Here is a 144,179-nt window from a genome sequence, read left to right on the forward strand (position 1 = left end):
TTTCCATGGCAGCAGAGCCCCCAGTGCAGCACCCTTCCTCCCAGAGCTGCCGCTGGCTGTCCTTCTGGCCAGGATCGCTCCTACCTCAGCGTGGAAGGCCTGGCCTCGTGGAGAAGTATAGGTTCTGAGGAGAGATCTGGCACCTGGCTTCTGCTGCTCCACTTGCCTTCTCTCGTGGCCCTTGTGGCTCTAGCTTTCCCAGAAACCTCAAGGGCTAAGTGCCTGTGCTCGCTCAGAGGCCGCACGCCATTCCCCATTTCCAGCCTCAGGCCCTCCCCCTAGCTGCCTCCTCTAGGGACCCCTTCCCCCCACCACCTCCCCACACAGTGGGGATGTGCCTTCTCACAGAAGCTCAACCACTGAGATGCTTTAGGGACTGTGCCCAAACTCCTTCATCCCCAGCCTCTCAAGTTTTTGCTCTGATCGTTGGCACCCCCTGGAGCTGCTCCACCTTTGGAACCTTTCCCGGGTGGCAGGAGTGCCCAGCACAGGGGTAGTGACCTAAGTCTGAGCTGTGGCGACCTTTAGAAATCTGTTACAGAAAAACACTTTGCCGAGCATTAGGGGACCCCACTGGGGACAGAAGGGGCTGGGAATAAAGGAGCATGTGAACCTCGGGGCAGGGTGCGTGCTGCTTGACTCTCCATCCTGTTCTTGCTTCGGGGGCAGGAAATGGTGCGTTGGCGGGGGGCGGGTGGTAACCTTGTGAGCTTTGCCATGGCCCTCTCTTGAGAATGGCTCAGCCAGCAAGATTCTGTGGAGTCCGCCTCCTGGCACCATGCTACAATCGCCGGATTTTGGGTCGGGAGCAAAGATCTTCGTCCGAGTCTTGCGGAGCGCGCTTTCTCTTGGGCGCACGTCTGGCGACTGGCTCCTGCTCCACTTCCACCTTTGCTGGCGTGGCCGAAGGAACATCCCCGTAGGCCCAGTAGCCACCAGCGCGGCAGTATGTCTCCCCATGGCAGCCCAACTGCGTTTCCCCACACCCTCGGTTGAGGACGTGGCAGTGACCAGCTGTACGAGGAGAAACGGGAGCCGCTGCTGCTGCAAAGAAAATCAAAAGTGATCAGTCCCTTCTGCTGTGCACAGTCTCCTGGCCGAATCTCCCTCTCTCATGTCTCTCCCAGTTTCTGGCCAGAGACCTTTCATCTACTGGACATCCAAAACACAGCCTTGGCCCATCACCTCTCTGAGTCCCTGGAGAAGGGACCCTGGCTGCAAAAGCGATTCCTAGGGCCTACAGCTGCAGCAGATGAGGGAGTCCCTTCACCTTTTCCAGGGAAAACAGTAGAACCCGAAAGTCATTGCAAGCATGATCCTCTCCATCTCTCCCTTCCACAACAGAGAAAACATTTCTTGCAGTCTGTCACTTGTGAGGCTTTAATGGAAATATCGTTCAAGTTTTGGAAAAAGATAATCTAATGTAAATTGGATCAGAACCCCTCCCACCTTGGCAACCCCTCTTGGGTCCCATTTTTACAGTGCCTGTTTCAACCACACGGAACTCTAGTCCTCTGATCCTTTTATCTCGATAAGAACAAGGCCACATACTGAGGCAGAGTGATCGGGAGACTCAGAACCGGGTTCTGGGTACCATGTCTAGGCTCACATCAACCCAGCCTCCTGGGACACCATCTCCTCAGCCCTCCAGTCTCACTAGCACTTCATCACGCCCCCTTGGTTCTTCCGTTCCTGCCATCAATAGGGCACCACCGTCGGCCCTAGTACTCAGCCGCTCAGTATGGGATGTGTCTGACGGGACCGAGCTAGATGTCTACACGACAGCACAGAGGTGCCTGGGTTTGAAGGTGCGGTTCAAGGGTGGCCCTCTTCCTCAAACTGCTCCATTGACCATTCGCCAGCAACAACGCACTTGTCTTTTGCTAAGAGGCCCATCAGGAAAGGGTCTGAATGGAAGCATCCTGTAGCCCAAAGGGGAAGGCTCCTTTGATAAAGATCAGAACCTTCCCGCACACTTGTCCAGGGATGACCTTTAAATTGTCCTCAGCAGTGAGCACTGTGGGTCCTTGAAGGTGTCCCACATAACTGGTATTCGTTACAGCTGGGAAAGTGCTCAGGTGTATGTGCTGGGCAAGCCCCAGGGAACATGTGGCAGCCGGGGGAAGTTGTGCGTACACCATGCCTCTTGGACAGATGCCTGGTCTCAGTGTACCTCGTGCACTGCCCTCTCAGGGAACGTAGGACAGGTTAGAGTAAATGCAGAAGGTCTGGTGAGGGATTCTCTCTCAGACAACCAAAGATATTGGTCTCTGGTGGAGAACCGGTAGGGAAGTATCTCTGAGGGCAGCAGCACGTTTGCATCGTAACCCTGCCATGGAAACTGTGAGAAGGCCTGTGAGGTCCTCACTAGCTAGTGAGGTCATCGTATGGAACTTGTGAGTTGAGGGGCAGGCTTCAGGAGGAGGGGCAGTTTTGTGGAGGAGAGCAGGGTGGAGGCAGACGTACTCTGCCTGGGCCCTCACACCGGGGCCTCCCCACCCATGCCCTAGTCTAGTAGACACCCCACGTGGGTCGTGCCGGTGGGTTGGCACAGCCCCAGGGGCCACAGGAGGGCAAGAGAGACCCACATCCTGAGATCGGCTTGAGAGGCAAGATGAACGTTAGGAGGCAACTAGGTTGTACGTCCCTGACCCTAAGAGGCAGAGATTTGTGTGGACTGGGGAATCAAGGAAGGCTCCTTGGCAGTGGGCCTGAAGGGCAAGTGACATGTGAACCCATGGGGAAGAGAGGGCAGACATTCCATTTTGGAAGAAGAATAGCAGAGACACACTCTTCTCGACCTTGTCCTGCCCCAAATATAAATTCATAGAACCCTCCCATTTTAACACCCGAGGGCTTCAAAAACCCTAGAGGTGAAGGGGCCTCCCGAGTGTTAACACAGGTCGTGGAGAGGTGTTGCACTCAATGGTTAGGTTCATGCTGGGCCCCCGGATTCACAGCTGATAGGAACGTGAGGAAGAGCTCATGCCATTTCAAACATTTCCAAGGTGATACTGAGAGAGATGTTAAAGGTGCAAAATGAGGGTGCTGAATGACCCCACAAAGTGGGAATGGTGGGCCCACTTTAACGTGAAAGTCCAAACAAATTCCTGTCGAAAGGACATCATACCGAATGATCACATAATCATGACACTCGCCCTCTCCCCTAGAGGTAAATATCATTAGAATCCTCTCTCTCCCTCTCTCCACCATGAAAGGATGAGAGAAAGGCTCAGCAGCAGCCCCGGTGAAAGACATGGTCAACACCGTGAAGAGGTGTTACTAAGACGATTTGGTCCGACTCAGAGAAGGAAAGAGATGACTCTGCCCTTAGCCTGAGCAGGCCCACAGGAAGGAAGCACATTTGGGGCAGCCTTGGATAGTGTGGCAATGAGAGAGAACCTTCTTTAGGAAGGGACTCCCTGTTGCCGACCTTGCAAAAGCCAAAATGGGACATTCGTGTACTTGGGCTGTTGCAGAGGGGATGTGCCCAGAGGTGGGGCCACTCTGCTTGAGAATCACAGCACCTTGTAATCCTAGTAAGCTGCTTGACTCCTGCAATCGCCGGATTTTTGGTCTGGAGCAGCGGAGATCTTTGTCCAACTCCTCCGGAGCACACTTTCTCTTCAGAGCTCGTCTGGCGACTGGCTTCTCGGCTTGCACCTTTGCTGGTGTGGCCAAAGGAACGTCCCCGTAGGCCCGGTAGCCACCAGCCAGGCAGTAGGTCTCCCCATGCCAGCCCAACTGCGTTTCTTCACATCCCCGGTAGAGGACGTGGTAGTGACCAGGTGTCGGAGGAGAAACGGGAGCCGCTGCTGCTGCAAAGAAAATCAGAAGTGATCAGTCACTTCGGCTGTACACAGTCTCCTGGCAGGATTTCCCTGTCTCAAGTCTCTCCCAGTTTCTGGCCGAAGACCTTTCATCTCCTGGACATCCAAAACACAGCCTTGGCCCATCACCTCTCTGAGTCCCTGGAGAAGGGAAACTGGCTGCAAAGGCAATTCCTGGAGCCTACGGCTGCAGCACATGAGGAAGTCTCTTCACCGTTTCCAGGGAAAACAGTAGAACCCGAAAGTCATTGCACTCATGATCCTCTCCATCTGTCCCTTCCACAACAGAGAAACCAACCATTTCTTGCTGTCTGTCATTTCTGAGGCTTTCATGGAAATGCCTTTCAAGATTTCGAAAACAATCATCTAATATAACTTGGTTCAGGACCACTCCCACCTTGGCCACCCCTCTTGGGCCCCATGTATACTGCCTGTTTCAAACACACTGAAACCTCGCCCTGGGATCCTTGTATCTAGAGTAGCACGAGGTCCACTACTGAGGCAGAGTGAACAGGAGACTCAGAACCCGGCTTCTGGGTACCATATCTAGGCTCACATCAACCCAGCCTCCTGGGGCACCATCTCCTCAGCCCTCCGGTCTCACTAGCACTTCATCACCCCCTGCCCCTTGGTTCTTCCGTCCTTCCCATGACTATGGCACCACCGTCTCCCCTAGTACTCAGCAGCTCAGTATGGGATGTGTCTGAGGGGACCGATCTCGATGTCTCCGTGCCAGCACAGAGGTGCCTGGGTTTGAAGGTGTGGTTCAAGAGTGGCCCTCTTCCTCAAACTGCTCCATTTACCACTTGCCCACAACAACACACTTGTCTTTTGCTAAAAGGCCCATCAAGAAAGGGTCTGAATGGAAGCATCCTGTAGCCCAAAGCGGAAGGCTATATTTATAAAGATCAGAAGCTTCCTGCACACTAGTCCGGGGCTGACCTTTCACTTGTCCTCAACAGTGAGCACTGTGGGACCCTGAAGGTGTCCCAGGTCACTGGTATTACTTACATCTGGGAAAGCACTCAGGTGTACGTAGTGGGCAAGAGCCACAGAAACATATGGCAGCCAGGTGAGGTTGTGTGTACCCCACGCCTGTTCCGCAGATGCCCGGTCTCGCTGTTCCTCCTGCACCGCCCAGCCAGGGAACAGAGCACAGGTTGGAATATGTGTAGAGGATCCGGTCACACATTCTGTCTCAGACAACCAAAGAGATTGGTCTCTGGTGGAGAACCAGTAGGGAAGTTTCTCTGAGGGCAGCAAACTTTGTTTGCACAGTTACACTGCCATGGAAACAGTGAGAAGGACTGTGAGGTCCTCACTAGCCAGTGAGGTCATCGTATGAAACCTGTGACTTGGGGGTCAGGCTTGAGGAGGAGGGGCAGTTCTGTGGAGGAGAGCAGGGTGGAGGCAGAGGTACTCTGCCTGGGCCCTCACGCCGGGGCCTCCCCATCCATGCCCTAGTCTAGTAGACACCCCACGTGGGGCATGCCGGTGGGCTGGCACAGCCCCAGGGGCCACAGGAGGGCAAGAGAGACCCACATCCTGAGATCGGCTTGAGAGGCAAGATGAACATTAGGAGGCAGCTAGGTTGTACGGCCCTGACCCTGAGAGGCAGAGATTTGTGTGGACTGGGGAATCAGGGAAGGCTCCTTGGCAGTGGGCCTGAAGGACAAGTGACATGTGGACCCATGGGGAAGAGAGGGCAGACATTCCATTTTGGAAGAATAAAAGCAGAGACACACTCTTCTCGACCTTGTCCTGCCCCAAATATAGATTCATAGAACCCTCCCATTTTTACACCCGAGGGCTTCAAAAACCCGAGAGGTGAAGGGGCCTACCCAGTGTTACACAGGTCGTGGAGAGGTGTTGCGCTCAATGGTTAGGTTCATGTTGGGGCCCCGGATTCCCAGCTGATAGGAACGTGAGGACAAACTCATGCCGTTTCAAACATTTCCAAGGTGATACTGAGAGAGATGTTAAAGGTGCAAAATGAGGGTGCTGAATGACCTCACAAAGTGGGAATGGTGGGCCCACTTTAACGTGAAAGTCCAAACAAATTCCTGTCGAAAGGACATCATACCGAATGATCACATAATCATGACACTCGCCCTCTCCCCTAGAGGTAAGAATCATTAGAATCCCCTCTCTCTCTCCACCATGAAAGGATGAGAGAAAGGCTCAGCAGCAGCCCCCGTGAAAGACATGGTCAACACCGTGAAGAGTTGTTACTAAGACGATTTGGTCCGACTCAGAGACGACTCTGCCCTTAGCCTGAGCAGGCCCACAGGGAGGAAGCACATTTGGGGCAGCCTTGGATAGTGTGGCAATGAGAGAGGACCTTCTTTAGGAGGGGACTCCCTGTTGCCGACCTTGAGAAAGCAAAGATGGGACATTCGTGTACTTGGGCTGTTGCAGAGGGGATGTGCCCAGGAGGTAGAGACTGCTTGGACTACCATTTTAGAGGTTGGGCCACCCTGGTTGAGAAGCACAGCACCTTGTTCTCCTAAAGTGCTTGAATCAGCGGGTGCCCCTTAGGACAGACAAAGTCAGGCCTCATTGGAGCAGACTGCCTTTGGGAGTGGTAGAAGGTGAAGTGTGAAGGGGAATGCTCTGGAGGAGGTTTGTCGTGGCAGGTGGGCCAGCATGAGACCATTCAGATTCTCCAAGGCTCCAGAGATCACTTGGCTGGGAGCATCCCTGTGATGTGGTGCGGGGACTCCAACCTTAACAGGACCTGGCTGGGCACCTGGGGGAGGCCGAATAAATGGTTTCTTAACTTAGGAGAGTGAGAGACTCACCTGGGGAGTTCCACAAAAGCACTTAAAAAGACTTGTACCTGGATTCTTGAGACAACCCTCAGAAAACTTATCTAGATGTGGAGTAGGGCTCAGGAAGCTTCAACTTGTGTGTGTGTGTCTGTGTGTGTGTGTGTGTGTGTGTGTGTGTGTGTATGTGGTGCGTGGGCCTCTCAGTGTTGTGGTCTTTCCCGTTGCGGAGTGCAGGCTCAGCGGCCATGGCCCACGGAGCCAGCTGCTCCGCGGCATGTGGGATCTTCCCGGACCGGGGCATGAACCCGTGTGCCCTGCATCGGCAGGCGGACTCTGAACCACTGCGCCACCAGGGAAGCCCTAAGCTGCACTTTTTAAATAAGCTTCCTGGGCAGCCCCACCACAGTGGTCCATGTATACAGTGACCAAATGATTGTGTCTTCTCAGTTGCTTTGGGGAGTCCAAGTGGGCCGTATTTAAAACAGCAGCAGGCATACGTATAAACAGGGAAGTTACGAGGCAAACAGAGGTATATGGTTACAGTATGCATGAATCAGATCTGAGAAAAGCTAGCCTGGTGGTTAAAGAACACAACGCTTAGGACAGACAGACCAGATTCTGTCCTACTTACTTGTGTGAGTTTGACCAAGTTCTTTATCCTCCTGACTGTTTGCTCATGTGGAAAAGAGCTATGGCTGTACATTGAGCACACTATTCTCTTTTGGCAAAGGTTGCTCTGGGTCCATTTGTGTTCTCTGCAATTCTTTCCAGTGTGCAAGCATTTTTAAGTCATCTGATAAAGTATTACATTTGACTTTGAACTGTTCATTACTTTGGGCAAAGCTTCTGTAGTGCTGCAGAGACTAGAACCTATGCAGAGATAGTGAGAGGATGCTATAACCTTCTGCCGGTTTATAAAGAAGTTTCACCTTTTCTCCACTTCCTCCACCTGCCACCAAGAGATGAGAAAGAAGGCAGAGGCTGGAAATGCACACCAGGCAATACTTGTGTGTCAGTTTGGCTTTTTCTTCCACTGCCAGTTCTTCCCAGAGAGATTTCACCCAAAGCGCCTAAGCTTGCCATGGCCATTGTTGTGCAGAAAATTTCTCTCTATTGCTAGTCACATCCCCTTTTCCTTCTCCTGGGTCTAAATGGATGTTTGGGGGCAGGGAATAAAATGCAATACAGTGAAATGTCTATGCTGATTTAATTGGCTTGGGGTGAGGCCTGGCCATTGGTAGCGTTTAAAATCTCTCCAGATGATTCTCATGTACAGCGAGGTTTGGGAATCACAGTTATCGATGAAGCACTTTGGGAATTGCAAAGGCATTGCAGAAATAAAAAGTGGCTATTGGTATTCCTTCACTCTTCCTGCATTTTCTTTCCTGCCTGCATCAGGACTGTTGTGCAAGTGCTGATCATTTTCTTTTCAGCCCTTTTCGCTGTTTGCCTAGACCGTTCATCCCTCTTTCAAACCTGACACCCTCCCTACCTCCTTCTTGTCTTTCAGCCTCCAGTCCATCATCAGTTTGGGATTGATCCTACACTTGGTGGGAAGCCATTGCAGGGTATAAAGAGAGAAGTGGTGTTGGCAGAGATGCCTTTTTCAGACACCGCACTGGCTACTGTAAGAGAATGGCTAGGAGAGGGCAGGAGTAGATTTGGGGAGACTCATTAGGAGACTGACTTTGTGCACAGTGGTGGCCTTGGAGGTGGAGTAAAGCAGGCAGGTTAGAGTCCTATTTGGAAGGTTAGTGATGGCTTGGAGGTGAATAGGAGTTAGTGATGAATTGGATGTGGGGAATGTGGGTTAAGGATGTGTAATTGGGTAAATGGAGGTGCTACTTACTGAAATGGGAAACGTTTTCTGCCCACATACTGGCCCGATAAACACCTTCTCACCCTTTAGACCTTGAATCAGAGATGCTTTCTTGTTTTATTTAGTTATATTTTATTTTATTGCATTTTTATTTGGGCTGCGATGCCAGCTTGCAGGATCTCAGTTCCCCAACCAGGGATTGAACCCGGGCCCCCTGAAGTGGAGGCACGGGGTCCTAACCACTGGACCACCGGGGAATTCCCAGCAGAGATTTTTACTTTTCGTTTCTTTCTTTTTTAATATAAGTTTTGATTAATTGGTTAATGAATGAATGAATGAATGAATTTTGGGTCGCATTGGTTCTTCATTGCCGCGCGTGGGCTTTCGGTAGTTGCGGCGAGCAGGGGCTACTCTTCGTTGTGGTGCCCGGGCTTCTCAGTGCAGTGGCTTCTCATGTTGCGGAGCATGGGCTCTATGATGCACGCGGTCCTCAGTAGTTCTGGCGCGTGGGCTCGGTAGAGGTGGCGCGCAGGCTTACTGGCTCCGCGGCATGTGGGGCCTTCCCGGACCAGGGTGCAAACCCGTGTCCCCTGCCTTGGCAGGCGGATTGTTTGTTTTTGTTTTTGTTTTTAAACATCTTTGTTGGAGTGTAATTGCTTTACCCTGGTGTGTCAGTTTCTGCTGTGTAACAAAGTGAATCAGCTCTATGCATGCCTATATCCCCATATCCCCTCCCTCCTGCGTCTCTCTCTCTCACCCTCCTGTGCCCAACCCTCTAGGTGGTCGAAAGGCACTGAGCTGAACTCCCTGTGCTGTGCAGCTGCTTCCCGCTAGCTAGGTATTTTACATTTGGTATTGTATATATGTCAATGCTACTCTTCTTTCATCCCAGCTTACCCTTCCCCCTCCCCGTGTCCTCAAGTTCCTTTTCTATCTGCGTCTTTATTCCTGCCCTGCCCTTAGGTTCATGAGAACCTGTATATACATAAATACATATATATATATATATATATATATATATAAATATATATATATATATATGTTCCATATATATGTGGTAGCATACGATATTTGTTTTTCTCTTCCTGACTTACTTCACTCTGTATGACAGACTCGAGGTCTATCCACCTCACTACAAATAGCTCAGTTTCATTTCTTTTATGACTGAGTCATATTCTATGGTATGTATGTGTCACATCGTCTTTATCTATTTGTCTGTCGATGGACACTTAGGTTGCTTCCCGGTCCTGGCTACTGTAAATTGTGCTGGCAGGTGGATTCTGAACCACTGCACCACCAGGGAAGTCCCCAGAGATTATTTCTTAAGGGAGGCCCTCCTCAAGCCCCACCAGTCTCTTCCCTGCTGACACAGACTCCCACAGCCTTACGTAACTGCTCCTTTCGAGTACCATACACAGTTTTAATTTCACAGACATTTGTAAGTTCCCTTTTTATAACCCTCTGTTCTACTGATCCTTTCCCTCCTGCCTCATCATTTTTTCTCCAGTGCCTGCCAGTGCTTGGCATATCTTAGGGCTCAGTAAGTGTCTGTTGAATCCCTAATTGGAGACAGAGGACAAGGCTTAGGAGGGAAGATCAAGGCTTTATTTTTGTTTTCTACATGTTGAGAATTGGTCCTCGTGGGCGCGGCGATTCTTCCAGCCGCGCGAAGCTGGTGGCGCGGGCTGACAAGGGCCCACCGTGAGGCGTACCGGCTGGTTCAACTGGGGCCGCCACGCGGAGATCAGCAGCGGCCCGGGTCGCACCAGCACCGGTCGCGGGGGGCTCCGCTGCCCGCTCTGCTGCTCTTCCTGCTGCCACTGTAGAGCCCGCGGGATGCGCACCACGGGCCGGGGCTCGTTTGGACCGCGGACCGTGAGGTCCCGGCGAAGCGCCAGAAGCAACCGAGCCACAAGCGACAAGAGCCGCAGCCGGGGTGCCAGAGCCCTATTCCCCTTGCTGCGGGAGAGGCGCACGACAGTGACTTCACGGGCACGCCAAGTTCTGGCGGTCGGTGGCTGGCGCGGCTCAGTCAGGGCCGCGGAATTGGCGAAGCGTGTGGAAGGAGCGGGATGTGTAGAGCTCAGCAGCGGCGAAGTGGGTAGGTCCGAACAGGGGCTGGTGACTCCAGGTCCCGGCCAACCTTGGGGAAGGGTGCGCGTTGGAGGCAGGACGGGGGTCCGAGGATACACGGTGATGGGGCCCTGGCATTAGGAGCCAGGAGGGCGGAGGGCTTGTGGTGATCCGATGTCGTATCCCTGCAATGCTCTTTTGTCACCCTCACAGCTCCTGTCATGGCTTGGCCAGTTCGGGTCTCCCCCTGTAACTTATGAGGGTGTGGCGATGTTTTCCCAGATGGGGTCCCCGTGCAAGGTCTTTGAATACAAGTTATTTATTGAGAGTCTGAGTGAATGGTCAGGCCTGGGGGCCGACACCAGGAGTCCGGAGTCCTAGATCCAGGCTCACCCTTCCCTTAGAGCTCCCCAGAGAGCTGAGGGCGGCCCCGAGGGCAAGCTGATGGCCTTCAGCGTATCTTCTCTTCAGTCAAGAGAACTCATCGCTTGGTACTTTTCCCCTTTCTTTTCAGCTGAGGCTCATTCTCCCCTCCCTTGTCACCCTTTCCAGCTTCTCATGCTGAGCCCACTGCTTTCTTGGCTTGTTCACCTCCACCGGCTTTCCAGTCAGCTACCTCGATTCCGTAAATAGCAGCGAGGAGGGTCCTGCTACAGGTTTGCGGCTTGTCTCACAAAGCCAGGGTCAGGCAGGATATTCTACGTGAGTTCGGTTGTTCAGGTTGCCAGAAAGCCTTACACTACTGGTACTTCTTGAACGGATCCCGAAAATGGGTGTCAGATCATTTCTGTCATTTCCAGTGCCTGGGGTAGGAGATAAGGTCAATGCGGATTAAGCACCTGGGAGGTTCTTAACCTCTGGAGAAAGAGTATTCCTTTGGTGTCAGGAGATACCGTTATAGAGATAAATACTATTCAATTTCCTATAGCATTTTGATACACGATAGACTTTCTGGAGGGTTAGCTGTTAAGCCAGCAGAGGAGAGCGTTTTGAGTACTCATGGGTGAACAGCGCCATGGGATAGAGCAGTGGCTCTTGAGTGAGGGTGATTTTGCCCTCACCCTTCCCCCAGCACGTTTGACAATGGCTGGAGACATTTTCCTTGGTTCACATCTGGTCGGGGCGGTGCTGCAGGCATCTAGTGGGTAGAGGCCAGGATGGTACCCCATATCGTACAAGGCACAGGACAGCCTTTCCCCACCACCCCAAAAGAATGAGCTGGCCCAAAATGTCAATAGTGTGCTATGGAGAAACCTTGGATAGAGGCTGAGGACTGAAGAGAGGCTGAGGTTGTCCGATGTACTCTCACGTCAGGTAGTCAGTCACATTTGCCAGACTGTTGTGTGGCCCTGCCCCTTTCCCAGAATCTGTAGCAGGCACGTTGATGCCAATGCTTGTCATGTCCTTGGGGTGCGAAACCCTTGGGGGCTCCTGAAAGTCCTAAACACAGGAAGGAGTGATTTAGGAGGGTGACGTGGGAGCAGAGATCTTTAGGAAGAACAGCATTGTCCTCATGTGTTTGGGAAATGTGCCAGATGGAAAAGAGATGAGGTGTGCCCTGGGGTGTCCCATTCCAGAAGGCAGCCTGGGAGTGATGGGTGCCAGGGAGTCAGATTGTGAATTTGATATAGACTGCTGTAGCAACGAGCAATGCCTTGATCTGTCTAGAGAGTGCTGGGTTGTCTGTCACTGCAGAGTTCAAGAGTTCCTGTATAGGCTGATGCCCACTGATTGGTGATATGATAGAGGGGGGGAGGCTGATATAAAGGATGCTCTAAGATCTTGTGATTCTACACTACTTTCACGATTCTTTCCCAGGACTCGGAGCTCCTCGTTCGTGAGCTGCAGAGCTCCTTGGAGGTCTGCTCTGACATGTTTCATCCGTTGACACGTGCCACTCATTTTTCAGGTACCAAGGAAAGAATCGCTTTGCACAAAGCCCGAAAGGATACACTGAAAGAATGATCAGAAAGGAATAATGCATAGGTATGTATTTGCATTGACTTTCTCCAAATATCTGAGACAGGGTAGCTGGTTAGTGGCTGCTTTCTCGTGCTCGAGCCCTTCCAATGGGATCACCTCGGAATGTCACAGGGATTGGAGCCTGTCGGAGCCTGTCTGTCTCTGCCCGTGGCCCCTAGTTTCTTCCTGTCCTGGCTTTCGATAGTGTGTAAGGCCCTTGTCTTTTCCTCCTGCTCCCAGCAGACATTGAGTAACCTCAAGCTGTTACTGAGATGCGTATTTCCCAGTATAGTCCTTTAGAAACGAGAAAGGATTACTTACTGTGGAAACCAGTGTGGGCTCCTGGGAGTGTTAGTGTCACTTGGTATTGTGTTTCCCACGGCTGCCATGGTAACTGTCATTGCCAGGTGACTCCCTAAGGTTTGAAAAGAATTCTTCCTTGGATCTCAGGTGATAGTGGTGCCTTCCTTTCTTCCTTCCTTCCTTCATTCATTCAGGAACTATTTTCTGAGCAGCATGTATGTGCCACTTAGTTTTCATATGTCCAGTGAACGACACAGACAAAATTCCTGCCCCAGTGAACTGTATATTGTGATGTAATTGGCTTAGGGTGAGGCCTGGCCATTGGTAGATTTTCAAATGTCCCCAGATGATTCTAATGTACAGCTAGGTTTGAGAATCACAGTTATCAATGAAGCACGTGGGGAACTGCAAAGGGCATTGCAGAAATCAAAAGTGGCTCTTGGTATGCCTTCACTATTGCTGCATTTTTCCTGCCTGCATCAGGACTGTTGTGCAAGTGCTGATCATTTTCTTTTCAGCCCTTTTCGCTGTTTGTCCAGACCCTTCATCCCTCTTTCTAACCTGACACCCTCCCTACCTCCTTGTTGTCTTTCAGCCTGCAGTCCATCATCTGTTTGGGATTGATCGTAAACTTGGTGGGAAGCCATTGCAGGGTATACAGAGAGAAGTGGGGTTGGCAGAGATGCCTTTTTCAGACACCATACTGGCTAGTGTAAGAGAATGGCAAGGAGGGGGCAGGACTGGAATTGGGGAGACTCATTAGGAGACTGGCTTTGTGCACAGTGGTGGCCTTGGAGGTGGAGTAAAGCAGGCAAGTTAGAGTCCTATTTGGAAGGTTAGTGATGGCTTGGAGGTGAATAGGAGTTAGTGATGAATTGGATGTGGGGAATGTGGGTTAAGGATGTGGAATTGGGTAAATGGAGGTGCTACTTACTGAAATGGGAAACGTTTTCTGCCCACATACTGGCCCGATAAACACCTTCTCACCCTTTAGACCTTGAATCAGAGATGCTTTCTTGTTTTATTTAGTTATATTTTATTTTATTGCATTTTTAATTGGGCTGCGATGCCAGCTTGCATGATCTCAGTTCCCCAACCAGGGATTGAATCCGGGCCCCCTGAAGTGGAGGCACAGGGTCCTAACCACTAGACCAACGGAGCACCGGGGAATTCCCAGCAGAGATTTTTGCTTTTCGTTTGTTTCTTTTTTTAATATAACTTTTGATTATTTGGTTAATGAATGAATTTATTTATTTATTTATTTTTCGTTGCATTGGGTTTTCGTTGCCGGGCGCGGGCTTTCTGTAGTTGCGGTGAGCCGGGGCTACTCTTCGTTGTGGTGCATGGGCTTCTCAGTGCAGTGGCTTCTCATGTTGCCGAGCACGGGCTCTGAGCACGCGGTCCTCACTAATTGTGGCACGTGGGCTCGGTTGTGGTGGCTCGCGGGCTTACTGGCTCCGCGGCACGTGGGAGCTTCCTGGACCAGGGAGCCAACCCATGTCCCATGCCTTGGCAGGTGGATTGTTTCTTTGTTTTCGTTTTTAAAGTCTTTGTTGGAGTATAATTGCTCTACGCTCGTGTGTCAGTTTCTGCTGTATAACAAAGGGAATCAGCTGCATGCATACGTATATCCCCACATCCCCTCCCTCCTGCATCTCCCTCCCACCCTCCTGATCCCACCCCTCTAGGTGGTTGCAAGGCACTGAGCTGATCTTCCTGTGCTGTGCAGCTGCTTCCCACTAGCCAGGTATTTTACATTTGGTATTGTATATTTGTCAATGCTACTCTCTTACTGCCTCCCAGCTTACCCTTCCCCTTCCCCGAGTCCTCAAGTCCATTCTCTATGTCTGCATCTTTATTCTTGCCCTGCCCTTAGGTTCATTAGAACCTTTTTTTTTTAAGATTCCATATATATGTATTAGCATACGGTATTTGATTTCCTCTTTGTGACTTACTTCACTCTGTATGACAGACTCTAGGTCCATCCACCTCACTACAAATAACTCAGTTTCATTTCCTTTTATGGCAGAGTAAGAGTCCATTGTATATATGTGCCACATCTTCTTTATCTGTTCGTCTCTCGATGGACACTTCGGTTGCTTCCCTGTCCTGGCCACCGTAAATAGTGTTGGCAGGCGGATTCTGTACCACTGCACCACCAGGGTAGTCCCCAGAGTTTATTTCTTAAGTGAGGCCCTCCTCAAGCCGCATCCGTCTCTTTCCTGCTGACGTAGACTCCCACAGCCTTACATAACTGCTCCTTCATAGCACCATACACAGTTTGAATTTCTCACATTTTTAAGTGCCTTTTCTATAACCCTGTGTTCTACTGAACCTTTCCCTCCTGTCTCATCAGGTTATGTCCAGTGCCTACCAGTGCTTGACATATCTTAGGGGCTCAGTAAGTGTCTGTTGACTCCATAATTGGAGAGAGAGGACAAGGCTTAGGAGGGCAGATCAAGGCTTTGTTTTCTACATGTTGAGTAGAAGATGGTTCAAAGCAGGAGCCCTTGAACCTGAGCCTCTTCCCCGGTGAGCGGGGATCCAACCCGAGCCCCCTGCAGTGGAAGCGTGGAGTCCTAACCTCTGGACTACCAGGGAAGTCCCCCGTGTTCCTTTAACTGAGGTCACAAGCTCCAGCGCAGAATAGGAGGCACACGTGAGGCGGATGAGGTCGATTTGCTCCGGGGTGAGGCGCACGGCATCCCGTTGGTGGGTCTGGCGTGGGACGTAGGCTGACCAGAAGTGAGGGAAGGCCAGGGCTTGGTTTGGGGCTTGGAACTCCTTGGGCTTCTCATCGCCTCCTCAGCTGGCACAGCGCTCACTGTGCCCAGAAGTCACCTGTGACGCGTTGTTTTTTTCTGTGGTACTTGGATGCCCGTCAGGGTGGCTCACGGTGACCCCTGTAGCCCCCAGCATCCATGGCATGGCACTTTCTAGGTCACTATGGTAACATAGTTCCAATGTGACTAACCTGTGGTCTCGGAGGCCCCCAAACTACCCCACTATTCCCCAGCAGCCACGGGGACACCTTGTGTGTCCCCTTGGTGCCTGCGCACCCACGAGACCGTCTTTCATCCCGTCCAAGGTGGTGTGGCCGTGGCTGAACTTGCTTAGATTAACAGCCTGGAGCCCATTGTGGTGCAACAGCCTCAGGACCAGGGGCATGTCGTTGTGGCTGGAGGGAGGTCAAGGCAAATGGGTGGGCCCCTTAGGTCTTGGGATCAGGCAGGATACATTGCCTGGCCTGGGGCAGCCTGAGGGAGCCTCACACCACGCTTGTGTGGACACCTCCGGACCTCCTCTGCTGCCCAGGGCCAGGTTAGGCCCACAACGGCCCGACGCAGCCCTCACACACTGCAGCCACCCGTCCACAAGCGGGAAGTCCCGCATCAGGGCCCGCGTGCGCTCCCGCGGACTTGGGGTGCTGGAGATGGCCGGCGTGGTGTGCACACGGGTTACCGGCCGCAGCAGCAGACCCAGCAGGAGCAGCAGACCCAGCAGAGGCCGCTGGCGGAGTGCGCGGGGACCCTCGAGGCCCCCCGGGTCGCAAGCTGCACAGGGCCAGGCAGGCGGGCAGAGGCGGCGGGTCTGAGAGGGGCGGGCGATGGGGTTGTGCCCGTCGACACAGGCCACCCAGCGGCGCAGCCTCGCGAGGGGCCCTGGGTGAGGGAGGCGATACAGGGTCAGAGGACCCTACGACCCGTGTGCGGAGAGCCGTGATCCACGAAGCCCGGAAGCCACAGGGCAGCACTGCCCTCCCGGCCCCTGCTCAGAGGCAGGTCCCGCGGTCTCAGCTGGCCTCTGCTGAGAGCCCACTGGCCTCCCATCGCGGATGGCCTCTGCCCCCGGCCCTCTTCCCACTCCCACTGCTCCGAGGGGGCGCCCTAGGTTGCTGTCCCCTGCCTCTAAACTTCCTGTCCAAGCTGGGGTGCTTCTCTCAGGGGGCCACTTTCAGTCCAAGGCCTCCCGGGAGCACACCTCATCCCCATCCGCCTGCAGCAGGCCCCGCCCACGCCGAGGGCTGCGTGCGAGTGTCTGTGTGGCCACAAGTGCTCTGGGCTCCCGGTTTCCCGGTACCGGGCCATTGGGGCTGGTATGGGGGAAGAGATAGTTTCTGGAAATGGTGGGGGGTAATAACCTTGTGAGCTCTGGATTCAGGTAGGGGCCCTCTGCCCCCGGCCTTCTCTCTCCACCTACTTGACTCTCCAGCCTTCATGACCATTCTCTGGGGACTTCAACCAGCACCTGGGACCTATCAGGAACCTCCCCCACTTCGGTCAGCCAGCCTCAGGAAAGAGCGCCCTCAGGAGTTGCTACACCCCCCCAGGGCCCGAATAGAGGGACTTTGGGGATGTGAAGTGAACAACCTTCTGGGGAGAGTCAGTGACCCTTGTACTCACCAGAGCAGGAACCCAGTCCGTACGGTATTTGAGTGGAAGGAAATGAAGTCATTTCCATGGCAGCAGAGCCCCCAGTGCAGCACCCTTCCTCCCAGAGCTGCCGCTGGCTGTCCTTCTGGCCAGGATCGCTCCTACCTCAGCGTGGAAGGCCCGGCCTCGTGGAGAAGTATAGGTTCTGAGGAGAGATCTGGCACCTGGCTTCTGCTGCTCCACTTGCCTTCTCTCGTGGCCCTTGTGGCTCTAGCTTTCCCAGAAACCTCAAGGGCTAAGTGCCTGTGCTCGCTCAGAGGCCGCACGCCATTCCCCATTTCCAGCCTCAGGCCCTCCCCCTAGCTGCCTCCTCTAGGGACCCCTTCCCCCCACCACCTCCCCACACAGTGGGGATGTGCCTTCTCACAGAAGCTCAACCACTGAGATGCTTTAGGGACTGTGCCCAAACTCCTTCATCCCCAGCCTCTCAAGTTTTTGCTCTGATCGTTGGCACCCCCTGGAGCTGCTCCACCTTTGGAACCTTTCCCGGGTGGCAGGAGTGCCCAGCACAGGGGTAGTGACCTAAGTCTGAGCTGTGGCGACCTTTAGAAATCTGTTACAGAAAAACACTTTGCCGAGCATTAGGGGACCCCACTGGGGACAGAAGGGGCTGGGAATAAAGGAGCATGTGAACCTCGGGGCAGGGTGCGTGCTGCTTGACTCTCCATCCTGTTCTTGCTTCGGGGGCAGGAAATGGTGCGTTGGCGGGGGGCGGGTGGTAACCTTGTGAGCTTTGCCATGGCCCTCTCTTGAGAATGGCTCAGCCAGCAAGATTCTGTGGAGTCCGCCTCCTGGCACCATGCTACAATTACCGGATTTTGGGTCGGGAGCAAAGATTTTCGTCCGAGTCTTGCGGAGCGCGCTTTCTCTTGGGCGCATGTCTGGCGACTGGCTCCTGCTCCGCTTCCACCTTTGCTGGCGTGGCCTAAGGAACATTCCCATAGGCCCGGTAGCCACCAGCCTGGCAATATATCTCCCCATGGCAGCCCAACTGCGTTTCCCCACACCCTCGGTTGAGGACGTGGCAGTGAACAGCTGTACGAGGAGAAACGGGAGCCGCTGCTGCTGCAAAGAAAATCAAAAGTGATCAGTCCCTTCTGCTGTGCACAGTCTCCTGGCCGAATCTCCCACTCTCATGTCTTTCCCAGTTTCTGGCCGAAGACCTTTCATCTACTGGACATCCAAAACACAGCCTTGACCCATCACCTCTCTGAGTCCCTGGAGAAGGGACCCTGGCTGCAAAAGCGATTCCTAGGGCCTACAGCTGCAGCAGATGAGGGAGTCCCTTCACCATTTCCAGGGCAAACAGTAGAACACGAAAGTCATTGCAAGCATGATCCTCTCCATCTCTCCCTTCCACAACAGAGAAAACATATCTTGCAGTCTGTCACTTGTGAGGCTTTAATGGAAATATTGTTCAAGTTTTGCAAAAAGGTAATCTAATATAAATTGGTTCAGAAAACCTCCCACCTTGGCAACCCCTCTTGGGTCCCATTTTTACAGTGCTTGTTTCAACCACACAGAACTCTAGTCCTCTGATGCTTTTATCTCGATAAGAACAAGGCCACATACTGAGGCAGAGTGATCGGGAGACTCAGAACCGGGTTCTGAGTACCATGTCTAGGCTCACATCAACCCAGTCTCCTGGGACACCATCTCCTCAGCCCTCCGGTCTCACTAGCACTTCATCACGCCCCCTTGGTTCTTCCGCTCCTGCCATCAATAGGGCACCACCATCGGCCCTAGTACTCAGCCGCTCAGTATGGGATGTGTCTGACGGGACCGATCCAGATGTCTACACGACAGCACAGAGGTGCCTGGGTTTGAAGGTGCGGTTCAAGGGTGGCCCTCTTCCTCAAACTGCTCCATTTACCGTTCGCCAACAACAACACACTTGTCTTTTGCTAAGAGGCCCATCAGGAAAGGGTCTGAATGGAAGCATCCTGTAGCCCAAAGGGGAAGGCTCCTTTGATAAAGATCAGAACCTTCCCGCACACTTGTCCAGGGATGACCTTTCACTTGTCCTCAGCAGTGAGCACTGTGGGTCCTTGAAGGTGCCGCGGGTCACTGGTATTCGTTACAGCTGGGAAAGTGCTCAGGTGTATGTGCTGGGCAAGCCCCAGGGAACATGTGGCAGCCGGGGGAAGTTGTGTGTACACCATGCCTCTTGGACAGATGCCCGGTGTCGGTGTACATCATGCACTGCCCTCTCCGGGAACGTAGGACAGCTTAGAGTAAATGCAGAAGGTCTGGTGAGGGATTCTCTCTCAGACAACCAAAGAGATTGGTCTCTGGTGGAGAACCGGTAGGGAAGTATCTCTGAGGGCAGCAGCACGTTTGCATCGTTACCCTGCCATGGAAACTGTGAGAAGGCCTGTGAGGTCATCACTAGCCAGTGAGGTCCTATAAGGAACGTGTGAGTTGAGGGGCAGGCTTCAGGAGGAGGGGCAGTTCTGTGGAGGAGAGCAGGGTGGAGGCAGTGGTACTCTGCCTGGGCCCTCACACCGGGGCCTCCCCACCCATGCCCTAGTCTAGTAGACACCCCACGTGGGGCGTCCCGGTGGGCTGGCACAGCCCCAGGGGCCACAGGAGGGCAAGAGAGACCCACATCGTGAGATCGGCTTGAGAGGCAAGATGAACGTGAGGAGGCAGCTAGGTTGTAGGGCCCTGACCCTAAGAGGCAGAGATTTGTGTGGACTGGGGAATCAGGGAAGGCTCCTTGGCAGTGGGCCTGAAGGACAAGTGACATGTGAACCCATGGGGAAGAGAGGGCAGACATTCCATTTTGTAAGAAGAATAGCAGAGACACACTCTTCTCGACCTTGTCCTGCCCCAAATATAAACTCATAGAACCCTCCCATTTTAACACCCGAGGGCTTCAAAAACCCTAGAGGTGAAGGGGCCTCCCCAGTGTTAACACAGGTCGTGGAGAGGTGTTGCACTCAATGGTTAGGTTCATGTTGGGCCCCCGGATTCACAGCTGATAGGAACGTGAGGAAGAGCTCATGCCATTTCAAACATTTCCAAGGTGATACTGAGAGAGATGATAAAGGTGCAAAATGAGGGTGCTGAATGACCCCACAAAGTGGGAATGGTGGGCCCACTTTAACGTGAAAGTCCAAACAAATTCCTGTCGAAAGGACATCATACCGAATGATCACATAATCATGACACTCGCCCTCTCCCCTAGAGGTCAATATCATTAGAATCCTCTCTCTCCCTCTCTCCACCATGAAAGGATGATAGAAAGGCTCAGCAGCAGCCCCCGTGAAAGACATGGTCAACACCGTGAAGAGGTGGTACTAAGACGATTTGGTCCGACTCAGAGAACGAAAGAGATGACTCTGCCCTTAGCCTGAGCAGGCCCACAGGAAGGAAGCACATTTGGGGCAGCCTTGGATAGTGTGGCAATGAGAGAGAACCTTCTTTAGGAAGGGACTCCCTGTTGCCGACCTTGCAAAAGCCAAAATGGGACATTCGTGTACTTGGGCTGTTGCAGAGGGGATGAGCCCAGAGGTGGGCCCCTCTGCTTGAGAATCACAGCACCTTGTAATCCTAGTAAGCTGCTTGACTCCTGCAATCGCCGGATTTTCGGTCTGGAGCAGCGGAGATCTCCGTCCAACTCCTCCGGAGCACGCTTTCTCTTCGGAGCTCGTCTGGGGACAGGCTTCTCGGCTTCCACCTTTGCTGGTGTGGCCAAAGGAACGTCCCCGTAGGCCCGGTAGCCACCAGCCAGGCAGTAGGTCTCCCCGTGCCAGCCCAACTGCGTTTCTTCACATCCCCGGTAGAGGACGTGGTAGTGACCAGGTGTCGGAGGAGAAACGGGAGCCGCTGCTGCTGCAAAGAAAATCAGAAGTGATCAGTCCCTTCGGCTGTACACAGTCTCCTGGCAGGATTTCCCTCTCTCAAGTCTCTCCCAGTTTCTGGCCGAAGACCTTTCATCTACTGGACATCCAAAGCACAGCCTTGGCCCATCACCTCTCTGAGTCCCTTGAGAAGGGAAACTGGCTGCAAAGGCAATTCCTGGAGCCTAGGGCTGCAGCACATGAGGAAGTCTCTTCAGCGTTTCCAGGGAAAACAGTAGAACCCGAAAGTCATTGTACTCATGATCCTCTCCATCTGTCCCTTCCACAACAGAGAAACCAACCATTTCTTGCTGTCTGTCATTTCTGAGGCTTTCATGGAAATGCCTTTCCAGATTTCGAAAACAATCATCTAATATAACTTGGTTCAGGACCACTCCCACCTTGGCCACCCCTCTTGGGCCCCATGTATACTGCCTGTTTCAAACACACTGAACTCTCGCCCTGGGATCCTTGTATCTAGAGTAGCATGAGGTCCACTACTGAGGCAGAGTGAACAGGAGACTTAGAACCCGGCTTCTGGGTACCATATCTAGGCTCACATCAACCCAGCCTCCTGGGGCACCATCTCCTCAGCCCTCCGGTCTCACTAGCACTTCATCACCCCCCACCCCTTTGTTCTTCCGTCCTTCCCATGACTATGGCACCACCCTCTCCCCTAGTACTCAGCAGCTCAGTGTGGGATGTGTCTGAGGGGACCGATCTCGATGTCTCCGTGCCAGCACAGAGGTGCCTGGGTTTGAAGGTGTGGTTCAAGTGTGGCCCTCTTCCTCAAACTGCTCCATTTACCACTTCTCCACAACAATGCACTTGTGTTTTGCTAAGAGGCCCATCAGGAAAGGGTCTGAATGGAAGCATCCTGTAGCCCAAAGATGAAGGCTATATTTATAAAGATCTGAAGCTTCCTGCACACTAGTCTGGGGCTGACCTTTCACTTGTCCTCAGCAGTGAGCACTGTGGGACCCTGAAGGTGTCCCAGGTCACACTGGTATTACTTACATCTGGGAAAGCACTCAGGTGTACGTAGTGGGCAAGAGCCACAGAAGCACGTGGCAGCCAGTTGAGGTTGTGTGTACCCCACACCTGTTCCGCAGATGCCCGGTCTCGCTGTTCCTCCTGCACCGCCCAGCCAGGGAACAGAGCACAGGTTGGAATATGTATAGAGGATCCGGTCACACATTCTCTCTCAGACAACCAAAGAGATTGGTCTCTGGTGGAGAACCAGTAGGGAAGTTTCTCTGAGGACAGCAAACTTTGTTTGCACAGTTACACTGCCATGGAAACTGTGAGAAGGACTGTGAGGTTATCACTAGCCAGTGAGGTCGGCGTATGGAACCTGTGACTTCGGGGTCAGGCTTGAGGAGGAGGGGCAGTTCTGTGGAGGAGAGCAGGGTGGAGGCAGTGGTACTCTGCCTGGGCCCTCACACCGGGGCCTCCCCACCCATGCCCTAGTCTAGTAGACACCCCACGTGGGGCGTGCCGGTGGGCTGGCAAAATCCCAGGGGCCACAGGAGGGCAAGAGAGACCCACATCGTGAGATCGGCTTGAGAGGCAAGATGAACGTTAGGAGGCAGCTAGGTTGTACGGCCCTGACCCTAAGAGGCAGAGATTTGTGTGGACTGGGGAATCAGGGAAGGCTCCTTGGCAGTGGGCCTGAAGGACAAGTGACATGTGAACCCATGGGGAAGAGAGGGCAGACATTCCACTTTGGAAGAATAAAAGCAGAGACACACTCTTCTCGACCTTGTCCTGCCCCAAATATAGATTCATAGAACCCTCCCATTTTTACACCCGAGGGCTTCAAAAACCCGAGAGGTGGAGGGGCCTACCCAGTGTTACACTGGTCGTGGAGAGGTGTTGCGCTCAATGGTTAGGTTCATGTTGGGGCCCCGGATTCCCAGCTGATAGGAACGTGAGGACAAACTCATGCCGTTTCAAACATTTCCAAGGTGATACTGAGAGAGATGTTAAAGGTGCAAAATGAGGGTGCTGAATGACCTCACAAAGTGGGAATAGTGGGCCCACTTTAACGTGGAAGTCCAGGCAAATTCCTCTCGAAAAGACATAATCCAGAATGATCCCATAATCATAACAATCGCCCTCTCCCCTAGAGGTAAGAATCATTAGAATCCTCTCTCTCTCCACCAAGAAAGGATGAAAGAAAGGCTCAGCAGCAGCCCCCGTGAAAGACATGGTCCACACCGTGAAGAGGTGTTACGAAGACGATGTGGTCCGACTCAGAGAAGGAAAGAGACGACTCTGCCCTTAGCCTGAGCAGGCCCACAGGAAGGAAGCACATTTGGGGCAGCATTGGATAGTGTGGCAATGAGAGAGAACCTTCTTTAGGAGGGGACTCCCTGTTGCCGACCTTGAGAAAGCAAAGATGGGACATTCGTGTACTTGGGCTGTTGCAGACGGGATGTGCCCAGGAGGTAGAGACTGCTTGGACTACCATTTTAGAGGTTGGGCCACCCTGGTTGAGAAGCACAGCACCTTGTTCTCCTAAAGTGCTTGAATCAGCGGGTGCCCCTTAGGACAGACAAAGTCAGGCCTCATTGGTGCAGACTGCCTTTGGGAGTGGTAGAAGGTGAAGTGTGAAGGGGAATGCTCTGGAGGAGGTTTGTCGTGGCAGGTGGGCCAGCATGAGACCATTCAGATTCTCCAAGGCTCCAGAGATTACTTGGCTGGGAGCATCCCTGTGATGTGGTGCGGGGACTCCAACCTTAACAGGACCTGGCTGGGCATTTGGGGGAGGCCGAATAAACGGTTTCTTAACTTCGGAGAGTGAGAGACTCACCTGGGGAGTTCCACAAAAGCACTTAAAAAGACTTGTACCTGGATTCTTGAGACAACCCTCAGAAAACTTATCTAGATGTGGAGTAGGGCTCAGGAAGCTGCAACTTGTGTGTGTGTGTGTGTGTGTGTGTGTGTGTGTGTGTGTGTGTATGTGGTGCGTGGGCCTCTCACTGTTGTGGTCTTTCCCGTTGCGGAGTGCAGGCTCAGCGGCCATGGCCCACGGAGCCAGCTGCTCCGCGGCATGTGGGACCTTCCCGGACCGGGGCATGAACCCGTGTGCCCTGCATGGTCAGGCGGACTCTGAACCACTGCGCCACCAGGGAAGCCCTAAGCTGCTCTTTTTATTTTATTTTTTTATTTTTTTTGTTTGTTTGTTTTGTTTTTTTTTGTGGTACGCGGGCCTCTCACTGTTGTGGCCTCTGCCATTGCGGAGCACAGGCTCCAGACGCACAGGCTCAGAGGCAATGGCTCACGGGCCCAGCTGCTCCGCAGCATGTGGGATCTTCCCGGACCGGGGCACGAACCCGTGTCCCCTGCATTGGCAGGTGGATTCTCAACCACTGCGCCACCAGGGAAGCCCAACTGCTCTTTTTAAATAAGCTTCCTGGGCAGCCCCACCACAGTGGTCCATGTATAGAGTGACCAAATGATTGTGTCTTCTCGGTTGCTTTGGGGAGTCCAAGTGGGCCGTATTTAAAACGGCAGCAGGCATACGTATAAACAGGGAAGTTTCGAGGCAAACAGAGGTATATGGTTACAGTATGCATGAATCAGATCTGAGAAAAGCTAGCCTGGTGGTTAAAGAACACAACGCTTAGGACAGACAGACCAGATTCTGTCCTACTTACTTGTGTGAGTTTGACCAAGTTCTTTTATCCTCCTGACTGTTTGCTCATGTGGAAAAGAGCTATGGCTGTACATTGAGCACAGTATTCTCTTTTGGCAAAGGTTGCTCTGGCTCTATTTGTGTTCTGTACAATCCTTGCCAGCGTGCAAGCATTTTTACGTCATCTGATGAAGTATTATATTTGACTTTCAACTGTTCATTACTTTGGCCATGACTGCAGGGCCCCATCGGGGGTCCTGGAGGTGTGGCCCGGCCTGGGGCCCCAGCCACTGTGGCCACAGCCCAGGCCCTTTTCCTGGAATCCTACACAAAAATGTTAGAAAGATACACAGTCTATTGTAAATATTTACAAATGATTGTTGTTGCTATGCTTACTATCCTATTAAACGTGTAAAATCCATAAAACACTTTTTGTTCAAAGTTAAATATGAATTTTTACCTTTCTAATTATGTCTCTGCTCTTCACAATTGTCCTTAATGAATCAGAGACTGTGACATCACTAGTTTAAATTGAGCTTGTTAAAAAAATAAAACTCAGGCCCACTGAACCTACTGAAACACAATCTGCACTTTTACAATCTCTCCAGTGCACTTGTATACCCGTGAAGAGTTGAAAGGTACATTTCTACCTCGACATGTGTTCTCTGTCTGAGAAATACACACATTTTATCCATTTTGATATAAATAAAAGACTCAAAAATGCATATGCCTCTTTTGAAACCATCATTTTATCATTTCTTTTCCAGATAAGTATAGTCTCTATACTGGTTTTGTGGATCACATGCCATATTCTTTTCTTGTACTTACAAATTAGGTAGAGAAAGTTACTTTGTAAAAAATATATATATATATTATATATATGTATACATATCTATCTATATATATATATATATTATTGAATAATGGAAGACACTATTCTAAATCAAAACCAGTTCTCTTAACTTGCTGTTTTCTTCTTGGGTCACATTATGAACTCTTTCCGTGGCCACAGGGCATGTGTACTTTTAATTTCAAGGACTGCTGATATTCCAGGATGGGGCCATTGATTTCTTTCAAGAGAGGTGAGAAAGCCTGGACCAAGATCACTGGGAATTATACAGGGATGTGATGTGAGAGAAGTATAAGAAACTTCTCTCCTTGGGTGAGGATACCTTCGTTCCAGAATTCCTTCTCCAACCAGAGGGTTTAGAGTCCTTCATTGGCAGAATGTCTCCTGGAATCTTCTGCTTCCTACAATAGGGTTTCAGATTGCAACGTTTTAGGACAGTTTGGGAGTTTATGGGTATAATTCATCTTCCTTTTATATTGCAGCCTCCATTTTAATATACTTTGGAACTGCTTGGGATGTGTCTCTATGAGCTGAGTACTATTGCTTCTCATTTTCTGTAACAGTTTTCCATGGATTCTTTCAGTTTAAGGTATATTAGAAGGGAAACTTCGATTCTGGGAACTTCCTGGTGATGCAGTGGTTAAGAATCTGCCTGCCAAGGCAGGGGACATGGGTTCGAGCCCTGGTCTGGGAAGATCCCACATGCCGCAGAGCAGCTAAGCCCATTCGCCACAAGTACTGAGCCTGCAGGCCACAACTACTGAAGCCCACACGTCTAAAGCCGGTGCTCTAAAACAAGTGCACCAAGAGAATCCACCGCAGTGAGAAACCCTCACACCACAACAAGGAGTAGCCCCCACTCGCTGCAACTAGAGAAACCCCGTACGTAGCAACGAAGACCCAACGCAGACAAAAATTAATTTATTAATTAATTATTTTTTTAAAGTATTATATCCTTCTATACAACTTCTCTGGGAAGAACAGAGAGATGTTGTGGGAGAGTGAGAAAGACCGATATTTAGTGCACATCTCTCATGCAGGTGCTCTGCTGGCTCAGGTAGATTTATCCCCACCTTACAAATTGAGGAAATAAGCTCAGAGAGGTTTAGTAATTTTCCCAAAGCCAAACAGCTCTTCAGTGACACAACCGAGTTATGAACCAAGTCTGTTACCTTCATAGCCTAAGTCCTCATCACAACAAAACTCAACTAATATCTACATTTATCCAATTACATTGCAACCTGGGGAGTTCTTGGCCCAATCCTGAATAAGAGTGAGAAAGAAAAAAACAGCATTGTTCCTACAGTCAACGGAAATTTTTGGAGCAGCCGCTAGATGCCTGGCCCATTTGGAGGTTCAGCAGTGATCAAGACAGGAAGAGTCCTGCTTTCATGAACCAGGTAGTGGGGAGGAGAGACGAGTGCAACTTGGGTGAGGGATTTCACCTTGCTGGACCTCTGTTTGCCCATCTGGAAAATGGAATGGGTGTTCCTCATTTCCTGGGATTGTCCAGCCCTCACATTCTCTGATTCCATAAGAAGCATTTCTTTTCCTGTTTCTGTAAAATTCATTCAGGCCATGAGCTGTGATGAATGTGGTTAGCTGCTCCCCAAATCACTCTGTTCCCACCCTTTTCCTGTGATCAGGTCTTTCCCGAAACATGACTCACAATCAATCGAGTCACAGAACCTAAGGGGCACCCAGCAGAAAACTTCCAACCCTGACTTCTCAGGAGCTCTGCGGTCTACCTGCCAGGTAAACTTAACTCACCTGGCACAAGGTGGCCATCCCTGGTTTCACATCAACATGATCACAGGCACAAACCTCCTTGTTTTTCCATTTTGTCTTTCAGTTACTTGTTGAAACAACTGCACAAATATGCCTAGGATATAAATTCAGGCATCTTCTGGCCCCAGTGCCTACTAATAAATGATTTTCTGCCACTTGAATGATAAAGATAGAACATTTTATCATTCTGCTACCCTTACTATTTGTCATTTTTGTTGATATTTCTATTGAATACATCTTTCACTATTTTAACAATGGAACATTTATTTACGTTGTTCCAGACCCAGCCTTTAGTGGTAAAGCTTTTGTTGTTATATTTCTATTGGGTTTCCTTTAAAAATTATTATCTTATCTAACTGGATTAAGTCAATTCTATAAGCGTTTATCTTAGGATATTGCTGAAATTAATACCTAGAGGGCAGGCGTACAAGGTGATTGGACTTGAGAACCTCTGTTAGCACAATTAAGTATAAATATTACCTATATGTAAACCAAAGTACATGCCGAGTGAGACTCTCTGACTCTTTTTTACTGTCTGCCCCTCAAGCCTGTGAGAAAGGGAATATTCCCTGCCATCTCAGTAAACAAAGGACCTCACAGTCATCAGCACTTGCAGCCCTCCAATGGGAGCTGGCGGGCCCTGAGGAACTCAGCATATGCAAATACAGAATACTGGCCCCAGAGAGCTGAGGTGCATATCAAAGGAAGGATTTCAGTGAGCCCAGACTCTGGCATCTTCCCATACAAAGAAAAGCGCTGCATTCCTCACCTTGGGAGAGCTGGTTTTCCTTAGTTAACAATCACCTTTGGATGTTCCCCATTACTTGTGCCAGTCCCCCGCCCTGCCTGCTCTCCAGGGTACTTTAGCTCAGGGAGGAAGGAGTGCAGAGGGGCTCCGCTGAATAAGGGGCCTGCGAGCCTCGGGAGGAGTTTTCAGCCGCAGCCGGAACCTGCACCTCCCTTGCCCCGTTTCCCCTCAGGACGCTCAGGCCGAGCCTCTCCCAACGTGCCCAAGACCCTGTGAGCCAGGCCGAGGGTGGGGGCGAGAGGAGGGACCAAAGTTTCCTGGGACCAGACGCTGGGGTCAGCTCTTTCTGCACAACAGCGCCGGGTGGCAGCGAAACCCTGCCCCTCAGAAACTGGTCTTGTGCAGCATCCCGGGCACTGGACCAGGCGGAGGGTCCGCGCCCACTTACCCGGCCCGCCGTCCCCACGACTGTCGTGACTTCATCCACCAGGGCCCCTTCAGAGCCAGCAGCCTCAGTGAGGCCGCACTCCCCTCAGACGCCAGGGCAGTTCCCTGATGGCTGAGGGAAGAGACCCCTAGCAGGGAGTTCCAGCTCTGCAGAAACGCGGGCTCCGTTCTGGGCGCAGGGGGTGGGCCCCTCTGACCTGATGCCTTCCGGGAGGGAGGGGGGCGCCCAGGGCAGGAGCCGCCAGGACTGCGGGGCCCTGTCCGGGGTCCTGGAGGTGCAGCCCGGCCTGGGGCCCCGCCCACTGTGGCCACAGCCCAGGCATTTTTCCTGGAATCCTACACAAAAATGTTAGAAAGATACAGTCTATAGTAAATATTCACAAATGATTGTTGTTGCTGTGCTTACTATCCTATTAAATGTGTAAAATCCATAAAACTCTTTCAGTTCAAAGTTAAATATGAATTTTTACCTTTCTAATTATGTCTCTGCTCTTCACAATTGTCCTTAATGAATCAGAGACTGTGACATCACTAGTTTAAATTGAGCTTGTTAAAAAAATAAAACTCAGGCCCACTGTACCTACTGAAACACAATCTGCACTTTTACAATCTCTCCAGTGAACTTGTATACCCGTGAAGAGTTGAAAGGTACATTTCTACCTCGACATGTGTTCTCTGTCTGAGAAATACACACATTTTATCCACTTTGATATAAATAAAAGACTAAAAAATGCATATGCCTCTTTTGAAACCATCATTTTATCATTTCTTTTCCAGATAAGTATAGTCTCTATACTGGTTTTGTGGATCACATGCCATACTCTTTTCTTGTACTTAGAAATAAGGTAGAGAAAGTTACTTTGTAAAAAATATATATATATATATATTATATATGTATACATATATATATATATATATATATATATATATTATTGAATAATGGAAGACACTCTTCTAAATCAAAACCAGTTCTCTTAACTTGCTGTTTTCTTCTTGGGTCACATTATGAACTCTTTCCGGGGCCACAGGGCATGTGTACTTTTAATTTCAAGGACTGCTGATATTCCAGGATGTGGCCATCGATTTCTCTCAAGAGGAGTGAGAAAGCCTGGACCAAGATCAGGAAGAATTTTACAGGGATATGATGTGAGAGAAGTATAGCAACCTTCTCTCCTTGGGTGAGGATACCTTCCTTCCAGAATTCCTTCTCCAACCAGAGGGTTTAGAGTCCTTCATTGGCAGAATGTCTCCTGGAATCTTCTGCTTCCTACAATAGGGTTTCAGATTGCAACGTTTCAGGACAGTTTGGGAGTTTATGGGTATAATTCATCTTCCTTTTAAATTGCAGCCTCCATTTTAATATACTTCAGAACTGCTTGGGATGTGTCTATATGAACTGAGTACTATTGCTTCTGTTAGAGTTCTTACAATATTTTATTGTCTTATTTTCTGTAACAGTTTTCCATGGGTTCTTTGGGCTTAAGGTATATTAGCAGGGTGACTGCGATTCTGGTACTTCCCTGGTCTTGCAGTTGTTAAGAATTCATCTGCCAGTGCAGGGCACTCGAGTTCGATCGCCAGTCCGGGAAGATCCCACGTGCCACCGAGCTACTAAGCCTGTGGGCCGCAACTACTTAGCCAGAGTGCCACAACTACTGAACCCGGTGCGTCTTGAGCCCGTGCGCCATTTATTTTTTGGAGAATAAACCCACCTCTGAGTGATTAAAATTTAGACCAACTAGTCAAAATGGTTTATCACCTGTTCTTCTAAAACACTGATCAATGGAACAAGTTGTACTAGGGATAACAGTGGAATTGTATTCTGGAGTTCTTATCGGCAATATGGTTTATGTCCTTGATGCTGGATCATGACATTTCAATTGTATAACTGCTATTAATTTTCTCTTTGTTCAACGATTAAATTCTCACGTGATCTGAGTTCACACTGGAGTCATCCTTGTTGGTTTCTGTCTATTGCAGATTTCTTCCAGTATGAAAGGACAAGAGCAATTCGGCTTACTTTACAAAATGTCTTCAAACTAAATGATGATATAATCTACATTCAATTAATTTATACATACCTTACTGTAGATCAGGGTTTGTTATGGTGGCAGAGCCCGACACTTATGTAATACGGAAACCTTTATGTGCACTGGTTCAAGTCCTCTTCTTAAGAATATGTGTATAATCAACATTCTTTCACAAATTACCCAATTTAATTCACCATAGCATTACTCATATTAACTAAATGGAAAATCCTTGGCTATATACAGATCCAGAAAGGGCCAAAAATCATCAGCCCCCATGGATTATTACAACCCATTGCTGAGGTATTCAAATTACTTTTTAAAGAACCACTATGTCCATCAACATCATCTATTTATGTATTATTGCTCCAATGCTAGCCTTAACCCTGGCTCTCACAAAATGAATTCCTCTTCCCATATTTTATCCACTAATTAATATGAATGTAGTCATATTATTTATATTAGTCATATCACACCTAGCCATTTATTCCATCCTCAGATCTGGATGAGCTTCACATTCAAAATACTCACTCACTGGAGCTCTAGGGACAATAGCACAGACAATCTCATACGAAGTAATGTAGCAGTTATCCTATTCTCAGTCTTTCTAATAAATGGATCATTTACACTTTCAACAGTAATTATTACACAAGAACACCTATAGCTAATTTTATCCTGACCCCTACCCCGAATTTGATTATCTCCGCAGTAGCAGAAATCCAATGAAGCCCCACTTGATTTAACAGAAGTAGAATCAAAACCTGTATATGTCTTCAATGTAGAAAATGTAGCAGGCCCGTTCACGCCATCCTTCCTAGAGAATATGTCAATTTCCTTATAATAAACATTTCCACAACAATCCATTTTTAGGAGCATTTGACAATCCCTAGGTGCCAGAACTATAGATTCTTTCATCTTGTGAATATAGTTTTTTTTCAAAAATAATTTTTATAGTTTTACTACCTTTAAACAAAATGTACTCCATTGCTGTGGAGTATCCCTTCATAGGGGCGTGCATGGTTCATTTCTGCATCCGCTTGTGGTGGCCTTCAGGTTCTTTCAGGTTTGGCTCCTGTGGCTGCGGAGTCCATGTCCATGTGTTCTGGTGCAGGGCTGGTGGGTTTGTGTTCAGCTGGGAGGAGCACTGCGGGTCTGTGTTGTGCAGGGACTTCGCTATCTGAGGCCCGATTGTCTCAGAAGTGGTTGCGTTCCCCCGCTGCGTACCAGGCTTTCCATTGCTCCACATCCTGCTGATATTTGATACTATGTCTTTCATGTCTGCCATTCTGGTAGGTGTATGCACAGTATTTTTCTTATGGTTTTAATCCCTCAGGTGTTAGAGAAGTTGTGCATCTTGTAGTATTCATGGACTATTTCATGTTGTTTTATAAAAGTTTTAAAAATTGTGGTCCAATACACATAACGTAAACTTTACTATCTTAACCATTTTTAAGTGCACATTTCAGGGTCAAGAAGTAATTCGCACTGTTGTGCAAACCTGACCGCCTCGTCCTCCAGCTTTTTCATTTGGCAAAATTGAAACAGTCCCCCTTAAACACACACTCCCCATCATCCCTCCCTCAGCCCCTAGAACTCAACATCCTACTTTCTGTCTCTATGTTTCCAACTGCTCTAGGGGCCTTGTATGAGTGGATCAAGCACTGTTTCTTTTTGTGTGTGTCTATCTTCCATCACTGAGCATTATGCCTGCAAGGCTCATCCCTGCTGCAGCCTGTGTCAGAATTGCCTTCCTTTTTAGGATGAATAACATTCCCTTGTATTGATAGACCATGTTTTTCTTCTCCATTCATCCATTAGTGGACACATGTAATATCTATATTCATTTCTCCTGTCATAATATTTGTGGAATAACGTCAGAAAGTCCTATGAATCAAAAGTCATTTGTGGGCTTCCTTGGTGACGCAGTGGTTGGGAGTCTGCCTGTGGATGCAGAGGACACGGGTTTGTGCCCCGGTCTGGGAAGATCCCACATGCCACGGGGTGGCTGGACCTGTGAACAATGGCCACTGAGCCTGCGCATCCGGAGCCTGTGCTCTGAAACGGAGAGGCCACGGCAGTGAGAGTCCCGTGTACCGCAAAAAAAAGTCATTTGCCATTAACTTTTTTCTTAAACATTTTTTTTTTTGTGGTACGTGGGCCTCTCACTGTTGTGGCCTCTCCTGTTGCAGAGCACAGGCTCCGGACGCACAGGCTCAGTGGCCATGGCTCACAGGCCCAGCTGCTCCGTGGCATATGGCTCCTCCCGGACTGGGGCATGAACCCATGTCCCCTGCATCAGCAGGCGGATTCTCAACCACTGCACCACCAGGGAAGCCCCTTTCATAAACTTTTTATTGTGGAAAACATCAAAGCTAAGAAAAGGCAAAAATACATGTCAGCTTCACTTGTGTCCAGGAATGAATGCTTTACCGATTCACTTTATTCCCTGTGTGTGTGTGCTATGCGTGTGCATGTGACTGTTTGCATATATATGCTGTGCATGTCCATAGTTATGTGCACTTGCACACATTAGTGTGTGCATGGGCATATGCATGCATGTGTGTTCATATGCTAGTGTGTGAATATATTTGTGCTGTGCACGTGCATATGTTTGTGTAAGTGTTGTGCTTGCCTGGGTGCACACCTTTGTGTTTGCTGGAACCACTTGCAAGTTGGTTGCAGACTGAATTGTGCTCCAGATATGTCCACACGTACCTGCTCTAACAATCCTGCATAGCCACGTAAAGGTCACAGATCTCAGGGATTTAAATGGATGGAGCAGGATGGCCTGACACAGAGTTAGTCTTCCAATGACTGTCACTACCTCGGTAACATCCTTCATACCTTCTTTAAGCCCCATTCAGGGTCCAGTTTAGACCCCCATTACATTCACTCACTTGCTCCAGGTCCCCTAAAGCTACAATGTCACAGTTGGAGAGCCCAGCCAAGGCTGGAGGTGCCCCTCCAGTTAGCCTGGCCTCCAGGCCCTGCAGTTGGCTCCTGTGTTCCCATCTCTCAGCCAGGCCCCGACTTGGATGGGGCCGCCACCTCTTTCCTCACAGGGTCCCATCACCCAGTCAAGGGGGTTCATTCTCCCCAAACATAGTATCAGGAGTGGGGCAGTGACAGTGACAGTCCCCACTGGGTCTCCTTCATGTGAGACCCTGTGCTGTGGGAAGAGCAGGTGCCCTGCCCTCAGGAGTGGGGGGCTGGGGTGTGACCTGCTGCCCACGATGGGCAGGCGGGTCCCCGGGTGGGGCGAGCCAGTGTGCAAGGAGTTCCACGGTGGGTTCTCCTCTCCAATGGCTTCTGTGTCCCTGCTTCTCCCCGTGACTCCCCTCGAAGACAGCTCAGTGTCCATGCTGGCTGTCAGCCCCAGGGCATGAGGTCACCTGACCGGAAGCCATGGGAGCCATCAGCCACCGCCCCCTCTACACACACACACAGACGCACACGCTGCAGGGAAGCAGGACCTGAGTGCAGGGCTCTCAGCGGCCCTGAGCGCCCTGCCTGGAATCGGCCAGCGGAATGGACAGACCGGATCTCCCGGCCCGGAACATGCAGGACTGTCCTGCCTGGGCTTCCAGTGTGGCCACCTCCTTCTGGAAGCCTGGGAGTCTGGAATCAGGCCACTTGTTTTCTGTCCTTGCAGCAGACTGGGCTGCACTATAAGAAGAAGTTCGCGGCTCACCCGTGGATCCTGACCATCAGGTGGCCAGAGAAATTGGTAACATTTCTGTTTTGCCTGTTGTAATGACAAAGATTTTGTTCAGTTTCCTGATGTGGGTGTCCAAAGATGAGAGACCCATGTGTGTGATCTGTACCTCCTATGAGATCAGCCCTAAGCTAGTTTAAACATGATCAAGTTTTGTCTATGTGGTACATTTAGACCTCTGCATGTCCCGTCTACTGATTATGTTTAGAGCTAACCATGTGTTGTCTATGATAAGAACATTTCGACCTGACCATGTCTGTGCTAGGACTATAGGGACCTGGGTAGAGACCCGGCCTGGCCTCAGCACTGGGAAGCTCCATGCCTGCATCTGAAGGTCAGTGCTTAGATGTCCGGGGTCTGGAGCTGAGGTGGGCTTGTCTACATAACAGCTTCTCTTCTGAGTGTGGTGACCTGGTCCTCCCAAGGGTCAGTGCTATGGTCGGGGCCTTCGTCTTAATCCCTGCAAGGCTCACCTTCCCTGGGGCTCGTGGAGAATCCTCAGGAGGGCTACCTGGCAATAATTCCAATTCACCAGCATGTACATGGTGCATAGAGAGGCAGGTTTAGCTGGTGAATTGATTGCCGGATACCTCAGAGTGGGCAAAAGGCCGATGGGTAACAGCTGAGGCTGCTGCTGACCTCTCCTTCCAGTCTACTGTCCCTACTCAGCAGTGTCCAGAGCTGCCCCTTAGCTTTCAGCCCTGCTGCCCTGTGAGTTTTCTCAATATGTAGGTGAGACGAGAAAGGACTGAGCCTGCCAGCACCAAGGTCGTGTGTTCAACTCTAGCATGAAAGCTTTAAAAACAGTTAAAATCACACAGAACCAAAGGGAAAAGAGGAGTTCTCTGGGACAAGTGTGGTGAGAGGAGACCCACCTGACACTTTTTCCCATCCCAGGAGGTCCCAGGAATCCAGCTTGTTTCCACATTAGGGGAGCCACCAGCAGAGCCATGATGTCCTGACCAAGGGGACGTGTGACCCCAGGTGCAGGGTCTGCGGAGGTGAGGTCACCCTGGGACTATGGACATGTGACCCAGGTGGAGGTGTCTGGGGAGGAGGGGTCACCTGTTGAGAGAGAAGGTGTGACTTTAGGTGCAGGGTCTGGGGAGGTGTGTCACCCTGGTGAGTGTGGATGTGTGACCCCAGGTATAGGGTGCGGGGACTGTGTGCGTCTTACCACATCTTCATGGGTCAGGATCACATGTACGGGGAGACTGCATATGTGCTCTTTGCCTGCACTGCGTCCTGTCCCCTTTGAGATTTCCAAACTGCATTAATGGTGTTGCCCTAGTTAACCTGTGGTTCCTTTACTTCTCTTAATCTGGTCACAATCATATGAGGTCAGTCATGTTTGAGTGTGTTGCTACTCTGTGTTCTGGTGAGTGACAACACTTGGTGGTATCCTATTAATATCATAGCATATCATATGCCTAATCTATGGGGGTCACCACGGCCTGGGTCCCCCTGGACAGAGGTCAGCTGAGCACAGACTAGCGCCCCCCCCTAAGAATGGTCTCCCACATGCTCTGTGAGGGTACCGTGATGGCCCCTAAGGTAGGAGACTGTGTCTGGGCCTCCAACATCTGTGATGAAGAGGAGGCAAAATGGAATCTCAATTAACAAGACATAATTTTAAGAATTTATTTTAAGTGAAATAAAACACGTCATGTACCCTTTACCATCATCACCATTTTAAGTGCACGTTTCTGAGGCATCAGATCTATTCACTTTCTCATGGAGCCATCACCACCACCCCTAGAACTTTTCATCTTGCAAAACCCAAATTCCACAACCATGAGAGTCTCCCTCTCCATTCCCTCCCGCTGCCCTGGCCCCCATATCCACTTCAGTCCCTGAGTTGTCGACTCCAGGGCACCCACTGGAGTGGAATCCTGCAGTGTTTGCTCACGGGTCATTTTGGAAGAGCTGACTTTCAGTCTGAAGCTCTGCCTGTTTGCATCTGAAGAATTTGCATTTAAGGAGAGGGTGTATGAGGAAGGGGGTGTATGAGGGACAAAGGTGTCCGGGGTGCAGATGAGCCAGGACCTGACCAGCTGCCTTTTGGGTCCTCTGGTCCCATCTCTTGGTCTGTGCCTCATCTGCATCATCACTGCCCCCACTGGCACCGCTGGGCTGTTGTTGTCTGAGTGAGATTCCCCTGGTGCCCTTGCTCTCCTCCCCTCCTCCTGCTGGTTGGGGCGGGAACTGCTTGCTCTGTGGTCTCTACTCCTGAGGCACGAAGGACCCTGTAGCATGGACCTGAAGAGTGTGGGGTGTGGTCCCAGGAGCATGGGGCCCACATAGGACACAACATCAGGGCGTGACAAGTGCTAGGGCTGCCTCATCACTGACAGAGAATGTTGCCAAGATCCTGCTTGGGAGGGCATGGTGGGTGGCGTGGCACCCTAGAGGCCCCATTCCTATCCTGGAGCTTGCAAAGTGCATCCCCATGGGCTCCAGATTCACTCCATATCTCAGCCATATCACTCTGTCCAGTCTTGAACTCACAAAAACGAGCTCCCTTGTCCACAACATAGGCCTGATCCTGTTGGTATTAGGATTCTTTAATTTAGGCGTCCTGGGATAGCAGCTCTTTTTAGGCCTGAGAAGGAACAGCTCAGGAGCGTACAACAATTTCAGATGAAACTAATATTCAACGACTATCTCTAACTACTCGGTTGTTGACTTCTATCAGTATTTATTCTCCTGGTTTTAGCTCTGATGTGGGGATTACAGAGAAGTCAACATTTAAATCTTCATTATCTGTGTATTTGTAGCTTCAGTATCATTACTGACCCATAGTTTTTTATGGTTTGAAAGAGTTATTCATTTCATGTATCATGTAGAGGATTTACAATGATGATAGGGCAATTAAGATTACAATAATGGCTAGTAAATTGTTCACATTTTCTCTACCTGTGCATCTGTTGTATGTATATGAGTTAGTTTAGATGTCAATATTAGTGAAATAATATAGAGGACTAGAGAACTTATTTTAAAAATCACTATTAATGTGTGATGATGAAAATGTAAAAGTTCTTCCATAATCGGTGATGTTGTATTGCCGGAAGCCGTCCAGCATTGCCAACTATTGCCTGAGCAAAGCTCGGCAAGAAGTTATGGCATGAGGAAGCAAAGCTCCTCTCCTGGTGGGCGGCGGAAAGCATCTCTTCTGATTCTAGGAAAATTCTTGCTAAAAACTGAGGGGGTTTCTGGAGGGTTTAGGCCAAGAAGATGGAAGTATTACAAAGCAAATCCCCCTCGGTACGAGACCACAGCAACCCCTGTAACCACAACAGTAGCTATACCTACTGTAAATAATTTACTTTGGAAAAAAGTCCCTTGGTCAGGCAACCAAGGAGTGTTTCAATTAAGGAGTAGAAGTTTAAAGGAAGAATTAGATGAGTTATGGCCCATAGAAGGAATAAGGGATATAGAAGGGAAGCAAATAGTGGGGTATTATGTACAGGATGCCCCCAAATGGTGGATTATGTGGCATGCCCCCTCTCCGGTATATTGGAGGAAAAAGAGAGAAGCGGAAGGACTTTACTGTAAATATTTTACGAATGAATTATATGTAACTATGAAAGTTAAAATTGATTGCCTTACGTAGAAAATAGAATTGTATTTTCGCACAATGTGTTTTGAACAAGGTACTGAGAATACTGGCCAATATATGATGTTAGCTGAAGTAGAAAAGAATAATTAGCTTTCTAGACCTAAACATCCTGTTTGCGCGAAAAGATCTTAAGACGGAACAATGCTTGCTAATGTTTCTGTGTGTAGGTGTAGAAATGAGGTAATGAGTCAAAAACAGGAGTTACATAGAAAGTGCTGATGCTATTGTTTAGAAAATCCTATATAAGAAATGATATGTCAAAAATAAAGCTGTCAGAAGCTTAACAGAAGCTCCCCAGGAGAGTTGTAAATATCTTGGGAAATACCTGGCTATGGTGACGAGGAAGTTTTGTGCAACAGTGGGTATATTCAATAAGTTTACGGTACAATGTCCGCCCCCATGGCCTCCTAGAAGTATAAATAATGATGTACATTGTTTTGATTATAATGATAGGGTTAGAAAATCTGTGGATGAAATGTTGTATTATTGTTTTTAACATGTTTAAGTTTATGGCTTGATTGAGCAGAATGTGCAGGTACAAAAATACCTTAATCTTCTGAGAAGAATGAGGAAACCGCAGACAGAGTTCCTGACCTAGATGTGAATGTACACAAGAGACGAAAGAGAATGGAGACAACAAGAAAATTACTTAACTTGTTTAACCTGCTGATGTAAACTACTTTTGTTTTTTGGTTTATGTAAGGGACCTTTTGGCATGGGAATGAAGTTGTTAAGATTGAAAATGAGATTATTTTACAGTATAAATGCTTTGGAATCATGATATTAAATTTGTCAGATCCTTGCATCCTCTGAGGTGTCTTGTGATCTGTCCACGCCGACTCCGTCTCCCCTTTGGGTGAAACCTGTTCAGCTGGGGCTGGTCCTCGGCATTGTATCTTGAGAACCTAGATGAAATTTATATGCCATAGTGATATACAGGATTTTAGCCTATGATTTAACTTTGACCAATCTACATTACTTTTTACTTTTATCTCATTTATTGAGAAAGGCATAATTGTTATGGTGTTGGCTTGAAACTGGTTGAAAAGGACTTGAGTCCTTCCTTATTTTACACTTACATAGATAGGATTCTTGAAACATAGGATATGGTGGAGAGCATTTGTGTAACCATTCTAGGTTATGAGTAGGAGTTTCCACTGCTAAGACTTCTTGTTTAGATGCAAATGCTTTTCAAAATATGAAGAGTATTAGCATTACTGCTGCTACTGAGATGAATGAGCCTAAAGACAAAATATTTCATGTTGTGTGTGCCTCAGGGCACACAGACTAACGTAGTGACATCCCTGAGAGGCCAAGAAAGTGCTGCAGGAAGTCATATTTACTACTACAAATATACTTGTGAAGTGAATTTTTGCTCATGCTGAGTTAACTGTAAAACCTGAGAATAGTGGGAATCCGTGTAGGAGCCTCCCATAATAGTGAAGACTGCTCCCATGGACATTAGGTCATGGAAGTGTGCTACTACATAGCATGTATCCTGGAGCACAATGTCTGGGGTTGAGTTGGCTAAGATGATTCCTGTCACGTACCCGGACATGTTCCGGGGCCACGTCCCTGTGAGAGACGTGCGGGATCTGGGGTGGGGCGCCAAGCGCCAAAGAGTTTGCTGGGTCCCTCCCGCCCTGGGCTGGGAGGTCGCCAACCCCTCCACCACCCCGCGGTACCCGAGACCTCCATTCCCCTGGCTGGGCGGGCAGCGGGGCCCTGCCGGGGCGGGCTGGCCACGGGGCTGGCGGTAAGGCGCACGCGCCAGAGAAGCTGGGCCTCAAGAGGCAGCCCACGGTCCCCAACCCTGTGTACGGCCATACCACCCTGAACGCGCCTGATCTCGGAAGCTAAGCAGGGTCGGGCTTGGTTAGTACTTGGATGGGAGACCACCTGAGAATACTGGGTGCTGTACGCTTTTTGCCTCCCGCCCGCCTTCTCCTTTAGTCGCCCAGGGCTGAGGCCGCCTCCGCCCCGGCCGGGCACCGCTGCAGGCCCCCACCTCCTCAGGCCCCTCCCACCACAGCGCGCGCCAGAGGGGGCGCTCCCCGCCGGCCTGGCCAGGGCTAGGGCGGCCAGAAGGCGGCTCTGGAAGGCAGCGGCACACCAGAGGCTCTGGCGGTGGCTGGCCCGGATCCAGACTCCGCCACAGGGTCGGGGCTAAGATACACGCCCATGAGTGGAAGTGCCTTATGCGCTGTAGCTCTGTTTTTTAGATGTCTTAGGAAACACCATACACTTCTGCAGAGTGGCCGTTTGCAATTTACATCCCTTCCACCAGCATAACAAGGCTCCCTTTTCTCCATGGCTTATCCTGCATTTCTGGGTTTTACACTTTTTCACGATGGCCGTTTGACCGATGCGAAGTGAGACTTCTTTGTAGTACTGATGTGCATTGCCCGCTTGTTTCGTTGGCCAAAAAGGGCGTATGCGTTTTTTCCCTGAATATATTCAGGAAAAAACCGCATACGCCCTTTTGGGCCAACTGCATCATTGTTGAAATTCTGCCGCTTTTCAGGTGCTTTAAAGGCGACTCCAATCTACCTCTTGAAAACTGTTTCCTCCAATACTGCCTTGATCTCAAATCCTCTTCATTTCCTTACCTCAGTATATGTTTGGACAATTGTTATCACTTATAACACTGCAGGTTTGTGAATTGCAGTGCCCCTGAGCTCCATTTTTCAACTCACCTTTTTGGAGTTGGCCGCAAAACCACAGGATTGCTTCAGGCCCTTTTCTGGTTCCAGGGGGCAGGCTGAGCCTTTGGTTAATTCTTCTTCCTGATTGGAAATTAGAGTGACATGTGCCTGTCCAAACACCTAGAGCTGGTCTCTCATTGGTTCCCCCTCTTCCCGTTCATCCTCTGGACAAATTGCAAACTGTACGAAACAGGAGGTTAAATAAAGGTGCTGATTCTCCAAGTGCGGAGATTGTTAATAAAGCGGCTGGAATGGCAAACCCGAGCACCAGGGATGAAAAATGAGATGTGTTTTAGAAACATTTCCCGATCACACAATGTACCATCCTATGAGTTTCCCATGCATGTTTTAGCTGTAGGAAGATTCCCTTGAACCTGGAGAGTTGGGACCCATGGAATGGGTACCACGCAGTATTACTTTAAAGGGTCTGCATGTGCTCACCCAACCTCACCAATCCTCTTGGCCCCAAGAGTGTCCAGCCTTATGTCTCATCCAGTTGTGTGTCTAGATGTGGTCAATCAAGGTTTCATCACAGCCCCTGAAAGAATTTTGTAAGAATGTTTCTCTCTTTCACTGTTTGTTTTTTTAATTTTTATTTTTTTTATAATTTATTTTTAATGGGGTTCAGCTGACTTTCAATGCTGTGTTTATGCTGTTTTACACCCAGCTGATTCACTTACAGAGAGATATCAATAAATACTTTTTTTTTTCGTTACGCAGGCCTCTCACTGTTGTGGCCTCTCCCGTAGTGGAGCACAGGCTCCGGACGCGCAGGCTCAGCGGCCATGGCTCACAGGCCCAGCCGCTCCATGTCATGTGGGATATTCCCGGACCAGGGCACGAACCCATGTCCCCTGCATCGGCAGGCAGACTCTCAACCACTGCGCCACCAGGGAAGCCCAATAAATACTTTTTAAGATTCTTACTAGGCAGATGTATTCTTCTGCAGTGAATAGGATGTGTTGAGTCCAGTTCATTGAGCAATGAGTAGGTCATGTCTATTACATATTTGGTTTATGGAACGGTATCTGTACTCACTTGAAACTCATTTTATGCATCACCCCACCTCACCTTTCCCCTTAAGCAGCCATAAGTGTGTTTTCTAAATGTGTGACTCTGTGTTCTGTTTTGTAATTCAGTTCATGTGTAGCAATTTTTCGAAAGCCCCGGTAAGTGATATGTTACCATAAGTTTCTTTTTCTGTCTGACTTATTTTACTTAACATCATCGTTCCTAAATATACTCATTATGCTGTTAGTAGCCTTATGATATTGATTTCATGGCTGAGTTATATTCCATTGTACATAAGTACCACAACTTGTTTACCCATTTTTCTCTTTCCTAGGATATTTTCAGTGTACCCAAGCCGAGGTCCTTGCAAACCAAGCAGCCCTAAACTTTGAGGTGCCCGTGTTCTGTCGATTTTTGGTTCTCTGAATATATACGCCAATGAGTGGAAGTGCCCTATGCATTGTAGTTCTGTTTTTTAGATGTTTTAGGAAACACCATACACTACTCCAGAGTGGCCGTTGGCAATTTACATCCCGCTCATCAGTGTCACAAGACTCCCTTTTCTCCATGGCCTGTCCTGCATTTCTGGTTTTTACACTTTTCCAGGATGGCCCTTTTGACAGATGGGAAGTGAGACTTCTTTGTAGTGCTGATTTGCATGCCCTGCTTGTTTGCTTGGCCAAAAAGAGTGTATGTATTTTTGCTAAATATATTTAGGAAAAATATATGTTTTGGCCAACTGCATCATTTGCGAAGTTCTGCCACTTTTCATGTGCTTTAAAGGCGACTCCAACGTACCTCTTGAAAACTTTTTCCTGAAATTTTGCCTTGCTTTCGAATCTTTTTCGTTGCCTTACCTCAGTGTATTTTTGGAAGATCGTTATCATTTATAACCCTGCAGGTTTGTGAATTGCAGTGCCCCTGAGCTCCATTTTTAAGTCCTCTTTTGGGAACTAGCCACAAAACCACAGGATTGCTACAGGCTCTATTGTGGTTCCAGGGGGCAGGCTGAGCCTTTGGTTAATTCTTCTTCCTGATTGGAAATTAGAGTGGCATGTGCCTGTCCAAACATCTAGAGCTGGTCTCTCATTAGTTCCCCCTCTTCCCGTTCATCCTCCTTACAAATTCCTAACTGTACAAAACAGGAGGTTAAATGTGCTGATTCTGCAAGTGGGGAGCTTGTTAGAAAAAAGGCTGCAGGGGTGAAGCCGACTACCAGGAGCTGAGGAGATGACGTGTCATTTCCAAACTCTTCCCGATCAAACGGTGTACCATCTTCTGGGTGTCAGGCATGTTTTAGCTGTAGGTAGAGCCCCTTTCATGTAAGGAGAACACCAGGGATTTTTCCAAATCAGTGTCTCCCCGAACCCCAAATTGGGAAATTTTTAAGCTACGGGTACATGTATGATCATTAAGGGCCTTGGGCAGTAGGCAGAGTCCGAGCTTTAGATGATTGAAATCTTCAGGGCAGAAGAGCTCACCATCGACCTCCTTTAGGTTACATTTTATCTATCGTTGATAGATGATGTAGATATAGTTATGTATTCTTTTGCAGATGTTTTCCCCTTATAGGTTATTACACAATATTGAATGTTGTTCCCCGTGTTATACAGAAGTTCCTTGTTGACGATCTATTTTATACATCACAGTTTGTATGTGTTAATCCTAAACTCTTAATTTATCCCTCCTCCCGCGTTTCCCCTTTGGTAATAATACGTTCTAAGATTTTATACTTCTCAGACATGGGGGAGTTGAAGGAGAGGTATCATTTTCAATGGAAAAGCAATCAAAACAAGATTGAAGCTTCAGCCAAGATTATTAGATGTATTGTACATCGTTGGAAAGAAATCACGTCATTTCTCTAATGTTGACCTGACAAATAAGACAAAGCCCTCCACTGAACTTGCTTATAATAAAGTGATGGAAATATCAAATGGAAGTGTTAGAAACATCTTATTTTACACGAGCCTTACACACTGCTCTATGTTAATTACAGTTTGGCTCACACATCTGTTCATTGAAGGTACAATGTTCTCAATTTCTGTTACTGATCCTACAGAGTGGTCCCAACAAGGGTCCCCCTGCCCAGGGTCACTGGAGCCAAAAGAACGAGACTGAGTTTGCTTCAGAAGCAAAGGAAACTTTATATTTTGATCAGAGAATGGAGAGGTGAGAGCGTGCGCTCCCCCGTGGGCTGTGGGACAGGCTGCTGGGTAGGGATCCCGGCAGCGTCAGCGGGAGGGAGGCGCAGAGCTCTCCATGGCCCGGGTTGGCTGGAGCTCAGGCTCTATGTCGCCGAGTCTGCACGGGGCCCCGAGAGCTGAGGTGTCGGCCCAGCCATTTTGCAGTAGGAAATCGGGTCTGAAGTGCCGGGTGTGGGACCTCTGCATGTGGAAACCTAGGAGCATGTGAAATTAGACAAAGCACAAAGGAAAAAAAAGGTTAGATTTTATTTTATTGCCCAGATTCTATTTTTATCTCCCAGGAATTTTTAATGGGCTTTGCTGGCGACAAACCCCTCCTCTGCCTTTTGTCCCGTTCCTCATTCTTGGGGGGCTGAGGGTGCAGACGCCTCTTCTGTAACTGCTTCGTGCTGAGTTGGGAGTCCTCATACCTGTGGGGGAGGGGCAGAACTGCTCCCTGGCAGCCTCCAGGTGAGGTTGATTGTCCCCAGGCCTCCTCTCTCACTGCTTGTCTGCCTGAGCACCAGCATTTGAAGTGCTTAGATTCTAATGACTTTTGAGGGTCCAGGAAAGATGTGCAGAGTTGCTGGGGGGCGGCAGCTTTACCCCACCCCACATTTGTTTGGCCACATTAGGCTGAGGGTTTCTGCCAGCCTAGATGCTCTGACCAGTAGTCTGCGCTTTCTTCAATTAGGCCCCTGAATTAACGTACAAACAGCACCAGGTGTCAGAGCCCTGCCTGCTCAACTCCCAGACAGTCCAGGGCCGGTGATGATCCAGGACCATGACGGCCACTGAGTCAACGGCCTTTTGAAGTAGCCAGGAGTCCAGCCGGTCTCATTGGCTGCCGTCACCGCGGTGTCTGTAGGCTTTTCTATGGTGACAGCGTTATTTACGGTTTCCCCGCCAAGCTTATTAGCTCCGCTCTGGGTGCAGTAAGTCCTGCAAGCAGTAGTCTGCTCTTTGGGGGCACACTCTTGTTGTTTTCTGAGAGAAGCTCCAGGTCAAGTGATGGTCACACGAGTTGTCATGGGGGTCTGTTGCCCCCGGTTGTCTCTCTGGAGGCTGGAGTTGGAGGGCCTCCTCACTCGAGGTCAGTGTGCCCACGGAGCAATCCCTGCAACTTCAGGGCCTGGTGGGTGGTTAGGATCACCACGTGGGGTCCTTTACTCTTGGGAGGGACCTGGCCTTGCAGGCTGCTGATTTCCAGGTTTTTCGATACCCCCAGTATCCTGGCCGGATGAGGTGGCGGGCCAAGCCCTTGGTGACCGTAGTTTCTCCTACCTGGAGGGCATTCTTGCGTTGTTCCATTTCAAGTGGTCCCAGTTTTTGCACTGATACTCCAAGGGCGATTCACCTTCGACTGGGAATGTAAAGGTCAAAGGGTTTAGTTAAATTAGGGAGTTTCAGGGCAAGGGTCTGAATTGACTGCTCTTTCCATTCTTCAATGGCCACTTCTGGATTCTATTCAAAAGGATCATCATCTTTTCCTTTCAGTGTTTCATATCGAGGCCCAGCTATTAGACTGTAGTTAGGATCCAGATGCAGTAAACCCCGGCCTCCCCAGGAACCCCTAAGCTGTCTTCTAGTTTTAGAAGGGGTACGGCTGCAAATGGCTTCTTCCCTTTCCTGGGATGGCCTTCTCTGACCTTCTGTGAGAGTGAAGCCCAGGCAGGTCACCTTAGTCTGTGATATTTTAGCCTTTTTCTTGGACACCTTCTATCCTTTATTGGCTAAGTAGTTCAGAGACCTCCTTAGTAGGGCTGGCGATCAGAATGTCATCTGCCTATTGAAGGAGGGTTCCCTTTTCCAGAGGTAGAAGTTTTAGGTCTTTAGCTAACGTTTCCCCAAAGATGGTGTGGGAATTTTTGAACCCTTGGGGCAGGACGCCTCAGCGGTATTGTTTCTGTTGTATGTTGAGTCCTGCCACTCACAAGCCAAAACTTCTTGTGACTCTGGGATAATGGAATACAGAAGAAGGCATCATTGAAGTCTAATACAGAATAGCATGTTCTGGTGGATGGTAGAATGACCAGCAGTGTGTAGGAATTAGGAACTACTGGATATATATCCTCGGTGGCTTCACTGACTGTCCTGACATCCTTTACCAGGTCGCCAGCAGCCCATGGGGCTCTCGTGGTCAGGCCAATCTCAGGATATGGAGCTCACCTGGGCAGGTACCCTGCAGCCCACGGGGCTCTTGTGGTCAGGCCCCTCCCAGGATACGGAGCTCACCTGGGCATGTCCCCAGCAGCCCATGGGGCTCTCGTGGTCAGGGCCCTCCCAGGATATGGAGCTCCCCTGGGCAGGTACACCGGCAGGGCTGGGCACACAGGAACTGTGCCCATAGCCCTCATTGCAGAGCACCCCCAGCTCACCTGTTGGTCAGAGCTGCCCCAGAGCACCTCAGAGCAGAACTTGAACTAACAAACAGCGGCTCCGACAGGTCTGTGACCCTGACCTTCACTCTGTGCGGCCTCCCTCTGCCAAGTCTTCCAGAAGCTTCCACTGCAACCGGGGCACCAGGCCTTTGTCTCCACCCACCACCCCTCCTCTCCCTGACTCCTGGGTTCCTCTCATTAAGAGAGGGTCTTCTTGAAGTTGTCTCCCACTCATGGACCAGATAAAATGATTAGAAAACAAGCTAGAGCTGCAGCCCCTTGTCTATCCTGACCCTCAGGATGCCACACCTGTTCCTTGGACCTGGCCGGTGCAGCAAGGCCCATTTTCTGCAACTGTGAGCCCCTGAGAGGCGAGGATTGGCTGATCTGGGCAGCCTGACCTGGCCGGCCAGCCCTTCTCAGCTGTGCCTGGGCTGAGGTCAATATAAACACCCCTCCAGGCAGCAAGAGTCCCTGCAGCTGTACCTGACGTCATATTCTCTGCCCTGTCAGCAGTCTCGGGGCTGGGCTTGTGGGAGGGAGTAGGGCCTGCGGCTCTGTGGGTGCCCCAGTGTGAGTGGGGCTCTGCTGGACTTTCTGAAGGAGTTGCCAGGCTGCCACCTGCTAAAGAAGAGGATGTATTACCCATACCTGCCGCTGGAATTTCTCCCCGGGCAAAGGTGAGGAAGGGAAAAAAAACAATGAGGGCTGGGACAGGAGGGGTACGTCAGGCAGGGAAATAGAAAGCTTCCATAAGAGTGCCTGGGGCCAGGACCAGCCTGGCTGACCTCCAGGCACCAAGTCGGCCTGTGTACTGTGGCTGTTGTGGCTCCACGGCCCTTCCTCTAGGCTTTCAAGTACTTGCACACATTTTTACCTGGGAAAAGTGGGAACAGTTCAGTAGCAGCCAGCCTGGGGCTCAGCTCACGTTTACTCAGAGATGCCTCGGCACCGTCCCCCAGCTTTGCAATGAGGACGCTCCTTGCAGGGGCGCTGCTGGCTGCATGGGAGACGATTCCCCACCTCTGACCAACTTCAGAATTGTTCGCCACTGGAGCAAGTGCCCTGATAGGGTTTTCCTCTGTATGACCAGTGGGTTATGTTTTTCTTCTTTTTTGGTTCAAGGTAGGTTTTATTCCTCTTCTTGCATTTATAGATATAAACATGGAAATAATTCATTCATATAAATATGTCTATGGGAAGGAAAATGCTTTTTTCTCTTTTTTAAATATTATTGTTTTAATTTTTGAATTTAATTTAATTTATTTTTTATACATCAGGTTCTTATTGGTTATCTATTTTATACATATGTGTGTATATGTCAATCCCAGTCTCACAATTCATCCCACCACCACCACCCCTCCACTTTCCCCCCTTGGTGTCCATACATTTGTTCTCTACATTTGTGTCTCTATTTCTGCCTTGCAAACTGGTTCATCTGTATCGTTTTTCTAGGTTCCACATGTATGCATTAATATTTGTTAATATTTGTTTTTTCTGTTTCTGACTTCATTCACTCTGTATGAGAGTATGTAGATCTATCCACGTCTCTACAAATAACCCAATTTCATTCCTTTATATGGCTGAGTAATATTCCATTTTATATATGTACCACATCTTTTCCATTCGTCTGTCTATGGGCGTTTAGGTTGTTTCCATGACCTGGCTATTGTAAATAGTGCTGCAATGAACATTGTGGTGAATGTGTCTTTTTGAATTATGGTTTTCTCTGGGTATATGCCCAGTAGTGGGATTGCTGGGTCATATGGGAATTCTATTTTTAGATATTTAAGGAACCTCCGTACTGTTCTCCATAGTGACTGTATCAATTTACATTCCCACAAATAGTGCAAGAGGGTTCCCTTTTCTCCACACCACCTCCAGCATTTGTTGTTTGTAGATTTTCTGATGATGTCCGTTCTAACTGGTGTGAGGTGATACCTCATTGTAGTTCTGGCTTATATTTCTCTAATAATTAGTGATGTAGAACAGCTTTTAATGTGCTTCTTGGCCATCTGTATGTCTTCTTGGGACAAATGTCTGTTTAAGTCATCTGCCCATTTTGGGATTGGGTTGTTTGCTTTTTTTTACTGTTGAGTTCCATGAGCTGTTTATATGTATTGGAGATTAATCCTTTGTCTGTTGATTCGTTTGCAAATATTTTCTCCCATTCTGAGGATTGTCTTTTCATCTTGTTTGTAGTTTGCTTTGCAAAAGCTTTTAAGTTTCATTTGGTCCCATTTGTTTGTTTTTTATTCCATTACTCTAGGAGGTGGATCAAAAAAGATCTTGCTGTGATTTATGTCAAAGAGTATTCTTCCTATGTTTTCCTCTAAGAGTTTTATAGTGTCTGGTCTTACATTTCAGTCTCTAATCCATTTTGAGCTTATTTTTGTGTATGGTGTTAGGGAGTGTTCTAATTGCATTCTTTTACATGTAGCTGTCCATTTTTCCTAGCACCACTTATAAAGAGACTGTCTTTTCTCCATTGTATATCCTTGCCTCCTTTGTCATAGTTTAGTGGACCATAGGTGTGTCGGTTTATCTCTGGGCTTTTTTTTTTCTTTTACATCTTTATTGGAGTATAATTGCTTTACAATTGTGTTAGTTTCTGCTGTATAAAAAAATCAGCTATACGTATACATATAACACCATATCCCCTCCCTCTTGCACCTCCCTCTCACCCCCTTATCCCACCCCTTTAGGTGGACACAAATTGCCGAGCTGATCTTCCTGTGCTATGTGGCTGCTTCCCAGTAGCTATCGATTTTACATTTGGTAGTGTATATATGTCCATGCCACTGTCTCACTTTGTCCCAGCTTACCCTTCCCCCTCCCCGTATCCTCAAGTCCTTTCTCTACGTTTGTGTCCTTAATCCTTTCCTGCCCCTAGGTTCTTCATGAACTTTGTTTTAGATTCCATATATATGTGTTAGCATATGGTATTTGTTTTCCTCTTTCTGACTTACTTCACTCTGTAGGACAGACTCTAGATCCATCCACCTCGCTACAAATAACTCAATTTCGTTTCTCTTTATGGCTGAGTAATATTCCATTATATATATGTGCCACAACTTCTTTACCCACTTATCTGTCGATGAACACTTGGGTTGCCTCTATGTCCTGGCTATTGTAAGTAGAGCTACAATGAACATTGTGGTACATGACTCTTTTTGAATTATGGTTTTCTCAGGGTAAATGTCCAGTAGTGGGATTGCTGGGTCGTGTGGTAGTTCTATTTTTAGTTTTTAAGGAACGTCCATACCGTTTTCCCTAGTGGCTATATCAATTTACATTCCCACCAACAGTGCAAGAGGGTTCCCTTTTATCCAATAAATGTCTCTCCAGTATTTATTGTTTGTAGATTTCTGGATGATGGCCATTCTGACTTGTTGTGAGGTGATACCTCACTGTAGTTTTCATTTGCATTTCTCTAATGATTAGTGATGTTCAGCATCCTTTCATGTGTTTGTTGGCAACCTGTATGTCTTTTTTGGAGAAATGTCTATTTAGGTCTTCCACCCATTTTTGGATTCGGTTGTTTGTTTTTGTGATATTGAGCTACATGAGCTGCTTTTTGGAGATTAATCCTTTGCCATTTGCTTCATTTGAAAATATTTTCTCCCATTCTGATGGTTGTCTTTTCGTCTTGTTTATGTTTTCCTTTGCTGTGCAAAAGATTTTGTTTCATTAGGTCCCATTTTTTTTTGTTAGTTTTTGCAGTACACGGGCCTCTCACTCTTGTGGCCTCTCCCGTGGTGGAGCACAGGCTCCGGACGCGCAGGCTCAGTGGCCATGGCTCACGTGCCCTGCCGGTCCAGGCATGTGAGATGTTCCCGGACTGGGGCACGAACCTGTGTCTGCTGCATTGGCAGGTAGGCTCACAACCACTGCGCCACCAGGGAAGCCCCATAGGTCCCATTTTTTAATTTTTGTTTTCATTTCCATTTCTCTAGGAGGTGGGTTTAAGAGGATCTTGCTGTGATTTATGTCATAGAGTGTTCTGCTTAAGTTTTCCTCTAAGGGCTTTATAGTGTCTGGTTTTACATTTCAGTCTCTAATCCATTTTGAGTTTATTTTTGTGTATGGTGTTAGGGAGTGTTCTAATTTCCTTCTTTTACATGTAGCTGTCCAGTTTTCCCAGCATCACTTACTGAAGACACTGTCTTTTCTCCATTGTATACCCTTGCCTCTTTTGTCATAGATTAGTTAACCATAGGTACATGTGTTTGTCTGTGCTTTCCATCCTGTTCTATTGATCTATATTTCTGTTTTTGTGTCAGTACCATATTGTCTTGATTACTGTAGCTTTGTAGTATAGTCTGAAGTCTGGAAGTCTCAATCCTCCAGCTCTTTTTTTTTTTTTTCCTCTAAAGACTGCTTTGGCTACCCAGGGTCTTTTGTGTCTCCCTACAAATTTTAAGATTTTTTGTTCTAGTTCTGTAGAAGATGCTGCCGGTAATTTGATAGGGATTGCATTGAATCTGTAGATTGCTTTGGGTAGTATAGTCATTCTCACAATATTGATTCTTCTAATCCAAGAACATGGTATATGTCTCCATTTGTTTATATCATCTTTGATTTCATTCATCAGTGTCTTATAGTTTTCTGAGTACAGGTCTTTTACTTCCTTTGGTAGGTTTATTCCTAGGTATTTTATTCTTCTTTTTGCAGTGGTAATGGGATATTTCCTTAATTTCTTTTTCTGATCTTTCATTGTTAGTGTATAGGAATGCAAGAGATTTCTGTGCATTCATTTTGTATCCTGCAACTTTATCATATTCATTGATTAGCTCTAGTAGTTTTCTGGTGGCATCTTTAGGATTCTCTATCTATGGTATCATGTCATCTGCAAACAGTGACAATTTTACTTCTTCTTTTCCAATTTGTATTTCTTTTTCTTCTCTGATTGCTGTGGTTAGGACTTCCAAAACTATGTTGAATAATAGTGATGAGAGTGGACATCCTCGTCTGGTTCCTGATCTTAGAGGAAATGCTTTCAGTTTTCCACCATTGAGAATGATATTTGCTGTGGGTTTGTCATATATGGCCTTTATTATGTTGAGGTAGTTTCCCTCTATGCCCACACTCTGCAGAGTTTGTTTTTTTTTTTTTTATCATAAATGGGTGTTGAATTTTCTCAAAATCTTTCCCTGCATCTATTGAGATGATCATATGGTTTTTATTCTACAATTTGTTAATATGGTGTATCACATTGATGGATTTGTGTATATTGAAGAATCCTTGCATCTCTGGGATAAACCCCACTTGATCATGGTGTATGATCCTTTTAGTGTTGTTCGATTCTGTTTGCTAGTATTTTATTGAGGATTTTTATATCTATATTCATCAGTGATATTGGCTTCTAATTTTCTTTCCTTGTAGTATCTTTGTCTGGTTTTGGTGTCAGGGTGATGATGGCCTCATAGAATGAGTTTGGCAGTGTTCCTTCCCCTGCAATTTTTTGGAAGAGTTTGAGAAGGTTGAGTGTTAGCTCTTCTCTAAATGTTTGGTAGAATTCACATGTGATGCCCTCTGGTTCTGGGCCTTTGTTTGTTGGAAGATTTTAAATCACAGTTTCAATTTCATTGCTTGGGATAAGTTTGTTCTTATTTTCTATTTCTTCCTGGTTCAGTCTTGGAAGGTTATCCCTTTTGAAGAATGTGTCCATGTCTTCCAGGTTGTCCATTTTAGTGGCATAAAGTTGCATGTAGTAGTCTCTCATGATGCTTTGTATTTCTGTGGTGTCTGTTGTAAGTTCTCCTTTTTCATTTCTAATTTTATTGATTTGAGTCCTTTCCCTCTTTTTCTTGAGTCTGGCTAAAGGTTTATCATTTTTGTTTATCTTCTCAAAGAACCAGCTTTTAGTTTTACTGATCTTTCCTGTGGTTTTTCTTTGTTTCTATTTCATTTATTTCTGCTCTGATCTTTATGAGTTCTCTCCTTCTACTAACTTAGGGTTTTGTTCTTCTTTCTCTACTTCCTCTAGGTGTAAGTTTAGATTGTTTATTTGAGATTTTTCTTGTTTCTTGAGGTAGGTTTGTATCGCTATAAACTTTCCTCTTAGAACTGCTTTTGCTGAATCCCAAAGGTTTTGGATCATCGTGTTTTTGTTGCCATTTGTCTCTAGGTAGTTTTTGATTTCCTCTTTTATTTCTTCAGTGATCTCTTGGTTATTTAGTGACATATTATTTAGCCTCCACTTGTTTGTGTGTTTTTACGGTTTTTTTCCCCTGGAATTGATTTCTAATCTCATACCATTGTGGTCGGAACAGCTGATTGATATGATTTCAGTTTCCTTAAACTTACTGAGGCTTTATTTGTGACCCAAGATGTGATCTATCCTGGAGAATGTTCCATGTGCAGTTGAGAAGAACGTATAATCTGCTGTTTGGGGATGGAATGTCCTATAAATATCAATTAAATCTATCTGGTCTATTGTGTCATTTAAAGTTTGTGTTTCCTTATCAATTTTCTGTCTGGATGATCTCCATTGATGTAAGTGAAGTGTTCAAGTCCCCTGCTATTATTGTGTTACTGTTGATTTCCTCTTTTATAGCTGTTAGCAGTTGCCTTATATATTGAGGTGCTCCTATGTTGGGTACATATATATTTATAATTGTTACGTCTTCTTCTTGGATTGATCCCTTGATCATTTCGTAGTGTCCTTCCTTGTCCCTGGTAACATTCCTTATTTTAAAGTCTATTTTATCTGATATGAGTATTGCTACTCCAGCTTTCTTTTGATTTTCATTTGCATGGAATATATTTTTTCATTCCCTCACTTTCAGTCTGTTTGTGTCCCTAGGTCTGAAATGGGTCTCCTGTAGACAGAATATATATGGGTCTTGTTTTTGTATCCATTCAGCGAGCCTGTGTCTTTTGGTTGGAGCATTTAATCCATTCACGTTTAGAGTAATTATCGATATGTATGTTCCTATTACTATTTTCTTAATTATTATGGGTTTGTCTTGGTGGGTCATCTTCTTCTCTTGTGTTTCCCACTTAGAGAAGTTCCTTTAGCATTTGTTGTAGAGCTGGTTTCATGGTGCTGAATTCTCTTAGATTTTGCTTGTCTGTAAAACTTTTGATTTCTCTGTCAAATCTGAATGAGATCCTTGCTGGGTGGAGTACTCTTGGTTGTAGGTTCTTTCCTTTCATCACTTTAAATTTATCATGCCACTCCCTTCTGGCTTCCAGAGTTTCCGCTGAGAAATCAGCTGTTAACCTTATGGGAGTTCCCTTGTATGTTATTTGCCATTTTCCCCTTTCAATCATTTTCAATCATTTTTCTTTGTCTTTAATTTTTGTCAATTTGATTACTATGTGTCTCGGCATTTTTCTCCTTTGGTTTATCCTGCCTGGGACTCTCTGTGCTTCCTGGACTTGGGTGGCTATTTCTTTCCCCATGCTAGGGAAGGTTTTGACTATAATCTCTTCAAATATTTTCTCGGGTCCTTTCTCTCTCTCTTCTCCTTCTGGGACCCCTATAATGCGAATGTTGTTGCGTTTAACATTGTCCCAGAGGTCTCTTAGGGTGTCTTCTTTTATTTTCATTCTTTTTCTTTATTCTGTTCCATGGCAGTGATTTCCACCTTTCTGTCTTCCAGGTCACTTATCCATTCTTTTCCCACAGTTATTCTGCTACTCATTCCTTCTAGTGTATTTTTCATTTCAGTTATTGTATTGTCTGGTCATTCGCCTACAGGGTCACTGCTCCTTCCCCTGGGTCCTGACGTGCACACTACTTTGAGTGTGCACTCCAAGAGTGGAGTCTCTGAGTGCAGTTGAGACTCTGAGTGGAGTCGAACAGACTCTGGGTCCTGTAAAGCTTTGATGCTTTGTGGTTCTAGAAATCCTATAGGAGAAGGTCCACAGCAGGTGAAGCTAATGCTGTCAGTAGAGGTGGTGAAGCCAAAGACCTGAATTTCCGACTAGAGGTGCCGATGTACATACAGGACAAAATCATTTCGTGTCAATGTAGTTCAGGCACGTTTAAGATGAATGCAGTCACGTTAATGCCTAATGTATTCTATCCTGTGTGTCTCCTCAGGGACCCCCTCCTCAGTTCCCGAGGCTCCTGTAAGTCATGTACAGGGGAATGGAGAGTGGGCTCTGTCCAGCCTGAGCCCTGAGTTACCCTGTGTGTATCTTAGGATACTTTGTATTTCCGTGGTGTCTGTTGTAACATCATCTGTTTCATTTCTGACTTATTTGGGCTCTCTTTTTTAAAAAAAGAAAAAAAATTTTGGTTGTGTTGGGTCTTCGTTTCTGTGCAAGGGTTTTCTCTAGTTGCGGCAAGCAGGGACCACTCATCGCGGTGTGCGGGCCTCTCACATCGTGGCCTCTCTTGCTGTAGAGCACAGGCTCCAGATGCATAGGCTCAGTAGTTGTGGCTCACGGGTCTAGTTGCTCTGCTGCATGTGGGATCCTCCCAGACCAGGGCTCAAACCCATGTCCCCTGCATTAGTAGGCAGATTCTCAACCACTGTGCCACCAGGGAAGCCCTAATTTTTATTTTTTATCAGAGCAAATTTGATTAAAATGTTTTGTTTGTTCTAGGTGTGCAAGATGTGGTTCTTTTACACATATACATATATCTATACTACTTCGGATCGTTTTCTCATGTAGGTTATGACACAATGTTGAGTAGGCTTCTCTTGGTATGCTGTAGGTCTTTGGTGATTATACATTTCACATGTGTTTGTATATCTATGTTAACCCCAATATCCTAACATATCCAATCCTCACACCTTTCCATTGGGTAAACCATAAGTTTGTTTAATGAATCTGTGATTGACTTTCTCTGTGGAAATATCTTCATTGGTATCAATTTTTAGCTAACACCTATAAGTGATATTATAGGATATGTGTCTTTTGCTGTCTAACTTGGTACAATTTGCCTGATTACCTCTAGAATCATCTACGGTGCTGAAAATGGCATTTTTTTCACTTTTTTCCCTAGCGAATATTCCATCTGTGCATGTATCAGTTCTTCTTTGTCCACTCAACACTTGATGTACTTTATGGTTGCCTCCATGTCTTAGCTATTGTAACACCGCTGCGATGCACATTTGCCTGCCTGTGTCTTTCCAATATTGTCTTCTTATGTTATAGGCCCAGGAGTGGGCCTCCTGTACCATATGGTAGCTCAGTGTTTACCTTTTAAAGGCACCACCATTCTGTTCTCATTAGTGGCTCTTTCCAGGTTACATCCCACTTAAAGTTGAGGGTATGCATTTCTCCAAAACACCTTCAGCATTTATTGTTTGTAGATTTCTTGCTGATGGTTATTCTTCCTGGTGTGAGTTGATACCTCTTTGTGGTTGAATTTGCATGTGTCTCATAATCCGTTGAAATTGAGCTTTAAGGCATGTCCTTTTTCTTTTTCAAAGTGTGATTACAGCTTAGTTCTTCAAAGTGTTTTTTTAAAGTATGTGTCACATTTTAAATTCTTTGGCCATTACCTCCCTCAAGATATTTTGAGGGCAGGTTTCATTAACAGCCCTGCAGTGCTTATTCATATGAAGTGACCATTAGCACAGGCTTTAAATTGCGTTTGCAGGTAACGGCCAGAGGGTGGCAGCCTTTCTCCATTCCCCACGCTGTTACTAGGGAAACAGACCTTGTGGCCAGTGGTGTTCCTTGGTTATAAATTAGAGTGGAATGTGCACGGATAAAACCACAAAAGCTGATGTCTCTTTACTTCTGTTTGTTTTTTAAATTTAATTTATATTTTTATTGGAGTAATATTCCATTGTGTACATGGACCATTTCTTCTTGGTGCATTCCTCTGTTGATGGACTTATTCATTGCTTCCAAGTGTTGGCTATGTTAAATATTGCTGGAGTGCAGTATTGCCAGCCTGTGACTTTTTGTTTCTCATTTTCTGAGGTGATAGGTCCAGCAGTGGGTGTGACTGATTGACTAATCGCTCCATGTGTACCTTTTCAAAGCACCTCCATTGTGTTTTCATTAGTGGCTCTTGCCACGTCCCCCTCAGAACCTAGGTTACGCATTTCTCCACAATCCCTTTAACATTTATTGTTTGCAGCATTTTTGCTTATGGCCATTCTGACTGCTGTGAGCTGATATGTTTTGTAGTTTGGGTTTGCATGCCTTTAAAAATTCCTAAAATTCATCATTTTCCACGCCTTTTTCTTTTCTGTTAAGAAAAAAAAAAGAAAAAAGTGTGAGTATAATATACCTCTTGAAATTGTCTTCTTGGAAGGTTGCTCTGTTTTGAATTTTTGGTCGATTTTCGACCTCAGGAGTTTTTTGGAGGGAAGGTGTCATTTACAGGCCTACAGTGATTGTGAATATTTAGTGACCATTAGCACTGGGTTTAAAGCTGCTGTTGTGGGAAACGGCCAAAAAGAGGCAGCATTTCTCCATTCCCAAATCTGGGTACTAGGACAGCAGAGTTTTTCTGAAAGTCGTGTTCCTAATTTGTAAATTAGAATGGAATGTGCTAGGAGAAACGTCCATAAGTTTATGACTCATTACTTGTTGGTTGTATTATGTTTTGTAATCGGGGTAATGATTAGAATATTGTTGGTCCTAGGTGTACACAATCATTTGTACATTATATATGTCTATTCACGTACAGATCATCTTCCCATGTAAAATATTAGAGTGTTCCGTAGACCTCCCTTGCTAGATGGTTGGTCTTTTGACATATGTATATAGTAGTTATTGTTATATGTATAGTAACACTAATCTTAATTTATCCATTCCCCCCACCCTTTCCTTTTAGACAAGCATAGAATTTTCTAAGTCTGTGAGTGTCTTTCTCTGTGGAAATATATTCATTTGTTTCATTTATTAGATAATGCCTATAACTGATACCATGGGATATAGGTCTTTGCTTTCTGACTTACTCACGTTCTGTGATTATCTCCAAGCTCACTTATGGTGCCTCAAAGAGCACTGTTTCATTGTTTTCCATGGCTAATATTCCATTGTGTACATGGACCACTTCTTTATCCATTCATCTGTTGATGGACTTTTTCGCTGCTTCACACTCTTGGCTATTGTGAATAACGCTGCAGGACAGCTTTTGCAACCCGGGTTTTCTCGATTCTGCTCTTCTCAATTGAGAGGCCCAGTGGTGTGACTGCTGGATCGAATGGTACCTCCATTTTTACTTTTAAGCGCAGCTCCTTTGTGTTCTCATTATTGGCTGTTACCACTTTACATCTCACCAGCAGCTAGAAGTTACACAATTCTCTAAAAACGCTTCAGCATTTATTGTTTGTAGCCTTTTTGCTGATGGTCAGTCGACTGGTATGAGTTGAAATCTTTTTGTAGATTAGATTTGCATGTGTCTAATAATTCCTGAGGTCGAGCTTTTATCCATTTTCCATTTTTTAAAGAGAGTGAGTAAAACTTACCTCTTCAAACTATCTTCTTGAAAAATTGGCCTGTTATGAATTTTTTGGTCCATTCCCTACCTCAGCAAAATTTTTTAGGGCTAGTGTCCTTTACAGCCCTGAGTCCTTCTGAATGTTAGGTGACCATTAGCTGTGGGCTTAAAGCTGCTCTTGTTGGAAACAGCCACAAGGCAGAAGCATGTCTACATTTCCAATCTGGGTTTTTAGGCAACAGAGCCTTCCTGGAAATTCTGTTAGTAGGCTGCAAATTAGAGTGGAATGTGCCAGGGCACACACCCATGAGCTTATGTCTCCTTATCTCTTGTTTGTTTTTTAAATTTAATTTTATATATTTTCAGAGCAAATTGGATAAAAATATTGTGTTTGTTCTAGGTATACAGAATCTGGTTCATTATATCTATGTATCTAGCTATTCATCTTTGGTTCCTTTCCTGTGTAGGCTATTACAGAGTGTTTAGTAGACCTCTCTTGATATTCCATAGGCATTTTGTGATTATATATTTCATGTGTTAGTACATGTCTGTTAACCCCTATATCCTAATTCATTCATTCCTTATGCTTTTCCATTTGGTTAAACATAATTTTGTTTTCTTAATCCATGTGTGTCCTTGTCTTGGAAATATGTCCGTGGGTATCAATTTTTAGGTAACACCTAGAAGTGATGTCATAGGATATCTGTCTTTCAGTTTCTTTCTTACTTCAAGTTGGATGATTATGTCTAGGTCCTTCTATGGTGGTACAAATGGCACTGTTTCCTTCTTTCCATGGCTAATATTCCATTGTGTACATGGACCACTTCTTCTTTGTGCATTCATTTGTTGATGGACATTTTGGTTGCTTCCAAGTCTCGGCTATGGTAAATATTGCTGTAGTGCAGGATTCCCAGCCTGTGTCTTTTTGACTCAGGTGCTCTCAGGTGATAAGACCAGCAGTTGGGCTACCAGATCGTATGGTAGCTCAATTTTTAACTGTAAACGCAGTGCCATTCTCTTCTCACTACTGGCTCTTATCAGTTTACGTCACACCAGCAGCTAGAGGGTTCACAGTTCTCTAAAAGCCCTTCAGCATTCATTCTTTGTAGACTATTTTGCTGATGATATCTCTGATGGCTGTGAGGTGAACGTTTTTAGAGATTGGGTTTGCATGGTTTTATTAGTTCCTGATATTGACCATTTTTCCATGCACTTCTTTTAAACAAAAAGAAAAATAAAAAGAGAGAAAAGACAAAATGTGCATAAAATATGTCTCTTGATATTGTCTTTTTGAAATTTTGACGTCTTTTGAATTTTCTGTTCGATTTATGACCTCAGGATTTTTTTTTTGTTTTGAGTCCTGGTTTCCTTTAGAGTCCTGCAAATATTTTGAATGTTCAGTGACCATTAACGCTGGGTTTAAAGCTGCATTTGTGTGTAACGGCCACAGGGAGGCAGCATTTCTCCATTACCAAATCTGGGCACTAGGGCAGGAGAGCCATAATGGAAGTTGTGTTGTAGGTTGTAAATTAGAATGGAATGTATCTGGAAAAAGCCCCTTAAGTCTATGTCTCATTACTTGCTCTTTGTTTTTTTAATTTAATTTTTATTTTGTATTGGAGCAAATTTGATTACAATGTTTTCTTTGTTCTAGGTGTGTAAGATGTGATTCTTTTACACATATACATATATCTATTCTTCTTCGGATCCTTTTCCCATGTAGGTTATGACACAATGTTGAGTAGGCTTCTCTTGGTATGCTATAGGTCTTTGTTGATTATATATTTCACATGTGTTTGTATGTCTCTGTTAACCCCAATATCGTAATGTATCCAATGCTCACACCTTTAAATTTGTTAAACCGTAAGTTTGCTTAATGAATCTGTGATTCCATTTCTCTGTGGAAATATCTTCATTGTATCAATTTTTAGGTAACACCTATAAGTCAGATCATAAGATATGTGTCTTTTGCTTTCTCACTCACTATGAGTTGCATGATTACCTCTAGACTAATCTATGGTGCTGCAAATGTCACTGTTTCATTTTTTCCCTTGGCTAATATTCCATCTGCACATGTACCAGTTATTATTCGTCCACTCATCTCTTGATGGACTTTTTGGTTGCTTCCATGTCTTGGTTATTGTAATACTGCTGCAGTACCGATTTGGCTGTCTGTTTCTTTCTAATTCTCTCTTCTTAGGTTTTAGGCCGAGGAGTGGACCTGCTGGATCATCTAATAGCTCAATGTTTACCTTTTAAAGGCACCTCCATTCAGTTCCCATTAGTGGCTCTTACTAGGTTACGTCCCACTTCAAATTAGGGTATGCATTTCTCCACAACCTCTTCAGCATTGATCGTTTGTAGTTTTTGTGCTGATGGTTATTCTGAGTGGTGTGAGCTGATACCTCTTTGTGGTTGGATTTGCATGTGTCTCATAATCATTTGAAATTGAGCTTTCAGGCATGTCCTTTTATTTTTCAAACTGTTATTACAGCTTACTTCTTCGAATTGTTTTCTTGAATTCTGTGCCACATTTTGAAATTTTTTGGCCTTTACATGCATCAAGGCATTTTGAGGGCAGTTTTCATTTGCAGCCCTGCAGTACTTGTGAATATGAAGTGACCATTAGCACAGATTGCATAGCTGCTGTTGTAAGTATCGGCCAGAGGGCAGCAGCATTTCTACGTTCCCCACGGTGGTACCTAGGTAAACAGACCTTCCTGCCAGTGGCGTTCCTCAGTTATAAATTAGAGGGCAATGTGCCCTGATTGACCCCCAAAATGTTATGTCTCCTTACTTATGTTTGTTTTTTAAATTTAACTTATCATTTTTATTGGAATAATATTTCATTGTGACATGGACCACTTCTTTGTTCATTCCTCTGTTGATGGACATTTTCGTTGCTTCCAAGTGTTGGCTATGGTAAATATTGCTGGAGTACAGTGTTGCCAGCCTGTGACTTTTGCTTCTCATTTTCTCAGGTGAAAGGCCCAGCAGTGGGTGTGCTTCATTGACTGGTAGCTGAATGTTTACCTTTTCAAAGCACCTCCATTGGGTTTTCATTAGTGGCTCTTACCACGTCCCACTTAGCACCGAGGGTACGCATTTCTCCACAACCCCTTCAGCATTTATTGTTTGCAGAATGTTTGCTCATGACCATTCTGACTGGTGTGAGCTGATAGGTTTTTGTAGTTTGGATTTGTATGTTTTTAATATTTTCTAATGTTCAGAATTTTTCCATACCTTTTTATTTTTTATTAAAAATAAAAGGAAAAAAATGGGAGTACAATATACCTCTTGAAATTGTCTTCTTGGAAGGTTGTCCTCCTTTGAATTTCTTGGTCGATTTTTGACCACAGGACTTTTTTTGAGAGCAGGTGTTATTTACATGCCTGCAATGATTGTGAATATTTAGGGACCATTAGCACTGGGTTTAAAGCTGCTGTTGTGGGAAACGGCCACAGGCGGCAGCATTTCTCCATTCCCAACTATGGTTACTAGGGCAGCAGTGCCTTTGTGGAAGTCATGTTCCTAGGTTGTAAATTAGAATGGAATGTGCCAGGAAAAACCCCATGAAGTTTGTGTCTCCTTACTTCTTGTTTGTTGTTTTAATTGTTTTAATCGGGGTAATGATTAGAATACAGTTTGTCCTAGGTGTACACATTCTGGTTTATTTCTACATCATATGTATCTATTCATGTACAGATCCTTTTCCCATGTAAAAGATTACAGAGCGTTCCATAGACCTCCCTTGCTATGTGCTCGGTCTTTTTGATATATGTACTTAATCTGTATTTGTATAGGTATGGTAAACCTAATCTTCATTTATCCATTGCCACCAACTTTCCTTTTAGATACACAGTGTGTTCTTTAAGTCTGTGTGTGTCTTTCTCTGTGGAAATATGTCCATGTTTGTTAGTTGTTAGGTAACACCTATAAGTGATATCATAGGATATATGTCTTTTGCTTTCCAACTTGCCTCATGTTCTGTGATTATCTCTAGGCTCATCTATGGTGCCTCAAAGAGCAGTGTTTCATTGTTTTCCATGGCTAATATTCCATTGTGCACATGGACCACCTCTTCTTTATCCATTTATCTGTTGGTGGACATTTAGGTTGCTTCCATGTCTTGGCTATTGTGAATAAGGCTTCAGTGCAGGTTTTGCAGCCTGTGTCTTCTCGATTCTGGTCTTCTCAGGTGAGAGACCCAGCGGTGGGCCTGCTGCATCGAATGATACCTCAATTTTTACTTTTAAACACAGCTCCTTTCTGTTCTCATTATTGCCTGTTACCACTTTACATCTTACCTGCAGCTAGATGGTAAACAGTTCTCTAAAACCCCTTCAGCATTTATTGTTTGTAGACATTTTGCTGATGGTCAGTCGACTGGTGTGAGTTGAAACCTTTTTGTAGATTAGATTTGCATGTGTCTAATAATTCCTGAGGTCGAGCTTTTATCCATTTTCCTTTTTTTAAAAAAGAGAGTGAGTAAAACTTACCTCTTCATATGTTCTTCTTGAAAATTTGCCTGGTTTGAATTTTTTTGGCCATTCCATACCTCAGGACATTTTTTGAGGCCAGGTGTCCTTTACAGCCCTGAGTCCTTCTGAATGTTAGGTGACCATTAGCTGTGGGCTTAAAGCTGCTCTTGTGGGAAACAGCCACAAGGCAGAAGCATGTCTACATTTCCAATCTGGGTTTTTAGGCAACAGAGCCTTCCTGGAAATTCTGTTAGTAGGCTGCAAATTAGAGTGGAATGTGCCAGGGCACACACCCATGAGCTTATGTCTCCTTATCTCTTGTTTGTTTTTTAAATTTAATTTTATATATTTTCAGAGCAAATTGGATAAAAATATTGTGTTTGTTCTAGGTATACAGAATCTGGTTCATTATATCTATGTATCTAGCTATTCATCTTTGGTTCCTTTCCTGTGTAGGCTATTACAGAGTGTTTAGTAGACCTCTCTTGATATTCCATAGGCATTTTGTGATTATATATTTCATGTGTTAGTACATGTCTGTTAACCCCTATATCCTAATTCATTCATTCCTTATGCTTTTCCATTTGGTTAAACATAATTTTGTTTTCTTAATCCATGTGTGTCCTTGTCTTGGAAATATGTCCGTGGGTATCAATTTTTAGGTAACACCTAGAAGTGATGTCATAGGATATCTGTCTTTCAGTTTCTTTCTTACTTCAAGTTGGATGATTATGTCTAGGTCCTTCTATGGTGGTACAAATGGCACTGTTTCCTTCTTTCCATGGCTAATATTCCATTGTGTACATGGACCACTTCTTCTTTGTGCATTCATTTGTTGATGGACATTTTGGTTGCTTCCAAGTCTCGGCTATGGGAAATATTGCTGTAGTGCAGGATTCCCAGCCTGTGTCTTTTTGACTCAGGTGCTCTCAGGTGATAAGACCAGCAGTTGGGCTACCAGATCGTATGGTAGCTCAATTTTTAACTGTAAACGCAGTGCCATTCTCTTCTCACTACTGGCTCTTATCAGTTTACGTCACACCAGCAGCTAGAGGGTTCACAGTTCTCTAAAAGGCTTTCAGCATTCATCCTTTGTAGACTATTTTGCTGAAGATCATTCTGACGGCTGTGAGGTGAACGTTTTTATAGATTGGATTTGCATGGCTTTATTAGGTCCTGATATTGACCATTTTTCCATGCATTTTTTTTAAACAAAAAGAAAAAGAGAAAATGTGCGTAAAATATGCCACTTCATATTGTCTTTTTGAAATGTTGACGTCATTTGAATTTTCTGGTCGATATCTGACCTCAGAATTTTTTCTGGGGCCCAGTGTCCTTTACAGTCCTGCAAATATTTTGAATATTCAGTGACCTTTAATGCTGGGTTCCAAGCTGCATTTGTATGAAACGGCCACAAGAAGGCAGCATTTCTCCATTACCAAATCTGTTTACTAGGGCAATAGAGCCTTAATAAGGTCCTGTTCTAGGTTGCAAATTAGAATGGAAAGTGCCAGGAAAATCCCTTTAGGTTTATGTCTCATTACTTCTTGTTCGTATTCTTAATTTAATTTTTATTTTTTATTGACGGCAAATTTGATTACAGTGTTTTGTGTGTTCTTGGTGTGCAAGATGTGGTTCTTTCACACATACACATATATCTATTCTTCTTCAGATCCTTTTCCCATGTAGGTTATGACACAATGTTGAGTAGTTTTCTCTTGGTCTTTGGTGATTATATATTTCACATTTGTCTGTATATCTCTGTTAATCCCAATATCTTAATGTATCCAATCCTCACACCTTTCCATTTGGTGAACCATAAGTTTGTTTAATGAATCTGTGATTGCTTTTCTCTGTGGAAATGTCTTCATCGGTACCAATTTTTAGCTAACACCTATACGTGAAATGATAGGGTATGTGTCTTTCCCTTTGTCACTTACTACAAGTTGTGTGATTACTTCTAGACTCATCTATGGTGCTGCAAATGGCATTGTTTCATTTTTTCCCTAGCTAATATTCCATCTCTACAAGTAGCAGTTCTTCTCTGTCCACCCATCTGTTGGTGGACTTTTTGGTTACTTCCATATCTGGACTATTGTAATACTGTGCAATGCAGATTTACATGCCTGTGTCTTTCCAATTCTGTCATAGATTATAGGTCCAGGAATGGACCTGCTGGATCATATGGTACGTCAGTGTTTACCTTTTAAATGCACCTCCATTCTGTTCTCATTATTAGCTCTTTCCAGGTTACACCCCCCTTAAATTTGAGGGTATGCATTTCTCCACAACACCACCAGCATTTATTGTTTATAGTTCTCTTGATGATGGTTATTCTGAATGGTGTGAGCTGATACCTCTTTGTGGTTGAATTTGCATGTGTCTCATACTCTGTTTAAATTGAGCTTTAAGGCATGTCCTTTTTCTTTTTCAAACTGTGATTACAGCTTAGTTCTTCCAAGTGTTTCCTTAAAGTATGTGTCACATTTTGCAATTTTTTGGCCATTACCTCCCTCAAGACATATTGAGGGTAGGTTTCATTTACAACCCTGCAGTTCTTGTTCATATGAAGTGACCATTAACACAGGCTTTAAAGCTGCTTTTGCAGCTAACGGCCAGAGGGCGGCAGCCTTTCTATGTTCCCCACACTGGTACTAGGGAAACAGACCTTCTGGCCAGTGGTGTTCCACAGTTATAAATTAGAGTGGAATGTGCCTGGATAAACCCACAAATGCTGATGTTTCCTTACTTTTGTTTGTTTCTTAAATTTAATTATATTTTTTATTGGAGTAATATTCCATTGTGTACACGGACCACTTCTTCTTTGTGCATTCCTCTGTTGATGGACTTTTTCGTTGCTTCCAAGTGTTGGCTATGGTAAATATTGCTGGAGTGCAGGATTGCCAGCCTGTGACTTTTTTTTTTTTTTTTTGTGGTATGCGGGCCTCTCACTGTTGTGGCCTCTCCCGTTGCGGAGCACAGGCTCTGGACGCGCAGGCCCAGCGTCCATGGCTCACGGGCTTAGTTGCTCCGCGGCATGTGGGATCTTCCTGGACCAGGGCACGAACCCGTGTCTCCTGCATCGGCAGGCGGACTCTCAACCACTGTGCCACCAAGGAAGCCCGTAGCCTGTGACTTTTTGATTCTCATTTTCTCAGGTGATAGGCCCAGAAGTGGGTATGCTTCATTAAATGGTAGCTCAATGTGTACCTTTTCAAAGCACCTCCGTTGTGTTTTCATTAGTGGCTCTTACCACGTCCCCCTTAGAACAGAGTTTACGCATTTCTCCACAATCCCTTCAGCATTTAGTGTTTGAAGCATTTCTGCTGAAGGCCATTCTGACTGGTGTGAGCTGATAGGATTTTGTAATTTGGGTTTGCATGTCTTTCAAAATTCCTAAAATTCATCAGTTTGAGACGCTTTTTTCTTTTCTGCTAAAAAAAGAGAAAAAAGTGTGAGTACAACATACCTCTTGAAATTGTCTTCTTGGAAGGTTGCCCTCTTTTGAATTTTTGTCCAATTTTCGACCCCAGGATTTTTTTGGAGGGCAGGTGTGATTTACAGGCCTGCAAGTTTGGTGAATATTTAGTGACCTTTAGCACTAGGTTTAAACCTGCTGTTGTGGGAAACGGCCCCAAGGAGGCAGCATTTCTCCATTCCCAAATCTGGGTCCTAGGGCAACAGAGCCTTTCTGGACGTCGTGTTCCTAGCTTGAAAATTGGAATGGAATGTGCCAGGAAAACCCCCCATAAGTTTATGTCTCATTACTTCTTCTTGGTTTTTAATTTTTTTTAATTGGGTTAATTATTAGAATAGTGTTTGTCTTAGGTGAAAACAGCCTGTTTCATTTGTACATTATATATGTCTATGCATGTACAGATCCTCTTCCCATGTAAAATATTACAGAGTGTTCTGTATACCTCCCTTGCTGTATGGTCAGTCTTTTTGATATATGTATAAAATATGTATTGGTATACGTATAGTAACACTAATCTTAATTTATCCATTTTTTAAACATCTTTATTTGAGTATAACTGTTTTACAATAGTCTGTTAGTTTCTCCTTTACAACAAAGTGAATCAGTTATACATAAACATATGTTCCCATAACTCTTCCCTCTTGTGTCACCCTCCCTCCCACCCTCCCTATCCCACCCCTCTAGGAGGTCACAAAGCACAGAGGTGAACTCCCTGTGCTATGCTGCAGCTTCCCACTAGCTATCTATTTTACATTTGGTAGTGTGTATATGTCCCTGCCACTCTGTCACATCGTCACAGCTTACCCTTCCCCCTCCCCATATCCTCAAGTCCATGCTCTAGTAGGTCTGCGTTTTATTCCCATCCTGCCACTAATCTCTTCATGACATTTTTTTTTAGATTCCATATATATGTGTTAGCATACGGTATTTGTTTTTATCCTTCTGACTTACTTCACTCTGTATGACAGACTCCAGGTCTATCCACCTCATTACAAATAACTCAGTTTCATTTCTTTTTTATGGCTGAGTAATATTCCATTGTATATATGTGCCACATCTTCCTTATCAATTCATCTGTTGATGGACACTTAGGTTGCTTCCATGTCCTGGCTATCGTAAATAGAGCTGCAATAAACATTCCCCACACCTTTCTGTCTAGATAAGCATAGTTGTTTTCTAAGTCTGTGAGTGTCTTTCTTTGTGGAAATATGTACATTTGTGTCAGTTATTAGATAACGCCTATAAGTGATATCATAGGATAGGTGTCTTTTGCTTTCTCACTTTCTACTATTTGTGTGATTACTTCTGGACTCATCTGTGGTGCTGCAAATGGCATTGTTTCATTTTTTTCTTTGGCTAATACTCCATCTGTACATGTACCAATTCTTCTTTGTCCACTCATCTGTTGATGGACGTTTTGGTTGCTTCCATGTCCTGGCTATTGTAATACTGCTGCAATGCAGATTTGCCTGCCTGGGTCTTTCCAATTCTGTCTTCTTAGGTTATAGGCCCAGAGATGGGGCTGCTGGATCATATAGTAGCTCAATGTTTACCTTTAACAGTCACCTCCATTGTGTTCCCATTAGTGGCTCTTACCAGGTTATGTCCCACTTCAAATTGAGGGTATGGGGGCTTCCCTTGTGGCACAGTGGTTGAGAACCTGCCTGCCAATGCAGGGGACATGGGTTCGAGCCCCGGTCCGGGAGGATCCCACATGCCGCGGAGCAGCTGGGCCCATAGGCCATGGCCACTGAGCCTGCGCGTCTGGAGCCTGTGCTCTGCAACGGGAGAGGCCACAGCGGTGAGAGGCCCGCGTACCACACACACACAAAAAAAAAACAAACAAATTGAGGGTATGGATTTCTCCACAACCCCATCAGCATTGATTGTTTGTAGTTTTTTGGCTGATGGTTATTCTGAGTGGTGTGAACTGATACCATTTTGTGGTTGGATTTGCATGTGTCTCATAAGCCCTTGAAACTGAGCTTTCAGGCATGTCCTTTTATTTTTTAAACTCTGAATACAGCTTACTTCTTCAAATTGTTTTCTTGAATTATGTGCCACATTTTGAAAATGTTTGGCCTTTACCTGCGTCAAGACATTTTGAGGGCAGGTTTCATTTACAGCCCTGTAGTACTTGTGCATATGAAGTGACCATTAGCACAGATTTTAAAGCTGCTGTTGCAGGTAACAGCCAGAGGGCGACAGCATTTCTACCTTCCCCACCCTGGTACATAGGGAAACAGACCTTCCTGCCAGTGGTGTGCCGCGGTTATAAATTAGACTGGAATGTGCCCTGATAAACCCCCCCAAAATTATATCTCCTTACATTTGTTTGTTTTTTAAATTTAATTTATGTTTTTTATTGGAGTAATATTCCATTGGGTACATGGACCACTTCTTCTTTGTACATTCCTCTGTTGATGGACATTTTCATTGCTTCCAAGTGTTGGCTATGGTAAATATTGCTGGAGTGCCAGATTGCTAGCCTGTGACTTTCTGATTCTCATTTTCTCAGGTGATAGGTGCAGGAGTGGGTATGCTTTATTAACTGGTAGCTCAATGTTTACCTTTTCAAAGCACCTCCATTGTGTTTTCATTAGTGGCTCTTACCACCTCGCTTCTCCACAACCCCTTCAACCTTTATTGTTTGCGGAATTTTTGCTTATGGCCTTTCTGACTGGTGTGAGCTGAGAGGTTTTTGTAATTTGGATTTGCGTGTCTTTTAAAATTCCTAATGTTCAGCATTTTTCCATGCCTTTCTCTTTTCTTTAAAAAAGGAAAAAAGTGTGAATACAAGATATCTCTTTTTTTAACATCTTTATTTGAGTATAACTGTTTTAGAATAGTGTGTTAGTTTCTCCTTTACAACAAAGTGAATCAGTTATACATATACATATGTTCCCATAACTCTTCCCTCTTGTGTCACCCTCCCTCCCACCCTCCCTATCCCACCCCTCTAGGTGGTCACAAAGCACAGAGGTGAACTCCCTGTGCTATGCTGCAGCTTCCCCCTAGCTATCTATTTTACATTTGGTAGTGTGTATATGTCCCTGCCACTCTGTCACATCGTCACAGCTTACCCTTCCCCCTCCCCATATCCTCAAGTCCATGCTCTAGTAGGTCTGTGTTTTATTCCCATCCTACCACTAATCTCTTCATGACATTTTTTTTTTAGATTCCATATATATGTGTTAGCATACGGTATTTGTTTTTATCCTTCTGGCTTACTTCACTCTGTATGACAGACTCCAGGTCTATCCACCTCATTACAAATAACTCAGTTTCATTTCTTTTTATGGCTGAGTAATATTCCATTGTATATATATGTGCCACATCTTCCTTATCCATTCATCTGTTGATGGACAGTTAGGTTGCTTCCATGTCCTGGCTATCATAAATATAGCTGCAATAAACATTTTGGTACATGACTCTTTTTGAATTATGGTTTTCTCAGGGTATATGCCCAGTAGTGGGATTGCTGGGTCATATGGTAGTTCTATTTGTAGTTTTTTAAGGAACCTCCATACTGTTCTCCATAGTGGCTGTATCATTTTACATTCCCACCAACAGTGCAAGAGTGTTCCCTTTTCTCCACACCCTCTCCAGCATTTATTGTTTCTAGAGTTTTTGACGATGGCCAATCTGACCAGTGTGAGATGATATCTCATTGTAGTTTTGATTTGCATTTCTCTAGTGATTAATGATGTTGAGCATTCTTTCATGTGTTTGTTGGCGACCTGTATATCTTCTTTGGAGAAATGTCTATTTAGTTCTTCCGCCCATTTTTGGATTGGGTTGTTTGTTTTTTTGTTATTGAGCTGCCTGAGTTGCTTATAAATTTTGGATATTAATCCTTTGTCAGTTGCTTCATTTGCAAATATTTTCTCCCATTCTGAGGGTTGTCTTTTGGTCTTGTTTATGGTATCCTTTGCTGTGCAAAAGCTTTTAAGTTTCATTAGATCCCATTTGTTTATTTTTGTTTTGATTTCCATTTCTCTAGGAGATGGGTCAAAAAGGATCTTGCTGTGATTTTCGTCATAGAGTGTTCTGCCTATGTTTTCCTCTAAGAGTTTGATAGTGTCTGGCCTTACATTTAGGTCTTTAACCCATTTTGAGTTTATTTTTGTGTATGGTGTTAGGGAGTGTTCTAATTTCATACTTCTACAGGTAGCTGTCCAGTTTTCCCAGCACCACTTATTGAAGAGGCTGTCTTTTCTCCACTGTGTTTCCTTCCCTCCTTTATCAAAGATAAGGTGACCATATGTGTGTGGGTTTATCTCTGGCCTTTCTATCCTGTTCCATTGATCTATATTTCTGTTTTTGTGCCAGTACCATACTGTCTTGATTACTGTGGCCTTGTAGTATAGTCTGAAGTCAGGGAGCCTGATTCCTCCAGCTCCATTTTTCATTCTCAAGATTGCTTTGGCTATTCGGGGTCTTTTGTGTTTCCATACAAATTGTGGAATTCTTTGTTGTAGTTCTGTAAAAAATGCCAGTGGTAATTTGATAGGGATTGCATTGAATCTGTAGATTGCTTTGGGTAATAGAGTCATTTTCACAATGTTGATTCTTCCAATCCAGGAACATGGTATATCTCTCCACCTATTTGTATCACCTTTAATTTCTTTCATCAGTGTCTTATAGTTTTCTGCATACAAGTCTTTTGTCTCCTTAGGTTGGTTTATTCCTAGATATTTTATTCTTTTTGTTGCAATGGTAAATGGGAGTGTTTTCTTAATTTCACTCTCAGATTTTTCATCATTAGTGTATAAGAATGCCAGAGATTTCTGTGCATTAATTTTGTATCCTGCAACTTTACCAAATTCATTGATTAGTTCTAGTAGTTTTCTGGTAGCATCCTTAGTATTCTCTATGTATAATATCATGTCATCTGCAAACAGTGACAGCTTTACTTCTTCTTTTCCTATTTGGATTCCTTGTATTTCTTTAATTTCTCTGATTGCTGTGGCTAGAACTTCCAAAACTAGCTTGAATAATAGTGGTGAGAGTGGGCAACCTTGTCTTGTTCCTGATCTTAGTGGAAATGGTTTCAGTTTTTCACCATTGAGAACAATGCTGGCTGTGGGTTTGTCATATATGGCCTTTATTATGTTGAGGAAAGTTCCCTGTATGCCTATTTTCTGCAGGGTTTTTATCATAAATGAGTGTTGAATTTTGTCAATAGCTTTCTCTGCATCTATTGAGATGATCATATGGTTTTTCTCCTTCAGTTTGTTGATATGGTGTATCATGTTGATTGATTTGCATATATTGAAGACTCCTTGCATTCCTGGAACAAACCCCACTTGATCATGGTGTATGATTCTTTTAATGTGCTGTTGGATTCTGTTTGCTAATATTTTTTGGAGGATTTTTGCATCTATGTTCATCAGTGATATTGGCCTATAGTTTTCTTTCTTTGTGACGTCTTTGTCTGGTTTTGGTATCAGGGTGATGGTGGCCTCATAGAATGAGTTTGGGAGTGTTCCTCCCTCTGCTATCTTTTGGAAGAGTTTGAGAAGGATAGGTGTTAGCTCTTCTCTAAATGTTTGATAGAATTCGCCTGTGAAGCCATCTGGTCCTGGGCTTTTGTTTGTTGGAAGATTTTGAATCACAGTTTCAATTTCAGTGCTTGTGATTGGTCTGTTCATATTTTCTCTTTCTTCCTGGTTCAGTCTCGGCAGGTTGTGCATTTCTAAGAATTTGTCCATTTCTTCCAGGTTGTCCATTTTATTGCCATACAGTTGCTTGTAGTAATCTCTAATAATCTTTTGTATTTCTGCAGAGTCAGTTGTTACATCTCCATTTTCATTTCTAATTCTATTGATTTGAGTCTCCTCCCTTTTTTTCTTGATGAGTCTGGCTAATGGTTTATCAATATTATTTATCTTCTCAAAGAACCAGCTTTTAGTTTTATTGATCTTTGCTATTGTTTCCTTCATTTCTTTATCATTTATTTCTGATCTGATCTTTATGATTTCTTTCCTTCTGCTAAATTTGGGGTTTATTTTGTTCTTCCTTCTCTAATTGCTTTAGGTGCAAAGTTAAGTTGTTTATTCGAGATGCTTCCTGTTCCTTAAGGTATGATTGTATTGCTATAAACTTCCCTCTTAGAACTGCTTTTGCTGTATCCCATAGGTTTTGGGTCATCGTTTCTCCATTGTCATTTGTTTCTAAGTACTTTTGGATTTCCTCTTTGATTTCTTCAGTGATCATTTCGTTATTAAGTAGTGTATTGTTTAGCCTCCATGTGTTTGTATTTTTTACAGATCTTTTCCTGTAATTGATATCTAGTCTCATAGCGTTGTGGTCAGAAAAGATACTTGATACGATTTCAATTTTCTTAACTTTGCCAAGGCTAGATTTGTGACCCAATATATGATCTATACTGGAGAATGTTCCATGGGCACTTGAGAAGAATGTGTATTCTGTTGTTTTTGGATGGAATGTCCTATAAATATCAAGTAAATCCATCTTGTATAATGTATCATTTAAAGCTTGTGTTTCCTTATTTATTTTCATTTTGGATTATCTGTCCATTGGTGACAGTGGGGTGTTAAAGTCCCCTACTATGATTGTGTTACTGTTGATTTCCCCTTTTATGGCTGTTAGTATTTGCCTTGTGTATTGAGGTGCGCCTATGTTGGGTGCATAAATATTTACAATTGTTATATCTTCTTCATGGATCGATCCCTTGATCATTATGTAGTGTCCTTCTTTGTCTCTTGTAATAGTTTTTATTTTAAAGTCTATTTTGTCTGATATGAGAATTGCTACTCCAGCTTTCTTCTGATTTCCATTTGCATGGAATATCTTTTTCCATCCCCTCACTTTCAGCCTGTAAGTGTCCCTAGGTCTGAAGTGGGTCTCTTGTAGACAGCATATATATGGGTCCTGTTTTTGTATCCATTCAGCCAGTCTGTGTCTTTGGTGGGAGCATTTAATCCATTTACATTTAAGGTAATTATTGATATGTGTGTTCCTATTACCATTTACTTAATTGTTTCGGGTTGTTCTTGTAGGTCTTTTCCTTCTCTTATGTTTCTTGCTTAGAGAAGTTCCTTTAGCATTTGTTGTAAAGCTGGTTTGGTGGTGCTGAACTCTCTCAGCTTTTGCTTGTCTGTAAAGGTTTTAATTTTCCATCAAATCTGAATGAGAACCTTGCTAGGTAGAGTAATCTTGGTTGTAGGTTTTTTTCCTTCATCACTTTAAATATGTCCTGCCACTCCCTTCTGGCTTGTAGAGTTTCTGCTGAAAGATCAGATGTTAGCCTTATGGGAATTCCCTTGTGTGTTATTTGTTGTTTTTCCCTTACTGCTTTTAATATGTTTTCTGTATATTTAATTTTTGACAGTTTGATTATTATGTGTCTTGGCGTGTTTATCCTTGGGTTTATCCTGTATGGGACTCTCTGTGCTTCCTGGAATTGATTAACTATTTCCTTTCCTATATTAGGGAAGTTTCCAACTATAATCTCTTCAACTATTTTCTTAGTCCCTTTCTTTTTCTCTTCTTCTTCTGGGACCCCTATGATTCGAATGTTGGTGCATTTAATGTTGTCCCAGAGATCTCTGAGACTGTCCACAGTTCTTTTCATTCTTTTTTCTTTCTTCTGCTCTGCAGTAGTTATTTCCACTATTTTATCTTCCAGGTCACTTATCCGTCCTTCTGCCTCAGTTATTCTGCTACTGATCCCATCTAGAGTATTTTTCATTTCATTTATTGTGTTGCTCATTGTTACTTGCTTCCTCTTTATTTCTTCTAGGTCCTTGTTAACTGTTTCTTGCAAGTTGTCCATTCTATTTCCAAGATTTTGAATCCTCTTCACCATCATTATTCTGAATTCTCTTTCAGGTAGACTGGCTATTACCTCTTCATTTGTTAGGTCTGGTGTGTTTTTATCTTGCTCCTTCATCTGCTGTGTGTTTGTCTTCTCATTTTGCTTATCTTACTATGCTTGGGGTCTCCCTTTTGCAGGCTGCAGGTTCGTAGTTCTATCTATTTTTGGTGGGTCCTGTTTTTGTATCCATTCAGCCAGTCTGTGTCTTTTGGTGGGAGCATTTAATCCATTTACATTTAAGGTAATTATTGATATGTGGCTGAGTTTGGTTCAGTGGGTTGAGCAGGTTTCCTGGTTGGGGGGACCAGTGCCCCTGTTCTGGTGGATGAGGCTGGATCCCATCTCCCTGGCGGGCAGGTCCACATCTGGTGTCGTGTATGGGGATGTCGGTAGCCTTACTATGATTCTAGGCAGCCTCTCTGCTAATGGATGGGGCTGTAGACATGTCTCGCTCTTTGTTGGGTATAGCGTGTCCAGCACTGTTCGTTGCTGGTCCTTGAGTGAAGCTGGGTCTTGGTGTTGAGATGGAGATCTCTGGGAGATTTTCGCCATTTGATATTACATGGAGCTGAGAGGTCTCTTGTGGACCAGTGTCCTGAGGTTAGTTCTCCCACCTCAGAGACACAGCCTTGACACCTGGCTGGAGTGCCAAGAGCCTTTAATCCACACGGCTCAAAACAAAAGGGAGAAAAAAATAGAAAGGCAAGAAAGGAAGGAAGGAAGGAGGAAGGGAGGGAAGGAAGGAAGAAAGGAAGGGAGGGAGGAAGAAAGGAAGGGAGGAAGGAAGGAGGGAATAAAGGAAGGAAGGGAGGAAGGAAGGAAGGAGGGAAATAGGAAAGAAAGGAGGGAAGAAAGGAAGAAAGAAAGGGGAGAAGACAAAATAAAGTAGGGTAAAATACAGTTATTAAAATAAAAAATAATTATTAAGAAGAAAAATTTCTATTAAAGACAAAGAAGAACCCCCCCCAAAAAAAAGGGTCAGTCTAACCCCAGGACAAATGGTGAAAACAAAGCTACACAGACAAAATCTCACACAGCAGCACCCACATACACACTCACAAAAAGAAAAAAGGGGGAAATAATAGTATATCTTGCTCCCAAAGTCCACCTCCTCAACCTGGGATATTTCGCTGTCTATTCAGGTTTTCCACAGATGCAGGGCACTTCAAGCTGACTGTGGAGCTTTAAACCTGCTGTTTCTGAGGCTGCTGGGAGGGACCTCCCCCTCTCTTTGTTTGCAGAGCTCCTGGGGCTCAGCCCTGGACCTGGCCCCGCCTCTGTGTGCAGGTCATCCGAGGGCGTCTGCCCTTCGCTCAGACAGGGCGGGGTCAAAGGAGCAGCATTAATGGTGCAGCTGATTCGTGGTCTCTGGCTCACTCAGGCGGGGGGCAGGGCACGGATGTGGGGCGAGTCCGCGGCGGCAGAGGCCGGCGTGATGCTGCACCGGCCCGAGGCGCACCGCGCGTTTTCCCGGGGAAGCAGTCCCTGGATCCCGGGACCCTGGCGGTGGCGGGCTGCACAGCCTCCCGGGAGGGGTGGTGTGGAGAGTGACCTGTGCTCGCATACAGGCCTCTTGGTGGCGGCAGTAGCAACCCTAGCGTCCCACACCCGTCTCTGTTGTCCGTGCCGACAGCCGCAGCTCGAGCCCGTTTCTGGAGCTCCTTTATGTGGTGCCCTTAATTCCCTTTCCTTGCGCCCCAGGAAGTGAAGAGGCAAGAAAAAGTCTCTTGTCTCTTCGGCAGCTCCGCACCCATTTCTGGAGCTCCTTTAAGTGGCGCGCTTAAACCCCTCTCCTCGTGCAGCAGGAGGTAAAGAGGGAAGAAAAGGTCTCTTGCCTCTTTGGCAGCTCCAGACTTCTCCCAAACTCCCTCCCTGCCAGCTGTGGTGCACTAACCCCTTCAGGCTGTTTTCGCTCTGCCAACTCCAGACCTTTCCCTGGGATCCACCCGAGGCTCAGTTCCCAGCCCCGCCCGCCGCGGCGGGTGAGCAGACAAGGCTCTCGGGCTGGCGAGTGCTGGTCGGCACCGATCCTCTGCGGAATCTCTCTGCTTTGCCCTCCGCACCCTGTTGCTGCGCTCTCCTCTGGGGCTCTGAAGCTTCCCCCTCCGCCACCCGCAGTCTCCGCCTGTAAAGGGGCTTCTAGTGTGTGGGAACCTTTCCTCCTTCACGGCTCCCTCCCACTGGTGCAGGTCCCGTCCCTATTCTTTTGTCTCTGTTTTTTCTTTTTTCTTTTGCCCTACCCAGGTACGTGGGGAGTTTCTTGCCTTTTGGGAGGTCTGAGGTCTTCTGCCAGCATTCGGTGGGTGTTCTATAGGAGAAGTTCCACGTGTAGATGTATTTCTGATGTATCTGTGAGGAGGAAGGTGATCCCCTCGTCTTACTCTTCCGCCATCTTCTCAATATACCTCTTGAAATTGTCTCCTTGGAAGGTTGCCCTGTTTTGAATTTTGTGTTCTATTTTCAACCCCAGGATTTTTTTTTGAGAGCAGGTGTCAGTTACTTGCCTGCAATGACTGTGAATCTTTAGTGACCATTAGCACTGGGTTCAAAGCTGCTGTTGTGGGAAACGGCCACAAGGCAGCAGCATTTCTCCATTCACAAAACTTGTTACTAGGGCAGCAGAGCCTTTCTGGAAGTCTTGTTCCTGGGTTGTAAATTACAATGGGATGTGCCAGGAAAAAGCCCCTGAAGTTTATGTCTCATTCCTTCTTCGGTTTTTTCGTTTAATTTTTTAAATTGGGGTAATGATTAGAATATTTTGTCTAGGTGTACACATTCCGTTTCATTTGTACATTATATATATCTCTTGATGTAGAGATCAACTTCCCATGTAAATTATTACAGAGTGTTCGATACACCTCCATTTCTATATGGTCGGTCTTTTTGATATATGTATTTAATATGTATTTGTATACGTATGCTCACTGTAGTCTTAATTTATCCATTGCTTCCACGTTTTCCTTTACATAAGCATAGCTTGTCTTCTAACTCTGTGAGTGTTTTTCTCTGTGGAAATATGTTCATCTGTGTCAGTTGTTAGATAACAGCTATAAGTGATATCACAGTATATTTTTCTTTAGCTTTCTGACTTACCTCATGTTCTGTGATTACATCTAGGCTCATCTACGGTGCTGCCAAGAGCAGTGTTTCATTGTTTTCCATGGCAAAAATCCCATTGTGTACCCTGACCCCTTCTTCTTTGTCTATTCATGTTGATGGACATTTTGGTTGCTTCCTTATCTTGCCTATTGTGAATATTGCTGCAGTGCAGCTTTGCCAGCCTGTGCCTTCTCGATTCTGGTCTTCTCAGATGATAGGCCCAGCTGTTGCCCTTCTGGATCAAATGGTAGCTCAATTTTTACTTTTAAACACAGCTTCTGTCTGTTTTCATTATTGTCTCTTACCACTTTACATCTCACCAGCTGCTACAGGGCACACAGTTCTCTAAAACCCCTTCAGCATTTATTATTTGTAGACGTTTTGCTGATGGTCATTCAAGTGGTGTGAGTTGAAACCTTTTGTAGATTAGATTTGCATTAGTCTAATAATTCCTGATTTCTAATAATTTCCTTTTTAAAAAAAAAGAGTGAGTAAAATTTACCCCCTTTTAAAAAATGAGTAAATCTTACCCCTGATTTTCTTGAAAAATTTGATGTGTGTTGAGTTTTTTGACCATTCCCTACCTCAGGACTTTTTTTGAGGGCAGGTGACCTTTACAGCCCTGAGTCCTTGTGAATATTAAGTGACCATTAGCTGTGGGGTTAAAGCTGCTCTTGCGTTCAATGGCCACAAGGCGGCAGCATTTCTACATTTCCAACTCTGGGTACTTGGGCAGCAGAGCCTTCCTGGAAATCATGTTAGTAGGCTGAAAATTAGAGTGGAATGTGCCAAGGCAACCCCCCAACAGCTTATATCTCCTTACCTCTTGTTTGTTTCTTAAATTTATTTTTTATTAGAGCAGATTCGATACAAATGCTGTGTTTGTTCTAGGTGTACAAAATCTGGTTCATTATATATATGTATCTATTGATCTTTGGATCCTTTCCCACATAGGTTATTACAGAGTGTTGAGTAGACCTCTGTTGGTATTCCCTAGGTTTTGGTGATTTATATTTTTCATATGTATTACTATAGGTCTGTCAACCCGCATATCCTGATTTATACATTCCTCACACCTTTTCATTTGGTTAAACATAATTTTGTTTTTTTCATCCTTGAGGGTCCTTCTCTTGGAAATAAGTTCATGTGTATCAATTTTTAGGTAAAACCTAAAAGTGATATCATAGGATATGTCTTTCAGTTTCCTTGTTACTTCAAGTTGTGTGATTATCTCTAGCTCCTTCTATGGTGTTGCAAACGGCACTGTTTCATTCTTTTCCATGGCTAATATTCCATTGTGTACAAGGAACACTTCTCCTTTGTGCATTCATCTGCTGATGGACATTTTGGTTGTTTCCAGCTCTTGGCTATGGTAAATATGGCTGCAGTGCAGGATTGCCAGCCATTGTCTTTTTGATTCTGGTCTTCTCAGGTGACAGTCCCAGCAGTGGGCCTTCCAGATCGTCTGGTAGCTCAATTTTTACCTTATGTTCTCACTACTGGCTGTTACCAGTTTACTTCCCACCAGAAGCTAGAGGGTACACAGTTCTCTAATACCCGTTCAGCATTTATCGTTTGTAGATTTTTTGGTGATGATCATTCTGACTGTTGTGAGGTGAACGTTTTTGTAGATTGGATTTGCATGTCTTTATTAATTCATGATGTTGAGCATTTTCCCATGCCCACTACTGGGGCTATCACCTGAGGAGATGAGGATCAAAAAGACACAGGTTGGCCATGCTGCACTCCAGTAATATTCACCATAGCCAACATTTGGAAGCAACGAAAATGTGCATCACCAGAGGAATGAACAAGAAGATGTGGTCCATGTACACAATGGAATATTACTCCAATAAAAAATAAAAATTAAATTTCAAAAACAAACATACGTAAGGAGACATAAGCTTTTGAGTATTTATTTAGATTCCACTCTAAGTTATGACCGAGTAACACCACTGGGAGGAAGGTATGTTTCCCTAGTTACCAGAGTGGGGAACATAGAAATGCTGTCACCCTCTGGCCGTTAACGGCAAGAGCAGCTTTAAAACCTGTGCTAAAGGTGACTTTATATGCACAACTACTGCAATGCTGTAAATGAAACCTGCCCTCAAAATGTCTTGAGGGAGGTAATGGCCAAAAACTTTCAAAATATGGCACATGCTTCAAGAAAACAATTTGAAGAGGTAAGCTGTATTCAGAGTTTGAAAAATAAAGAGACATTCCTGAAAGCTCAATTTCAAGGGATTATGAGACACATGCAAATCCAACCACAAAGAGGTATCAGCTCACATCAGTCAGAATAACCATCAGCAAAAAAAAACTACAAATGATCAATGCTGAAGGAGTTGTGGAGAAATGCATACCCTCAATTTGAAGTGGGACATAACCTGGTAAGAGCCAGTAATGGGAACAGAATGGAGATGCCTTTAAATGGTAAACATTGAGCTACGATATGACCCAGAGGCCCAGTCCTGGACCTATAACCTAAGAAGAGAGAATTGGAAAGATCCAGGCAGGGAAATGTGCATTGCACAATATTACAATAGCCAAGATATGGAAGCAACAAAAAAGTCCATCAACAGATGGGTGGACAAAGAAGAACTGGTACATTTACAGATGGAATATTAGTTATGAGAAAAGTGAAACAATGCCATTTGCAGCACCATAGATGAGTCTAGAGATAATCACGCAACTTGTAGTAAGTGAGAAAGCGAAAGACACATATCCTATCATATCACTTATAGGTGTTAGCTAAAATTGATACAAATGAAGATATTTCCACAGAGAAAGGCAATCACAGATTCATTAAACAAGCTTATGGTTCACCAAATGGAAAGCTGTGAGGATTAGATACATTACAATATTGGGGTTAACAGAGATATACAAACAAATGTGAAATATATAATCACCAAAGTCCTACGGCATACCAAGAGAAGACTACTCAACATTGTGTCATAACCTACATGGGAAAAGGATCCGAAGAAAAATAGACACATGTATATGTGTAAAACAACCACATCTTGCACACCTAGAACAAACGAAACATTGTAATAAAATTTGCTGTGATGAAAAATAGAAATTAAATTAAAAAAACGAACAAGAAGTAATGAGACATAAACTTAAGGGACTTTTTCCTGGCACATTCCATTCTAATTTACAACCTGGGAACAAGACTTCCAGAAATGCTCTGCTGCCCTAGCAACCAGATTTGAGAATGGAGAAATGCTGCCGCCTTGTGGCAGTTTCCCACAACAGCAGCTTTAAACCCAGTGCTAAATAGTCAAGTAATATTCAAAATAATTGCAAGCCTGTAAATAACACCTGATGTCAAAAAACAATCCTGGCATCGTATATAGACCAGAAAATTCAAAAGACATCAACATTTCAGGAAGACAATTTCAACAGGCATATTTTATGTACACTTTGTCTTTTTGTTGTTGTGTAAAAAAAGAAGCATGAAAAAAGCTCAACATCAGGAATTAATAAAGCCATGAAAATCCAATCTACAGAAATGTTCACCTCACAGCTGTCAGAATGATCATCAGAAAAAAATTAGAAACAATAAATGCTGGAGAGGTTTCAGAGAACTGTGTACCCTTTAGCTGCTGGCGGGACGTAAACTAGTAACAGCCAGTAGTGAGAACAGAATGGATGTTTGTTTAAATGTAAAACATGAAGTTCTATGTGATCTTGTATGCCCTTTGATGGGCCTATCACCTGAGCAGAGTAGAATGAAAAAGACATAGGCTGGCAATCCTGCACTGCAGGAACATTTACCATTGCGAAGATGTGGAAGAAACCGAAATGTAAATCAACAGAACAACGCACAAAGAAGAAGAGGTCCACGTATGCAATGGCATCTTAGCCATGAAAAAGAAAAAGTGCTGTTTGCACCACCATAGAAGGACCTAAAGATCATCACCCAACGTGAAGTAAGAAAGATACCAAAAGACAGATATCCTATGACATCACTTCTAGGTGTTACCTAAAAATTGATACCCAAGAGCTTATTTCCAAGAGAGGGACACGCATGGATTAAGAAAACAAAATTATGTTTAACCATATGGAAAGGTGTAAGGAATGGATGAATTAGGATATGGTGCTTTACAGACATGTACTAATATATATGAAATATATAATCACAAAATACCTATGGAATACCAAGAGACATCTACTCAACACTCTATAATAACCTACATAGGAAATGATCCAAAGATGAATAGACAGATACATTGATATGATGCACCAGATTCTGTACACGTAGGAGAAACAACATCTTTTATCACATTTACTCTGATAAATAATAGAAATTAAATTTAAAAAACAAACAAGAAGTAGGAAATATAAGCACTTTGGGGTTTGCTCTGGCACATTCCACTCTAATTTGCAGCCGACTAAGATGATTTCCAGGAAAGCTGTGTTGCCCAAGAACCCAGAGTTGGAAATGTAGAAATGCTGCAGCCTTGTGGCCGTTTCCCGCAAGAGCGGCGTTAAGCCCACAGCTAATGGTCACTTAACATTCACAACGACTCAGGGCTGTAAAGGACACCTGCACGAAAAAAATTGTGCTGAGGTAAGGAATGGACAAAAAAAAAATCAAAACAGGCAAATTTTTCAAGAAGATAGTATGAAGAGGTAAGTTTGACTTACTCTCTGTTAAAATCAAGGAAAATGGATAAAATCTCAACCTCAGGAATTATTAGACTCATGCAATCTAATATACAAAAAGGTTTCAACTCATATCAGTAGACTGACCATCAGCAAAAAGGCTACAAATAATAAATGCTGAAGGGGTTTTAGAGAACTCTGTACCCTCTAGCTGCTGGTGAGATGTAAAGTGGTAATAGCCAATAATGAGAAGAGAAAGGAGTTGCGTTTAAAAGTAAAAATGGAGATACCATTCAATCCAGCAGGTGCACCACTGAGAATCTCACATGAGAAGACAAGCATCGAGAAGACACAGGCTGCAAAACTGCACTGCAGATGTATTCACAATAGCCAAGACAGTGAAGCAACCAAAATGGCCATCAACAGGTGAATGGATAAAGAAGTGGTCCATGAGCACAATGGAATATTAGCCATGGAAAACAATGAAACACTGCTCTTTGAGGCACCACAGGTGAGCCTGAAGATAATCACAAAACATGAGGTAAGTCGGAAAGCAAAAGATCTATATACTATGATATCACTTATAGGTGTTATCTACTAACTGACACAAATGAACATATTTCCACAGAGAAAGACACTCACAGACTTAGAAAGCAAACTATGCTCATCTAAAAGGAAAGGTGAGGGTAATGGATAAATTAAGATTCGTGAGTGTTACTATATGTATACAACTACATATTATATACATATATCAGAAAGACCGACCATATAGCAAGGGAGGTCTATGGAACACTCTGTAATATTTTACATGGGAAGAGGCTCTGTACATGAATAGACATATATAATGTACAAATGAACCAGATTGTGTACACCTAGGACTAACAATATTCTAATCATTACCCTGATTAAAAAAATAAAACAACTAACAAGTAGTAATGAGATATAAACTTATGGACGTTTCTCCTAGCACATTCCATTCTAATTTACAAATTAGGAACACGATGTCCAGAAAGTCTCTGCGGCCCTAGAACCCAGATGGGGGAATGGAAAAATGCTGCCTCCTTGTGGCCATTTCACACAACAGCAGCTTTAAAGCCATTGCTAAAGGTCACTAAGTATTCACCAAACTTGCAGCTCTGTAAATGACACCTGCCCTCCAAAAAAATCCTGGGGTCGAAAATCGACCAAAAACTTCAAAATAGGTTAACATTCCAAGAAGACGATTTCAAGAGGTATATTGTACTCACACTTTTTTCTTTTTTTTAGAGAAAGAAAGAGGCGTGGAAAAATGTTGAATGTTAGGAATTTTTAAAGACATGCAAACCCAAATTACAAAACCCTATCAGCTCACACCCGTCAGAATGGCCATCCGCAAAAATGCTGAAAACAATAAATGCTGAAGGGATTGGGGAGAAATGCGTAAACTCTGTTCTAACGGGGACAGGACTTGGTAAGAGCCACTAATGAAAACACAACGGAGGTGCTTTGAAAAGGTAAACATTTAACTACCAGTTAATGAAGCATACCCACTGCTGGGCCTATCACCTGAGAAAATGAGAATCAAAAAGTCACAGGCTGGCAATCCTGCACTCCAGCAATATTTACCATAGCCAACACTTGGAAGCAACAAAAACGTCCATCAACAGAGGAGTGCACAAAGAAGAAGTGGTCCATGTACACAATGGAATATTATTCACTAAAAAATAAAAATTAAATTTAACAAACAAACAAAAGTAAGGAGACATCAGCTTTTGTGGGTTTATCCAGGCATACTGCACTCTAATTTATAGCCGAGAAACACCACTGGACGGAAGGTCTGTTTCCCTAATACCAGCATGGGGAACATAGAAAGGCTGCTGCCCTCTGGCCCTTACCTGCAACAGCAGCTGTGAAGCCTGTGCTAATAGGGCTGTAAATGAAACCTTCCCTCAAAATGTCTTGAGGGAGGTAATGGCCAAAAAATTTCAAAATGTGACACATACTTCAAGAAAAAAAATTGAAGAAGTAAGCTGTAATAACAGTTTGAAAAACAGAAGGACATGCCTTAAAGCTCCATTTCAATGGATTATGATTCACATGCAAATCCAACCACAAACAGGTATCAGCTCACACCACTCAGAATAACCATCAGCAAGAAAACTACAAACAATACATGCTGAAGCTGTTGTGGAGAAAGGCACATCCTCAACTTTAAGTGGGACGTAACCTGGAAAGAGCCACTAATGAGAACAGAATGGATGTGCCTTTAAAAGGTAAACATTGAGCTATGATATGATTCAGAAGCCCCATTCCTGGGCCTATAACCTAAGAAGACACAATTGGAAAGACACAGGCAGGCAAATCTGCATTGCACAGTATTACAATAACCAAGATATAGAAGTAACCAAAAAGTCCACCAACAGATGGGTGGACAAAGAGGAAGTGCTACATGTAGAGATGGAATATTAGCTGGGGAAAAAAATAAACAATGCCATTTGCAGCAACATAGATGATTCTAGAGTTAATCAGGCAAATTGTACTAAGTCAGAAAGCAAAAAACACATATCCTATAATATCACTTATAGGTGTTAGCTAAAAGTTGATACCAATGAAGATATTTCCACAGAGAAATGCAATCACAGATTCATTAAACAAACTTATGGTTCACCAAATTGAAAGGTGTGAGGATTGGATACATTAGGATATTGGGGTTAAAATATAGAGAGAAATACATGTGAAATATATATTCACTAAAGACCTACAGAATACTGAGAAGCCTACTCAACATTGTGTCATAACCTCATAGAAAAAGGATCTGAAGAAGAATAGACATATGTATATGTGTGAAAAAACCACATCTTGCACACCTAGAATAAACAAAACATTGCAATCAAATTTGCTGTGATAAAAAATAAAAATTAAATTAAAAAACGAACAAGAAGTAATGAGACATAAATTTAAGGAGCTTTTTTTCTGGCAGAATCCATTCTAATTTACAACCGATAACAGGACTTCCATTAAGGTTCTGTTGCCCTAGTAACCACATTTGGTAGGGAGAAGTGCTGCAGCCTTGCGGCCATATCACACGACAGCACTAAATGTCACTTAATATTCAAAATAATTGCAGGCCTGTAAATGACTCCTGCCTAAAAAAAAAAAAAAAAATCCCGGGGTCGTAAATCGACCAGAAAATTCAAGACATCAACATATCACGAAGACTGTTTCAACAGGCATACTTTATGCACGTTTTGTCATTTCATTCTTTTTTCTTTAAAAGAAAAGGAAATTGAAAAACGCTCAACATCAGCAATTAATAAAGCCATGCAAATCCAATCTACAGAAATGCTCACCTCACAGCCATCAGAACGATGTTCAGCAAAAAGTCTACAAGAAATAAATGCTGAAGGGGTTTCAGAGAAATGTGTACCCTATAGCTGCTGGAAGATATAAACTGGTAACAGCCAGTAGTGAGAACATAATGGAGGTGCATTAAACGTAAAAATTGAGCTACCACGTGATCTGGGAGGTCCTTTGATGTGCCTATCACCTGAGCACAGCAGAATAGAAAAGGCACAGGCTGGCAATCCTGCACTGCAGGAACATTTAACATAGCCAAGACTTGGAAGAAACAGAAAAATGCACAAAGGGGAAGTGGTCCATTTAAACAATGGAATATTAGCCATGGAAGACAATGAAATAGTGCCGTTTGCATGAGCATATAAGGACCTAGAAATAATCACCCAACATGAAGAAAGAAACTGAAAGACAGATATCCTGTGACATCACTTCTAGGTGTTAATTAAAAATTGATACCCATGAACTTATTTGCAAGAGAAGGACACGCATGCATTAAGAAAACAAAATTATGATTAATGAAATGGAAAGGTGTAAGAAATTTATGAATTAGGATATGGGGGTTAAGAGACATGTACTAATACATATGAAATATATAATCAGAAAATACCTATGGAATACCAAGTGAGGTCTATTCACCACTCTGTAATAACCTACATGGGAAAGGATCCAAAGAAGAATAGATGGATCCATAGACGTATTATACCCGGTTCTGTACACCTAGAACAAGCACAACATTTGTATCAAATTGGCTCTGATAATAAATAAAAGTTAAATTTAAAAAACAAACAGGAAGTAAGGACACATAAGCTCTTGGGGACTTGCCCTGGCGCATTCCACTCTAATTTTCAGCCTACTTACAGGATTTCCAGGGAGGCTTTATTGCCCAAAAACCCAGAGTTGGAAATGTAGAAATGCTGCCGCCTTGTGGTCGTTTCAAGCAAGAGGGGCTCTAAGCCCACAGCTGATGGTCACTTAACATTCACAACGACTCAAGGCTGTAAAGGATACCTGCCCTCCACAAATATCCTGAGCTAGGGAATGGACAAGTAATTCAAAACAGGCAATTTCTTTCAAGAAGATAGTATGAAGAGGTAAATTTTATCCACTCTTTTCTTAACAAAAGGAAGATGGATAAAGTCTCAACATTAGGAATTATTAGACTCCTGCAAATCTAATATACAAAATGGTTTCAACTCACCAGTCCACTGACCATCAGCTAAAAGTCTATGAACAATAAATGCTGAAGCGGTTTTAGAGAACTGTATACCCTCTAGCTTCTGGTGAGATGTAAAGTGGCAAGAGCCAATAGTGAGAACAGAAAGGAGCTGCATGTAAAAGTAAACATTGAGCTACCGTTTGGTCCAGCAGGCCCACCGTTGGGCCTCTCACCTGAGAAGACCAGAATCGAGAAGACACAGGCTGCGACAGTGGCACTTCAGCCATATTCACAATAGCCAAGCCATGGAATCCACCAAAATGTGCATCGACAGGTGAAAGTATAAAGAAAATGTGGTCCATGTAATCAGTGGAATATTAGACATGGAAAACAATGACACACTGTTCTTTGTGGCATCATAGATGAGCCTAGAGATACTCCCAGAATATGAGGGAAGTCGGAAAGCAAAAGATATATATCCTATGATATCACTTATAGGTGTTATCTAACAACTGACACAAATGATCACACTTAAACAGAGAAAGACACGCACCAACTTAGAAAATAAACTATGCTCATCTAAAAGGAAAGGTGGGGGGAAAGGATAAATTAAGATTAGGGTTACCATACGTATACAAATACCTATTGAATACATATAACAAAAAGGACGACCATATAGCAGGGAGGCCTACGGAACACTCTCTAATAATTTACATGGGAAGAGGTTCTGTACATGAATAGACATATATAATGTACAAATGAACCAGACTGTGTACACCTAGGACAAACCATATTCTAATCATTACCCCGATTTAAAAAAATTAAAACAACGAACAAGAAGGAATGAGACATAAACTCATGGGGTTTTTTTCCTGGCACATTCCATTCTAATTTACAACCAAGGAACATAACTTCCAGAGAGACTCTGCTGCCCTAGTAACCACATTTAGGAATGGAGAAATGCTGCCGCCTTCTGGCCGTTTCCCACAACAGCAGCTTTAAACCCAGTGCTAATGGTCCCTAAATATTCATAATCATTGCAGGCCTGTAAATGACACCTCCTGTCAAAAAAATCCTGGCGTCGAAAACCGAACAAGAAATTCAAAAGAGGACAAGCTTCCGAGAAGACAATTTCAAGAGGTATATTGTACTCCCACTGTTTTCCTTTTATGTTGAATAAAAAAGATAAAGGTATGGAAAATGCTGAACATTAGGAATTAATAAAAACATGCAAATCCAAATTACAAAAACCTACCAGCTCACACCAGTCAAAATGGCCATGAGCAAGAATTCTGCCAACAATGAATGCTGAAGGGGCTGTGGAGAAACGAGTACCCTCAGTGCTAAGTGGGACGTGGTAAGAGTCACTAATGAAAACACAATGGAGGTGCTTTGAAAAGGTAAAACATTGAGCTGCCAGTCAATCAAGCATACCCACTGCTGGGACTATCACCTGAGAAAACGAGAATCCACAAGTCACAGGCTGGCAATCATGCACTCCAGCAACATTTAGCACAGTCAAAACTTAGAAGCAACGAACATGTCCATCAACAGAGGAATGCACAAAGAAGAAGTGGTCCATACACACAGTGGAATAATACTCCAATAAAAATATAAATTAGATGTAAAAAAACATAAGCAAGAAGACATAAGCTTTTGGGGTGTTTATCGGGGCACACTCCACTCTAATTTATAACTGAGGAACATCACTGGCAGGAAGGTCTGTTTCACTTGGTACCAGATTGGGGGACGTAGAAATGCTGCTACCCCCTGGCCGTTACCTGCAACAACAGCTTTGAAATCTGTGCTAATGTTCACTTCGTATGAACAAGGACTGCAGGGCTGTAAAGGAAACCTGCCCTCAAAATGACTGGATGAAGGTAAAGGCCAAAAAGTTTCAAAATGTGGCACATACTTCAAGAAACCCATTTGAAGAAGTAAGCTGTACTCACAGTTTGAAAAATAAAAGGACATTCCTGAAAGCTCAATTTCATGGGATTATGAGACATATGCAAATCCATCCAGAAACAGGTATCAGCTCACACCACTCAGAATAACCATCAGCAAGAAACTACAAATAATCAATGCTGAAGGGGTTGTGGAGCAATGCATACCCTAAGTTGAAGTGGCACGTAACCTGGTGAGAGCCCCTGATGGGAACACAACGGAGGTGCCTTTAAAGGGTAAACATTGAGCTACTCTATGATCCAGCAGGCCCACCTCAGGGTCTATAACCTAAAAAGACCAAATTGGAAAGACACAGGCAGGCAGATCTGCACTGCAGGAGTATTACAATAGCCAAGACATGGAAGCAAGCGTAAAGATCATGAACACATGACTGGATAAAGAAGAACTGGTTCATGGGCTTCCCTGGTGGCGCAGTGGTTGAGAATCCGCCTGCCAATGCAGGGGACACGGGTTCGTGCCCTGGTCCGGGAAGATCCCACATGCCGCGGAGCAACTAAGCCCGTGAGCCATGGCCGCTAGGCCTGCGCGTCCGGAGCGTGTGTTCCGCAATGGGAGAGGCCACAAGTGAGAGAACCGCATACCGCAAAAAAAAAAAAAAAAAAAAAAAATAGAAGAACTGGTTCGAGTAGAGTTGGAATATTAGCCAAGGCAAAAAAATGAAACAATGCCATTTGCAGCACCCTAGATGCTGCACCTAGAGGTAATCACGCAACTGGTAGTAAGAGAGAAAGTGAAAGATACATATGGTATGATATCACTTATAGGTGTTACCTAAAAATTGGTACCAATGAAGATATTTCCACAGAGAAAGGCAATCACAGATTCATTAAACAAACTTATGGTTCACCAGATGGAAAGGTGTGAGGATTGGAAACATCACGACATTGGGGTAAACAGAGATATACAAACACATGTGAAATATATAATCACCCAAGACCTACGGCATACCAAGAGAACACGACTCAGCATTGTGTCATAACCTTCATGGGAAAAGGATCAGAAGAACAATAGATATATGTATGTGTGTTTACAGAACCAAATCTTGCACACCTAGAACCAACAAAACATTATAATCAAATTTGCTGTGATAAAAAATAAAATTGAAAAAACAAACAAGAAGTAATGAGACATAAACTCATGGGGGATTTTCCTGTCACATTCCATTCTAATTTACAACCTACAGCATAACTTCCATTATGGCTATGTTGCCCTGGAAGCCAGATTTGGTGAGGAGAAATGCTGCCGCCTTGTGGCCGTTTCACACAACAGCAGCATTAAACCCTGCGCTACTTGGCACTTAATATTCACAATCATTGCAGGCCTATAAATGACACCTGCCCTCAAAAAAATCCTGGGGTCGTCAATCGATCAGAAAATTGAAAAGACGTCAACATTTCAAGAAGACAATTTCAACAGGCATATTTTACAAACAATTTGTCTTTTTTTTTCTTTTTTATAAAAAAAAATGGCAAGGAGGGCTTCCCTGGTGGCACAGTGGTGGAGAATTTGCCTGCTAATATAGGGGACACGGGTTCGAGTCCTGGTCTGGGAAGATCCCACATGCCGCGGAGCAGCTAGGACCATGAGCCACAACTACTGAGTCTGCGCGTCTGGAGCCTGTGCTCTGCAACAAGAGAGGTCGCGATAGTGAGAGGCCCGCGCACCACGATGAACAGTGGCCCCCGCTTGCCACAACTAGAGAAAGCCCTCGCACAGAAACGAAGACCCAACACAGCCAAAAATCAATCAATAAATTAATTAATTAATTTTAATAATAATGGCATGGAAAAATGCTCAACATCAGGAATTAATAAAGCCATGAAAATCCAATCTACAGAAATGTTCACCTCACAGCCCTCAGAATGATCATCAGCAAAAAGTTTACAAAGAAAAAATGCCGAAGGAGTTTCAGAGAACTGTGTACCCTCTAGCTGCTGGGGGGATGTTAACTGGTAAGAGCCAGCAGTGAGAACAGAATGGAGGTGCGTTTAAACATAAATATAGAGGTACCATGTGATCTTGTAGGCCCTTTGATGGGCCTATCCCCCAAGCAGAGCAGAATCAAAAAGACACAGGCTGGCAATACTGCACTGCAGCAGAATTTACCATAGCCAAGACTTCGAGGAAACCAAAATGTCCATCAACAGAACAGGGGGAAAAGATCAAGTGGTCCATGTACACAACCATGCAAAAGAATGAAAGAATGCCATTTGCACCACCATAGAAGGACCTAAAGATCATCAGCCAACTTGAAGGAAGAACGAAACAGAAAGACAGATATCCTATGACATCACTTTTAGGTGTTACCTAAAAATTGATACCCATGAACTTATTTCCAAGAGAAGGACACGCATGGGTTAAGGAAACAAAATTATTTACGAAATGGAAAGGTGTAAGGAATGGATGCATTAGGATATGGGGAGATATCCTATGACATCGCTTCTAGATGTTACCTAAAAATTGATATCCATGAACTTATTTCCAAGAGAAGGACATGCATGGATTAACAAAACAAATTATGTTTAATGAAATGGAAAGATGTAAGGAATTTATGAATTAGGATATGGGGGTTAAGAGACATGTACTAATACATATGAAATATATAATCACAAAATACCTATGGAATACCAAGTGAGGTCTATTCACCACTCTGTAATAACCTACATGGGAAAGGATCCAAAGAAGAATAGATGGATCCATAGACGTATTATACCCGGTTCTGTACACCTAGAACAAGCACAACATTTGTATCAAATTGGCTCTGATAATAAATAAAAGTTAAATTTAAAAAACAAACAGGAAGTAAGGACACATAAGCTCTTGGGGACTTGCCCTGGCGCATTCCACTCTAATTTTCAGCCTACTTACATGATTTCCAGGGAGGCTTTGTTGCCCAAAAACCCAGAGTCGGAAATGTAGAAATGCTGCCGCCTTGTGGTCGTTTAAAGCAAGCGGGGCTCTAAGCCCACAGCTGATGGTCACTTAACATTCACAACGACTCAGGGCTGTAAAGGATACCTGCCCTCCACAAATATCCTGAGCTAGGGAATGGACAAGTAATTCAAAACAGGCAATTTTTTTCAAGAAGATAGTATGAAGAGGTAAATTTTATCCACTCTTTTCTTAACAAAAGGAAAATGGATAAAGTCTCAACGTTTGGAATTATTAGACTCCTGCAAATCTAATATAGAAAATGGTTTCAACTCACACCAGTCCACTGACCATCAGCTAAAAGTCTACGAACAATAAGTGCTGAAGCGGTTTTAGAGAACTGTATGCCCTCTAGCTTCTGGTGAGATGTAAAGTGGTAAGAGCCAATAGTGAGAACAGAAAGGAGCTGCATGTAAAAGTAAACATTGAGCTACCGTTTGGTCCAGCAGGCCCACCGTTGGGCCTCTCACCTGAGAAGACCAGAATCGAGAAGACACAGGCTGCGACAGTGGCACTTCAGCCATATTCACAATAGCCAAGCCATGGAATCCACCAAAATGTGCATCGACAGGTGAAAGGATAAAGAAAATGTGGTCCATGTAATCAGTGGAATATTAGACATGGAAAACAATGACACACTGTTCTTTGTGGCATCATAGATGAGCCTAGAGATACTCCCAGAATATGAGGGAAGTCGGAAAGCAAAAGACATATATCCTATGATATCACTTATAGGTGTTATCTAACAACTGACACAAATGATCACACTTCCACAGAGAAAGACACGCACCAACTTAGAAAACAAACTATGCTCATCTAAAAGGAAAGGTGGGGGGAATGGATAAATTAAGATTAGGGTTACCATACGTATACAAATACCTATTGAATACATATAACAAAAAGGACGACCATATAGCAAGGGAGGCCTACGGAACACTCTCTAATAATTTACATGGGAAGAGCTTCTGTACATGAATAGACATATATAATGTACAAATGAACCAGACTGTGTACACCTAGGACAAACCATATTCTAATCATTACCCCGATTAAAAAAAATTAAAACAACGAACAAGAAGGAATGAGACATAAACTCATGGGGTTTTTCTCCTGGCACATTCCATTCTAATTTACAACCTAGGAACATGACTTCCAGAGAGACTCTGCTGCCCTAGTAACCACATTTAGGAATGGAGAAATGCTGCCGCCTTGTGGCCGTTTCCCACAACAGCAGCTTTAAACCCAGTGCTAATGGTCCCTAAATATTCATAATCATTGCAGGCCTGTAAATGACACCTCCCCTCAAAAAAAATCCTGGGGTCGAAAATCGACCAAGAAATTCCAAAGAGGACAAGCTTCCGAGAAGACAATTTCAAGAGGTATATTGTACTCCCACTTTTTTCCTTTTATGTTGAATAAAAAAGATAAAGGTATGGAAAATGCTGAACATTAGGAATTATTAAAAACATGCAAATCCAAATTACAAAAACCTACCAGCTCACACCAGTCAAAATGGCCATGAGCAAGAATTCTGCCAACAATGAATGCTGAAGGGGCTGTGGAGAAACGAGTACCCTCAGTGCTAAGTGGGACGTGGTAAGAGTCACTAATGAAAACACAATGGAGGTGCTTTGAAAAGGTAAAACATTGAGCTGCCAGTCAATCAAGCATACCCACTGCTGGGACTATCACCTGAGAAAACGAGAATCCACAAGTCACAGGCTGGCAATCATGCACTCCAGCAACATTTAGCACAGTCAAAACTTAGAAGCAACGAACATGTCCATCAACAGAGGAATGCACAAAGAAGAAGTGGTCCATACACACAGTGGAATAATACTCCAATAAAAATATAAATTAGATGTAAAAAAACATAAGCAAGAAGACATAAGCTTTTGGGGTGTTTATCGGGGCACACTCCACTCTAATTTATAACTGAGGAACATCACTGGCAGGAAGGTCTCTTTCACTTGGTACCAGATTGGGGGACGTAGAAATGCTGCTGCCCCCTGGCCGTTACCTGCAACAACAGCTTTGAAATCTGTGCTAATGTTCACTTCGTATGAACAAGGACTGCAGGGCTGTAAAGGAAACCTGCCCTCAAAATGACTGGATGAAGGTAAAGGCCAAAAAGTTTCAAAATGTGGCACATACTTCAAGAAACCCATTTGAAGAAGTAAGCTGTACTCACAGTTTGAAAAATAAAAGGACATTCCTGAAAGCTCAATTTCATGGGATTATGAGACATATGCAAATCCATCCAGAAACAGGTATCAGCTCACACCACTCAGAATAACCATCAGCAAGAAACTACAAATAATCAATGCTGAAGGGGTTGTGGAGCAATGCATACCCTAAGTTGAAGTGGCACGTAACCTGGTGAGAGCCCCTGATGGGAACACAACGGAGGTGCCTTTAAAGGGTAAACATTGAGCTACTCTATGATCCAGCAGGCCCACCTCAGGGTCTATAACCTAAAAAGACCAAATTGGAAAGACACAGGCAGGCAGATCTGCACTGCAGGAGTATTACAATAGCCAAGACATGGAAGCAAGCGTAAAGATCATGAACACATGACTGGATAAAGAAGAACTGGTTCGAGTAGAGATGGAATATTAGCCAAGGCAAAAAAATGAAACAATGCCATTTGCAGCACCCTAGATGCTGCACCTAGAGGTAATCACACAACTGGTAGTAAGAGAGAAAGTGAAAGATACATATGGTATGATATCACTTATAGGTGTTACCTAAAAATTGGTACCAATGAAGATATTTCCACAGAGAAAGGCAATCACAGATTCATTAAACAAACTTATGGTTCACCAGATGGAAAGGTGTGAGGATTGGAAACATCACGACATTGGGGTAAACAGAGATATACAAACACATGTGAAATATATAATCACCCAAGACCTACGGCATACCAAGAGAACACGACTCAGCATTGTGTCAAAACCTTCATGGGAAAAGGATCAGAAGAACAATAGATATATGTATGTGTGTTTACAGAACCAAATCTTGCACACCTAAAACCAACAAAACATTATAATCAAATTTGCTGTGATAAAAAATAAAATTGAAAAAACAAACAAGAAGTAATGAGACATAAACTCATGGGGGATTTTCCTGTCACATTCCATTCTAATTTACAACCTACAGCATAACTTCCATTATGGCTATGTTGCCCTGGAAGCCAGATTTGGTGAGGAGAAATGCTGCCGCCTTGTGGCCGTTTCACACAACAGCAGCATTAAACCCTGCGCTACTTGGCACTTAATATTCACAATCATTGCAGGCCTATAAATGACACCTGCCCTCAAAAAAATCCTGGGGTCGTCAATCGATCAGAAAATTGAAAAGACGTCAACATTTCAAGAAGACAATTTCAACAGGCATATTTTACAAACAATTTGTCTTTTTTTTTCTTTTTTATAAAAAAAATGGCAAGGAGGGCTTCCCTGGTGGCACAGTGGTGGAGAATTTGCCTGCTAATATAGGGGACACGGGTTCGAGTCCTGGTCTGGGAAGATCCCACATGCCGCGGAGCAGCTAGGACCATGAGCCACAACTACTGAGTCTGCGCGTCTGGAGCCTGTGCTCTGCAACAAGAGAGGTCGCGATAGTGAGAGGCCCGCGCACCACGATGAACAGTGGCCCCCGCTTGCCACAACTAGAGAAAGCCCTCGCACAGAAACGAAGACCCAACACAGCCAAAAATCAATCAATAAATTAATTAATTAATTTTAATAATAATGGCATGGAAAAATGCTCAACATCAGGAATTAATAAAGCCATGAAAATCCAATCTACAGAAATGTTCACCTCACAGCCCTCAGAATGATCATCAGCAAAAAGTTTACAAAGAAAAAATGCCGAAGGAGTTTCAGAGAACTGTGTACCCTCTAGCTGCTGGGGGGATGTTAACTGGTAAGAGCCAGCAGTGAGAACAGAATGGAGGTGCGTTTAAACATAAATATAGAGGTACCATGTGATCTTGTAGGCCCTTTGATGGGCCTATCCCCCAAGCAGAGCAGAATCAAAAAGACACAGGCTGGCAATACTGCACTGCAGCAGAATTTACCATAGCCAAGACTTCGAGGAAACCAAAATGTCCATCAACAGAACAGGGGGAAAAGATCAAGTGGTCCATGTACACAACCATGCAAAAGAATGAAAGAATGCCATTTGCACCACCATAGAAGGACCTAAAGATCATCAGCCAACTTGAAGGAAGAACGAAACAGAAAGACAGATATCCTATGACATCACTTTTAGGTGTTACCTAAAAATTGATACCCATGAACTTATTTCCAAGAGAAGGACACGCATGGGTTAAGGAAACAAAATTATTTACGAAATGGAAAGGTGTAAGGAATGGATGCATTAGGATATGGGGAGATATCCTATGACATCGCTTCTAGATGTTACCTAAAAATTGATATCCATGAACTTATTTCCAAGAGAAGGACATGCATGGATTAACAAAACAAATTATGTTTAATGAAATGGAAAGATGTAAGGAATTTATGAATTAGGATATGGGGGTTAAGAGACATGTACTAATACATATGAAATATATAATCAGAAAATACCTATGGAATACCAAGTGAGGTCTATTCACCACTCTGTAATAACCTACATGGGAAAGGATCCAAAGAAGAATAGATGGATCCATAGACGTATTATACCCGGTTCTGTACACCTAGAACAAGCACAACATTTGTATCAAATTGGCTCTGATAATAAATAAAAGTTAAATTTAAAAAACAAACAGGAAGTAAGGACACATAAGCTCTTGGGGACTTGCCCTGGCGCATTCCACTCTAATTTTCAGCCTACTTACATGATTTCCAGGGAGGCTTTGTTGCCCAAAAACCCAGAGTCGGAAATGTAGAAATGCTGCCACCTTGTGGTCGTTTCAAGCAAGCGGGGCTCTAAGCCCACAGCTGATGGTCACTTAACATTCACAACGACTCAGGGCTGTAAAGGATACCTGCCCTCCACAAATATCCTGAGCTAGGGAATGGACAAGTAATTCAAAACAGGCAATTTTTTTCAAGAAGATAGTATGAAGAGGTAAATTTTATCCACTCTTTTCTTAACAAAAGGAAAATGGATAAAGTCTCAACGTTAGGAATTATTAGACTCCTGCAAATCTAATATACAAAATGGTTTCAACTCACACCAGTCCACTGACCATCAGCTAAAAGTCTACGAACAATAAGTGCTGAAGCGGTTTTAGAGAACTGTATGCCCTCTAGCTTCTGGTGAGATGTAAAGTGGTAAGAGCCAATAGTGAGAACAGAAAGGAGCTGCATGTAAAAGTAAACATTGAGCTACCGTTTGGTCCAGCAGGCCCACCGTTGGGCCTCTCACCTGAGAAGACCAGAATCGAGAAGACACAGGCTGCGACAGTGGCACTTCAGCCATATTCACAATAGCCAAGCCATGGAATCCACCAAAATGTGCATCGACAGGTGAAAGGATAAAGAAAATGTGGTCCATGTAATCAGTGGAATATTAGACATGGAAAACAATGACACACTGTTCTTTGTGGCATCATAGATGAGCCTAGAGATACTCCCAGAATATGAGGGAAGTCGGAAAGCAAAAGACATATATCCTATGATATCACTTATAGGTGTTATCTAACAACTGACACAAATGATCACACTTCCACAGAGAAAGACACGCACCAACTTAGAAAACAAACTATGCTCATCTAAAAGGAAAGGTGGGGGGAATGGATAAATTAAGATTAGGGTTACCATACGTATACAAATACCTATTGAATACATATAACAAAAAGGACGACCATATAGCAAGGGAGGCCTACGGAACACTCTCTAATAATTTACATGGGAAGAGGTTCTGTACATGAATAGACATATATAATGTACAAATGAACCAGACTGTGTACACCTAGGACAAACCATATTCTAATCATTACCCCGATTAAAAAAAATTAAAACAACGAACAAGAAGGAATGAGACATAAACTCATGGGGTTTTTCTCCTGGCACATTCCATTCTAATTTACAACCTAGGAACATGACTTCCAGAGAGACTCTGCTGCCCTAGTAACCACATTTAGGAATGGAGAAATGCTGCCGCCTTGTGGCCGTTTCCCACAACAGCAGCTTTAAACCCAGTGCTAATGGTCCCTAAATATTCATAATCATTGCAGGCCTGTAAATGACACCTCCCCTCAAAAAAAATCCTGGGGTCGAAAATCGACCAAGAAATTCCAAAGAGGACAAGCTTCCGAGAAGACAATTTCAAGAGGTATATTGTACTCCCACTTTTTTCCTTTTATGTTGAATAAAAAAGATAAAGGTATGGAAAATGCTGAACATTAGGAATTATTAAAAACATGCAAATCCAAATTACAAAAACCTACCAGCTCACACCAGTCAAAATGGCCATGAGCAAGAATTCTGCCAACAATGAATGCTGAAGGGGCTGTGGAGAAACGAGTACCCTCAGTGCTAAGTGGGACGTGGTAAGAGTCACTAATGAAAACACAATGGAGGTGCTTTGAAAAGGTAAAACATTGAGCTGCCAGTCAATCAAGCATACCCACTGCTGGGACTATCACCTGAGAAAACGAGAATCCACAAGTCACAGGCTGGCAATCATGCACTCCAGCAACATTTAGCACAGTCAAAACTTAGAAGCAACGAACATGTCCATCAACAGAGGAATGCACAAAGAAGAAGTGGTCCATACACACAGTGGAATAATACTCCAATAAAAATATAAATTAGATGTAAAAAAACATAAGCAAGAAGACATAAGCTTTTGGGGTGTTTATCGGGGCACACTCCACTCTAATTTATAACTGAGGAACATCACTGGCAGGAAGGTCTCTTTCACTTGGTACCAGATTGGGGGACGTAGAAATGCTGCTGCCCCCTGGCCGTTACCTGCAACAACAGCTTTGAAATCTGTGCTAATGTTCACTTCGTATGAACAAGGACTGCAGGGCTGTAAAGGAAACCTGCCCTCAAAATGACTGGATGAAGGTAAAGGCCAAAAAGTTTCAAAATGTGGCACATACTTCAAGAAACCCATTTGAAGAAGTAAGCTGTACTCACAGTTTGAAAAATAAAAGGACATTCCTGAAAGCTCAATTTCATGGGATTATGAGACATATGCAAATCCATCCAGAAACAGGTATCAGCTCACACCACTCAGAATAACCATCAGCAAGAAACTACAAATAATCAATGCTGAAGGGGTTGTGGAGCAATGCATACCCTAAGTTGAAGTGGCACGTAACCTGGTGAGAGCCCCTGATGGGAACACAACGGAGGTGCCTTTAAAGGGTAAACATTGAGCTACTCTATGATCCAGCAGGCCCACCTCAGGGTCTATAACCTAAAAAGACCAAATTGGAAAGACACAGGCAGGCAGATCTGCACTGCAGGAGTATTACAATAGCCAAGACATGGAAGCAAGCGTAAAGATCATGAACACATGACTGGATAAAGAAGAACTGGTTCGAGTAGAGATGGAATATTAGCCAAGGCAAAAAAATGAAACAATGCCATTTGCAGCACCCTAGATGCTGCACCTAGAGGTAATCACACAACTGGTAGTAAGAGAGAAAGTGAAAGATACATATGGTATGATATCACTTATAGGTGTTACCTAAAAATTGGTACCAATGAAGATATTTCCACAGAGAAAGGCAATCACAGATTCATTAAACAAACTTATGGTTCACCAGATGGAAAGGTGTGAGGATTGGAAACATCACGACATTGGGGTAAACAGAGATATACAAACACATGTGAAATATATAATCACCCAAGACCTACGGCATACCAAGAGAACACGACTCAGCATTGTGTCAAAACCTTCATGGGAAAAGGATCAGAAGAACAATAGATATATGTATGTGTGTTTACAGAACCAAATCTTGCACACCTAAAACCAACAAAACATTATAATCAAATTTGCTGTGATAAAAAATAAAATTGAAAAAACAAACAAGAAGTAATGAGACATAAACTCATGGGGGATTTTCCTGTCACATTCCATTCTAATTTACAACCTACAGCATAACTTCCATTATGGCTATGTTGCCCTGGAAGCCAGATTTGGTGAGGAGAAATGCTGCCGCCTTGTGGCCGTTTCACACAACAGCAGCATTAAACCCTGTGCTACTTGGCACTTAATATTCACAATCATTGCAGGCCTATAAATGACACCTGCCCTCAAAAAAATCCTGGGGTCGTCAATCGATCAGAAAATTGAAAAGACGTCAACATTTCAAGAAGACAATTTCAACAGGCATATTTTACAAACAATTTGTCTTTTTTTTTCTTTTTTATAAAAAAAATGGCAAGGAGGGCTTCCCTGGTGGCACAGTGGTGGAGAATTTGCCTGCTAATATAGGGGACACGGGTTCGAGTCCTGGTCTGGGAAGATCCCACATGCCGCGGAGCAGCTAGGACCATGAGCCACAACTACTGAGTCTGCGCGTCTGGAGCCTGTGCTCTGCAACAAGAGAGGTCGCGATAGTGAGAGGCCCGCGCACCACGATGAACAGTGGCCCCCGCTTGCCACAACTAGAGAAAGCCCTCGCACAGAAACGAAGACCCAACACAGCCAAAAATCAATCAATAAATTAATTAATTAATTTTAATAATAATGGCATGGAAAAATGCTCAACATCAGGAATTAATAAAGCCATGAAAATCCAATCTACAGAAATGTTCACCTCACAGCCCTCAGAATGATCATCAGCAAAAAGTTTACAAAGAAAAAATGCCGAAGGAGTTTCAGAGAACTGTGTACCCTCTAGCTGCTGGGGGGATGTTAACTGGTAAGAGCCAGCAGTGAGAACAGAATGGAGGTGCGTTTAAACATAAATATAGAGGTACCATGTGATCTTGTAGGCCCTTTGATGGGCCTATCCCCCAAGCAGAGCAGAATCAAAAAGACACAGGCTGGCAATACTGCACTGCAGCAGAATTTACCATAGCCAAGACTTCGAGGAAACCAAAATGTCCATCAACAGAACAGGGGGAAAAGATCAAGTGGTCCATGTACACAACCATGCAAAAGAATGAAAGAATGCCATTTGCACCACCATAGAAGGACCTAAAGATCATCAGCCAACTTGAAGGAAGAACGAAACAGAAAGACAGATATCCTATGACATCACTTTTAGGTGTTACCTAAAAATTGATACCCATGAACTTATTTCCAAGAGAAGGACACGCATGGGTTAAGGAAACAAAATTATTTACGAAATGGAAAGGTGTAAGGAATGGATGCATTAGGATATGGGGAGATATCCTATGACATCGCTTCTAGATGTTACCTAAAAATTGATATCCATGAACTTATTTCCAAGAGAAGGACATGCATGGATTAACAAAACAAATTATGTTTAATGAAATGGAAAGATGTAAGGAATTTATGAATTAGGATATGGGGGTTAAGAGACATGTACTAATACATATGAAATATATAATCAGAAAATACCTATGGAATACCAAGTGAGGTCTATTCACCACTCTGTAATAACCTACATGGGAAAGGATCCAAAGAAGAATAGATGGATCCATAGACGTATTATACCCGGTTCTGTACACCTAGAACAAGCACAACATTTGTATCAAATTGGCTCTGATAATAAATAAAAGTTAAATTTAAAAAACAAACAGGAAGTAAGGACACATAAGCTCTTGGGGACTTGCCCTGGCGCATTCCACTCTAATTTTCAGCCTACTTACATGATTTCCAGGGAGGCTTTGTTGCCCAAAAACCCAGAGTCGGAAATGTAGAAATGCTGCCACCTTGTGGTCGTTTCAAGCAAGCGGGGCTCTAAGCCCACAGCTGATGGTCACTTAACATTCACAACGACTCAGGGCTGTAAAGGATACCTGCCCTCCACAAATATCCTGAGCTAGGGAATGGACAAGTAATTCAAAACAGGCAATTTTTTTCAAGAAGATAGTATGAAGAGGTAAATTTTATCCACTCTTTTCTTAACAAAAGGAAAATGGATAAAGTCTCAACGTTAGGAATTATTAGACTCCTGCAAATCTAATATACAAAATGGTTTCAACTCACACCAGTCCACTGACCATCAGCTAAAAGTCTACGAACAATAAGTGCTGAAGCGGTTTTAGAGAACTGTATGCCCTCTAGCTTCTGGTGAGATGTAAAGTGGTAAGAGCCAATAGTGAGAACAGAAAGGAGCTGCATGTAAAAGTAAACATTGAGCTACCGTTTGGTCCAGCAGGCCCACCGTTGGGCCTCTCACCTGAGAAGACCAGAATCGAGAAGACACAGGCTGCGACAGTGGCACTTCAGCCATATTCACAATAGCCAAGCCATGGAATCCACCAAAATGTGCATCGACAGGTGAAAGGATAAAGAAAATGTGGTCCATGTAATCAGTGGAATATTAGACATGGAAAACAATGACACACTGTTCTTTGTGGCATCATAGATGAGCCTAGAGATACTCCCAGAATATGAGGGAAGTCGGAAAGCAAAAGACATATATCCTATGATATCACTTATAGGTGTTATCTAACAACTGACACAAATGATCACACTTCCACAGAGAAAGACACGCACCAACTTAGAAAACAAACTATGCTCATCTAAAAGGAAAGGTGGGGGGAATGGATAAATTAAGATTAGGGTTACCATACGTATACAAATACCTATTGAATACATATAACAAAAAGGACGACCATATAGCAAGGGAGGCCTACGGAACACTCTCTAATAATTTACATGGGAAGAGGTTCTGTACATGAATAGACATATATAATGTACAAATGAACCAGACTGTGTACACCTAGGACAAACCATATTCTAATCATTACCCCGATTAAAAAAAATTAAAACAACGAACAAGAAGGAATGAGACATAAACTCATGGGGTTTTTCTCCTGGCACATTCCATTCTAATTTACAACCTAGGAACATGACTTCCAGAGAGACTCTGCTGCCCTAGTAACCACATTTAGGAATGGAGAAATGCTGCCGCCTTGTGGCCGTTTCCCACAACAGCAGCTTTAAACCCAGTGCTAATGGTCCCTAAATATTCATAATCATTGCAGGCCTGTAAATGACACCTCCCCTCAAAAAAAATCCTGGGGTCGAAAATCGACCAAGAAATTCCAAAGAGGACAAGCTTCCGAGAAGACAATTTCAAGAGGTATATTGTACTCCCACTTTTTTCCTTTTATGTTGAATAAAAAAGATAAAGGTATGGAAAATGCTGAACATTAGGAATTATTAAAAACATGCAAATCCAAATTACAAAAACCTACCAGCTCACACCAGTCAAAATGGCCATGAGCAAGAATTCTGCCAACAATGAATGCTGAAGGGGCTGTGGAGAAACGAGTACCCTCAGTGCTAAGTGGGACGTGGTAAGAGTCACTAATGAAAACACAATGGAGGTGCTTTGAAAAGGTAAAACATTGAGCTGCCAGTCAATCAAGCATACCCACTGCTGGGACTATCACCTGAGAAAACGAGAATCCACAAGTCACAGGCTGGCAATCATGCACTCCAGCAACATTTAGCACAGTCAAAACTTAGAAGCAACGAACATGTCCATCAACAGAGGAATGCACAAAGAAGAAGTGGTCCATACACACAGTGGAATAATACTCCAATAAAAATATAAATTAGATGTAAAAAAACATAAGCAAGAAGACATAAGCTTTTGGGGTGTTTATCGGGGCACACTCCACTCTAATTTATAACTGAGGAACATCACTGGCAGGAAGGTCTCTTTCACTTGGTACCAGATTGGGGGACGTAGAAATGCTGCTGCCCCCTGGCCGTTACCTGCAACAACAGCTTTGAAATCTGTGCTAATGTTCACTTCGTATGAACAAGGACTGCAGGGCTGTAAAGGAAACCTGCCCTCAAAATGACTGGATGAAGGTAAAGGCCAAAAAGTTTCAAAATGTGGCACATACTTCAAGAAACCCATTTGAAGAAGTAAGCTGTACTCACAGTTTGAAAAATAAAAGGACATTCCTGAAAGCTCAATTTCATGGGATTATGAGACATATGCAAATCCATCCAGAAACAGGTATCAGCTCACACCACTCAGAATAACCATCAGCAAGAAACTACAAATAATCAATGCTGAAGGGGTTGTGGAGCAATGCATACCCTAAGTTGAAGTGGCACGTAACCTGGTGAGAGCCCCTGATGGGAACACAACGGAGGTGCCTTTAAAGGGTAAACATTGAGCTACTCTATGATCCAGCAGGCCCACCTCAGGGTCTATAACCTAAAAAGACCAAATTGGAAAGACACAGGCAGGCAGATCTGCACTGCAGGAGTATTACAATAGCCAAGACATGGAAGCAAGCGTAAAGATCATGAACACATGACTGGATAAAGAAGAACTGGTTCATGGGCTTCCCTGGTGGCGCAGTGGTTGAGAATCCGCCTGCCAATGCAGGGGACACGGGTTCGTGCCCTGGTCCGGGAAGATCCCACATGCCGCGGAGCAACTAAGCCCGTGAGCCATGGCCGCTAGGCCTGCGCGTCCGGAGCGTGTGTTCCGCAATGGGAGAGGCCACAAGTGAGAGAACCGAATACCGCAAAAAAAAAAAAAAAATAGAAGAACTGGTTCGAGTAGAGTTGGAATATTAGCCAAGGCAAAAAAATGAAACAATGCCATTTGCAGCACCCTAGATGCTGCACCTAGAGGTAATCACGCAACTGGTAGTAAGAGAGAAAGTGAAAGATACATATGGTATGATATCACTTATAGGTGTTACCTAAAAATTGGTACCAATGAAGATATTTCCACAGAGAAAGGCAATCACAGATTCATTAAACAAACTTATGGTTCACCAGATGGAAAGGTGTGAGGATTGGAAACATCACGACATTGGGGTAAACAGAGATATACAAACACATGTGAAATATATAATCACCCAAGACCTATGGCATACCAAGAGAACACGACTCAGCATTGTGTCATAACCTTCATGGGAAAAGGATCAGAAGAACAATAGATATATGTATGTGTGTTTACAGAACCAAATCTTGCACACCTAGAACCAACAAAACATTATAATCAAATTTGCTGTGATAAAAAATAAAATTGAAAAAACAAACAAGAAGTAATGAGACATAAACTCATGGGGGATTTTCCTGTCACATTCCATTCTAATTTACAACCTACAGCATAACTTCCATTATGGCTATGTTGCCCTGGAAGCCAGATTTGGTGAGGAGAAATGCTGCCGCCTTGTGGCCGTTTCACACAACAGCAGCATTAAACCCTGCGCTACTTGGCACTTAATATTCACAATCATTGCAGGCCTATAAATGACACCTGCCCTCAAAAAAATCCTGGGGTCGTCAATCGATCAGAAAATTGAAAAGACGTCAACATTTCAAGAAGACAATTTCAACAGGCATATTTTACAAACAATTTGTCTTTTTTTTTCTTTTTTATAAAAAAAATGGCAAGGAGGGCTTCCCTGGTGGCACAGTGGTGGAGAATTTGCCTGCTAATATAGGGGACACGGGTTCGAGTCCTGGTCTGGGAAGATCCCACATGCCGCGGAGCAGCTAGGACCATGAGCCACAACTACTGAGTCTGCGCGTCTGGAGCCTGTGCTCTGCAACAAGAGAGGTCGCGATAGTGAGAGGCCCGCGCACCACGATGAACAGTGGCCCCCGCTTGCCACAACTAGAGAAAGCCCTCACACAGAAACGAAGACCCAACACAGCCAAAAATCAATCAATAAATTAATTAATTAATTTTAATAATAATGGCATGGAAAAATGCTCAACATCAGGAATTAATAAAGCCATGAAAATCCAATCTACAGAAATGTTCACCTCACAGCCCTCAGAATGATCATCAGCAAAAAGTTTACAAAGAAAAAATGCCGAAGGAGTTTCAGAGAACTGTGTACCCTCTAGCTGCTGGGGGGATGTTAACTGGTAAGAGCCAGCAGTGAGAACAGAATGGAGGTGCGTTTAAACATAAATATAGAGGTACCATGTGATCTTGTAGGCCCTTTGATGGGCCTATCCCCCAAGCAGAGCAGAATCAAAAAGACACAGGCTGGCAATACTGCACTGCAGCAGAATTTACCATAGCCAAGACTTCGAGGAAACCAAAATGTCCATCAACAGAACAGGGGGAAAAGATCAAGTGGTCCATGTACACAACCATGCAAAAGAATGAAAGAATGCCATTTGCACCACCATAGAAGGACCTAAAGATCATCAGCCAACTTGAAGGAAGAACGAAACAGAAAGACAGATATCCTATGACATCACTTTTAGGTGTTACCTAAAAATTGATACCCATGAACTTATTTCCAAGAGAAGGACACGCATGGGTTAAGGAAACAAAATTATTTACGAAATGGAAAGGTGTAAGGAATGGATGCATTAGGATATGGGGAGATATCCTATGACATCGCTTCTAGATGTTACCTAAAAATTGATATCCATGAACTTATTTCCAAGAGAAGGACATGCATGGATTAACAAAACAAATTATGTTTAATGAAATGGAAAGATGTAAGGAATTTATGAATTAGGATATGGGGGTTAAGAGACATGTACTAATACATATGAAATATATAATCAGAAAATACCTATGGAATACCAAGTGAGGTCTATTCACCACTCTGTAATAACCTACATGGGAAAGGATCCAAAGAAGAATAGATGGATCCATAGACGTATTATACCCGGTTCTGTACACCTAGAACAAGCACAACATTTGTATCAAATTGGCTCTGATAATAAATAAAAGTTAAATTTAAAAAACAAACAGGAAGTAAGGACACATAAGCTCTTGGGGACTTGCCCTGGCGCATTCCACTCTAATTTTCAGCCTACTTACATGATTTCCAGGGAGGCTTTGTTGCCCAAAAACCCAGAGTCGGAAATGTAGAAATGCTGCCGCCTTGTGGTCGTTTCAAGCAAGCGGGGCTCTAAGCCCACAGCTGATGGTCACTTAACATTCACAACGACTCAGGGCTGTAAAGGATACCTGCCCTCCACAAATATCCTGAGCTAGGGAATGGACAAGTAATTCAAAACAGGCAATTTTTTTCAAGAAGATAGTATGAAGAGGTAAATTTTATCCACTCTTTTCTTAACAAAAGGAAAATGGATAAAGTCTCAACGTTTGGAATTATTAGACTCCTGCAAATCTAATATACAAAATGGTTTCAACTCACACCAGTCCACTGACCATCAGCTAAAAGTCTACGAACAATAAGTGCTGAAGCGGTTTTAGAGAACTGTATGCCCTCTAGCTTCTGGTGAGATGTAAAGTGGTAAGAGCCAATAGTGAGAACAGAAAGGAGCTGCATGTAAAAGTAAACATTGAGCTACCGTTTGGTCCAGCAGGCCCACCGTTGGGCCTCTCACCTGAGAAGACCAGAATCGAGAAGACACAGGCTGCGACAGTGGCACTTCAGCCATATTCACAATAGCCAAGCCATGGAATCCACCAAAATGTGCATCGACAGGTGAAAGGATAAAGAAAATGTGGTCCATGTAATCAGTGGAATATTAGACATGGAAAACAATGACACACTGTTCTTTGTGGCATCATAGATGAGCCTAGAGATACTCCCAGAATATGAGGGAAGTCGGAAAGCAAAAGACATATATCCTATGATATCACTTATAGGTGTTATCTAACAACTGACACAAATGATCACACTTCCACAGAGAAAGACACGCACCAACTTAGAAAACAAACTATGCTCATCTAAAAGGAAAGGTGGGGGGAATGGATAAATTAAGATTAGGGTTACCATACGTATACAAATACCTATTGAATACATATAACAAAAAGGACGACCATATAGCAAGGGAGGCCTACGGAACACTCTCTAATAATTTACATGGGAAGAGGTTCTGTACATGAATAGACATATATAATGTACAAATGAACCAGACTGTGTACACCTAGGACAAACCATATTCTAATCATTACCCCGATTAAAAAAAATTAAAACAACGAACAAGAAGGAATGAGACATAAACTCATGGGGTTTTTCTCCTGGCACATTCCATTCTAATTTACAACCTAGGAACATGACTTCCAGAGAGACTCTGCTGCCCTAGTAACCACATTTAGGAATGGAGAAATGCTGCCGCCTTGTGGCCGTTTCCCACAACAGCAGCTTTAAACCCAGTGCTAATGGTCCCTAAATATTCATAATCATTGCAGGCCTGTAAATGACACCTCCCCTCAAAAAAAAATCTTGGGGTCGAAAATCGACCAAGAAATTCCAAAGAGGACAAGCTTCCGAGAAGACAATTTCAAGAGGTATATTGTACTCCCACTTTTTTCCTTTTATGTTGAATAAAAAAGATAAAGGTATGGAAAATGCTGAACATTAGGAATTATTAAAAACATGCAAATCCAAATTACAAAAACCTACCAGCTCACACCAGTCAAAATGGCCATGAGCAAGAATTCTGCCAACAATGAATGCTGAAGGGGCTGTGGAGAAACGAGTACCCTCAGTGCTAAGTGGGACGTGGTAAGAGTCACTAATGAAAACACAATGGAGGTGCTTTGAAAAGGTAAAACATTGAGCTGCCAGTCAATCAAGCATACCCACTGCTGGGACTATCACCTGAGAAAACGAGAATCCACAAGTCACAGGCTGGCAATCATGCACTCCAGCAACATTTAGCACAGTCAAAACTTAGAAGCAACGAACATGTCCATCAACAGAGGAATGCACAAAGAAGAAGTGGTCCATACACACAGTGGAATAATACTCCAATAAAAATATAAATTAGATGTAAAAAAACATAAGTAAGAAGACATAAGCTTTTGGGGTGTTTATCGGGGCACACTCCACTCTAATTTATAACTGAGGAACATCACTGGCAGGAAGGTCTCTTTCACTTGGTACCAGATTGGGGGACGTAGAAATGCTGCTGCCCCCTGGCCGTTACCTGCAACAACAGCTTTGAAATCTGTGCTAATGTTCACTTCGTATGAACAAGGACTGCAGGGCTGTAAAGGAAACCTGCCCTCAAAATGACTGGATGAAGGTAAAGGCCAAAAAGTTTCAAAATGTGGCACATACTTCAAGAAACCCATTTGAAGAAGTAAGCTGTACTCACAGTTTGAAAAATAAAAGGACATTCCTGAAAGCTCAATTTCATGGGATTATGAGACATATGCAAATCCATCCAGAAACAGGTATCAGCTCACACCACTCAGAATAACCATCAGCAAGAAACTACAAATAATCAATGCTGAAGGGGTTGTGGAGCAATGCATACCCTAAGTTGAAGTGGCACGTAACCTGGTGAGAGCCCCTGATGGGAACACAACGGAGGTGCCTTTAAAGGGTAAACATTGAGCTACTCTATGATCCAGCAGGCCCACCTCAGGGTCTATAACCTAAAAAGACCAAATTGGAAAGACACAGGCAGGCAGATCTGCACTGCAGGAGTATTACAATAGCCAAGACATGGAAGCAAGCGTAAAGATCATGAACACATGACTGGATAAAGAAGAACTGGTTCATGGGCTTCCCTGGTGGCGCAGTGGTTGAGAATCCGCCTGCCAATGCAGGGGACACGGGTTCGTGCCCTGGTCCGGGAAGATCCCACATGCCGCGGAGCAACTAAGCCCGTGAGCCATGGCCGCTAGGCCTGCGCGTCCGGAGCGTGTGTTCCGCAATGGGAGAGGCCACAAGTGAGAGAACCGAATACCGCAAAAAAAAAAAAAAATAGAAGAACTGGTTCGAGTAGAGTTGGAATATTAGCCAAGGCAAAAAAATGAAACAATGCCATTTGCAGCACCCTAGATGCTGCACCTAGAGGTAATCACGCAACTGGTAGTAAGAGAGAAAGTGAAAGATACATATGGTATGATATCACTTATAGGTGTTACCTAAAAATTGGTACCAATGAAGATATTTCCACAGAGAAAGGCAATCACAGATTCATTAAACAAACTTATGGTTCACCAGATGGAAAGGTGTGAGGATTGGAAACATCACGACATTGGGGTAAACAGAGATATACAAACACATGTGAAATATATAATCACCCAAGACCTATGGCATACCAAGAGAACACGACTCAGCATTGTGTCATAACCTTCATGGGAAAAGGATCAGAAGAACAATAGATATATGTATGTGTGTTTACAGAACCAAATCTTGCACACCTAGAACCAACAAAACATTATAATCAAATTTGCTGTGATAAAAAATAAAATTGAAAAAACAAACAAGAAGTAATGAGACATAAACTCATGGGGGATTTTCCTGTCACATTCCATTCTAATTTACAACCTACAGCATAACTTCCATTATGGCTATGTTGCCCTGGAAGCCAGATTTGGTGAGGAGAAATGCTGCCGCCTTGTGGCCGTTTCACACAACAGCAGCATTAAACCCTGCGCTACTTGGCACTTAATATTCACAATCATTGCAGGCCTATAAATGACACCTGCCCTCAAAAAAATCCTGGGGTCGTCAATCGATCAGAAAATTGAAAAGACGTCAACATTTCAAGAAGACAATTTCAACAGGCATATTTTACAAACAATTTGTCTTTTTTTTTCTTTTTTATAAAAAAAATGGCAAGGAGGGCTTCCCTGGTGGCACAGTGGTGGAGAATTTGCCTGCTAATATAGGGGACACGGGTTCGAGTCCTGGTCTGGGAAGATCCCACATGCCGCGGAGCAGCTAGGACCATGAGCCACAACTACTGAGTCTGCGCGTCTGGAGCCTGTGCTCTGCAACAAGAGAGGTCGCGATAGTGAGAGGCCCGCGCACCACGATGAACAGTGGCCCCCGCTTGCCACAACTAGAGAAAGCCCTCACACAGAAACGAAGACCCAACACAGCCAAAAATCAATCAATAAATTAATTAATTAATTTTAATAATAATGGCATGGAAAAATGCTCAACATCAGGAATTAATAAAGCCATGAAAATCCAATCTACAGAAATGTTCACCTCACAGCCCTCAGAATGATCATCAGCAAAAAGTTTACAAAGAAAAAATGCCGAAGGAGTTTCAGAGAACTGTGTACCCTCTAGCTGCTGGGGGGATGTTAACTGGTAAGAGCCAGCAGTGAGAACAGAATGGAGGTGCGTTTAAACATAAATATAGAGGTACCATGTGATCTTGTAGGCCCTTTGATGGGCCTATCCCCCAAGCAGAGCAGAATCAAAAAGACACAGGCTGGCAATACTGCACTGCAGCAGAATTTACCATAGCCAAGACTTCGAGGAAACCAAAATGTCCATCAACAGAACAGGGGGAAAAGATCAAGTGGTCCATGTACACAACCATGCAAAAGAATGAAAGAATGCCATTTGCACCACCATAGAAGGACCTAAAGATCATCAGCCAACTTGAAGGAAGAACGAAACAGAAAGACAGATATCCTATGACATCACTTTTAGGTGTTACCTAAAAATTGATACCCATGAACTTATTTCCAAGAGAAGGACACGCATGGGTTAAGGAAACAAAATTATTTACGAAATGGAAAGGTGTAAGGAATGGATGCATTAGGATATGGGGAGATATCCTATGACATCGCTTCTAGATGTTACCTAAAAATTGATATCCATGAACTTATTTCCAAGAGAAGGACATGCATGGATTAACAAAACAAATTATGTTTAATGAAATGGAAAGATGTAAGGAATTTATGAATTAGGATATGGGGGTTAAGAGACATGTACTAATACATATGAAATATATAATCAGAAAATACCTATGGAATACCAAGTGAGGTCTATTCACCACTCTGTAATAACCTACATGGGAAAGGATCCAAAGAAGAATAGATGGATCCATAGACGTATTATACCCGGTTCTGTACACCTAGAACAAGCACAACATTTGTATCAAATTGGCTCTGATAATAAATAAAAGTTAAATTTAAAAAACAAACAGGAAGTAAGGACACATAAGCTCTTGGGGACTTGCCCTGGCGCATTCCACTCTAATTTTCAGCCTACTTACATGATTTCCAGGGAGGCTTTGTTGCCCAAAAACCCAGAGTCGGAAATGTAGAAATGCTGCCGCCTTGTGGTCGTTTCAAGCAAGCGGGGCTCTAAGCCCACAGCTGATGGTCACTTAACATTCACAACGACTCAGGGCTGTAAAGGATACCTGCCCTCCACAAATATCCTGAGCTAGGGAATGGACAAGTAATTCAAAACAGGCAATTTTTTTCAAGAAGATAGTATGAAGAGGTAAATTTTATCCACTCTTTTCTTAACAAAAGGAAAATGGATAAAGTCTCAACGTTTGGAATTATTAGACTCCTGCAAATCTAATATACAAAATGGTTTCAACTCACACCAGTCCACTGACCATCAGCTAAAAGTCTACGAACAATAAGTGCTGAAGCGGTTTTAGAGAACTGTATGCCCTCTAGCTTCTGGTGAGATGTAAAGTGGTAAGAGCCAATAGTGAGAACAGAAAGGAGCTGCATGTAAAAGTAAACATTGAGCTACCGTTTGGTCCAGCAGGCCCACCGTTGGGCCTCTCACCTGAGAAGACCAGAATCGAGAAGACACAGGCTGCGACAGTGGCACTTCAGCCATATTCACAATAGCCAAGCCATGGAATCCACCAAAATGTGCATCGACAGGTGAAAGGATAAAGAAAATGTGGTCCATGTAATCAGTGGAATATTAGACATGGAAAACAATGACACACTGTTCTTTGTGGCATCATAGATGAGCCTAGAGATACTCCCAGAATATGAGGGAAGTCGGAAAGCAAAAGACATATATCCTATGATATCACTTATAGGTGTTATCTAACAACTGACACAAATGATCACACTTCCACAGAGAAAGACACGCACCAACTTAGAAAACAAACTATGCTCATCTAAAAGGAAAGGTGGGGGGAATGGATAAATTAAGATTAGGGTTACCATACGTATACAAATACCTATTGAATACATATAACAAAAAGGACGACCATATAGCAAGGGAGGCCTACGGAACACTCTCTAATAATTTACATGGGAAGAGGTTCTGTACATGAATAGACATATATAATGTACAAATGAACCAGACTGTGTACACCTAGGACAAACCATATTCTAATCATTACCCCGATTAAAAAAAATTAAAACAACGAACAAGAAGGAATGAGACATAAACTCATGGGGTTTTTCTCCTGGCACATTCCATTCTAATTTACAACCTAGGAACATGACTTCCAGAGAGACTCTGCTGCCCTAGTAACCACATTTAGGAATGGAGAAATGCTGCCGCCTTGTGGCCGTTTCCCACAACAGCAGCTTTAAACCCAGTGCTAATGGTCCCTAAATATTCATAATCATTGCAGGCCTGTAAATGACACCTCCCCTCAAAAAAAAATCTTGGGGTCGAAAATCGACCAAGAAATTCCAAAGAGGACAAGCTTCCGAGAAGACAATTTCAAGAGGTATATTGTACTCCCACTTTTTTCCTTTTATGTTGAATAAAAAAGATAAAGGTATGGAAAATGCTGAACATTAGGAATTATTAAAAACATGCAAATCCAAATTACAAAAACCTACCAGCTCACACCAGTCAAAATGGCCATGAGCAAGAATTCTGCCAACAATGAATGCTGAAGGGGCTGTGGAGAAACGAGTACCCTCAGTGCTAAGTGGGACGTGGTAAGAGTCACTAATGAAAACACAATGGAGGTGCTTTGAAAAGGTAAAACATTGAGCTGCCAGTCAATCAAGCATACCCACTGCTGGGACTATCACCTGAGAAAACGAGAATCCACAAGTCACAGGCTGGCAATCATGCACTCCAGCAACATTTAGCACAGTCAAAACTTAGAAGCAACGAACATGTCCATCAACAGAGGAATGCACAAAGAAGAAGTGGTCCATACACACAGTGGAATAATACTCCAATAAAAATATAAATTAGATGTAAAAAAACATAAGTAAGAAGACATAAGCTTTTGGGGTGTTTATCGGGGCACACTCCACTCTAATTTATAACTGAGGAACATCACTGGCAGGAAGGTCTCTTTCACTTGGTACCAGATTGGGGGACGTAGAAATGCTGCTGCCCCCTGGCCGTTACCTGCAACAACAGCTTTGAAATCTGTGCTAATGTTCACTTCGTATGAACAAGGACTGCAGGGCTGTAAAGGAAACCTGCCCTCAAAATGACTGGATGAAGGTAAAGGCCAAAAAGTTTCAAAATGTGGCACATACTTCAAGAAACCCATTTGAAGAAGTAAGCTGTACTCACAGTTTGAAAAATAAAAGGACATTCCTGAAAGCTCAATTTCATGGGATTATGAGACATATGCAAATCCATCCAGAAACAGGTATCAGCTCACACCACTCAGAATAACCATCAGCAAGAAACTACAAATAATCAATGCTGAAGGGGTTGTGGAGCAATGCATACCCTAAGTTGAAGTGGCACGTAACCTGGTGAGAGCCCCTGATGGGAACACAACGGAGGTGCCTTTAAAGGGTAAACATTGAGCTACTCTATGATCCAGCAGGCCCACCTCAGGGTCTATAACCTAAAAAGACCAAATTGGAAAGACACAGGCAGGCAGATCTGCACTGCAGGAGTATTACAATAGCCAAGACATGGAAGCAAGCGTAAAGATCATGAACACATGACTGGATAAAGAAGAACTGGTTCATGGGCTTCCCTGGTGGCGCAGTGGTTGAGAATCCGCCTGCCAATGCAGGGGACACGGGTTCGTGCCCTGGTCCGGGAAGATCCCACATGCCGCGGAGCAACTAAGCCCGTGAGCCATGGCCGCTAGGCCTGCGCGTCCGGAGCGTGTGTTCCGCAATGGGAGAGGCCACAAGTGAGAGAACCGAATACCGCAAAAAAAAAAAAAAATAGAAGAACTGGTTCGAGTAGAGTTGGAATATTAGCCAAGGCAAAAAAATGAAACAATGCCATTTGCAGCACCCTAGATGCTGCACCTAGAGGTAATCACGCAACTGGTAGTAAGAGAGAAAGTGAAAGATACATATGGTATGATATCACTTATAGGTGTTACCTAAAAATTGGTACCAATGAAGATATTTCCACAGAGAAAGGCAATCACAGATTCATTAAACAAACTTATGGTTCACCAGATGGAAAGGTGTGAGGATTGGAAACATCACGACATTGGGGTAAACAGAGATATACAAACACATGTGAAATATATAATCACCCAAGACCTATGGCATACCAAGAGAACACGACTCAGCATTGTGTCATAACCTTCATGGGAAAAGGATCAGAAGAACAATAGATATATGTATGTGTGTTTACAGAACCAAATCTTGCACACCTAGAACCAACAAAACATTATAATCAAATTTGCTGTGATAAAAAATAAAATTGAAAAAACAAACAAGAAGTAATGAGACATAAACTCATGGGGGATTTTCCTGTCACATTCCATTCTAATTTACAACCTACAGCATAACTTCCATTATGGCTATGTTGCCCTGGAAGCCAGATTTGGTGAGGAGAAATGCTGCCGCCTTGTGGCCGTTTCACACAACAGCAGCATTAAACCCTGCGCTACTTGGCACTTAATATTCACAATCATTGCAGGCCTATAAATGACACCTGCCCTCAAAAAAATCCTGGGGTCGTCAATCGATCAGAAAATTGAAAAGACGTCAACATTTCAAGAAGACAATTTCAACAGGCATATTTTACAAACAATTTGTCTTTTTTTTTCTTTTTTATAAAAAAAATGGCAAGGAGGGCTTCCCTGGTGGCACAGTGGTGGAGAATTTGCCTGCTAATATAGGGGACACGGGTTCGAGTCCTGGTCTGGGAAGATCCCACATGCCGCGGAGCAGCTAGGACCATGAGCCACAACTACTGAGTCTGCGCGTCTGGAGCCTGTGCTCTGCAACAAGAGAGGTCGCGATAGTGAGAGGCCCGCGCACCACGATGAACAGTGGCCCCCGCTTGCCACAACTAGAGAAAGCCCTCACACAGAAACGAAGACCCAACACAGCCAAAAATCAATCAATAAATTAATTAATTAATTTTAATAATAATGGCATGGAAAAATGCTCAACATCAGGAATTAATAAAGCCATGAAAATCCAATCTACAGAAATGTTCACCTCACAGCCCTCAGAATGATCATCAGCAAAAAGTTTACAAAGAAAAAATGCCGAAGGAGTTTCAGAGAACTGTGTACCCTCTAGCTGCTGGGGGGATGTTAACTGGTAAGAGCCAGCAGTGAGAACAGAATGGAGGTGCGTTTAAACATAAATATAGAGGTACCATGTGATCTTGTAGGCCCTTTGATGGGCCTATCCCCCAAGCAGAGCAGAATCAAAAAGACACAGGCTGGCAATACTGCACTGCAGCAGAATTTACCATAGCCAAGACTTCGAGGAAACCAAAATGTCCATCAACAGAACAGGGGGAAAAGATCAAGTGGTCCATGTACACAACCATGCAAAAGAATGAAAGAATGCCATTTGCACCACCATAGAAGGACCTAAAGATCATCAGCCAACTTGAAGGAAGAACGAAACAGAAAGACAGATATCCTATGACATCACTTTTAGGTGTTACCTAAAAATTGATACCCATGAACTTATTTCCAAGAGAAGGACACGCATGGGTTAAGGAAACAAAATTATTTACGAAATGGAAAGGTGTAAGGAATGGATGCATTAGGATATGGGGAGATATCCTATGACATCGCTTCTAGATGTTACCTAAAAATTGATATCCATGAACTTATTTCCAAGAGAAGGACATGCATGGATTAACAAAACAAATTATGTTTAATGAAATGGAAAGATGTAAGGAATTTATGAATTAGGATATGGGGGTTAAGAGACATGTACTAATACATATGAAATATATAATCAGAAAATACCTATGGAATACCAAGTGAGGTCTATTCACCACTCTGTAATAACCTACATGGGAAAGGATCCAAAGAAGAATAGATGGATCCATAGACGTATTATACCCGGTTCTGTACACCTAGAACAAGCACAACATTTGTATCAAATTGGCTCTGATAATAAATAAAAGTTAAATTTAAAAAACAAACAGGAAGTAAGGACACATAAGCTCTTGGGGACTTGCCCTGGCGCATTCCACTCTAATTTTCAGCCTACTTACATGATTTCCAGGGAGGCTTTGTTGCCCAAAAACCCAGAGTCGGAAATGTAGAAATGCTGCCGCCTTGTGGTCGTTTCAAGCAAGCGGGGCTCTAAGCCCACAGCTGATGGTCACTTAACATTCACAACGACTCAGGGCTGTAAAGGATACCTGCCCTCCACAAATATCCTGAGCTAGGGAATGGACAAGTAATTCAAAACAGGCAATTTTTTTCAAGAAGATAGTATGAAGAGGTAAATTTTATCCACTCTTTTCTTAACAAAAGGAAAATGGATAAAGTCTCAACGTTTGGAATTATTAGACTCCTGCAAATCTAATATACAAAATGGTTTCAACTCACACCAGTCCACTGACCATCAGCTAAAAGTCTACGAACAATAAGTGCTGAAGCGGTTTTAGAGAACTGTATGCCCTCTAGCTTCTGGTGAGATGTAAAGTGGTAAGAGCCAATAGTGAGAACAGAAAGGAGCTGCATGTAAAAGTAAACATTGAGCTACCGTTTGGTCCAGCAGGCCCACCGTTGGGCCTCTCACCTGAGAAGACCAGAATCGAGAAGACACAGGCTGCGACAGTGGCACTTCAGCCATATTCACAATAGCCAAGCCATGGAATCCACCAAAATGTGCATCGACAGGTGAAAGGATAAAGAAAATGTGGTCCATGTAATCAGTGGAATATTAGACATGGAAAACAATGACACACTGTTCTTTGTGGCATCATAGATGAGCCTAGAGATACTCCCAGAATATGAGGGAAGTCGGAAAGCAAAAGACATATATCCTATGATATCACTTATAGGTGTTATCTAACAACTGACACAAATGATCACACTTCCACAGAGAAAGACACGCACCAACTTAGAAAACAAACTATGCTCATCTAAAAGGAAAGGTGGGGGGAATGGATAAATTAAGATTAGGGTTACCATACGTATACAAATACCTATTGAATACATATAACAAAAAGGACGACCATATAGCAAGGGAGGCCTACGGAACACTCTCTAATAATTTACATGGGAAGAGGTTCTGTACATGAATAGACATATATAATGTACAAATGAACCAGACTGTGTACACCTAGGACAAACCATATTCTAATCATTACCCCGATTAAAAAAAATTAAAACAACGAACAAGAAGGAATGAGACATAAACTCATGGGGTTTTTCTCCTGGCACATTCCATTCTAATTTACAACCTAGGAACATGACTTCCAGAGAGACTCTGCTGCCCTAGTAACCACATTTAGGAATGGAGAAATGCTGCCGCCTTGTGGCCGTTTCCCACAACAGCAGCTTTAAACCCAGTGCTAATGGTCCCTAAATATTCATAATCATTGCAGGCCTGTAAATGACACCTCCCCTCAAAAAAAAATCTTGGGGTCGAAAATCGACCAAGAAATTCCAAAGAGGACAAGCTTCCGAGAAGACAATTTCAAGAGGTATATTGTACTCCCACTTTTTTCCTTTTATGTTGAATAAAAAAGATAAAGGTATGGAAAATGCTGAACATTAGGAATTATTAAAAACATGCAAATCCAAATTACAAAAACCTACCAGCTCACACCAGTCAAAATGGCCATGAGCAAGAATTCTGCCAACAATGAATGCTGAAGGGGCTGTGGAGAAACGAGTACCCTCAGTGCTAAGTGGGACGTGGTAAGAGTCACTAATGAAAACACAATGGAGGTGCTTTGAAAAGGTAAAACATTGAGCTGCCAGTCAATCAAGCATACCCACTGCTGGGACTATCACCTGAGAAAACGAGAATCCACAAGTCACAGGCTGGCAATCATGCACTCCAGCAACATTTAGCACAGTCAAAACTTAGAAGCAACGAACATGTCCATCAACAGAGGAATGCACAAAGAAGAAGTGGTCCATACACACAGTGGAATAATACTCCAATAAAAATATAAATTAGATGTAAAAAACATAAGTAAGAAGACATAAGCTTTTGGGGTGTTTATCGGGGCACACTCCACTCTAATTTATAACTGAGGAACATCACTGGCAGGAAGGTCTCTTTCACTTGGTACCAGATTGGGGGACGTAGAAATGCTGCTGCCCCCTGGCCGTTACCTGCAACAACAGCTTTGAAATCTGTGCTAATGTTCACTTCGTATGAACAAGGACTGCAGGGCTGTAAAGGAAACCTGCCCTCAAAATGACTGGATGAAGGTAAAGGCCAAAAAGTTTCAAAATGTGGCACATACTTCAAGAAACCCATTTGAAGAAGTAAGCTGTACTCACAGTTTGAAAAATAAAAGGACATTCCTGAAAGCTCAATTTCATGGGATTATGAGACATATGCAAATCCATCCAGAAACAGGTATCAGCTCACACCACTCAGAATAACCATCAGCAAGAAACTACAAATAATCAATGCTGAAGGGGTTGTGGAGCAATGCATACCCTAAGTTGAAGTGGCACGTAACCTGGTGAGAGCCCCTGATGGGAACACAACGGAGGTGCCTTTAAAGGGTAAACATTGAGCTACTCTATGATCCAGCAGGCCCACCTCAGGGTCTATAACCTAAAAAGACCAAATTGGAAAGACACAGGCAGGCAGATCTGCACTGCAGGAGTATTACAATAGCCAAGACATGGAAGCAAGCGTAAAGATCATGAACACATGACTGGATAAAGAAGAACTGGTTCATGGGCTTCCCTGGTGGCGCAGTGGTTGAGAATCCGCCTGCCAATGCAGGGGACACGGGTTCGTGCCCTGGTCCGGGAAGATCCCACATGCCGCGGAGCAACTAAGCCCGTGAGCCATGGCCGCTAGGCCTGCGCGTCCGGAGCGTGTGTTCCGCAATGGGAGAGGCCACAAGTGAGAGAACCGAATACCGCAAAAAAAAAAAAAATAGAAGAACTGGTTCGAGTAGAGTTGGAATATTAGCCAAGGCAAAAAAATGAAACAATGCCATTTGCAGCACCCTAGATGCTGCACCTAGAGGTAATCACGCAACTGGTAGTAAGAGAGAAAGTGAAAGATACATATGGTATGATATCACTTATAGGTGTTACCTAAAAATTGGTACCAATGAAGATATTTCCACAGAGAAAGGCAATCACAGATTCATTAAACAAACTTATGGTTCACCAGATGGAAAGGTGTGAGGATTGGAAACATCACGACATTGGGGTAAACAGAGATATACAAACACATGTGAAATATATAATCACCCAAGACCTACGGCATACCAAGAGAACACGACTCAGCATTGTGTCATAACCTTCATGGGAAAAGGATCAGAAGAACAATAGATATATGTATGTGTGTTTACAGAACCAAATCTTGCACACCTAGAACCAACAAAACATTATAATCAAATTTGCTGTGATAAAAAATAAAATTGAAAAAACAAACAAGAAGTAATGAGACATAAACTCATGGGGGATTTTCCTGTCACATTCCATTCTAATTTACAACCTACAGCATAACTTCCATTATGGCTATGTTGCCCTGGAAGCCAGATTTGGTGAGGAGAAATGCTGCCGCCTTGTGGCCGTTTCACACAACAGCAGCATTAAACCCTGCGCTACTTGGCACTTAATATTCACAATCATTGCAGGCCTATAAATGACACCTGCCCTCAAAAAAATCCTGGGGTCGTCAATCGATCAGAAAATTGAAAAGACGTCAACATTTCAAGAAGACAATTTCAACAGGCATATTTTACAAACAATTTGTCTTTTTTTTTCTTTTTTATAAAAAAAATGGCAAGGAGGGCTTCCCTGGTGGCACAGTGGTGGAGAATTTGCCTGCTAATATAGGGGACACGGGTTCGAGTCCTGGTCTGGGAAGATCCCACATGCCGCGGAGCAGCTAGGACCATGAGCCACAACTACTGAGTCTGCGCGTCTGGAGCCTGTGCTCTGCAACAAGAGAGGTCGCGATAGTGAGAGGCCCGCGCACCACGATGAACAGTGGCCCCCGCTTGCCACAACTAGAGAAAGCCCTCACACAGAAACGAAGACCCAACACAGCCAAAAATCAATCAATAAATTAATTAATTAATTTTAATAATAATGGCATGGAAAAATGCTCAACATCAGGAATTAATAAAGCCATGAAAATCCAATCTACAGAAATGTTCACCTCACAGCCCTCAGAATGATCATCAGCAAAAAGTTTACAAAGAAAAAATGCCGAAGGAGTTTCAGAGAACTGTGTACCCTCTAGCTGCTGGGTGGATGTTAACTGGTAAGAGCCAGCAGTGAGAACAGAATGGAGGTGCGTTTAAACATAAATATAGAGGTACCATGTGATCTTGTAGGCCCTTTCATGGGCCTATCCCCCAAGCAGAGCAGAATCAAAAAGACACAGGCTGGCAATACTGCACTGCAGCAGAATTTACCATAGCCAAGACTTCGAGGAAACCAAAATGTCCATCAACAGAACAGGGGGAAAAGATCAAGTGGTCCATGTACACAACCATGCAAAAGAATGAAAGAATGCCATTTGCACCACCATAGAAGGACCTAAAGATCATCAGCCAACTTGAAGGAAGAACGAAACAGAAAGACAGATATCCTATGACATCACTTTTAGGTGTTACCTAAAAATTGATACCCATGAACTTATTTCCAAGAGAAGGACACGCATGGGTTAAGGAAACAAAATTATTTACGAAATGGAAAGGTGTAAGGAATGGATGCATTAGGATATGGGGAGATATCCTATGACATCGCTTCTAGATGTTACCTAAAAATTGATATCCATGAACTTATTTCCAAGAGAAGGACATGCATGGATTAACAAAACAAATTATGTTTAATGAAATGGAAAGATGTAAGGAATTTATGAATTAGGATATGGGGGTTAAGAGACATGTACTAATACATATGAAATATATAATCAGAAAATACCTATGGAATACCAAGTGAGGTCTATTCACCACTCTGTAATAACCTACATGGGAAAGGATCCAAAGAAGAATAGATGGATCCATAGACGTATTATACCCGGTTCTGTACACCTAGAACAAGCACAACATTTGTATCAAATTGGCTCTGATAATAAATAAAAGTTAAATTTAAAAAACAAACAGGAAGTAAGGACACATAAGCTCTTGGGGACTTGCCCTGGCGCATTCCACTCTAATTTTCAGCCTACTTACATGATTTCCAGGGAGGCTTTGTTGCCCAAAAACCCAGAGTCGGAAATGTAGAAATGCTGCCGCCTTGTGGTCGTTTCAAGCAAGCGGGGCTCTAAGCCCACAGCTGATGGTCACTTAACATTCACAACGACTCAGGGCTGTAAAGGATACCTGCCCTCCACAAATATCCTGAGCTAGGGAATGGACAAGTAATTCAAAACAGGCAATTTTTTTCAAGAAGATAGTATGAAGAGGTAAATTTTATCCACTCTTTTCTTAACAAAAGGAAAATGGATAAAGTCTCAACGTTTGGAATTATTAGACTCCTGCAAATCTAATATACAAAATGGTTTCAACTCACACCAGTCCACTGACCATCAGCTAAAAGTCTACGAACAATAAGTGCTGAAGCGGTTTTAGAGAACTGTATGCCCTCTAGCTTCTGGTGAGATGTAAAGTGGTAAGAGCCAATAGTGAGAACAGAAAGGAGCTGCATGTAAAAGTAAACATTGAGCTACCGTTTGGTCCAGCAGGCCCACCGTTGGGCCTCTCACCTGAGAAGACCAGAATCGAGAAGACACAGGCTGCGACAGTGGCACTTCAGCCATATTCACAATAGCCAAGCCATGGAATCCACCAAAATGTGCATCGACAGGTGAAAGGATAAAGAAAATGTGGTCCATGTAATCAGTGGAATATTAGACATGGAAAACAATGACACACTGTTCTTTGTGGCATCATAGATGAGCCTAGAGATACTCCCAGAATATGAGGGAAGTCAGAAAGCAAAAGACATATATCCTATGATATCACTTATAGGTGTTATCTAACAACTGACACAAATGATCACACTTCCACAGAGAAAGACACGCACCAACTTAGAAAACAAACTATGCTCATCTAAAAGGAAAGGTGGGGGGAATGGATAAATTAAGATTAGGGTTACCATACGTATACAAATACCTATTGAATACATATAACAAAAAGGACGACCATATAGCAAGGGAGGCCTACGGAACACTCTCTAATAATTTACATGGGAAGAGCTTCTGTACATGAATAGACATATATAATGTACAAATGAACCAGACTGTGTACACCTAGGACAAACCATATTCTAATCATTACCCCGATTAAAAAAAATTAAAACAACGAACAAGAAGGAATGAGACATAAACTCATGGGGTTTTTCTCCTGGCACATTCCATTCTAATTTACAACCTAGGAACATGACTTCCAGAGAGACTCTGCTGCCCTAGTAACCACATTTAGGAATGGAGAAATGCTGCCGCCTTGTGGCCGTTTCCCACAACAGCAGCTTTAAACCCAGTGCTAATGGTCCCTAAATATTCATAATCATTGCAGGCCTGTAAATGACACCTCCCCTCAAAAAAAAATCTTGGGGTCGAAAATCGACCAAGAAATTCCAAAGAGGACAAGCTTCCGAGAAGACAATTTCAAGAGGTATATTGTACTCCCACTTTTTTCCTTTTATGTTGAATAAAAAAGATAAAGGTATGGAAAATGCTGAACATTAGGAATTATTAAAAACATGCAAATCCAAATTACAAAAACCTACCAGCTCACACCAGTCAAAATGGCCATGAGCAAGAATTCTGCCAACAATGAATGCTGAAGGGGCTGTGGAGAAACGAGTACCCTCAGTGCTAAGTGGGACGTGGTAAGAGTCACTAATGAAAACACAATGGAGGTGCTTTGAAAAGGTAAAACATTGAGCTGCCAGTCAATCAAGCATACCCACTGCTGGGACTATCACCTGAGAAAACGAGAATCCACAAGTCACAGGCTGGCAATCATGCACTCCAGCAACATTTAGCACAGTCAAAACTTAGAAGCAACGAACATGTCCATCAACAGAGGAATGCACAAAGAAGAAGTGGTCCATACACACAGTGGAATAATACTCCAATAAAAATATAAATTAGATGTAAAAAAACATAAGTAAGAAGACATAAGCTTTTGGGGTGTTTATCGGGGCACACTCCACTCTAATTTATAACTGAGGAACATCACTGGCAGGAAGGTCTCTTTCACTTGGTACCAGATTGGGGGACGTAGAAATGCTGCTGCCCCCTGGCCGTTACCTGCAACAACAGCTTTGAAATCTGTGCTAATGTTCACTTCATATGAACAAGGACTGCAGGGCTGTAAAGGAAACCTGCCCTCAAAATGACTGGATGAAGGTAAAGGCCAAAAAGTTTCAAAATGTGGCACATACTTCAAGAAACCCATTTGAAGAAGTAAGCTGTACTCACAGTTTGAAAAATAAAAGGACATTCCTGAAAGCTCAATTTCATGGGATTATGAGACATATGCAAATCCATCCAGAAACAGGTATCAGCTCACACCACTCAGAATAACCATCAGCAAGAAACTACAAATAATCAATGCTGAAGGGGTTGTGGAGCAATGCATACCCTAAGTTGAAGTGGCACGTAACCTGGTGAGAGCCCCTGATGGGAACACAACGGAGGTGCCTTTAAAGGGTAAACATTGAGCTACTCTATGATCCAGCAGGCCCACCTCAGGGTCTATAACCTAAAAAGACCAAATTGGAAAGACACAGGCAGGCAGATCTGCACTGCAGGAGTATTACAATAGCCAAGACATGGAAGCAAGCGTAAAGATCATGAACACATGACTGGATAAAGAAGAACTGGTTCATGGGCTTCCCTGGTGGCGCAGTGGTTGAGAATCCGCCTGCCAATGCAGGGGACACGGGTTCGTGCCCTGGTCCGGGAAGATCCCACATGCCGCGGAGCAACTAAGCCCGTGAGCCATGGCCGCTAGGCCTGCGCGTCCGGAGCGTGTGTTCCGCAATGGGAGAGGCCACAAGTGAGAGAACCGAATACCGCAAAAAAAAAAAAAAAAAAAAAAAATAGAAGAACTGGTTCGAGTAGAGTTGGAATATTAGCCAAGGCAAAAAAATGAAACAATGCCATTTGCAGCACCCTAGATGCTGCACCTAGAGGTAATCACGCAACTGGTAGTAAGAGAGAAAGTGAAAGATACATATGGTATGATATCACTTATAGGTGTTACCTAAAAATTGGTACCAATGAAGATATTTCCACAGAGAAAGGCAATCACAGATTCATTAAACAAACTTATGGTTCACCAGATGGAAAGGTGTGAGGATTGGAAACATCACGACATTGGGGTAAACAGAGATATACAAACACATGTGAAATATATAATCACCCAAGACCTATGGCATACCAAGAGAACACGACTCAGCATTGTGTCATAACCTTCATGGGAAAAGGATCAGAAGAACAATAGATATATGTATGTGTGTTTACAGAACCAAATCTTGCACACCTAGAACCAACAAAACATTATAATCAAATTTGCTGTGATAAAAAATAAAATTGAAAAAACAAACAAGAAGTAATGAGACATAAACTCATGGGGGATTTTCCTGTCACATTCCATTCTAATTTACAACCTACAGCATAACTTCCATTATGGCTATGTTGCCCTGGAAGCCAGATTTGGTGAGGAGAAATGCTGCCGCCTTGTGGCCGTTTCACACAACAGCAGCATTAAACCCTGCGCTACTTGGCACTTAATATTCACAATCATTGCAGGCCTATAAATGACACCTGCCCTCAAAAAAATCCTGGGGTCGTCAATCGATCAGAAAATTGAAAAGACGTCAACATTTCAAGAAGACAATTTCAACAGGCATATTTTACAAACAATTTGTCTTTTTTTTTCTTTTTTATAAAAAAAATGGCAAGGAGGGCTTCCCTGGTGGCACAGTGGTGGAGAATTTGCCTGCTAATATAGGGGACACGGGTTCGAGTCCTGGTCTGGGAAGATCCCACATGCCGCGGAGCAGCTAGGACCATGAGCCACAACTACTGAGTCTGCGCGTCTGGAGCCTGTGCTCTGCAACAAGAGAGGTCGCGATAGTGAGAGGCCCGCGCACCACGATGAACAGTGGCCCCCGCTTGCCACAACTAGAGAAAGCCCTCGCACAGAAACGAAGACCCAACACAGCCAAAAATCAATCAATAAATTAATTAATTAATTTTAATAATAATGGCATGGAAAAATGCTCAACATCAGGAATTAATAAAGCCATGAAAATCCAATCTACAGAAATGTTCACCTCACAGCCCTCAGAATGATCATCAGCAAAAAGTTTACAAAGAAAAAATGCCGAAGGAGTTTCAGAGAACTGTGTACCCTCTAGCTGCTGGGGGGATGTTAACTGGTAAGAGCCAGCAGTGAGAACAGAATGGAGGTGCGTTTAAACATAAATATAGAGGTACCATGTGATCTTGTAGGCCCTTTGATGGGCCTATCCCCCAAGCAGAGCAGAATCAAAAAGACACAGGCTGGCAATACTGCACTGCAGCAGAATTTACCATAGCCAAGACTTCGAGGAAACCAAAATGTCCATCAACAGAACAGGGGGAAAAGATCAAGTGGTCCATGTACACAACCATGCAAAAGAATGAAAGAATGCCATTTGCACCACCATAGAAGGACCTAAAGATCATCAGCCAACTTGAAGGAAGAACGAAACAGAAAGACAGATATCCTATGACATCACTTTTAGGTGTTACCTAAAAATTGATACCCATGAACTTATTTCCAAGAGAAGGACACGCATGGGTTAAGGAAACAAAATTATTTACGAAATGGAAAGGTGTAAGGAATGGATGCATTAGGATATGGGGAGATATCCTATGACATCGCTTCTAGATGTTACCTAAAAATTGATATCCATGAACTTATTTCCAAGAGAAGGACATGCATGGATTAACAAAACAAATTATGTTTAATGAAATGGAAAGATGTAAGGAATTTATGAATTAGGATATGGGGGTTAAGAGACATGTACTAATACATATGAAATATATAATCAGAAAATACCTATGGAATACCAAGTGAGGTCTATTCACCACTCTGTAATAACCTACATGGGAAAGGATCCAAAGAAGAATAGATGGATCCATAGACGTATTATACCCGGTTCTGTACACCTAGAACAAGCACAACATTTGTATCAAATTGGCTCTGATAATAAATAAAAGTTAAATTTAAAAAACAAACAGGAAGTAAGGACACATAAGCTCTTGGGGACTTGCCCTGGCGCATTCCACTCTAATTTTCAGCCTACTTACAGGATTTCCAGGGAGGCTTTGTTGCCCAAAAACCCAGAGTCGGAAATGTAGAAATGCTGCCGCCTTGTGGTCGTTTCAAGCAAGAGGGGCTCTAAGCCCACAGCTGATGGTCACTTAACATTCACAACGACTCAGGGCTGTAAAGGATACCTGCCCTCCACAAATATCCTGAGCTAGGGAATGGACAAGTAATTCAAAACAGGCAATTTTTTTCAAGAAGATAGTATGAAGAGGTAAATTTTATCCACTCTTTTCTTAACAAAAGGAAAATGGATAAAGTCTCAACGTTAGGAATTATTAGACTCCTGCAAATCTAATATACAAAATGGTTTCAACTCACACCAGTCCACTGACCATCAGCTAAAAGTCTACGAACAATAAGTGCTGAAGCGGTTATAGAGAACTGTATACCCTCTAGCTTCTGGTGAGATGTAAAGTGGTAAGAGCCAATAGTGAGAACAGAAAGGAGCTGCATGTAAAAGTAAACATTGAGCTACCGTTTGGTCCAGCAGGCCCACCGTTGGGCCTCTCACCTGAGAAGACCAGAATCGAGAAGACACAGGCTGCGACAGTGGCACTTCAGCCATATTCACAATAGCCAAGCCATGGAATCCACCAAAATGTGCATCGACAGGTGAAAGGATAAAGAAAATGTGGTCCATGTAATCAGTGGAATATTAGACATGGAAAACAATGACACACTGTTCTTTGTGGCATCATAGATGAGCCTAGAGATACTCCCAGAATATGAGGGAAGTCGGAAAGCAAAAGACATATATCCTATGATATCACTTATAGGTGTTATCTAACAACTGACACAAATGATCACACTTCCACAGAGAAAGACACACACCAACTTAGAAAACAAACTATGCTCATCTAAAAGGAAAGGTGGGGGGAATGGATAAATTAAGATTAGGGTTACCATACGTATACAAATACCTATTGAATACATATAACAAAAAGGACGACCATATAGCAAGGGAGGCCTACGGAACACTCTCTAATAATTTACATGGGAAGAGCTTCTGTACATGAATAGACATATATAATGTACAAATGAACCAGACTGTGTACACCTAGGACAAACCATATTCTAATCATTACCCCGATTAAAAAAAATTAAAACAATGAACAAGAAGGAATGAGACATAAACTCATGGGATTTTTCTCCTGGCACATTCCATTCTAATTTACAACCTAGGAACATGACTTCCAGAGAGACTCTGCTGCCCTAGTAACCACATTTAGGAATGGAGAAATGCTGCCGCCTTGTGGCCGTTTCCCACAACAGCAGCTTTAAACCCAGTGCTAATGGTCCGTAAATATTCATAATCATTGCAGGCCTGTAAATGACACCTCCCCTCAAAAAAAAATCTTGGGGTCGAAAATCGACCAAGAAATTCCAAAGAGGACAAGCTTCCGAGAAGACAATTTCAAGAGGTATATTGTACTCCCACTTTTTTCCTTTTATGTTGAATAAAAAAGATAAAGGTATGGAAAATGCTGAACATTAGGAATTAATAAAAACATGCAAATCCAAATTACAAAAACCTACCAGCTCACACCAGTCAAAATGGCCATGAGCAAGAATTCTGCCAACAATGAATGCTGAAGGGGCTGTGGAGAAACGAGTACCCTCAGTGCTAAGTGGGACGTGGTAAGAGTCACTAATGAAAACACAATGGAGGTGCTTTGAAAAGGTAAAACATTGAGCTGCCAGTCAATCAAGCATACCCACTGCTGGGACTATCACCTGAGAAAACGAGAATCCACAAGTCACAGGCTGGCAATCATGCACTCCAGCAACATTTAGCACAGTCAAAACTTAGAAGCAACGAACATGTCCATCAACAGAGGAATGCACAAAGAAGAAGTGGTCCATACACACAGTGGAATAATACTCCAATAAAAATATAAATTAGATGTAAAAAAACATAAGCAAGAAGACATAAGTTTTGGGGTGTTTATCGGGGCACACTCCACTCTAATTTATAACTGAGGAACATCACTGGCAGGAAGGTCTCTTTCACTTGGTACCAGATTGGGGGACGTAGAAATGCTGCTGCCCCCTGGCCGTTACCTGCAACAACAGCTTTGAAATCTGTGCTAATGTTCACTTCGTATGAACAAGGACTGCAGGGCTGTAAAGGAAACCTGCCCTCAAAATGACTGGATGAAGGTAAAGGCCAAAAAGTTTCAAAATGTGGCACATACTTCAAGAAACCCATTTGAAGAAGTAAGCTGTACTCACAGTTTGAAAAATAAAAGGACATTCCTGAAAGCTCAATTTCATGGGATTATGAGACATATGCAAATCCATCCAGAAACAGGTATCAGCTCACACCACTCAGAATAACCATCAGCAAGAAACTACAAATAATCAATGCTGAAGGGGTTGTGGAGCAATGCATACCCTAAGTTGAAGTGGCACGTAACCTGGTGAGAGCCCCTGATGGGAACACAACGGAGGTGCCTTTAAAGGGTAAACATTGAGCTACTCTATGATCCAGCAGGCCCACCTCAGGGTCTATAACCTAAAAAGACCAAATTGGAAAGACACAGGCAGGCAGATCTGCACTGCAGGAGTATTACAATAGCCAAGACATGGAAGCAAGCGTAAAGATCATGAACACATGACTGGATAAAGAAGAACTGGTTCATGGGCTTCCCTGGTGGCGCAGTGGTTGAGAATCCGCCTGCCAATGCAGGGGACACGGGTTCGTGCCCTGGTCCGGGAAGATCCCACATGCCGCGGAGCAACTAAGCCCGTGAGCCATGGCCGCTAGGCCTGCGCGTCCGGAGCGTGTGTTCCGCAATGGGAGAGGCCACAAGTGAGAGAACCGCATACCGCAAAAAAAAAAAAAAAAAAAAAAAAAATAGAAGAACTGGTTCGAGTAGAGTTGGAATATTAGCCAAGGCAAAAAAATGAAACAATGCCATTTGCAGCACCCTAGATGCTGCACCTAGAGGTAATCACACAACTGGTAGTAAGAGAGAAAGTGAAAGATACATATGGTATGATATCACTTATAGGTGTTACCTAAAAATTGGTACCAATGAAGATATTTCCACAGAGAAAGGCAATCACAGATTCATTAAACAAACTTATGGTTCACCAGATGGAAAGGTGTGAGGATTGGAAACATCACGACATTGGGGTAAACAGAGATATACAAACACATGTGAAATATATAATCACCCAAGACCTATGGCATACCAAGAGAACACGACTCAGCATTGTGTCATAACCTTCATGGGAAAAGGATCAGAAGAACAATAGATATATGTATGTGTGTTTACAGAACCAAATCTTGCACACCTAGAACCAACAAAACATTATAATCAAATTTGCTGTGATAAAAAATAAAATTGAAAAAACAAACAAGAAGTAATGAGACATAAACTCATGGGGGATTTTCCTGTCACATTCCATTCTAATTTACAACCTACAGCATAACTTCCATTATGGCTATGTTGCCCTGGAAGCCAGATTTGGTGAGGAGAAATGCTGCCGCCTTGTGGCCGTTTCACACAACAGCAGCATTAAACCCTGCGCTACTTGGCACTTAATATTCACAATCATTGCAGGCCTATAAATGACACCTGCCCTCAAAAAAATCCTGGGGTCGTCAATCGATCAGAAAATTGAAAAGACGTCAACATTTCAAGAAGACAATTTCAACAGGCATATTTTACAAACAATTTGTCTTTTTTTTTCTTTTTTATAAAAAAAAATGGCAAGGAGGGCTTCCCTGGTGGCACAGTGGTGGAGAATTTGCCTGCTAATATAGGGGACACGGGTTCGAGTCCTGGTCTGGGAAGATCCCACATGCCGCGGAGCAGCTAGGACCATGAGCCACAACTACTGAGTCTGCGCGTCTGGAGCCTGTGCTCTGCAACAAGAGAGGTCGCGATAGTGAGAGGCCCACGCACCACGATGAACAGTGGCCCCCGCTTACCACAACTAGAGAAAGCCCTCGCACAGAAACGAAGACCCAACACAGCCAAAAATCAATCAATAAATTAATTAATTAATTTTAATAATAATGGCATGGAAAAATGCTCAACATCAGGAATTAATAAAGCCATGAAAATCCAATCTACAGAAATGTTCACCTCACAGCCCTCAGAATGATCATCAGCAAAAAGTTTACAAAGAAAAAATGCCGAAGGAGTTTCAGAGAACTGTGTACCCTCTAGCTGCTGGGTGGATGTTAACTGGTAAGAGCCAGCAGTGAGAACAGAATGGAGGTGCGTTTAAACATAAATATAGAGGTACCATGTGATCTTGTAGGCCCTTTGATGGGCCTATCCCCCAAGCAGAGCAGAATCAAAAAGACACAGGCTGGCAATACTGCACTGCAGCAGAATTTACCATAGCCAAGACTTCGAGGAAACCAAAATGTCCATCAACAGAACAGGGGGAAAAGATCAAGTGGTCCATGTACACAACCATGCAAAAGAATGAAAGAATGCCATTTGCACCACCATAGAAGGACCTAAAGATCATCAGCCAACTTGAAGGAAGAACGAAACAGAAAGACAGATATCCTATGACATCACTTTTAGGTGTTACCTAAAAATTGATACCCATGAACTTATTTCCAAGAGAAGGACACGCATGGGTTAAGGAAACAAAATTATTTACGAAATGGAAAGGTGTAAGGAATGGATGCATTAGGATATGGGGAGATATCCTATGACATCGCTTCTAGATGTTACCTAAAAATTGATATCCATGAACTTATTTCCAAGAGAAGGACATGCATGGATTAACAAAACAAATTATGTTTAATGAAATGGAAAGATGTAAGGAATTTATGAATTAGGATATGGGGGTTAAGAGACATGTACTAATACATATGAAATATATAATCACAAAATACCTATGGAATACCAAGTGAGGTCTATTCACCACTCTGTAATAACCTACATGGGAAAGGATCCAAAGAAGAATAGATGGATCCATAGACGTATTATACCCGGTTCTGTACACCTAGAACAAGCACAACATTTGTATCAAATTGGCTCTGATAATAAATAAAAGTTAAATTTAAAAAACAAACAGGAAGTAAGGACACATAAGCTCTTGGGGACTTGCCCTGGCGCATTCCACTCTAATTTTCAGCCTACTTACATGATTTCCAGGGAGGCTTTGTTGCCCAAAAACCCAGAGTCGGAAATGTAGAAATGCTGCCGCCTTGTGGTCGTTTCAAGCAAGCGGGGCTCTAAGCCCACAGCTGATGGTCACTTAACATTCACAACGACTCAGGGCTGTAAAGGATACCTGCCCTCCACAAATATCCTGAGCTAGGGAATGGACAAGTAATTCAAAACAGGCAATTTTTTTCAAGAAGATAGTATGAAGAGGTAAATTTTATCCACTCTTTTCTTAACAAAAGGAAAATGGATAAAGTCTCAACGTTTGGAATTATTAGACTCCTGCAAATCTAATATACAAAATGGTTTCAACTCACACCAGTCCACTGACCATCAGCTAAAAGTCTACGAACAATAAGTGCTGAAGCGGTTTTAGAGAACTGTATGCCCTCTAGCTTCTGGTGAGATGTAAAGTGGTAAGAGCCAATAGTGAGAACAGAAAGGAGCTGCATGTAAAAGTAAACATTGAGCTACCGTTTGGTCCAGCAGGCCCACCGTTGGGCCTCTCACCTGAGAAGACCAGAATCGAGAAGACACAGGCTGCGACAGTGGCACTTCAGCCATATTCACAATAGCCAAGCCATGGAATCCACCAAAATGTGCATCGACAGGTGAAAGGATAAAGAAAATGTGGTCCATGTAATCAGTGGAATATTAGACATGGAAAACAATGACACACTGTTCTTTGTGGCATCATAGATGAGCCTAGAGATACTCCCAGAATATGAGGGAAGTCGGAAAGCAAAAGACATATATCCTATGATATCACTTATAGGTGTTATCTAACAACTGACACAAATGATCACACTTCCACAGAGAAAGACACGCACCAACTTAGAAAACAAACTATGCTCATCTAAAAGGAAAGGTGGGGGGAATGGATAAATTAAGATTAGGGTTACCATACGTATACAAATACCTATTGAATACATATAACAAAAAGGACGACCATATAGCAAGGGAGGCCTACGGAACACTCTCTAATAATTTACATGGGAAGAGGTTCTGTACATGAATAGACATATATAATGTACAAATGAACCAGACTGTGTACACCTAGGACAAACCATATTCTAATCATTACCCCGATTAAAAAAAATTAAAACAACGAACAAGAAGGAATGAGACATAAACTCATGGGGTTTTTCTCCTGGCACATTCCATTCTAATTTACAACCTAGGAACATGACTTCCAGAGAGACTCTGCTGCCCTAGTAACCACATTTAGGAATGGAGAAATGCTGCCGCCTTGTGGCCGTTTCCCACAACAGCAGCTTTAAACCCAGTGCTAATGGTCCCTAAATATTCATAATCATTGCAGGCCTGTAAATGACACCTCCCCTCAAAAAAAAATCTTGGGGTCGAAAATCGACCAAGAAATTCCAAAGAGGACAAGCTTCCGAGAAGACAATTTCAAGAGGTATATTGTACTCCCACTTTTTTCCTTTTATGTTGAATAAAAAAGATAAAGGTATGGAAAATGCTGAACATTAGGAATTATTAAAAACATGCAAATCCAAATTACAAAAACCTACCAGCTCACACCAGTCAAAATGGCCATGAGCAAGAATTCTGCCAACAATGAATGCTGAAGGGGCTGTGGAGAAACGAGTACCCTCAGTGCTAAGTGGGACGTGGTAAGAGTCACTAATGAAAACACAATGGAGGTGCTTTGAAAAGGTAAAACATTGAGCTGCCAGTCAATCAAGCATACCCACTGCTGGGACTATCACCTGAGAAAACGAGAATCCACAAGTCACAGGCTGGCAATCATGCACTCCAGCAACATTTAGCACAGTCAAAACTTAGAAGCAACGAACATGTCCATCAACAGAGGAATGCACAAAGAAGAAGTGGTCCATACACACAGTGGAATAATACTCCAATAAAAATATAAATTAGATGTAAAAAACATAAGTAAGAAGACATAAGCTTTTGGGGTGTTTATCGGGGCACACTCCACTCTAATTTATAACTGAGGAACATCACTGGCAGGAAGGTCTCTTTCACTTGGTACCAGATTGGGGGACGTAGAAATGCTGCTGCCCCCTGGCCGTTACCTGCAACAACAGCTTTGAAATCTGTGCTAATGTTCACTTCGTATGAACAAGGACTGCAGGGCTGTAAAGGAAACCTGCCCTCAAAATGACTGGATGAAGGTAAAGGCCAAAAAGTTTCAAAATGTGGCACATACTTCAAGAAACCCATTTGAAGAAGTAAGCTGTACTCACAGTTTGAAAAATAAAAGGACATTCCTGAAAGCTCAATTTCATGGGATTATGAGACATATGCAAATCCATCCAGAAACAGGTATCAGCTCACACCACTCAGAATAACCATCAGCAAGAAACTACAAATAATCAATGCTGAAGGGGTTGTGGAGCAATGCATACCCTAAGTTGAAGTGGCACGTAACCTGGTGAGAGCCCCTGATGGGAACACAACGGAGGTGCCTTTAAAGGGTAAACATTGAGCTACTCTATGATCCAGCAGGCCCACCTCAGGGTCTATAACCTAAAAAGACCAAATTGGAAAGACACAGGCAGGCAGATCTGCACTGCAGGAGTATTACAATAGCCAAGACATGGAAGCAAGCGTAAAGATCATGAACACATGACTGGATAAAGAAGAACTGGTTCATGGGCTTCCCTGGTGGCGCAGTGGTTGAGAATCCGCCTGCCAATGCAGGGGACACGGGTTCGTGCCCTGGTCCGGGAAGATCCCACATGCCGCGGAGCAACTAAGCCCGTGAGCCATGGCCGCTAGGCCTGCGCGTCCGGAGCGTGTGTTCCGCAATGGGAGAGGCCACAAGTGAGAGAACCGAATACCGCAAAAAAAAAAAAAATAGAAGAACTGGTTCGAGTAGAGTTGGAATATTAGCCAAGGCAAAAAAATGAAACAATGCCATTTGCAGCACCCTAGATGCTGCACCTAGAGGTAATCACGCAACTGGTAGTAAGAGAGAAAGTGAAAGATACATATGGTATGATATCACTTATAGGTGTTACCTAAAAATTGGTACCAATGAAGATATTTCCACAGAGAAAGGCAATCACAGATTCATTAAACAAACTTATGGTTCACCAGATGGAAAGGTGTGAGGATTGGAAACATCACGACATTGGGGTAAACAGAGATATACAAACACATGTGAAATATATAATCACCCAAGACCTACGGCATACCAAGAGAACACGACTCAGCATTGTGTCATAACCTTCATGGGAAAAGGATCAGAAGAACAATAGATATATGTATGTGTGTTTACAGAACCAAATCTTGCACACCTAGAACCAACAAAACATTATAATCAAATTTGCTGTGATAAAAAATAAAATTGAAAAAACAAACAAGAAGTAATGAGACATAAACTCATGGGGGATTTTCCTGTCACATTCCATTCTAATTTACAACCTACAGCATAACTTCCATTATGGCTATGTTGCCCTGGAAGCCAGATTTGGTGAGGAGAAATGCTGCCGCCTTGTGGCCGTTTCACACAACAGCAGCATTAAACCCTGCGCTACTTGGCACTTAATATTCACAATCATTGCAGGCCTATAAATGACACCTGCCCTCAAAAAAATCCTGGGGTCGTCAATCGATCAGAAAATTGAAAAGACGTCAACATTTCAAGAAGACAATTTCAACAGGCATATTTTACAAACAATTTGTCTTTTTTTTTCTTTTTTATAAAAAAAATGGCAAGGAGGGCTTCCCTGGTGGCACAGTGGTGGAGAATTTGCCTGCTAATATAGGGGACACGGGTTCGAGTCCTGGTCTGGGAAGATCCCACATGCCGCGGAGCAGCTAGGACCATGAGCCACAACTACTGAGTCTGCGCGTCTGGAGCCTGTGCTCTGCAACAAGAGAGGTCGCGATAGTGAGAGGCCCGCGCACCACGATGAACAGTGGCCCCCGCTTGCCACAACTAGAGAAAGCCCTCACACAGAAACGAAGACCCAACACAGCCAAAAATCAATCAATAAATTAATTAATTAATTTTAATAATAATGGCATGGAAAAATGCTCAACATCAGGAATTAATAAAGCCATGAAAATCCAATCTACAGAAATGTTCACCTCACAGCCCTCAGAATGATCATCAGCAAAAAGTTTACAAAGAAAAAATGCCGAAGGAGTTTCAGAGAACTGTGTACCCTCTAGCTGCTGGGGGGATGTTAACTGGTAAGAGCCAGCAGTGAGAACAGAATGGAGGTGCGTTTAAACATAAATATAGAGGTACCATGTGATCTTGTAGGCCCTTTCATGGGCCTATCCCCCAAGCAGAGCAGAATCAAAAAGACACAGGCTGGCAATACTGCACTGCAGCAGAATTTACCATAGCCAAGACTTCGAGGAAACCAAAATGTCCATCAACAGAACAGGGGGAAAAGATCAAGTGGTCCATGTACACAACCATGCAAAAGAATGAAAGAATGCCATTTGCACCACCATAGAAGGACCTAAAGATCATCAGCCAACTTGAAGGAAGAACGAAACAGAAAGACAGATATCCTATGACATCACTTTTAGGTGTTACCTAAAAATTGATACCCATGAACTTATTTCCAAGAGAAGGACACGCATGGGTTAAGGAAACAAAATTATTTACGAAATGGAAAGGTGTAAGGAATGGATGCATTAGGATATGGGGAGATATCCTATGACATCGCTTCTAGATGTTACCTAAAAATTGATATCCATGAACTTATTTCCAAGAGAAGGACATGCATGGATTAACAAAACAAATTATGTTTAATGAAATGGAAAGATGTAAGGAATTTATGAATTAGGATATGGGGGTTAAGAGACATGTACTAATACATATGAAATATATAATCAGAAAATACCTATGGAATACCAAGTGAGGTCTATTCACCACTCTGTAATAACCTACATGGGAAAGGATCCAAAGAAGAATAGATGGATCCATAGACGTATTATACCCGGTTCTGTACACCTAGAACAAGCACAACATTTGTATCAAATTGGCTCTGATAATAAATAAAAGTTAAATTTAAAAAACAAACAGGAAGTAAGGACACATAAGCTCTTGGGGACTTGCCCTGGCGCATTCCACTCTAATTTTCAGCCTACTTACATGATTTCCAGGGAGGCTTTGTTGCCCAAAAACCCAGAGTCGGAAATGTAGAAATGCTGCCGCCTTGTGGTCGTTTCAAGCAAGCGGGGCTCTAAGCCCACAGCTGATGGTCACTTAACATTCACAACGACTCAGGGCTGTAAAGGATACCTGCCCTCCACAAATATCCTGAGCTAGGGAATGGACAAGTAATTCAAAACAGGCAATTTTTTTCAAGAAGATAGTATGAAGAGGTAAATTTTATCCACTCTTTTCTTAACAAAAGGAAAATGGATAAAGTCTCAACGTTTGGAATTATTAGACTCCTGCAAATCTAATATACAAAATGGTTTCAACTCACACCAGTCCACTGACCATCAGCTAAAAGTCTACGAACAATAAGTGCTGAAGCGGTTTTAGAGAACTGTATGCCCTCTAGCTTCTGGTGAGATGTAAAGTGGTAAGAGCCAATAGTGAGAACAGAAAGGAGCTGCATGTAAAAGTAAACATTGAGCTACCGTTTGGTCCAGCAGGCCCACCGTTGGGCCTCTCACCTGAGAAGACCAGAATCGAGAAGACACAGGCTGCGACAGTGGCACTTCAGCCATATTCACAATAGCCAAGCCATGGAATCCACCAAAATGTGCATCGACAGGTGAAAGGATAAAGAAAATGTGGTCCATGTAATCAGTGGAATATTAGACATGGAAAACAATGACACACTGTTCTTTGTGGCATCATAGATGAGCCTAGAGATACTCCCAGAATATGAGGGAAGTCAGAAAGCAAAAGACATATATCCTATGATATCACTTATAGGTGTTATCTAACAACTGACACAAATGATCACACTTCCACAGAGAAAGACACGCACCAACTTAGAAAACAAACTATGCTCATCTAAAAGGAAAGGTGGGGGGAATGGATAAATTAAGATTAGGGTTACCATACGTATACAAATACCTATTGAATACATATAACAAAAAGGACGACCATATAGCAAGGGAGGCCTACGGAACACTCTCTAATAATTTACATGGGAAGAGCTTCTGTACATGAATAGACATATATAATGTACAAATGAACCAGACTGTGTACACCTAGGACAAACCATATTCTAATCATTACCCCGATTAAAAAAAATTAAAACAACGAACAAGAAGGAATGAGACATAAACTCATGGGGTTTTTCTCCTGGCACATTCCATTCTAATTTACAACCTAGGAACATGACTTCCAGAGAGACTCTGCTGCCCTAGTAACCACATTTAGGAATGGAGAAATGCTGCCGCCTTGTGGCCGTTTCCCACAACAGCAGCTTTAAACCCAGTGCTAATGGTCCCTAAATATTCATAATCATTGCAGGCCTGTAAATGACACCTCCCCTCAAAAAAAAATCTTGGGGTCGAAAATCGACCAAGAAATTCCAAAGAGGACAAGCTTCCGAGAAGACAATTTCAAGAGGTATATTGTACTCCCACTTTTTTCCTTTTATGTTGAATAAAAAAGATAAAGGTATGGAAAATGCTGAACATTAGGAATTATTAAAAACATGCAAATCCAAATTACAAAAACCTACCAGCTCACACCAGTCAAAATGGCCATGAGCAAGAATTCTGCCAACAATGAATGCTGAAGGGGCTGTGGAGAAACGAGTACCCTCAGTGCTAAGTGGGACGTGGTAAGAGTCACTAATGAAAACACAATGGAGGTGCTTTGAAAAGGTAAAACATTGAGCTGCCAGTCAATCAAGCATACCCACTGCTGGGACTATCACCTGAGAAAACGAGAATCCACAAGTCACAGGCTGGCAATCATGCACTCCAGCAACATTTAGCACAGTCAAAACTTAGAAGCAACGAACATGTCCATCAACAGAGGAATGCACAAAGAAGAAGTGGTCCATACACACAGTGGAATAATACTCCAATAAAAATATAAATTAGATGTAAAAAAACATAAGTAAGAAGACATAAGCTTTTGGGGTGTTTATCGGGGCACACTCCACTCTAATTTATAACTGAGGAACATCACTGGCAGGAAGGTCTCTTTCACTTGGTACCAGATTGGGGGACGTAGAAATGCTGCTGCCCCCTGGCCGTTACCTGCAACAACAGCTTTGAAATCTGTGCTAATGTTCACTTCATATGAACAAGGACTGCAGGGCTGTAAAGGAAACCTGCCCTCAAAATGACTGGATGAAGGTAAAGGCCAAAAAGTTTCAAAATGTGGCACATACTTCAAGAAACCCATTTGAAGAAGTAAGCTGTACTCACAGTTTGAAAAATAAAAGGACATTCCTGAAAGCTCAATTTCATGGGATTATGAGACATATGCAAATCCATCCAGAAACAGGTATCAGCTCACACCACTCAGAATAACCATCAGCAAGAAACTACAAATAATCAATGCTGAAGGGGTTGTGGAGCAATGCATACCCTAAGTTGAAGTGGCACGTAACCTGGTGAGAGCCCCTGATGGGAACACAACGGAGGTGCCTTTAAAGGGTAAACATTGAGCTACTCTATGATCCAGCAGGCCCACCTCAGGGTCTATAACCTAAAAAGACCAAATTGGAAAGACACAGGCAGGCAGATCTGCACTGCAGGAGTATTACAATAGCCAAGACATGGAAGCAAGCGTAAAGATCATGAACACATGACTGGATAAAGAAGAACTGGTTCATGGGCTTCCCTGGTGGCGCAGTGGTTGAGAATCCGCCTGCCAATGCAGGGGACACGGGTTCGTGCCCTGGTCCGGGAAGATCCCACATGCCGCGGAGCAACTAAGCCCGTGAGCCATGGCCGCTAGGCCTGCGCGTCCGGAGCGTGTGTTCCGCAATGGGAGAGGCCACAAGTGAGAGAACCGAATACCGCAAAAAAAAAAAAAAAAAAAAAAAATAGAAGAACTGGTTCGAGTAGAGTTGGAATATTAGCCAAGGCAAAAAAATGAAACAATGCCATTTGCAGCACCCTAGATGCTGCACCTAGAGGTAATCACGCAACTGGTAGTAAGAGAGAAAGTGAAAGATACATATGGTATGATATCACTTATAGGTGTTACCTAAAAATTGGTACCAATGAAGATATTTCCACAGAGAAAGGCAATCACAGATTCATTAAACAAACTTATGGTTCACCAGATGGAAAGGTGTGAGGATTGGAAACATCACGACATTGGGGTAAACAGAGATATACAAACACATGTGAAATATATAATCACCCAAGACCTATGGCATACCAAGAGAACACGACTCAGCATTGTGTCATAACCTTCATGGGAAAAGGATCAGAAGAACAATAGATATATGTATGTGTGTTTACAGAACCAAATCTTGCACACCTAGAACCAACAAAACATTATAATCAAATTTGCTGTGATAAAAAATAAAATTGAAAAAACAAACAAGAAGTAATGAGACATAAACTCATGGGGGATTTTCCTGTCACATTCCATTCTAATTTACAACCTACAGCATAACTTCCATTATGGCTATGTTGCCCTGGAAGCCAGATTTGGTGAGGAGAAATGCTGCCGCCTTGTGGCCGTTTCACACAACAGCAGCATTAAACCCTGCGCTACTTGGCACTTAATATTCACAATCATTGCAGGCCTATAAATGACACCTGCCCTCAAAAAAATCCTGGGGTCGTCAATCGATCAGAAAATTGAAAAGACGTCAACATTTCAAGAAGACAATTTCAACAGGCATATTTTACAAACAATTTGTCTTTTTTTTTCTTTTTTATAAAAAAAATGGCAAGGAGGGCTTCCCTGGTGGCACAGTGGTGGAGAATTTGCCTGCTAATATAGGGGACACGGGTTCGAGTCCTGGTCTGGGAAGATCCCACATGCCGCGGAGCAGCTAGGACCATGAGCCACAACTACTGAGTCTGCGCGTCTGGAGCCTGTGCTCTGCAACAAGAGAGGTCGCGATAGTGAGAGGCCCGCGCACCACGATGAACAGTGGCCCCCGCTTGCCACAACTAGAGAAAGCCCTCACACAGAAACGAAGACCCAACACAGCCAAAAATCAATCAATAAATTAATTAATTAATTTTAATAATAATGGCATGGAAAAATGCTCAACATCAGGAATTAATAAAGCCATGAAAATCCAATCTACAGAAATGTTCACCTCACAGCCCTCAGAATGATCATCAGCAAAAAGTTTACAAAGAAAAAATGCCGAAGGAGTTTCAGAGAACTGTGTACCCTCTAGCTGCTGGGGGGATGTTAACTGGTAAGAGCCAGCAGTGAGAACAGAATGGAGGTGCGTTTAAACATAAATATAGAGGTACCATGTGATCTTGTAGGCCCTTTGATGGGCCTATCCCCCAAGCAGAGCAGAATCAAAAAGACACAGGCTGGCAATACTGCACTGCAGCAGAATTTACCATAGCCAAGACTTCGAGGAAACCAAAATGTCCATCAACAGAACAGGGGGAAAAGATCAAGTGGTCCATGTACACAACCATGCAAAAGAATGAAAGAATGCCATTTGCACCACCATAGAAGGACCTAAAGATCATCAGCCAACTTGAAGGAAGAACGAAACAGAAAGACAGATATCCTATGACATCACTTTTAGGTGTTACCTAAAAATTGATACCCATGAACTTATTTCCAAGAGAAGGACATGCATGGGTTAAGGAAACAAAATTATTTACGAAATGGAAAGGTGTAAGGAATGGATGCATTAGGATATGGGGAGATATCCTATGACATCGCTTCTAGATGTTACCTAAAAATTGATATCCATGAACTTATTTCCAAGAGAAGGACATGCATGGATTAACAAAACAAATTATGTTTAATGAAATGGAAAGATGTAAGGAATTTATGAATTAGGATATGGGGGTTAAGAGACATGTACTAATACATATGAAATATATAATCAGAAAATACCTATGGAATACCAAGTGAGGTCTATTCACCACTCTGTAATAACCTACATGGGAAAGGATCCAAAGAAGAATAGATGGATCCATAGACGTATTATACCCGGTTCTGTACACCTAGAACAAGCACAACATTTGTATCAAATTGGCTCTGATAATAAATAAAAGTTAAATTTAAAAAACAAACAGGAAGTAAGGACACATAAGCTCTTGGGGACTTGCCCTGGCGCATTCCACTCTAATTTTCAGCCTACTTACATGATTTCCAGGGAGGCTTTGTTGCCCAAAAACCCAGAGTCGGAAATGTAGAAATGCTGCCGCCTTGTGGTCGTTTCAAGCAAGCGGGGCTCTAAGCCCACAGCTGATGGTCACTTAACATTCACAACGACTCAGGGCTGTAAAGGATACCTGCCCTCCACAAATATCCTGAGCTAGGGAATGGACAAGTAATTCAAAACAGGCAATTTTTTTCAAGAAGATAGTATGAAGAGGTAAATTTTATCCACTCTTTTCTTAACAAAAGGAAAATGGATAAAGTCTCAACGTTTGGAATTATTAGACTCCTGCAAATCTAATATACAAAATGGTTTCAACTCACACCAGTCCACTGACCATCAGCTAAAAGTCTACGAACAATAAGTGCTGAAGCGGTTTTAGAGAACTGTATGCCCTCTAGCTTCTGGTGAGATGTAAAGTGGTAAGAGCCAATAGTGAGAACAGAAAGGAGCTGCATGTAAAAGTAAACATTGAGCTACCGTTTGGTCCAGCAGGCCCACCGTTGGGCCTCTCACCTGAGAAGACCAGAATCGAGAAGACACAGGCTGCGACAGTGGCACTTCAGCCATATTCACAATAGCCAAGCCATGGAATCCACCAAAATGTGCATCGACAGGTGAAAGGATAAAGAAAATGTGGTCCATGTAATCAGTGGAATATTAGACATGGAAAACAATGACACACTGTTCTTTGTGGCATCATAGATGAGCCTAGAGATACTCCCAGAATATGAGGGAAGTCGGAAAGCAAAAGACATATATCCTATGATATCACTTATAGGTGTTATCTAACAACTGACACAAATGATCACACTTCCACAGAGAAAGACACGCACCAACTTAGAAAACAAACTATGCTCATCTAAAAGGAAAGGTGGGGGGAATGGATAAATTAAGATTAGGGTTACCATACGTATACAAATACCTATTGAATACATATAACAAAAAGGACGACCATATAGCAAGGGAGGCCTACGGAACACTCTCTAATAATTTACATGGGAAGAGGTTCTGTACATGAATAGACATATATAATGTACAAATGAACCAGACTGTGTACACCTAGGACAAACCATATTCTAATCATTACCCCGATTAAAAAAAATTAAAACAACGAACAAGAAGGAATGAGACATAAACTCATGGGGTTTTTCTCCTGGCACATTCCATTCTAATTTACAACCTAGGAACATGACTTCCAGAGAGACTCTGCTGCCCTAGTAACCACATTTAGGAATGGAGAAATGCTGCCGCCTTGTGGCCGTTTCCCACAACAGCAGCTTTAAACCCAGTGCTAATGGTCCCTAAATATTCATAATCATTGCAGGCCTGTAAATGACACCTCCCCTCAAAAAAAAATCTTGGGGTCGAAAATCGACCAAGAAATTCCAAAGAGGACAAGCTTCCGAGAAGACAATTTCAAGAGGTATATTGTACTCCCACTTTTTTCCTTTTATGTTGAATAAAAAAGATAAAGGTATGGAAAATGCTGAACATTAGGAATTATTAAAAACATGCAAATCCAAATTACAAAAACCTACCAGCTCACACCAGTCAAAATGGCCATGAGCAAGAATTCTGCCAACAATGAATGCTGAAGGGGCTGTGGAGAAACGAGTACCCTCAGTGCTAAGTGGGACGTGGTAAGAGTCACTAATGAAAACACAATGGAGGTGCTTTGAAAAGGTAAAACATTGAGCTGCCAGTCAATCAAGCATACCCACTGCTGGGACTATCACCTGAGAAAACGAGAATCCACAAGTCACAGGCTGGCAATCATGCACTCCAGCAACATTTAGCACAGTCAAAACTTAGAAGCAACGAACATGTCCATCAACAGAGGAATGCACAAAGAAGAAGTGGTCCATACACACAGTGGAATAATACTCCAATAAAAATATAAATTAGATGTAAAAAAACATAAGTAAGAAGACATAAGCTTTTGGGGTGTTTATCGGGGCACACTCCACTCTAATTTATAACTGAGGAACATCACTGGCAGGAAGGTCTCTTTCACTTGGTACCAGATTGGGGGACGTAGAAATGCTGCTGCCCCCTGGCCGTTACCTGCAACAACAGCTTTGAAATCTGTGCTAATGTTCACTTCGTATGAACAAGGACTGCAGGGCTGTAAAGGAAACCTGCCCTCAAAATGACTGGATGAAGGTAAAGGCCAAAAAGTTTCAAAATGTGGCACATACTTCAAGAAACCCATTTGAAGAAGTAAGCTGTACTCACAGTTTGAAAAATAAAAGGACATTCCTGAAAGCTCAATTTCATGGGATTATGAGACATATGCAAATCCATCCAGAAACAGGTATCAGCTCACACCACTCAGAATAACCATCAGCAAGAAACTACAAATAATCAATGCTGAAGGGGTTGTGGAGCAATGCATACCCTAAGTTGAAGTGGCACGTAACCTGGTGAGAGCCCCTGATGGGAACACAACGGAGGTGCCTTTAAAGGGTAAACATTGAGCTACTCTATGATCCAGCAGGCCCACCTCAGGGTCTATAACCTAAAAAGACCAAATTGGAAAGACACAGGCAGGCAGATCTGCACTGCAGGAGTATTACAATAGCCAAGACATGGAAGCAAGCGTAAAGATCATGAACACATGACTGGATAAAGAAGAACTGGTTCATGGGCTTCCCTGGTGGCGCAGTGGTTGAGAATCCGCCTGCCAATGCAGGGGACACGGGTTCGTGCCCTGGTCCGGGAAGATCCCACATGCCGCGGAGCAACTAAGCCCGTGAGCCATGGCCGCTAGGCCTGCGCGTCCGGAGCGTGTGTTCCGCAATGGGAGAGGCCACAAGTGAGAGAACCGAATACCGCAAAAAAAAAAAAAAAAAAAAAAAAAATAGAAGAACTGGTTCGAGTAGAGTTGGAATATTAGCCAAGGCAAAAAAATGAAACAATGCCATTTGCAGCACCCTAG

The 144,179-nt window shown here is 43.6% G+C and overlaps 1 pseudogene; it reads left to right on the plus strand.

Annotated features, from left to right (window-relative positions):
• Window positions 1-39,685: 39,685 nt before the first annotated feature.
• LOC131766013 (5S ribosomal RNA) lies at window positions 39,686-39,794 on the plus strand (annotated as a pseudogene).
• Window positions 39,795-144,179: the final 104,385 nt, after the last annotated feature.

Source organism: Kogia breviceps, chromosome 11 (genome assembly GCF_026419965.1).
Source record: "Kogia breviceps isolate mKogBre1 chromosome 11, mKogBre1 haplotype 1, whole genome shotgun sequence".
Taxonomy (NCBI): Eukaryota; Metazoa; Chordata; class Mammalia; order Artiodactyla; family Physeteridae; genus Kogia; species Kogia breviceps.